This window comes from Aquarana catesbeiana, linkage group LG13 (genome assembly GCF_042186555.1).
Source record: "Aquarana catesbeiana isolate 2022-GZ linkage group LG13, ASM4218655v1, whole genome shotgun sequence".
NCBI classification, from domain to species: Eukaryota; Metazoa; Chordata; class Amphibia; order Anura; family Ranidae; genus Aquarana; species Aquarana catesbeiana.
Window position 1 is genome coordinate 10864020 of NC_133336.1, and position 144179 is coordinate 11008198.

The following is a 144179-nucleotide window of genomic DNA, read 5'->3' on the forward strand; positions in this document are numbered from 1 at the left end:
GCTACTAATGCTGCCCAGCTCTGCCCTATTGTTGTGTACAGATGACTCACCTGCAGCCCCTGTGTTTACATGTAAATTATCGGCATTCATATGTAAATAAAGGTGGCATTCATATGTAAATAGCGGTGGCCAGCAGAATTGATATGTATATCATGCCCCCCTGAGGTCATATCCACAGTAATCTCTAGCAACCAATCAACAAGCAGAAATCATGTGCTGTAACCTCTAGCAACTAATCAGTGAGCAGTAATGATATACTGTAACCTCTGGCAACCAATCGCAATCGCTGCCTGATCTGATTCAGTAAACTGATTTTGAGTCTAGCTGCTAATTATTGTATGTCTCAGAGCAGGTGGAGAGCAAAACTGCATGGGGGGGCCCAGAGAAAAGGTTTGCCCAGGGTCCAATCAATATTAAAGACGGCCCTGCCCACACCGCATACTAAATAGGGATCTCACCAAACTGCAATATACTGGTAAAGAGAGTTGCTAGGGCTGAGTTGTTGGAAGGGCAGAAGGGCTTGAATGTAAGTATACATCATCCAGAGTAGCTATCCAGTTAAAACGAGAGCCACTGGGTACTGTAGGTCTAGATAACTGGTAAGTCTAGCAGGTCTCTAGATGAGAACACTGGCTGCAGGAGAAAGCACATAAGGGTGGCTCTGTGAGCAAACAGTTACAGAGTATGGGGAGGAAGTGAAAGGGAGCGGGTGGGATGGGTAACAAGAGGTCTGGAACATACTGGAGGGGGATGCATTCACAATGATAACTTACCATATGCGTACTTCTGCCCGTGCATCAGCCCAGCGTGGAGGGGTATTGCTGCTCGTCTAGCAGTCCATGAGGACTGCTATAAGAGCTCCCCAACCCCGTGGGCATCAATGTGCGCTGCCAAAGGCGGCGTCTGACGTCACAAGGTCAGTTTAGCCACACTGCGCAGGTGCACGGTTCCGTGCTACTGCACATGTGCGTCCCAGTAGAGCCCATAGACCAGGAGGTCCAGGCCAATCAGGGCAAGCCAGGGCGGCAAGAGCCGCCCCTAGCCAGGGTAAACACAAGTCCACCGGGGAGAACAACAAGGGGGAAGTCGTGCTGCCGAACCACCACAAGAGGGAGCAGACCGACCGCACCAATAATAACACAGGAATACAGGGTCTGATGTTTACATTTAAATGTATACCAAGATAAACAAAAATAGAAAAAAAATTAAATCGGGTCCTATCTCCTGAAATTCTGTATAGAAAAGCTGGACATTCCCGATTCGGAGAAATTTAGGTTTTATCAAATTTCCCATTTCCTATCCTCAATTTGAAAAAACAAACCCGTCCCCCCGGCCTTCTCAAATTATGAACGCTGGTGCGGCCAGGGTACAGAGCAAAAAGGGGGCATTTCCACAATATACTTTTCCTTACTAGAACCTACCACCAAATTTTCATATATGGAATCCTGGGAGAAAGACTTACAAGAAACCTGGGACCTGGAGGAATGGCATAGAAGATGAATAAGAGCTTATTAAGGTATACTTAACATCTCATTAATAGAAGCTAATTGGAAAGTGATGACTAGATGGTATTTGGTTCCGACAAGACTGGCTAAGATGTTCCCTTCTTCATCCCCTCTATGCTTTAGGGAGTGCCAAGCCCAGGGTTCTACGTTACATATTTGGTGGGATTGCCTGAGAATTAGAGGTTTTTGGAATAAAATTTTTAATCTCATCCGTAAAGTTACAAACCTCCCAATTCCTAAGAATCCACAGATTGCTCTGTTGAACGGGCACATCCCCAAGATCTCTAAGTTTTCCCATCGATTGATAACTTTCATGCTACCAGGAGCTAAAATTATGATCGCTAAAGCCTGGAAGACACCGAAAATTTCCATTGTAGCCGCTAAAAAAAAATCTCTTGGATTATGTCCTAGGAAAGGTTAGTTAGCAATATCTTGGACAACACCAAAGCCTTTGAAGCAATTTGGGAACCCTGGGCAAGGCACTTAGGTATATTCCTTATTCCAGGGATAACCACGGTTTGATAGCTATACTTGATCTGAGTGTTGGCCTCATTCCTACCAACTCCCCTATTCCTACCTTTTCTTTCCTTTTCCTCCTTCTCTTTTTTACTGTTTTCCAGATATTGTCAGATTAAATTGTTTATTAAGCAACCAAAGGATACTGTTCATCTTCTATCCTGTGTTATATGAGATCATATATGTTATCTCTTCACAATTCTAATGTGTACAACCTCAGAGGGCAGTGCGCTTTTTCTGGAGCATTACGGTAGCTCCAGAGGGGTAGCACAAGTCCCTCCCTATACAGAGCACCCTTTTGATTACATAAGGGCCAGATCTGCACACAGTGTGATCCAATTCGGGGTGTTTGGTCGGCCCAAAGTCTATAGTGCTCTATTATGCTTTAGGTTTTGCATGGATGCTGATATGTGTTTTGTTCATTTTTCTTTAACTTTTTATTCTCCTGCTAGAACTAGAAGATCCTAGTTGATGTTTTGTACTTTGCAAACTACTGAAATGGATATACTTTGTATTGTAAGATTTCTCAATAAAAAACTTAAACTGGAAATAAAAAAAAAATAGAAAAAAATACTTAATAAAATTAGAATGCTGGAATAATTAAACCAGAATATCACCAAAAGTATGTCACAATCGAGGGGTAAGGATCATCCACGTGAATCTGGACAATGAACATTTGGGAAAAGGAGGCCAGTGTATTTATAGCATTATGACCAAATAGGATATGTTCCCATTCAGGGGGACAAGCAGGCAATAGGGTGGGAAAAAAAGGGGGAGGGGGGAAGGGAAAGAAGGGGAATGGGGAAGAAGGGGAGGGGAAAGTAGCAGGGAGGGAAGGGAAAAACAAACAAAAACACACAAAAAGCACAAATGGCACAATAGGCACGCCAGGAAGCACAAAAGATACACAGAAAAAGGGGCGCACAACAGGACTCACAACAATTTATAAAAAAGGTTTATAAGAGATCATCTCATTAAGGCCTGGGGGATAGGTGGCGTTGAGCTGTTCGATCCATAGTGTCTCTCTCTGTAGGATTGTTCGGTCCCAATCGCCACCTCTAGGGCTTGGTTGAACCACTTCAAGAACCAGAAATTGAACCATAGAGACATCATAGCGATGATACAGTCCTATGTGTCTACATATGGTGGTAAGTTTGCCATTATCAGAATAGTAAAGATGGTCTCCTATCCTTTGTCTAAATTGTTGGATAGTTTTACCGACATAGAATGCTTTGCACCTGCATACCATCAGGTAAATGACTCCCCTAGTTCCACAATCTGCGAAGGTACGTGGAGATAGGACTTCACCATTAGGTAGGGTGAAATATTTACCTTCTAAAACCCATGGGCATCGGGGATAGTTGCCACATCTATAAGTACCGGGAGGTCCGAGTCTGGGGGGGTTTGAAGCCGCATAGTGGCTAGAAGTCAGGAAAACGCGTAAAAAATGAGCCCTACGAAATACAAGTTCTGGGGCAGGTCATACATGCCTCTGCAGGATGGGATGTTCAACAAGTAAATGCCAATGATTGGATAGAATCATTCATAATGTTTTGTGATGAGCTGAATATGTGGTTATAAATTTGACAGATTCATTGGCAGAGAGTGGATTAGGACGTTTGTATACTAAAGAATTTCTCGGACGCGAAAGGGCTTTATTGACCCTTCTGAGGTTAGTACGAGAATACTCTCTTAGTAGTAGTCTTTCACACAAAATGTTAGCTTGAGTCCTGAAGTCACTCTCACGCGTGCAATTCCTTCTAAGGCGCAAGTATTGCGCAAAGGGTATGCTGCGTACCAGTGGTTTAGGGTGGGCACTGGTTGCGTATAGTAATGTGTTCCCGGCAGTGGATTTCCAAAATAAAATCGGTGCCTAGTGTGCCATCAGGTTGTTTGATATTAGACAGATGGGATCTGGTCATTATCACAATGAAAGGTAAATTTAAGATTGAAATCATTATAATTGATATTCTGAGTGAATTCCAAGAGTCTCTCCTTGGTCCCACTCCACACCAGGAACAGGTCATCTATAAACCTGTACCATAGGAGTATATTGTCCAGAAAATACGAGAATGTAACATTCGAATAAATATATCTCTCCCATCCACCTAGATACAGGTTAGCATAGGACGGAGCGCATGATGTCACCATGGCAACTCCTTGGGTCTGCAAAAACAGTTGGTCCTTAAAAGTAAAATAGTTTTTAGTCAGAATGAAATGCAGCAGTTTAAGAATGAAGTCATTGAGAGGCCAAGTGGTGGTATCATGTTCTCCAAGAAAGGATCCAGCCATCCGGACGCCCTGCTCGTGGGGGATGCTCGAGTACAAAGTCTCGACATCAATAGCCACGAGCAGGGCATCCGGAGGGATCTGTATCCCCTCCAGATGTTGTAGGAGGTCTGTGGTATCTCTGATGTATGAGGGAAGATGCCGCACATGGGGCATCAGGAAGGCATCAACAAAGTTGCTTGCATTATCCATTAGGGAGCCAATCCCACCAACCACCACTGGTATCAACCCATTTCCCCATCCTTGGTGTCAACCTTCTCTCTGGAACTCCAAGTCCTTTGCAGTGAGTAGGGATGAGCTTCGAGTTCGAGTTGAACTCATGTTCGACTCGAACATTGGCTGTTCGCAAGTTCGCCGAACAGCGAACAATTAGGGGTGTTCGCGGCAAATTCGAATGCCGCGGAACACCCTTTAAAAGTCTATGGGAGAAATCAAAAGTGCTAATTTTAAAGGCTAATATGCAAGTTATTGTCATAAAAAGTGTTTGGGGACCTGGGTCCTGCCCCAGGGGACATGGATCAATGCAAAAAAAAGTTTTAAAAACGGCCGTTTTTTCAGGAGCAGTGATTTTAATAATGCTTAAAGTCAAACAATAAAAGTGTAATATCCCTTTAAATTTCGTACCTGGGGGGTGTCTATAGTATGCCTGTAAAGGGACGCATGTTTCCTGTGTTTAGAACAGTCTGACAGCAAAATGACATTTTGAAGGAAAAAACTCATTTAAAACTACCCGCGGCTATTGCATTGCCGACAATACACATTTCAGTTCATTGATAAAAATGGCATGGGAATTCCCCAAAGGGGAACCCTGAACCAAAATTAAAAAAAAAAAATGACGTAGGAGTCCCCCTAAATTCCATACCAGGCCCTTCAGGTCTCATATGGATATTAAGGGGAACCACGGCCAAAATTAAAAAAAAAAATGATGTGGGGTTCCCCCTAAATTCCATACCAGACCCTTCAGGTCTGGTATGGATTTTAAGGGGAACCCCGCGCCAAAAAAAAAAAAAAAAAAAAACGGCGTGGGGTCCCCCCAAAAATCCATACCAGACCCTTATCCAAGCACGCAACCTGGCAGGTTGCAGGAAAAGAGGGGGGGACGAGAGTGCGCCCCCCCCTCCTGAACCGTACCAGGCCACATGCCCTCAACATTGGGAGGGTGCTTTGGGGTAGCCCCCCAAAACACCTTGTCCCCACAACCCTGGCCGGTGGTTGTGGGGGTCTGCGGGTGGGGGGCTTATCGGAATCTGGAAGCCCCCTTTAACAAGGGGACCCCCAGATCCCGGCCCCCCCGTGTGAAATGGTAAGGGGGTACTTACCCCTACCATTTCACTAAAAAAAGTCAAAAATGTTAAAAATGACAAGAGACAGTTTTTGACAATTCCTTTATTTAAATGCTTCTTCTTTCTTCTATCTTCCTTCATCTTCTGGTTCTTCTGGTTCTTCTGGTTCTTCCTCCGGCATTCTCGTCCAGCATCTCCTCCGCCCCCCTCTGACGCACGGTGACTTGACGGGACTTCCCTGTGACATCACGGGGAATGCCACAGGGAAGTCCTGTCATGTCCAGTGCGTCAGAGGGGGGCGGGGTCACCGGGTGGCCCCGCCCCCCGTTACTTAAGAACTGTCAGACGAGGAGCGCTGTCACACAGCGGGAGCCTCCCTCCATGCCAGCATGGATGCGGAGCGGCCCGGAGAAGAAAATGAAGAAGAGAAGAAGAGAAGAAAAGAAGAAAAGAAGAAGAGAAGAGCGGGAGCCTCCCCCCATGCCATGGGTGGGGAGCGGCCCGAGGAGAAGAAGATAGAAGACGCCGCGGAGGAGATGCTGGACGAGAACGCCGGAGGAAGAACCAGAAGAGCCAGAAGAACCAGAAGAACCAGAAGATGAAGGAAGATAGAAGAAAGAAGAAGCATTTAAATAAAGGAATTGTGTCACGAAGATCCTGCCAGTAACCGGCGTCCCAGGCGCACAGGAACCCGGCCACGGGTCCCATTGCGCATGCGCGCGCGTTCACGGGTGCGGTCACGCACAGGCACGCGCGCGCGCACTCCCGCTAGTGTCCGGCGGGCTATTTAAACCTGCCTGTCACACTCCATCCCTGCTGTCTGCTCTACAGCGTTCTGTGAGTGTTACCTGATCTGATCTGTGTTTCCTGTTATCTGACCCGGCTTCCTGTTTGACGATCCTGCTATCTGCCTGCACCAGACTCTCTTGGCTTGCCTGACCATCCCTCTGTATTACCCCTGGTACCTCTGCTGTCCGAACATTACTGACCACCGGCTTGTTGACCCTCCGCTGTGTTCCAGTCCAGCGTTCCAGGCTACCTTCTGCTTTGTTCCAGTCCAGCGTTCCAGTCTGCTACCTGCTGTTGTTCCTGGTTCCAGTCCAGCGTTCCAGTCTGCTACCTGCTGTTGTTCCTGGTTCCAGTCCAGCGTTCCAGGCTATCTTCTGCTGTGTTCCAGTCCAGCGTTCCAGGCTACCTTCTGCTTTGTTCCAGTCCAGCGTTCCAGTCTGCTACCTGCTGTTGTTCCTGGTTCCAGTCCAGCGTTCCAGTCTGCTACCTGCTGTTGTTCCTGGTTCCAGTCCAGCGTTCCAGGCTATCTTCTGCTGTGTTCCAGTCCAGCGTTCCAGGCTACCTTCTGCTTTGTTCCAGTCCAGCGTTCCAGTCTGCTACCTGCTGTTGTTCCTGGTTCCAGTCCAGCGTTCCAGTCTGCTACCTGCTGTTGTTCCTGGTTCCAGTCCAGCGTTCCAGGCTATCTTCTGCTGTGTTCCAGTCCTGCATTCCAGTCTCCGTCCTCAGTCTACTCCTCAGAGGGTGCCACCACTACTGGAGTTTCAGCAACTGTTGATCCTGCCAGGCACCCATACCACTCTTCACTCCTGGCCCTCTGTCTCCATTCCAGGGGAACGGGAGTGGGAGCTGTAAGGGAGGTCTTTTCCTGCACTTCAGGCTCACAACCTACCAGGTACGTGACAGTAGCAGACAGCCATGTCTGAGCCTGAGCAGGGAACATCTCCCATGGAGGAACTCTGTGCACACCTGGCAGGATTGACTGAAGCAGTCAAAAGTCTGCAGCAAGGATACACCAGACTGGAGGAACGAGTGTTAACCCTGTCTAATCCCATTGGGGCCCAGGGAGCTTCCTCTGCTCCTGCTCCCTCAGTTGGGCCTTCCTCAACGGTGGTAATGCTCCCTCCGGAACCTAAGGTTCCCACACCTGAACGTTTCTTTGGAAATCGCCATAAGTTCAGAGCCTTCCGCAATTCTTGCGAACTATTTTTTGCTCTTCAGCCACGTACCTTTTCCCTGGAGGCTACAAAAGTGGGCTATGTGATTTCTCTGCTCTCTGGTGACCCCCAAACCTGGGCCCATCGCCTCCTAGAGCAAAAAGACATATCTCTGACCAACCTCTCCACTTTCTTTGCCGCACTAGGTCAGCTATATGATGACCCCCAGCTATCTGTAACTGCAGAAGCGGCTCTACACACCCTGCAACAAGGTCGCAGAGCAGCAGAGGATTATGTGGCTGAATTCAGGAAGTGGAGTGCGGATACTAACTGGAACGATGCGGCTCTCCGTTATCAATTTCGGTTGGGACTTTCTGATCCTCTGAAGGATGAACTTGCCAGGGTGGGTACACCACAGACTTTAAATGCTTTAATCGATCTAGCTATCCAGATCGATCGACGACTACGAGAACGCAGGTCGGAGAGAGCTATGGGGTCTTCTCGTCCAACTTGGGTTACCCCTAAGGTTCCACATCACCCATCATCAACACCACCTACCTCCACGCTTAACTTACCTGAGCCAATGCAACTGGGTGTCTTGCGACCTTCGCTCACCCCAGAGGAACGACAACGTCGTCGTGCAAATAACTTGTGCCTGTATTGTGGGGAACCCAGGCACTACGTCAGGAACTGTCCTCTCAAGATCCGTAAGTGTTTATCCCTATCTACTGACTATGTAACATCCCTGGTTAAAAATACCACTCACCTTGCTCTGCCTCTTCTGCTACAGCTTCCAGGGAAGGATCTACAAGTCACCGCCATTATTGATTCAGGAGCTTGCAGCTGTTTCATGGATTCTCGTTTTGCCATCCAACACCAAATACCCTTGTCACCTAAAGCTCATGGACTTTCTATCCATCTAGCTGATGGAACCGCTATCAAGTCTGGACCTGTCACCCAGGAGACTATGCCAATACCTGTTCTCATTTCCAACATGCATCAGGAACAGCTGCGCCTGGACATTATCGCTTCACCTCTGTTCCCCATAATACTTGGCATGCCATGGTTACAGGCCCACAATCCGGACATAAATTGGATCACGGGTGAGGTGACCTTTTCCTCTACTTACTGCCAACAGTTTTGCAGAACCCAGAACATCCAGGAGAACTCTACCCTGTTATGCCTAGATACAGATCCTAGTCTGCTTCAATCCATTCCTTCTGCCTATCATGATTTCCTGGACGTATTTAGTAAACAGAGGGCAGAGGTGTTACCCCCTCACCGGGCCTATGACTGTCCCATTGAGTTGCTTCCTGGTGCTGAAATTCCTTTTGGAAGAATATTCCCCCTGACTGAAGTGGAGCAAGGGGCATTGAAGGAATACATTGATGAAAACCTCAAAAGAGGCTTCATTCGTCCATCCACGTCCCCCGCAGGTGCAGGCATCTTCTTCGTGCAGAAAAAAGATAAGACTCTCAGGCCGTGCGTGGATTACCGCGAACTAAACAAGATTACTGTGAAGAATCGGTACCCTCTCCCCTTAGTACCAGAGTTGTTTCAGAGACTGGGAACGGCTACCATATTCACCAAACTTGACCTCCGTGGGGCCTACAATTTAGTTCGTATCAGGGATGGTGACGAATGGAAGACCGCTTTTCGTACCCGTTATGGGCATTTTGAATACCTAGTGATGCCTTTCGGCCTGTGTAATGCCCCTGCCACATTTCAATACTTTATTAATGATGTGTTACGTGACTTTTTAGACCTGTTTGTCATTGTCTATTTAGATGACATATTGATTTTCTCTTGTTCCCTTGAATCCCATCGCAGGCACGTCAGGAGTGTATTGGGCCGACTTCGACAACACGGTCTGTATGCAAAGGCTGAAAAATGTGAATTCGAACAGGAAAGTATCCCATTTTTAGGGTTGGTCATCTCCAGTAAGGGCATTAAAATGGACCCCCAGAAGGTCACGGCTGTTCTAGATTGGCCAGTCCCGACTGATAAGAAAGGAATCCAGCGATTCGTTGGATTCGCTAACTTTTACCGCAAATTTATTAAGGGGTTCTCAGCTATCATTGCACCCATCACACAGCTTACCAAACAGGGTACACGCTTCCATTGGTCGGCCGAGGCTCAAAGGGCTTTTGAGACTCTCAAGGGCCTTTTTACCTCTGCCTCTGTACTGAAGCACCCAGATTCCTCTCTGCCATTTATTCTAGAAGTGGATGCATCTGAAATTGCTGTAGGAGCAGTATTATCCCAAAGACAGGGAACCAAGGCCCTGCTGCATCCTGTGGCTTTCTTTTCTCGTAAATTATCCACGGCAGAGAGAAATTATGATGTAGGTGACAGAGAGTTGTTGGCAATCAAGTCAGCATTGGAGGAGTGGCGCTATCTGTTGGAGGGTGCCGCTCATCCAGTTCTAATCTTTACAGATCATAAGAACCTGGAGTATTTGAGGTCTGCAAAGAGGTTGAAACCACGTCAGGCCAGGTGGGCTCTCTTTTTCTCCAGGTTCTCCTTCCATGTCACTTACCGTCCCGGCTCCAAGAATACCAAACCAGACGCCCTGTCTAGGATGTTCCATAAACCTCAAGAGATTTCCCCTCCAGACACCATTCTGTCTCCAGGGAACTTCCTTCTACTTCAGGGAAACCTGCTTTCCCAGATTAAACAGGCCTCCGCAGATATAGAATCTTCCATTAAGACAGAACTCCAGGTTAAGGATGGGTTATTGTGGCATGAGAATAGGATCTTTATACCTGAAACACTACGAGTTCCAGTACTAGAGCTCTGTCACGATCATGCGCTGGCTGGGCATTTTGGTGTGGCTAAGACCACTGATTTGGTTCAGCGCACCTTCTGGTGGCCTCAGCTGCGCAAAGATTGTAAGGAGTTTGTAGAGTCCTGTACCACCTGCCTTAGGAACAAAGGGCACAAAACAAGGGCATGGGGTCTACTAAAACCCTTGCCTGTCCCAGATAGACCCTGGAAAATGCTCTCAATAGATTTTATTGTAGAACTACCCCCGGCCGGGGGCTTCACTTCAATCTTTGTCATAGTGGACCGGTTGTCGAAGATGGCGCACTTTGTCCCAATGAAGGGTACCCCTTCAGCTACAGAAACAGCACAAGCATTCATTAAAGAGGTTGTCAGGCTCCATGGGGTACCAATTAACATCGTTTCAGATCGAGGGGTACAATTTACCTCTCGATTCTGGAGGGCTTTGTGTAAGACCTTGGACATTGAACTCTCGTTTTCATCGGCTTATCACCCCCAGACTAATGGGCAAACAGAAAGAACAAACCAGACTCTTGAACAATATTTGCGCTGTTTTTCTTCTTTTTCCCAAGATAATTGGATTGCTGTTTTACCATTGGCTGAATTCGCTTATAACAATTCTATTCACTCTGCTATCAAGCAAACTCCGTTTTTTGCGAATTATGGTTTCCATCCCTCATTTTTACCAAATTCTCTTCCAGAATGCACGGTACCCGCAGTCCAGGAGAAATTGGATTTCTTTACCTCTAACAACCAAGTTTTACAGGACACCATGACCAGAACCCAGGAGTACAACAAAGCGACCTTCGATAAAAAGAGGCGAGGTGAGCTCTTACTTGCACCTGGGGATCAGGTATGGTTGTCCACCATAAACCTTAGGTTGGCCTGCCCTTCCAAGAAGTTGGGTCCCAAATTTCTTGGACCATTCCCTGTTAAACGGAGAATTAATGAAGTTGCATATGAACTTGAACTTCCGGATTCACTAAAAGTACATCCAGTTTTTCACGTGTCCCTGCTTAAACCATCTATTACTAACCCATTTCCAGGTCGAAGTACGGATCCTCCTGATCCAATCCTGGTAGATGGGGAAGAGGAATTCGAGGTGGAGGCTATCATGGACCACAGGAAAAGAGGTAATCAAAACCAATTCTTAATAAAATGGAAGGGGTTTGGCCCAGAGGAGAATTCTTGGGAACCAGAGGATAATATTCATGCTGAAGACCTGTTACAAGCCTTTAAAACAGCTCATCCAGAGAGATTTTTTCAAAGGGGCATCCGGAGGCTGCCCCTTGGGGGGGGCAATGTCACGAAGATCCTGCCAGTAACCGGCGTCCCAGGCGCACGGGAACCCGGCCACGGGTCCCATTGCGCATGCGCGCGCGTTCACGGGTGCGGTCACGCACAGGCACGCGCGCGCGCACTCCCGCTAGTGTCCGGCGGGCTATTTAAACCTGCCTGTCACACTCCATCCCTGCTGTCTGCTCTACAGCGTTCTGTGAGTGTTACCTGATCTGATCTGTGTTTCCTGTTATCTGACCCGGCTTCCTGTTTGACGATCCTGCTATCTGCCTGCACCAGACTCTCTTGGCTTGCCTGACCATCCCTCTGTATTACCCCTGGTACCTCTGCTGTCCGAACATTACTGACCACCGGCTTGTTGACCCTCCGCTGTGTTCCAGTCCAGCGTTCCAGGCTACCTTCTGCTTTGTTCCAGTCCAGCGTTCCAGTCTGCTACCTGCTGTTGTTCCTGGTTCCAGTCCAGCGTTCCAGTCTGCTACCTGCTGTTGTTCCTGGTTCCAGTCCAGCGTTCCAGGCTATCTTCTGCTGTGTTCCAGTCCAGCGTTCCAGGCTACCTTCTGCTTTGTTCCAGTCCAGCGTTCCAGTCTGCTACCTGCTGTTGTTCCTGGTTCCAGTCCAGCGTTCCAGTCTGCTACCTGCTGTTGTTCCTGGTTCCAGTCCAGCGTTCCAGGCTATCTTCTGCTGTGTTCCAGTCCAGCGTTCCAGGCTACCTTCTGCTTTGTTCCAGTCCAGCGTTCCAGTCTGCTACCTGCTGTTGTTCCTGGTTCCAGTCCAGCGTTCCAGTCTGCTACCTGCTGTTGTTCCTGGTTCCAGTCCAGCGTTCCAGGCTATCTTCTGCTGTGTTCCAGTCCTGCATTCCAGTCTCCGTCCTCAGTCTACTCCTCAGAGGGTGCCACCACTACTGGACTTTCAGCAACTGTTGATCCTGCCAGGCACCCATACCACTCTTCACTCCTGGCCCTCTGTCTCCATTCCAGGGGAACGGGAGTGGGAGCTGTAAGGGAGGTCTTTTCCTGCACTTCAGGCTCACAACCTACCAGGTACGTGACAAATTGTCAAAAACTGTCTCTTGTCATTTTTAACATTTTTGACAGTTTTTTAGTGAAATGGTAGGGGTAAGTACCCCCTTACCATTTCACACAGGGGGAGGGCCGGGATCTGGGGGTCCCCTTGTTAAAGGGGGCTTCCAGATTCCGATAAGCCCCCCGCCCGCAGACCCCCACAACCACCGGCCAGGGTTGTGGGGATGAGGCCCTTGTCCTCATCAACATGGGGACAAGGTGTTTTGGGGGGCTACCCCAAAGCACCCTCCCAATGTTGAGGGCATGTGGCCTGGTACGGTTCAGGTGGGGGGGGCGCACTCTCATCCCCCCCTCTTTTCCTGTGGCCTGCCAGGTTGCGTGCTCGGATAAGGGTCTGGCATGGATTTTTGGGGGGACCCCACGCCGTTTTTTTTTTTTTTTTTTTGCGCGGGGCTCCCCTTAAAATCCATACCAGACCTGAAGGGTCTGGTATGGAATTTAGAGGGAACCCCACGTCATTTTTTTTTTTAAATTTTGGCCGGGGTTCCCCTTAATATCCATATGAGACCTGAAGGGCCTGGTATGGAGTTTAGGGGGACTCCTACGTCATTTTTTTTTTTAATTTTGGTTCGGGGTTCCCCTTTGGGGAATTCCCATGCCATTTTTATCAATGAACTGAAATGTGTATTGTCGGCAATGCAATAGCCGCGGGTAGTTTTAAATGAGTTTTTTCCTTCAAAATGTCATTTTGCTGTCAGACTGTTCTAAACACAGGAAACATTCGCCCCTTTACAGGCATACTATAGACACCCCCCAGGTACGAAATTTAAAGGGATATTACACTTTTATTGTTTGACTTTAAGCATTATTAAAATCACTGCTCCTGAAAAAACGGCTGTTTTTAAAACTTTTTTTTGCATTGATCCATGTCCCCTGGGGCAGGACCCAGGTCCCCAAACACTTTTTATGACAATAACTTGCATATTAGCCTTTAAAATTAGCACTTTTGATTATTCATGTTCGTGTCCCATAGACTTTAACGGTGTTCGCGTGTTCGAACGAACTTTTTTCCTGTTCGCATGTTCTGGTGCGAAACGAACAGGGGGGTGTTCGGCTCATCCCTAGCAGTGAGGCCTTCAGGCCAGGCCTCATTGACAAGGGCACATTGGAGTTTCTTGTTCCCAAGGGTACCTACCTTTTATGCCCTTCCCAAGACTCACAAGAATGTATATACTCCTCCTGGGAGACCCATCGTTTCCGGGATTGGCTCCCTAACGCCGATCTCTCTCTCTCTCTCTCTCTCTCTCTCTCTCTCTCTCTCTCTCATAATTTTTTTATTATTCTGTTCTATTATTTTATTATTTTCTGTTCTATAAGTCTTTTCTATTCAAATTCGAATTCATTCTATACGAAATTCGAATTTCGGAACATGGCTTCTGATGTTCGAATTTCGTATAGAATGAATTTGAATTTGAACAGAAAAGATTAGAATAGAAAATAATAGACTAGAAAAACAATAGAACAGAATAAAATATTTTTCTATTCTGTTCTATTGTTTTTCTATGCTATTCTTTTCTATCATTTTCTATTCTATTCTAATCCTTTCTATTTAAATTTGATTTCAGTCTATATGAAATTCGAATTTCGGAAGATGAGAGATATAGATAGATAGATCTATAGATATATATATATATATATATAATACAAAAAATAGTGCAGCGCTGAATTATAAATCAGTATAAAATGTCCGTGAATGAACCATAAGTATCAACGGTGGTGCAGAGTGCTTCATGCAGATCCAAAGTGCTCTTAAATCAGTGCTCCCCCTCCTTTCAGTCAAACCGCTCACCTTGTTAAAGGGACCCCTGAACTAACAGGAAGGTCTGATAGGCGTTCACCACTCGAATGGTGGTCAGGGTAATGTCTTGGCTGGAAGGCAGGGACCTCTTCCTTAATAGGGATCACCACTTAATTTTTCGGTATGCATGGAATGAACAAGAAAAATGCATAGTGCTCTCTGTATACTATTAAAAACAATTCCTTTATTAAAAAAATGGTACTCACAAAATTAGCACTATGGCCAGTGCTAGGCTAAAAAGCGCATGACAATATTACAGATGACAGTCTAAGATGGCTGCAGGGGCGTCTAAACCAGGATGTAACCAATCCGCACGCGTATCGTCCGAAGGACTTCCTCAGCGGTCTATGGATCCTTAAGTGTAGGACTACACTTAAGGATCCATAGACCGCTGAGGAAGTCCTTCGGACGATACGCGTGCGGATTGGTTACATCCTGGTTTAGACGCCCCTGCAGCCATCTTAGACTGTCATCTGTAATATTGTCATGCGCTTTTTAGCCTAGCACTGGCCATAGTGCTAATTTTGTGAGTACCATTTTTTTAATAAAGGAATTGTTTTTAATAGTATACAGAGAGCACTATGCATTTTTCTTGTTCATTCCATGCATACCGAAAAATTAAGTGGTGATCCCTATTAAGGAAGAGGTCCCTGCCTTCCAGCCAAGACATTACCCTGACCACCATTCGAGTGGTGAACGCCTATCAGACCTTCCTGTTAGTTCAGGGGTCCCTTTAACAAGGTGAGCGGTTTGACTGAAAGGAGGGGGAGCACTGATTTAAGAGCACTTTGGATCTGCATGAAGCACTCTGCACCACCGTTGATACTTATGGTTCATTCACGGACATTTTATACTGATTTATAATTCAGCGCTGCACTATTTTTTGTATTATACCATGTGAAAGGATTTATATATTTGCCTTTAGTGTTCAGCAGCTTCGTTTCATCTGAGGGTTTTTGCGCTGACTGTTTGTCTCTTTGTAAATATATATATATATATATATATATATATCTATATATCTATCTATAGATCTATCTATCTATCTATCTATAAAATATTTATCTCTATATATATGTATAATTATTTTTTACTATTCTGTTCCATTGTTTTTCTATGCTATTCTTTTCTATGCTATTCTAAACTTTTCTATACAAATTTGAATTCATTCTATGCAAAATTCGAATTTTGAAAGATGGTTTCTGAAATTTGAATTTCGCATAGAATGAATTTGAATAGAAAAGATTAGAATAGAAAATAATGGAAAAAAATAGACTAAAAAAACAATAGAACAGGACAGAATAATATTTTTTCTGTTCTATTGTTTTTCTATTCTATTCTAATCTTTTCTATTTGAATTCAAATTCATTCTATACGAAATTCGAATTTTGGAAGATGTTATATATATAGATAATATATATGTTTTCTATGCTGGTCTATTGTTTATCTATGCTATTATTCTCTATTATTTTCTATTTTATTCTAATCTTTTCTATTTGTTTTCAATCTCTCTTTATTAGATTTTCGCTCAATTTTTTTTATAAAACAGTAATTAATACCAATACATACCAATTAAACATAAACATCTTTACATCGTATCCATCATACAACAGGGTACATATAATAATTTTTATATGCCGATCCATAAATTCATAAACAAGCTGAATCATTATCCCTCCTTTTCTACCTTCCCTGTTACAACCATATTTGTACCTATGTTTCATCCATACCACTTTTATACAACCAGCCAATCAAAACAGCAAAAAAAACCCCAAAAAAACCCAAGATCCCGTTCCTTCCATTTATATAAATTCTAACATTTCTCTTGATGACCGAAACTCGTCCCATTTTTGCCAGACTTCTGGTATTTGGATTGTTATAAACACTTTGTCTCTTATCTGTTTTTCCATATATTGAATTTTGTTCATTTCACATATCCATTCCACTATTGTTGGGCTCCTTGTTTCTTTCCAATTTCTTGCTATTAGTGTTCTGGCTGCGGATGTCATGTGATGGATGATATCTGTTTTAATTGTTTTTATTGATTTTGATGTCAAAGACAGTAACGAGATTTCCATGCTTGGGGTCTCCTCTACTCCTGATACTTTATAGTAAATCTCGAATATCTTGTTCCAGAATCCTCTCACCAGACGACATCCGTACCATATATGTTCCATCGTTCCTCTTTCTAAATTACATCTCCAGCATAAATCTGCATTTCCTTTATTGATTAAATTTAATGCTACTGGGCTCCTGTACAATCTCATTGCGATCTTATAGTTTCTCTCTTGATATCTGTTTGCTATGGTTGTTCTATGTATAATTTCAAAGATTTTTTCCCATTCTTCCTCTGGTAAAGAATTTCCCATTTCTGCTTCCCACTTCTTTATGCTAGTTATCTCTCTAAGGGGGCCAGAAGGAAGTAGTTCATCATATATCTTCTTTAATTTTTTGGTTGGGATTTGTTGTTCAACTAATATTTTTTCAAATTTACTTAGCGGTCTATTTATCTTGGATATTTTGGCCTCTATAAATGTCTGCATTTGCTGGTATTGCAGCCATTTATTCTTATTTTCCAGTCCCGGTTCCCGCAGCCTGGGTAGCCTCCTGTAACGAGCCCCTTGCTCGCTCAGTTCCACTCTCCCGACACTCCTCTGCAGCTATAGAATCAGATTGCAACGTCTGATGGTTCGGTCATCCAATGCTCCGGGATTAGGACTTCATCTATGTGCCGTTCTAACCCAGTTGTGATAGCTCAGAACTAACACCAGGCAGGCTGTATGTAAGTTCAACCAGGAATCTCTTTTATTGCAATATACAGGCTCTTTTATACACTAACAGTGGAGGTGCATACCTCCGGCTCATATTACTCTAACAATACACCTGTAACCTAATTAACCTAATTAACATGGGCTAATTAACTAATCCCTTTAGACAGCCTAGATGACTCAGACATGACCTTTAGGCCAGACTGGCCATCTTGTAGTTTAGAACCCCCAATCAACATTATCACAATCAACATAGACTCTTCTTCACACAATAGCAGAGTTAATTAACACAAACAACAATGGGGATCTAATGACTCTTAGATCCCATACTAGAGACTTATTTACAATACACATTTTAGCAGACAACAGACAGGTAGCTGGAATTGATGACATTAGCATTTAACAGTAGGAGTCCCAACGGTATGAATCAGTCACTATTCCAATATGGCAAATCCAGGGTCCCCAGAGTCTGTGTGTCCTGGGGGACCAGGACCCGAACCAACAGTAATATCACCTCAAGGGTCCCCAGGCATACAGCTCACAAAGAGCACCGTTCCCCCAAATGCCAGGGCCCACGATCGATCGGCAAGAGGCTAGCATACAGTCCCCCCCAAAAGTCTCTCTCCCGGCTAGGTCTGTCACACCTCCCATTCACAAGTACTTGTACCAATCTTGCATGTTCGATTCTATTCCATTTTAAATAATTTGTAACCCCCATAGTTGGAGGGAATTCGGGATTGGAATATAATGGATCATTGTGGAAAGATTCTGCCCTTTCACTACGGCATCCCAAATTTTTAATGTAGCGTTTACAAAAAGTGTTAGTTCCTTTTTTTCTGGTCTTAATTGGGGTTTTATCCATTTAAGAACTTTTAGTTGGGATCCTATTATTTCTTCTTCCAGGCTGACCCATTGCTTTGTTTCTTTATTATGATACCAATCTATTATACTGGTCAATGATGCTGCCTGTAGGTATTTTACAAAATCCGGTAGTGCAAGTCCCCCATTTCCCTTTTTTCTAATTAGGTTTTCTCTTTTTATCCGGGGTGTTTTATGAGCCCAAATAAAATCGACCATAGCCTTTCTTAGTTCCAACATCAGTTTTTTTGGGGGGGTCTAATGGTATTGTTTGAAAAGTATATAATATTTTTGGTAGTATGTCTATTTTTATTATATTATTTCTTCCCGTCCATGAATACATTAACTTATCATATTTCTGTAATAATTTAATAGCTTTTCGGATTGTCTCCTCGTAGTTCAACCCCTGTAGTAATTTCATATCTTTTGTTATAAAGACTCCTAAATATTTGCTTCCATTTAAATGGAAAATCTTTTTGCAGGAGTGAAGAGTGAATATATTTTTTCGTTTAATGATATATTCAGCATTTCTGATTTATCATAATTGACTTTAAAATGGCTTAATTCCCCGAATCTTTTAAATTCTTTCATTAAATTTGGGATAGTTGTAATGGGGTTAGTTATACATATTAATAAATTGTCTGCATATGCAGCGATCTTATATTCTTTATCCCTCACCTGTATCCCTTTGATATCTCCATTATTTCTAATTGCCATAATTAGATGCTCCATTACTAATACAAACAACAAAGGGGAAAGGGGGCATCCCTGACGGGTTCCATTTGATATTCTTTTATCCTCTGATAATACCCCATTTATCTCACTTTGGCTTTTGAGTTGGAGTACAGTGCGACAATCCTACTAAGCATTTTCGGACCCATACCTAATTGTATTAGTGTTTCTTCCAAGAACCGCCATCCTACCCTGTCGAATGCCTTTTCCACGGCTCCTTGGGCGTATTCCACCAATGTGCAAGTCTTTCTGATATTATCCTTGGTTTCTCTACCTTTCGTAAATCCCGCTTGGTCTAACTTTAGATAATTAGGTACAATTGGTGTTAATCTATTTGCTATGATTTTAGAATACAACCTTATATCTATATTAGTTAGGGAGATGGGTCGATAATTTTTACATAGTGTATGGTCCTTCTTTGGTTTTGGGATTAAAGTAATGTGAGCTTCTGTGCTTTGTGGTACAAAGCCTTGTGTATTAGATATAGAATTGTATGTTTCCTTCAAGATGGGAATGATTGCGTCCTGGAAATTCGTATAAAATCTAATGGTATACTGTCAGGTCCTGGACTTTTTCCTGGAACCAGTTCCGTAATAGCTTACTGGATTTCTTCTATTGAAATGTCTTTTTCCTGGGCCTCAAATGTTTCTTTGGGGAACCTCGGAAGAGCTGTCTCCTCAACATATTTTTTAATCTCCTCCCCTATCTTTTCCTCTTCCTTATTCCCTCGGTGTGTTTTAATATTGTACAGATTACAATAATATGTATTAAATTATTTTAATATTTCTTTTGGGTCGTATGTCAATTCCTCCGTCTGTCTTTAATATTTTTATTATGGAAGTTGAGAGTTGTTGATCCTTTAGTGTTTTAGCCAGTATTTTCCCAGTCTTATTTCCGTATTGGTACCATTGTGCTTTATTTTTATCCCTTATCCTTAGAGATTCCTCATCGAGCATGGCTTGTAATTCCAATCTTTTATTTTTTAATTTTATTTAATCTAACGCGTTAAGACTCTGTTTATGTTTTTTATCCAATTTCTCTGTTTCCATTATTAATTGAGATTTTTTTTTGTTCCTTTCTTTTTTTTAATCTTGAGCCATGCTTGATGAACGTCCCCCTAAGTACACATTTTAATGTTTCCCATTGCAAGGGAATTGGTGTTTCATCATTCTCGTGGACTAACAAAAACTCCCTTATTGTTTTACGTATCTCCTCTACGCATTCTTTATCTTTAAAAAGGTTATCGTTTAATCTCCAATTACCCTTTGTTTTTACATGTTCTATTACTTTAATTCCCAAATATAGCGGAGCATGATCTGACCATAAGAACCCCCCTATATCTGATGATGGAGTCATCATCATTCCAAAGTGGTTAACAAAAAAAATTTTCTATCCTGTGATAGGAATCGTGTATATTTGAGTAATATGAATAATTCTTTTCCGTTTGATGTTGAGCCCTCCAAATATCCATCAGCTGGTACTTTACTAATAACCCTTTAAATTCCTCTATTTGACTGTTATTTCTCTGAGCACGGACGTTAGTTGTATTGTTTTTTATATCCATAATAAAATTGAAGTCCCCACCCAAAATCACTGTACCTTCCGCTTTTTCCATCATATTATTTAAAGCCCTCATCCCATTCCTAATTTGATCGTAGTTTGGTAAATATAGGTTGATAATTGTAAAAATTTTTCCAAATATCGCTACTTTTATAACCAAGGATCTACCATCCTTGCCCTTTTAATTTTGCAATATTTGATGGGGTACATTCCTGTGGAATGCAATAGATACCCCTCTTGATTTAGAGTAAGGAAATGTATCATGCACCCAAGTATTGTAATTTGGATTATTAAGTTTCGGAATGTGATCTGAACGAAAATGTGTCTCATGAAACAAGATAATATCTATTTTTTGTTTATTAAATAAATTTAAATTTTGGTTTCTTTTATTAGGAGAGTTAAGGCCTCTTGCGTTCAAGGAACAGAATTTAACCTCACACATAACAAAAAAAAAAAGAAGTTTAGTCTATTTGACTTATGTGTGGTTTGGCTTTGTGGTAAGGTGGGTTTGGGAGAATAAAGGCATTTATTTATGATATAAATCATCGAAATGTATACAGAAGGGGGAAAGGGAAGACCGCAAAGAGAAAAAAAAAAGCTACTATGATGTAATTGTGAGGGAAATAAATGAACGGACAAGTTGATTTAAGTACCTCAAAAATAACAAAAAACTGAAGTAGCTAAAAAAACAAAACAAAAAAGAATATCTTACTAACTCAAGTAAGTTCCCTATTATGGGGGAATCTGAGACTGGTGACCAAGATTTGTCGCCCGATTGTTAGCTGCATGCTGCGATTTAAATGCTAGTTTTTTGCTTTTACACACCTTCCTCATTTCTTTTCTATTTTCTCCTCGTCCACTATTCTTCTGGCATATTACTAATTTTCCACTACTATACCCTCTACCTATTCCCACCCTTTCCCTCTCTTTCCTTAAAAAGATATTGGCATCAGACATTTCCCAAAACTAAGAAAGGCGGGGGAGCGGGAGGGGGGGGGGGACTCGGGACCCAAGATATTCCAAGATATGTATATCCCACATTTGTGTTACTCCTTATGCTCCGTTTTATATTATATTGTTCCGTGATATACCTTTTCCATTATTATGTGGAGGGAAAAGAAAAAAAAAAAGGGAAGCTTTCTTTTTCTTTCTTTTTCCTTCTTTTTCACCTCCCTAAATACACACGCATATCTATTACACCTTGTGCTTTATTTTATATCATATTATTCCAAAACACACCTTTTCCAAAAAAAAAACCCTTTCGAAACTTTCCCCTTATTGTATCTCGCCTATATCTATTACACCTTGTGCTTCATTTTATATCATATTATTCCGTAACATGCTTTTTCACAAAAAAAAAAAAAAAAAGCATAATTTATTAGCATCTATACACTTACATACTTGTATATCATATTATATCATATTACTATGTGATTTACCTCCATACCACAGCCCCTTTCTAACCCCCCCTCTAACCCCCCCCCCCCATTGTGTCCCTCCTTTGGAGTTACGTGCAAATGCACCTCATAATTCCAGTGCCAAAAAAAAATAAAAAATTCTTTTTTTTCCCCCCTTTTTTTCCTTCCCTCTTTTTCCCATTCTCTCCCTTTTATATATATATATATATATATATATATATATATATACACACACACACACACACAATTGTATTATTTGTGCTCCATGTGATATTGTATTGTTTCGTGACGCCCCTTTTCCATTATTGTGTAGAGAAAAAAAAAAAATACATGATTATTAACATCTTTACACTCACATATTTGTTATATCATACTGTATCATATTATTATGTGATTTACCTCCATACCACAGCCCCTTTCTAACCACCCCCCCCCTTATTGTGTCCCTCCTTTAGGATTACATACAAATACGCCTCTTAATTCTAGTGAAAAAAAAAAAAAAAACCCCGTCCCAATCTTTTCTCTTCTTTACCTCCACTCACCGTATTGTTTTGTCTTACTTTCTTATTCTATATTCCATTATATAATTATATCAGATTTCCCCCTCCTTTCTTCCCCCTCCCTACCCCCGCCCACACCACACAGTCCCACTCATGTTTTCATATATGAAATGGGCCAGTCCGGTAGTTCTGTTTTTGGAATCTTGAGAATTGCTAAAAAGTTTGGTAAGTCTTCCAAATCTAAATGATACAGTAAGTCCTTCTCTTTAAGCTTGTAATTGGAATGGGAATTTCCATCTATATTGAAGATTATTCCTAAATAGTTGCTCCACAAGGGGCCTTAATGCTCTTCTCCGGTCCAGTGTGAATTTTGATAAGTCTTGAAAAAATAGTAATGGGTCTCCCTCATATTGGATATTTTTATTTTGACGTGCCACAAGCATAATTTTATCCTTTGTATGGGCATAATGCATTTTACAGATAACATCCCGTGGTTTATTAAGGTCTGATCTTCTTATTCCTGTTACTCGGTCGATTATTAAATCTTTTATGTCAATGTCCTGAACCATTTCCTGAAAAATTTTCTGTAGTGTTGTTATAAGTTCCTTTGAGCTCACATCTTCCTTTAAATCTCTAATTCTTATATTGGATCTTCTATTTGTATTTTCTTGCTCATCTAAGCTGTTTTTTGCTTGCTTTAATTGTTTCCCTTGCTTCTGTATCTTTTCCTTTATCTTTATCAGTTCCTATTCCGTTTTTGAAACTCTCGTGTCTAATATACCCATTTTTTCTTGTGTATTTTTTGTAGATATTTTAAGCTCTTGTATCTCCATTTTATATGATTTTTCCAGCCTATGCATGTATTGATTCATATCTGCCCTAGTTGGGAGAGATTGAATATATGTTCTCATATCCAATTTTTCTTTATCCTCTTCCTTTCGTTCATTTATTGAACCTGTTGTATCAATTGGTGAGCTATTTCTAGGATGATCTACTTGCTCTTCCCCTGACGATCTAGATGTTACAGATGATTCCACTATATTTGATAATTCCTGCGATGTTTGTAGTGCTTGTGTTATTTGGGGAGATTGTAGTTATAATTGTTGAAAAAACTCCTTAATATCAGATGTTTGCGTGGATTGTGCCCCTGTAGTGTTTTTATTTTTGATTTATCTTTTTTGTTCTTTTGAGGTTGTGGTTTTTTGTTACCTTTTTTGGGCGCCATATTACTACTCTCTCCTTTTCCTCCCCTCCGTCCCCTTTGCCAGGTGATTGCTAAGCTTGTGAGTATTTTCCAAGCTTACCACTTTCGTTATACCTTCTTCAGACTACTGATGTAGATATATTATACGAGATATGCTGTGTTATCCCTTTATATCATGTATTGTCACCCTGTTTTTATGTCCTTTATTTATATTGTGGCCTTGAGGGAATCCTGTTGTTATAAAGTCCTTTTAGCACATCAAGTCATGAACTATTCAAGAACAGGATATAAGTAAATCTGTCCCAGAAACAGTTAATCTGGTGTTTTCCTTTTTTTAGTTATTTGTTCTCATTTGTTCTCACTTACTCAGAGCATTATGTCCCTCTGTGTATCCATTTTCAAGAATATTAAAGCATACAGTTCTTTACAGTTCTTTATACCGTTCTTTATATTACTTCCATAGTCATACCTGTTGCTCTAATTTCTCCAATTTCATACCCAGTTTTTTATGTAGTGTATCGCCTGGGCGGCTAGCCTTCAGTCTACTACCTTTAGTCGAGGAGATCTCCTGGGTCCTCCTGATCTCTACCGCTTGGTTCCCGAGGACCCTGCCGGAGGGCGCGTACCTGAGCGTGCTGTCTCTGCTGTCTGTGTGCGCCGACACACAGAGGCTCTCGCTTGGCTTTGTACGCCGTCTCCTGGCTCCGTCCTCGGCCCCGATCCTGGCACCCCACAGGTTCGATTCCTCCCGGATCTCCCCATTACCTTCAGCTGCCTCTAGCAGCTCCGACTACTGCTCCGGTTACTTTGTGTCTTGGTAAGGTAAGTAGGCTGCTATAGTGTCAAGGAGAACCAGCAGCATTGGGTAGTTAGGTGTGTGTGTCAGCCACACAGACCTCCAGCGTCTGCAGCATCTGCAGCATGTCAGCCACTCGATCTCCCTGAGTGGCCATCTTGGTCAGCAGCTTCTCCCCCACCCTAATCTTTTCTATCTGAATGCAAATTAATTCTATACGAAATTCGAATTTTGGAAAATGGTTTTATAGCAATAGAATGAAATTGAATTCTAATAGAAAAGACTAGAATAGAAAAAACAATAGAACAGAAAAAATATAATATATATATTGGAATATATATATATATATAAAACCATCTTCCGAAGTTGAAATTTGGTACAGAATGAATTTGAATTTGAATAGAAAAGATTAGAATAGAATAGAAAATAATAGACAAGAATAGCATAGAAAAACAATAGAACAGAATAGAAAAAAATATAATATATTCTATTCTAATCTTTTCTATTCAAATTCATTCTGTACCAAATTCCAATTTCGGAAGATGGATATATATATATATATATATATATATATATATATATATATATATATATATATATATATATTTTTTTTTTTTTTTCTATTCTGTTCTATTGTTTTTTCTGTTCTAGTCTTTTCTATTAGAGTTCTATTTCATTCTATTCCATATATAACCATATTCTGAAATTTGAATTTCATATAAAATGAATTCGAATTTGAATAGAAAAGATTAGAATAGAGTAGAAAAGAATAGACTAGAAAAACAATAGAACAGAATAGAATAAAATATTATATATATATATATATATATATTATATTTTATTCTGTTCTGTTCTATTGTTTTTCTAATCTATGCTTTTCTATTATTTTCTGTTCTAATCTTTTCTATTCAAATTCAAATTCATTCTATACAAAATTCGAATTTCAGAAGCCATCTTCCGAAATTCGAATTTCATAAAGCATGAATTCAAATTCAATTGCATATAATATTTTTTTCTGTTTTGAATAGAAAAGATTAGAATATAAAATAATAGAAAAGAATAGACTAGAAAAAAAATAGAACAGAATAGAATAAAATATAGTATATATATTATATTTTTTTCTAATCTGTTCCATTGTTTTTCTATGCTATTCTTTTATTTTCTATTCTAAACTTTTCTACTCAAATTTGAATTCATTCTATACGAAATTCGAATTTCAGAAGATGGCTTCTGAAATTCAAATTTCGTATATAATGAATCTGATCTATCTATATATAATGTATATAATGAATCTGAATCTATCTATATATAGATATATATATATATATATATATATATATATATATATATATATATATATATATATATATATATATATATTATATTATATTTTATTCTATTCCGTTCTATTGTTTTTCTGTGCTATTCTGTCCTATTATTTTCTATTATATTCCAGTCTTTTCTATTCAAATTTGATTTCAGTCTACATGAAATTCAAATTTCGGAAGAGATCTATCTATCTATCTATCTATCTATCTATATAATTTTTCTATTCTGTTCCACTGTTTCTCTATTATTTTCTATTCTAATCTTTTCTATGTGAATTCAAATTCATACTATACGAAATTCGAATTTTGGAAGATGTATATATAATATTTTTTCTATGCTGGTCTATTGTTTTTCTATGCTATTCTTTTCCATTTTTTTCTATTTTATTCTAATCTTTTCTATTTGAATGTGAATTCATTCTATGTGAAATTCGAATTTCAGAGAATGGTTATATAGAAATAGAATGAAATCAAATTCTAATAGTAAAAAAACTAGAATAGAAAAAACAATAGACCAGAATAGAAAAAAATATTTTATATATATATATATATATATATATATATATATATGTCACGGAACATCCCACACTCCGCTTGAGTGCTTCCATCAGTATACCACTTCCTTGTAGTCTGGATACAGATATCAGATATTCCAACCGCTCTGAGCACAAAACAAGGCGACACTTGCTTAGAGGCTAACATGGACTAACTTTTTTAGAATAAAAATACAGTCTTATATACAGGAGAAGATGAGGTTCCCCCCTCTTGCTCATATTACTCTAACAATACAAATGTAACCTAATTAACCTAATTAACATGAGCTAGTTTACTAAATCATTTACCCAGACCAGATGACTCAGAGACATGACCTGTAGGACACAGATTTGTGGGCACCGAGCTTTACACAGTAACAGAGTTAATTATCATAAGTACAACCACAGGACATTTTCTCACAATAGCAGAAGCTCCAATAGGTGTCGGCCAGTCTCCTACATTGTATAGAGGACAATGTGATCAGCTCACTCAATTAACATGTTGAGTTCAGAATCAATCAAACCAAGAATAGTCTCTACATACATCCTGGGAGATATTGTGGACAAATATTACTGTCCCATTTTAAGTAGTCCAAGATATATTTTCTCACTCACCCTGTGCCAGTATAGCACAGGGTGACTTAGACATAGGAGGTGTATGGGGAGCTGAAACAAGGGCATCCCCTACTTAACAAGAGATTCTGAGTTCCACGGGCCCTCCCGTCACAATATATATATATATATATATATATATATATATATATATATAAAACCATCTTCCGAAATTGGAATTTGGCACAGAATGAATTAGAATAGAAAAGATTAGAATAGAATATATTATATTTTTTCTATTCTGTTCTATTGTTTGAATCCCGAAAACGAATGTAATGAATGCAACAAATTTAACTAAACAAATTTAGTTAAATAACGATCGAAACGAAATGCCACCTATCCCCCAGGCCTTAATGACATGATCTCTTATAAACCTTTTTTATAAATTGTTGTGAGTCCTGTTGTGTGCCCCTTTTTCTGTGTATCCTTTGTGCATCCCGGCGCGCCTATTGTGCCATTTATGTGTGTTTTTGTTTGTTTTTCCCTTCCCTCCCTGCTACTTTCCCCTCCCCTTCTTCCCCATTCCCCTTCTTTCCCTTCCCCCCTTCCCCTTCTTTTCCCTGCTTGTTCCCTGAATGGGAACATATCTTATTTGGTCATAATGCTATTAATACATTGGCCTCCTTTTCCCAAACGTTCATTGTCCAGATTCACGTGGATGATCCTTACCCCTCGATTGTGACATATTTTTGTTGATATTCTGCTTCTGCTTCTGATTATTCCAGCATTCTAATTTTATTAAGTATGTGTTTTCTATTTTTGTTTATCTTGGTATACATTCAATTGTAAACATCAGACCCTGTATTCCTGTGTTATTAATGGTGCGGTCGGTCTCCTCCCCCTTGTGGTGGTTCGGCAGCACGACTTCCCCCTTGTTATTCTCCCCGGCGGACTTGTGTTTACCCTGGCTAGGGGCGGCTCTTGCCTCTTGCCGGCTCTTGCTGGCCTTTGCCGCCCTGGCTTGCCCTGATTGGCCTGAACCTCCTGGTCTGTGGGCTCTATTGGAACACACATGCGCCGTAGCACGGAACCGTGCACCTGCGCAGTGTGGGTAAACTGACCCCGTGACATCAGACGCCACCTTCGGCAGCGTACATTGACGCCCACGGGATTGGGGACCTCTTATAGCAGTCCTCATGGACTGCTAGATGAGCAGCAATACCCCTCCACGCTTGGCTGATGCACGGGCAGAAGTACGCATATGGTAAGTTATCATTGTGAATGCATCCCCCTCCAGTATGTTCCGGACCTCCTGTTACCCATCCCACCCGCTCCCTTTCACTTCCTCCCCATACTCTGTAACTGTTTGCTCACAGAGCCACCCTTATGTGCTTTCTTCTGCAGCCAGTGTTCTCATTTGGAGACCTGTTAGATTTACCAGTTATCTAGACCTACAGTACCCAGTGGCTCTCGTTTTAACTGAATAGCTACTCTGGATGATGTATACTTACATTCAAGCCCTTCTGCTATTCCAACAACTCAGCCCTAGCAACTCTCTTTACCAGTATATTGCAATTTGGTGAGATCCCTATTTAGTATGCAATGTGGTGTTTTCTAATTTTCTTGGATGTTTTCCTTTTCCCCTTCTTTCTTTTCTCCCCCATTTCTTTCCCTCCCTTCCCCTCCCTTTTTTCCCCCCTCCCCCCTCCTTTCCCCCCCTTCCCCTCTTTCCCCTCTTCTCCCCCCCCTTTTCCCTCTCTCCCCCCATCCCCTCTTCCCCCCATACCTTTCCCTCTGTCCTTTTTCTCCCTCCTTTTCTCGCTAACCTTTTCTTATTCTAAACCACACCTGCACCCTTTATCGGTTTCTCATCACTATAATCGTTCACCCATTAGTACCTTTATTTTCTTTGATAAATAACTAATAAATATTTACAATTCATACCTGATATATTTATTCTAAACTAGAGACATTTTTTGCACTCCCCTTGTCCGCCGGGGGGGGGGGATTTGTGGGATTCTGCTGTTAGCATTGCCTGGTCCATTTGGGTGAGCAGACCTTTCCGTACTTATGTTACCTTTGCCTTGCCTTGCCTTGCAACGTTGCCTTGCAATTGTTTGTTTTCCTGTATATTTTCTTCTTTTAATATATTGTTTTCCCATAGACCTCATCCTCCTGAAGAAGCGATTATACCGCAAAACCGGTATAGGAAGAAAAACCGGTAGAGGAATATTTATACCCCACCCTAACAGAAACTGTACCGGGGAAACCTGCTATTAGTTAGTTCTGTGTGGTGTATACTATATTTTATAATTTGTTTCTGCATACATTTTGTTTTTAAGATACTGTTTGTACTGTTTGTACATTGTTACAGAATAAAATTTTGTATTTTATTAATCAATCTTGTGGTTATATCAGTACCGAGAAAGTCCATTTAATTCCCCTGGGTGTCTATGTGTATGGGTTAGCTTTGGCAACTACCCCCAAATCTTCACCATCCCCAATTGCATTGATTAAAGTTGAGATAACAGACCTGGAAAGCCCAGAATATGGGTTTCAATAGCCAAGCCATAAAATTTAGCGTTCGTAAAGTAGGATGGAATATCAGCCCCTGCAACAGCAGGTCTGGCCTTAGCGGGAGAGGCCAAGGACCCTCCACTGCCATCTTTACCATCTCTGCGTACGTTTGAAACCAAAAGTGCTAATTTTAAAGTCTAATTTGCATGGCATTGTCCTAAAAAGGGTTTGGGGACCCGGGTCCTGCCCCAGGGAACATGTATCAATGCAAAAAAAAGTTTTAAAAATGGCCGTTTTTTCGGGAGCAGTGATGCTTAAAGTGAAAAAAAAGTGACATATTCCTTTAAATATCTTACCTGCGGGGTGTCTATAGTATGCCTGTAAAGTGGCGCGTGTTTCCCGTGCTTAGAACAGTCCCTGCACAAAATTACATTTTTAAAGGCATAAAAGTCATTTAAAACTGCTTACGACTTTAATGTAATGTTGGGTCCTGATAATATGGATGAAAATCAGTGAGACTAACGGCATGGGTACCCCCCCCAGTCCATTACCAGACCCTTTGGGTCTTGTATGGATATTAAGGGGAACACTGCACCCAAATTATAAAAAGGAAAGGCGTGGGGGCCCCCAGGCCCTATATACTCTGAACAGCAGTATACAGGCGGTGCAAACAAGACAGGAACTGTAGGTTTGTTGTTAAGTAGAATCTGTTTGTAATTTTGAACTGGTACATTTTTAAAGTGTTTAGCTCCAGCCAAAAAATCTATTTTAAGCTTTTTGGAAAACATAGGGAAGGGTTATCACCCCTGTGACATTTGTTTTGCTGTCTGTGCTCCTCTTCAGAAGATTTCACCTCACTTTCTGTCCCAATGACAAATGTTTTTTGAAAATTTGGGGTTTTTAGTGAAACAAGAATTGGTGATAAAGCATCAGTGGAGAGGAGACACGTTTTTCCCATATTAACTCTTACAGGAGAGAATTTCCCTTCCTAGGGGTAGATTTCATCTCACTTCCCGTTGTCTCCTTCCGTTTGCAAGTAGGATTCATTTGTAAGTTGGATGTTTGAAAGTAGGGGCCTGCCCTATATACTCTGCAGAAATTGGGGCCTTAGGTGTTGGTGTTGCCACAACACTGTAAGCCCTCACAGGGCCCTGCCGTGAAATATTAGATCAAGAATTGTAATTACATGCCCCTGTTTTACAGGGGCAGAAAAATTGGGCCTTTGGTGATGGTGGTGTTGCCACAACACTAAGTCCTCACAGTTACTCTTGGTGGGCGCTGAAACGAGCCCTGCTGTGAAATATTAGATCAAGAATTGTAATTACATGCCATTGTTGAACAATGGTAGAAAAATTGGGCCTTTGATGGTGGTGGTGGTGGTGCTGATGCCACAACACTAATGCCGCGTACACACGAGCGGACTTTACGGCGGACTTTGCCCGGCGGACTGGATTTCGTCAGACAATTCGATGTGTGTGGGCTCCAGCGGACTTTGTTTTCTCAAAAGTTGGACGGACTTAGATTTTAAACTTGTTTAAAATTTATCCGTTGAAATCGAGTCCGGTCGAAAAGTCCGCTCGTCTGTATGCTAGTTCGACGGACAAAAAGGCACGCTAGGGCAGCTATTGGCTACTGGCTATGAACTTCCTTGTTTTAGTCCGGTCGTACGTCATCACGTACGAATTCGACGGACTTTGGTGGATTGTGTGTAGGCAAGTCCGTTCATTCACAAAGTCCGTCGGAAAGTACGTCGAAAAATCCGCCGGGCAAAGTCCGCCGTAAAGTCCGACCGTGTGTACGCGGCATTAGTCCTCACAGTTACTCTTGGTGGGCGCAGAAACGGGCCCTGCTGTTAAATATTAGATCAAGAATTGTAATTACATGTCCCTGTTGAACAGGAGCAGAAAAATTGGGCCTTAGGCACTGGTGCCACAACACTGCAACCCCTCACAGATACTCTAGTTGAGCGCAGCAATATTGCATCATAAAATTGTAATTACATGCCCCTGTTGAACAGGGGCTGAAAAATTGGGCCTTAGCCACTGGTGGCGGCACCCAGAACCAAAAATATTCTTACAAGCTATCAGCATGATCATTGAGGAGGAAGAGTCAAGTCAGATCTTGCCCCTAAGTATTCCTGCACCATGTAAAACAGACACTGGCGATAGTTGCTGGAACCGATAATACCGTGGGGCTGTGGACTAAAAAATTGTCTGAACGCATCGGTCAGACAGCCACCTTCTCCACCGCTCCTTCTTTGACTGACCAAAGCCTCAGCAACACATTGTCCAGGGACAGGAGTTTGTAACCTCTGAGTCTCTGGGAACGCGTTGCACAGACGTTTCTGCAAGGCCTCCCGAAGACGTTTCATCCCCTGCTCCCTCTGCGATGGCACGATAAGGTCCACAACCTTACCCTTGTAACGTGGATCAAGGAGGGTTGCCAGCCAGTAACAATCCCTCTCCTTCATACCACAAATACAAGAATCCTTTCACAGGTTTTGCAGGATTATTGAGGCCATGCAGCATAGGTTTGCTGAGGCATTCAGTCCGGAGTCCTCTGGATCACTAGGAATGACATGATCCGCAGCCACCTCCTCCCAAGCCACATACAAGTCCATGGGTTTCCTGGGACTGTAAATGATCCCTTAAAGACTAATGCTGAGTGCCAGGCTCCACCTCCATGCTGACACAATACTCCTCCTCCTCCTCCTCGTCCTCTTAATGTGTGATCAGCGGGCACGCAGGAACACTGTCTGGATAAAGGGGGCCTTGAGAGCTAAGGAAGTCCTCCTATTCCTGCCTCTTTTCTTCCTCAAATGCCCTGTCCATTATTTCACGCAGCGTGTTCTCCAACAGATGGACAAAGGGGACAGTGTCACTGATGCATGCACTGTCACTGCTCACCATCTTCGTGGCCTCCTCAAATGGTGACAGGACAGTGCATGCATCCCTGATCATGGCCCACTGGTGTGGGGAAAAAAACAAGCTCCCCTGACCCTGTCCTGGTGCCATAGTCGAACAGGGGCCCCTAAGTATAGTCGAACAGGGGCTTGCGGAGAGGAGGTTGGTGCCATTGTTGCAAACCACCATTCCTGGCTTAAGCTGACATGGCATCAACCACCTCTGAGCCTGCCCCTGCAGAGCTGACAGAATCTCTGCCCCAATGTGGCTCCTGTCCCCCAAGCACACCAGCTCAAGCAGCGCATGGCATCTTTTGGCCTGCGTACTTGCGTAGCCCCTTGAACACCTACGGAGCACCGCTGGTTCCGAGGACAAAGCACAGGAAGAAACCATGGAGGAAGAAGAAGAGGAGGGGGTGGAGGAGAGAGGTGTGGCAGAATCACCAGTAGTAGCATTTTGGAGGCGTGGTGGTGGAACAACCTCCAACACTACTGCGCCTTGTCCTGCATCCTTCCCAGCTGCCAGCAGAATCACCCAATGCACCGTGAAACTTAGGTAACGTCCCTGTCCATGCCTACTGGACCATGAGTCAGTGGTAATATGCACCTTACCGCTGACCGCTCTGTCCAGCGAGGCCAAGACATTGCTTTCCACATGCAGGTAGAGAGCTGGAATCGCCTTCCATGAGAAAAAGTGGCGTTTGGGAACCTGCCACTGAGGAACCGCACATTCCACAAACTCACAGAAGGGTGCAGAGTCTACCAACTGAAAAGGTAGCAGTTGAAGTGCTAGCAATTTTGCCAAGCTAGCATTCAACCGCTGGGCATGTGGATGGCTGGGAGCGAACTTCTTTTGGCGGTGCAGCAGCTGGGGCAGGGAAATTTGCCTGGTACAATCTGACGTCGGTGTACCGATAGCAGGTTGCCCGCAAGTACTTGGCTGTGACACACCTAATTCTACACCTTCATTCCTCTCAGTGCAGGTCTCAGAGAGGACTGAAGGTATAGTGGGGTTGGAGATCTCAGCTGATGAGGAACAAGGAGAGGTCCTCTTTGTTCTTTGGTGTGGGTCTTTTAGGTACGCTTGCCAACGAACTGCACAGCAACATATGTCTGGTCAAGCATGTGGTGCCCAAGTTGGTGATGTTTTGGCCACGCGAGATACGCTTGAGACATATGTTGCAAATAGCAGCAGTGCGATCTGATGCACTCATCTAAAAAAAGGCCCACACCAAAGAACTTTTGGAATAACGTGCAGAGACAGCAGCGCCCTGCATAAGCGGAGCTCTGCGGTGTGATGCAGTCAGTGTGCTGCACTTAAGCTGGCCCCTGGAGGGCATCCTGCCTCCTTGGTGATGTGCCTCCTCCTCCTCTCTCCTATCAGGCACCCACGTGGAGTCAGTGACCTCATCATCCCCTTCCTCCTCATCACTGGAGCAAACCTGGCAGTATGCTGCAGCAGGGGGAACATGAATGCCAGATTGCTGTCCTTCTTGGGCACCCCTTCTGTCTGGACTCATATTACTGCCTTCCTCTAGCTGAGTACCATCATTGGAGCCTTCAAAACGCTGGGCATCCTCAGTTCAAGGGACTCCTCAGGAGGACATGGTGGGGCTAGGGAAGGAGTGACTGATGCCATTGAGCTGAGGGAAGAGGCCGCGTTGGCAGCTGCTTTGCCAAAGTACCCTGAGCCTGGGTGAGAGAGGATGAGGAGAATGAGGACGGCTTGGTCATCCAGTAGACTAATTCTTCTGCATGTTGCGGCTTAACGCGGCCAGCTGCCGAAAAAAAGGCCAAGCATGTCCCACGGCCACGTGCTGATGAGGATGCACCGTGTCCACAACCAGCACTGTTGCCTCTAGACACATAGCCTGCTTGCCCTCTTATTGGCTTGTGACTATCTGCCTCTCCTTGTTGGCCTTCCAGACTAGGGATGAGCCGAACACCCCCCGGTTCGGTTCGCACCAGAACCCGCGAACGGACCGAAAGTTCGCACGAACGTTAGAACCCCATTGACGTCTATGGGACTCGAACGTTCGAAATCAAAAGTGCTCATTTTAAAGGCTAATTTGCATGGTATTGTCCTAAAAAGGGTTTGGGGACCCGGGTCCTACCCCAGGGGACATGTATCAATGCAAAAAAAACTTTTAAAAACGGCCGTTTTTTCGGGAGCAGTGATTTTAATGATGCTTAAAGTAAAAAAAAAAAAGTGAAATATTCCTTTAAATATCGTACCTGGGGGGTGTCTATAGTATGCCTGTAAAGTGACGCGTGTTTCCCATGTTTAGAACAGTCCCTGCACCAAATGTCATTTTTAAAGGAAAAAATCTCATTTAAAACTGCTTGCGGGTTTAATGTCATGTCGGGTCATGGCAATATGGATGAAAATCAGTGAGACAAACGGCATGGGTACCCCCCAGTCCATTACCAGTCCCTTTGGGTCTTGTATGGATATTAAGGGGAACCCCGCACCCAAATTAAAATAAGGAAAGGTGTGGGGCCACCAGGCCCTATATACTCTGAACAGCAGTATACAGGCGGTGCAAACAAGACAGGGACTGTAGGTTTGTTGTTAAGTAGAATCTGTTTGTAATTTTGAACATTTTTAACGTGTTTAGCTCCAGCCAAAAAATCTTTTCTAAGCTTTTTGGAAAACATAGGGAAGGGTTATCACCCCTGTGACATTTGTTTTGCTGTCTTTCCTCCTCTTCAGAAGATTTCACCTCACTTTTTTGTCCCAATGAAAAATGTTTTTTGAAAATTTGGGTTTTTTTGTGGAACAAGGATTGGAAAGCATCAGTGGAAAGGAGAACTTGTTTTCCCATATTAACTCTTACAGGAGAGAATTTCCCTTCCTAGGGGTAGATTTCATCTCACTTCCTGTTGTCTCCTTCCGTTTGCAAGTAGGAGTCGTTTGTAAGTTAGATGTTTGAAAGTAGGGTCCTGCCCTATATACTCAGCAGAAATTTGGGCCTTAGGTGTTGCTGTGGCCACAACACTGTAAGCCCTCACAGGGCCCTGCTGTGAAATATTAGATCAAGAATTGTAATTACATGCCCCTGTTGAACAGCAGCTGAAAAATTAGGCCTTAGGCACTGGTGCTGGTGCCACAACACTGCAACCCCTCACAGACACTCTAGTTGGAACGCAGGAACGAGCCCTGCTGCAAATTATTGCTTCAAAAATTGTAATTACACGCCCCTGTTAGACAGGGGCAGAAAAATTGGGCCTTAGGCACTGGTGCTGGTGCCACAACACTGCAACCCCTCACAGACACTCTAGTTGGAACGCAGGAACGAGCCCTGCTGCAAATGATTGCTTCAAAAATTGTAATTACACGCCCCTGTTAGACAGGGGCAGAAAAATTGGGCCTTAGGCACTGGTGCTGGTGCCACAACACTGCAACCCCTCACAGACACTCTAGTTGGAACGCAGGAACGAGCCCTACTGCAAAGTATTGCATCAAAAATTGTAATTACACGCCCCTGTTAGACAGGGGCAGAAAAATTGGGCCTTAAGCACTGGTGCTGGTGCCACAACACTGCAACCCCTCACAGACACTCTAGTTGGAACGCAGGAACGAGCCCTGCTGCAAAGTATTGCATCAAAAATTGTAATTACACGCCCCTGTTAGACAGGGGCAGAAAAATTGGGCCCTAGGCACTGGTGCTGGTGCCACAACACTGCAACCCCTCACAGACACTCTAGTTGGAATGCAGGAACGAGCCCTGCTGCAAAGTATTACATCAAAAATTGTAATTACACGCCCCTGTTAAACAGGGGCTGAAAAATTGTGCCTTAGGCACTGGTGGTGGCGCCCAGAACCAAAAATGTTCTTACAAGCTATCAGCGTGATGATTGAGGAGGAAGAGGATAATTACTCAGGGATAGTCACTCAGCATCAGCATAGGCAGTCTTTGAAGGGATCTGAGATTTCAAAAAAAATTATTCGGTTACATCAGCATCAGGTGCTTGGTAGCTGGTGGTGATCCAAGACTCATTCATTTTTATGAAGGTCAGCCGATCGACCGAGTCGGTGGACAGACGCACCCTGTGATCGGTTACCACGCCTCCAGCAGCACTGAATGTGCGTTCCGAAAGAACGCTGGATGCAGGACAGGCCAGTAGCTCAATTGCATACTGTGCAAGCTCTGGCCAGTGATCCATCCTCAAGACCCAGTAACCCAGAGGATTTTCGGTGGGAAAGGTGTCCAAGTCTGATCTTGCCCCTAGGTATTCCTGCACCATGTAAAACAGACGCTGGCGATGGTTGCTGGAACCGATCATACCTTGGGGCTGCGGACCAAAAAATTGTCTGAACGCATCGGTCAGACGGCCACCTTCTCCACCGCTCCTTCTTTGACTGACCGAAGCCTCAGCAACACGTTGTCCAGAAACAGGAGTTTGTAACCTCCCAGTCTCTGGGAACGCGTTGCACAGACCTTTCTGCAAGGCCTCCCGAAGATGTTTCATCCTCTGCTCCCTCTGCGATGGCAAGATAAGGTCCGCAACCTTACCCTTGTAACGTGGATCAAGGAGGGTTGCCAGCCAGTATTGGTCCTTCTCCTTGATACCACGAATACGAGGATCCTTACGCAGGCTTTGCAGGATCAGGGAGGCCATGCAGCGTAGGTTTGCTGAGGCATTCGGTCCGGAGTCCTCTGGGTCACTAAGAACGACATGGTCCGCAGCCACCTCCTCCCAGCCACGTACAAGTCCATGTGTTTCTTGGGACTGATCCCTTAAAGACTGCTGCTGATGCTGAGTGCCAGGCTCCACCTCCATACTGACACAATCTTCCTCCTCCTCCTCTTCCTCCTCGTCCTCTTCCTGTGTGATCGGCGGGCACGCAGGAACACTGTCTGGATAAAGGGGGCCTTGAGAGCTAAGGAAGTCCTCCTCTTCCTGCCTCTGTTCTGCCTCAAGTGCCCTGTCCATTATTCCACGCAGCGTGTGCTCCAACAGGTGGACAAGGGGGACAGTGTCACTGATGCATGCACTGTCACTGCTCACCATCCTCGTGGCCTCCTCGAATGGTGACAGGACAGTGCATGCATCCCTGATCATGGCCCACTGGCGTGGGGAAAAAAAACCAAGCTCCCCTGACCCTGTCCTGGTGCCATAGTCGCACAGGTACTCATTGATGGCCCTCTGCTGCGTGTGCAGCCGCTGCAGCATGGCCAACGTTGAGTTCCACCTGGTGGGCATGTCACAGATTAGGCGGTTCTTGGGCAGGTTAAACTCCTTTTGGAGGTCCGTCAGCCGAGCACTGGCATTATATGACCGGCGGAAATGCACACAGACTTTCCTGGCCTGCCTCAGGACATCCTGTAAGCCCGGGTACCTGCCCAAGAACCGCTGCACCACCAAGTTAAGGACGTGAGCCAAACAGGGCACATGGGTCATTTGTCCCTGTCGGAGGGCAGAGAGGAGGTTGGTGCCATTGTCGCAAACCACCATTCCTGCCTTAAGTTGGCGTGGCGTCAACCACCTCTGAACCTGCCCCTGCAGAGCTGACAAAACCTCTGCCCCAGTGTGGCTCCTGTCCCCCAAGCACACCAGCTCAAGCACCGCATGGCATCTTTTGGCCTGCGTACTTGCGTAGCCCCTTGAACGCCTACGGAGCACCGCTGGTTCCGAGGAAGAGGCCATGGAGGAAGAAGAAGAGGAGGGGGTGGAGGAGAGAGGTGTGTCACAATCAGCATTTTGGAGGCGTGGTGGCGGAACAACCTCCAACACTACTGCACCTTGTCCTGCATCCTTCCCAGCTGCCAGCAGAGTCACCCAATGCGCCGTGAAACTTAGGTAACGTCCCTGTCCATGCCTGCTGGACCATGAGTCAGCGGTAATATGCACCTTACCGCTGACCGCCCTGTCCAGCGAGGCATGGACATTGCCTTCCACATGCCGGTAGAGAGCCGGAATCGCCTTCCGTGAGAAAAAGTGGCGTTTGGGTACCTGCCACTGAGGAACCGCACATTCCACAAACTCACGGAAGGGGGCAGAGTCTACCAACTGAAAAGGCAGCAGTTGAAGTGCTAGCAATTTTGCCAAGCTAGCATTCAACCGCTGGGCATGTGGATGGCTGGGAGCAAACTTCTTTCGGCGGTGCAGCAGCTGGGGCAGGGAAATTTGCCTGGTACAATCTGACGTCGGTGTACCAAAAGCAGATTGCCCACAAGTACTTGGCTGTGACACACCTAATTCTACACCTTCATTCCTCTCACTGTAGGTCTCAGAGAGGACTGAAGGTCTAGTGGGGTTGGAAATCTCAGCTGATGAGGAGCAAGGAGAGATCCTCTTTGTTCTTTGGTGTGGGTCTTTTAGATACGCTTGCCAACGAACTGCATGGCAGGTCAACATATGTCTGGTCAAGCATGTGGTACCCAAGCGGGAGATATTTTGGCCACGCGAGATACGCTTGAGACATATGTTGCAAATAGCAGCGGTGCGATCTGATGCACTCGTCTCAAAAAAGGCCCACACCAAAGAACTTTTTGAATAACGCGCAGAGACTGCAGCGCCCTGCACATGTGGAGCTTTGGGGTGTGATGCAGTCAATGTGCTGCCCTTAGGCTGGCCCCTGGAGGGCATCCTGCCTCGTTGGTGATGTGCTGCCGCCTCCTCCTCCTCCTCCTCCTCCTCCTCCTCCTCCTCCTCCTCCTCCTCCTCTCTCCTATCAGGCACCCACGTTGAGTCAGTGACCTCATCATCCCCTCCCTCCTCATCACTGGAGCAAACCTGGCAGTATGCTGCAGCAGGGGGAGCATGACTGCCAGATTGCTGTCCTTCTTGGGCACCCCCTCTGTCCGCGCTCATGTTACTGCCTTCATCGAGCTCAGTATCGTCATCAGAGCCTTCCAAACGCTGGGCATCCTCCTGGAGCATGTACCCAACACTGTGGTCAAACAGTTCGAGGGAATCCTCATGAGGACATGGTGGAGCTAGGGAAGGAGTCACTGATGACATTGAGCTGAGGGAAGAGGCCGCTGCTTTGCCAGACAAAGCACCCTGGGCATGGGTGAGAGAGGATGAGGAGGATGAGGACGGCTTGGTCATCCACTCGACCAAGTCTTCCGCATGTTGCGGCTCAACATGGCCAGCTGCCGAAAAAAAGGCCAAGCGTGTCCCATGGCCACGTGCTGATGAGGATGCACCGTCTCCACGACCAGCACTAGACACAGAGCCTGCTTGCCCTCTCTTATTGGCTTGTGACTGTCTGCCTCTCCTTCTTGGCCTTCCAGACATACTAATGGCCTGTAGCTGCACTAAGCTGGGATAGAACACCTGTAATTTTCTTCAAGTAGCTTTATATACTGTAACCAGACAAGCCTGCCTGTCAGTAGGAAGATAACAGGAACGGATCTAGCTGAACACTGTGAGCAGGACGCACTGTACTAAATGTAAATAGTCTAGCTGCCTGACCGTGGTACTAATAGGATCAAATAGAACACCTGTAATTTTCTTCAGGTAGCTTTATATACTGTAACCAGACAAGCCTGCCTGTCAGTAGGAAGATAACAGGAACGGATCTAGCTGTACACTGTGAGCAGGACGCACTGTACTAAATGTAAATAGTCTAGCTGCCTGACCGTGGTACTAATAGGATCAAATAGAACACCTGTAATTTTCTTCAGGTAGCTTTATATACTGTAACCAGACAAGCCTGCCTGTCAGTAGGAAGATAACAGGAACGGATCTAGCTGAACACTGTGAGCAGGACACACTGTACTAAATGTAAATAGTCTAGCTGCCTGACCGTGGTACTAATAGGATCAAATAGAACACCTGTAATTTTCTTCAGGTAGCTTTATATACTGTAACCAGACAAGCCTGCCGGTCAGTAGGAATTTAACAGGAACGGATCTAGCTGAACACTGTGAGCAGGACGCACTGCACTAAATGTAAATAGCAGGAACGGATCTAGCTGAACACTGTGAGCAGGACGCACTGCACTAAATGTAAATAGTCTAGAAGATAACAGGAACGGATCTAGCTGAACACTGTGAGCAGGACGCACTGCATTAAATGTAAATAGTCTAGATAGAAGATAACAGGAACGGATCTAGCTAAACTGAATACAGTGTATATATATATATGCAACACCTGGGATGCATATATATACACAATACACTGTAAGTGCAGCTAACTGACTGACTGTTCTGCCTAATCTATCTAACTCAAATCAAATGACACTGTCTCTCTCTCTCTCTATCTCTCAGCACACCGGAACACACACTACACAGGGCCGCCGTGCAGGCGGCCTTATATAGTGTGGGGTGTGTACTAAATGCCCTGAGCCGTAATTGGCCAAAGCCACCCTGGCTTTGGCCAATTACAGCTCTCTCTACTGACAGCGCTGTGATTGGCCAAGCATGCGGGTCATAGTGCATGCTTGGCCAATCATCAGCCAGCAATGCACTGCGATGCCGCAGTGAATTATGGGCCGTGACGCGCCACACGAATTTAGCGCGAACGGCCCATAACGTTCGCAATTCGGCGAACGATCGAACAGCCGATGTTCGAGTCGAACATGGGTTCGACTCGAACACGAAGCTCATCCCTATTCCAGACATACTAATGGCCTGCAGTGAGATGTAGCTGCACAAAACTGGGATATATATATATATACCGATTATACTGCAGCTAGCAGAATCAACTGCCTGCCTGTAGTATTATTAGTATGAGAACATCTGCTCTTGTCTTCAGGTAGCTATACTGTAGGTGCAACTGTGCAGGGTTACACAGTACACTAACTGTAAATATTTCAAGAGCCTGCCTGTGCTATTAATAGGATCAGAAGCACACAAGCACTTGTCTTCAGGTAACTATACTGTAGGTACAACTGTGCAGGGTACACAGTACACTAACTGTAAATATTTCAAGAGCCTGCCTGTGCTATTAAAAGGATCAGAAGTAGGGATGAGCTTCGAGTTCGAGTCAAACTCATGTTCGACTCGAACATTGGCTGTTCGCAAGTTCGCCGAACAGCGAACAATTTGGGGTGTTCGCGGCAAATTTGAATGCTGCAGAACACCCTTTAAAAGTCTATGGGAGAAATCAAAAGTGCTAATTTTAAAGGCTTATATGCAAGTTATTGTCATAAAAAGTGTTTGGGGACCTTTCAGGTCTGGTATGGATTTTAAGGGGAACCCCGCGCAAAAAAAAAAAAAAAAAACGGCGTGGGGTCCCCCCAAAAATCCAAACCAGACCCTTATCCGAGCACGCAACCTGGCAGGCCGCAGGAAAAGAGGGGGGGACGAGAGTGCGGCCCCCCCCTCCTGAACCATACCAGGCCACATGCCCTCAACATTGGGAGGGTGCTTTGGGGTAGCCCCCCAAAACACCTTGTCCCCATGTTGATGAGGACAAGGGCCTCATCCCCACAACCCTGGCCGGTGGTTGTGGGGGTCTGCGGGCGGGGGGCTTATCGGAATCTGGAAGCCCCCTTTAACAAGGGAACCCCCAGATCCCAGCCCCCCCCTGTGTGAAATGGTAAGGGGGTACTTACCCCTACCATTTCACTTAGAAACTGTCAAAAATGTTAAAAATGACAAGAGACAGTTTTTGACAATTCCTTTATTTAAATGCTTCTTCTTTCTTCTATCTTCCTTCATCTTCTTCTTCTTCTGGTTCTTCTGGCTCTTCTGGTTCTTCCTCCGGCGTTCTCGTCCAGCATCTCCTCCGCGGCGTCTTCTATCTTCTTCTCCTTGGGCCGCTCCGCACCCATGGCATGGGGGGAGGCTCCCGCTCTTCTCTTCATCTTCTTCTTCATCCTCTTCTCTTCTTCCTTCTTCTCTTCTTCTCTTCTTCATTTTCTTCTCCGGGCCGCTCCGCTTCCATGCTGGCATGGAGGGAGGCTCCCGCTGTGTGACGGCGTCTCCTCGTCTGACGGTTCTTAAATAACGGGGGGGGCCACCCGGTGACCCCGCCCCCTCTGACGCACGGGACATGACGGGACTTCCCTGTGGCATCCCCCCGTGACATCACAGGGAAGTCCCGTCAAGTCACCGTGCGTCAGAGGGGGGCGGGGTCACCGGGTGGCCCCACCCCCGTTATTTAAGAACCATCAGATGAGGAGACGCCGTCACACAGCGGGAGCCTCCCTCCATGCCAGCATGGGTGCGGAGCGGCCCGGAGAAGAAAATGAAGAAGAGAAGAAGAGAAGAAGAGAAGAAGGAAGAAGAGAAGAGGATGAAGAAGAAGATGAAGAGAAGAGCGGGAGCCTCCCCCCACGCCATGGGTGCGGAGCGGCCCGAGGAGAAGAAGATAGAAGATGCCGCGGAGGAGATGCTGGACGAGAACGCCGGAGGAAGAACCAGAAGAACCAGAAGAAGAAGAAGATGAAGGAAGATAGAAGAAAGAAGAAGCATTTAAATAAAGGAATTGTCAAAAACTGCCTCTTGTCATTTTTAACATTTTTGACAGTTTTTTAGTGAAATGGTAGGGGTAAGTACCCCCTTACCATTTCACACAGGGGGGGCCGTGATCTGGGGGTCCCCTTGTTAAAGGGGGCTTCCAGATTCCGATAAGCCCCCCGCCCGCAGACCCCCACAACCACCGGCCAGGGTTGTGGGGATGAGGCCCTTGTCCTCATCAACATGGGGACAAGGTGTTTTGGGGGGCTACCCCAAAGCACCCTCCCAATGTTGAGGGCATGTGGCCTGGTAAGGTTCAGGAGGGGGGGCCCCACTCTCGTCCCCCCCTCTTTTCCTGCGGCCTGCCAGGTTGCGTGCTCGGATAGGGGTCTGGTATGGATTTTTGGGGGGACCCCACGCCGTTTTTTTTTTTTTTTTTGGCACGGGGTTCCCCTTAAAATCCATACCAGACCCTCAGGTCTGGTATGGAATTTAGGGGGAACTCCACGTCATTTTTTAAAAAAATTTTGGCCGGGGTTCCCCTTAATATCCATACCAGACCTGAAGGGCCTGGTATGGAATTTAGGGGGACTCCCACGTCATTTTTTTTTTTACATTTTGGTTCGGGGTTTCCCTGTGTTGAATTCCCATGCCGTTTTTATCAATGAACTTCTATGTGTATTGTCGGCAATGCAATAGCCACGGGTAGTTTTAAATGGGTTTTTTCCTTCGAAATGTCATTTTGCTGTCAGACTGTTCTAAACACGGGAAACATGCACCCCTTTACAGGCATACTATAGACACCCCCCAGGTACGAAATTTAAAGGGATATTACACTTTTATTGTTTGACTTTAAGCATTATTAAAATCACTGCTCCTGAAAAAAGTGCTAATTTTAAAGGCTTATATGCATGGTATTGTCATAAAAAGTGTTTGGGGACCTGGGTTCTGCCCCAGGGGACATGGATCAGTGCAAAAAAAAGTTTTAAAAACAGTTTTTTCAGGAGCAGTGATTTTAATAATGCTTAAAGTCAAACAATAAAGGTGTAATATTCCTTTAAATTCGTACCTGGGGGGGTGTCTATAGTATGCCTGTAAAGGGGCGCATGTTTCCCGTGTTTAGAACAGTCTCAACGCAAAATGACATTTCAAAAGGAAAAAAAGTCATTTAAAACTACTCGCGGCAATTACTGAATTGCCAGTCCGACAATACACATAAAAGTTCATTGATAACAATGGCATGGGAATTCCCCACAGGGGAACCCTGAACCAAAATTTAAAAAAAAAATGACATGGGGGTCCCCCTAATTTCCATACCAGGCCCTTTAGGTCTTGTATGGATTTCAAGGGGAACCCCGCGCCAAAAAAAAATGGAGTGGGGTCCCCCCAAAGAGCCATTACAGACCCTTATCCAAGCACACAACCTGGCAGGCCGCAGGAAAAGAGGGGGGATGAGAGAGCACCCCCCCTCCTGAACTGTACCAGGCCACATACCCTCAACATTGGGAGGGTGCTTTGGGGTAGCCCCCCAAAACACCTTGTCCCCATGTTGATGGGGACAAGGGCCTCATCCCCACAACCCTTGCCCGGTGGTTGTGGTGGTCTGCGGGTGGGGGGCTTATCGGAATCTGGAAGCCCCCTTTAACTAGGGGACCCCCAGATCCCGGCCCTCCCCATGTGTGAAATGGTAAGGGGGTAAAAAAGTACCCCTACCATTTCACAAAAAAAGCATCAAAAATGTTAAATATGACAAGAGACGGTTTTTGACAATTCCTTTATTTAAATGCTTCTTCTTTCTTCTATCTTCTATCTTTCTTCGGTTTCTTACTCCATCTTCTTCTTCTTCTGGTTGTTCTGGTTCTTCCTCCGGTGTTCTCGTCCGGCATCTTTCTCCACAGCATCTTCTTCCCTTCTTCTTCTTGGGCCGCTCCGCATCCACCATGATGGGAGGCTCCCGCTGTGTGATGCTTCTCCTCTTCTGATGGTTTTTAAATAACGGAGGGCGGGGCCACCTGGTGACCCCGCCCCCCTCTGACGCAGGGGACTTGACAGGGACTTCCATGTGGCATTCCCCGTGATGTCAGAGGGGGTGGGGTCACCCGTTATGTAACGGGTGACCCCGCCCCCCTCTGATGTCAAGGGGAGTCCCACAGAGAAGTCCCCATGTGCCACATGGAAGTCCCCGTCAAGTCCCTGTGCATCAGAAGGGGGCAGGGTCACCGGGTGGCCCCGCCCTCTGTTATTTAAGAACCGTCAGAAGAGGAGAAGCGTCACACAGCGGGAGCCTCCCATCATGGTGGATGCGGAGCGGCCCGAGAAGAAGAAGGGAAGAAGACGGCGCGGAGGAAGATGCTGGACGAGAACACTGGAGGAAGAACCAGAAGAGCCAGAAGAACCAGAAGAAGATGGAGGAAGAAACCGAAGGAAGATAGAAGATAGAAGAAAGAAGAAGCATTTAAATAAAGGAATTGTCAAAAACTGTCTCTTGTCATTTTTAACATTTTTGACACTTTTTTTGTGAAATGGTTTTGGTACTTTTGTACCCCCTTACCATTTCACACAGGGGGAGGGCCGGGTTCTTGGGGTCTCCTTGTTAAAGGGGGCTTCCAGATTCAAATAAGCCCCCCACCTGCAGACCCCCACAACCACCAGGCAAGGGTTGTGGAGATGAGGCCCTTGTCCCCATTAACATGGGGACAAGGTGTTTTGGGGAGCTACCCCAAAGCACCCTCCCAATGTTGAGGGCATGTGGCCTGGTACGGTTCAGGAGGGGGGGCGCTCTCTCACCCCCCCTCTTTTCCTGCGGCCTGCCAGGTTGCGTGCTCGGATAAGGGTCTGGTATGGATTTTTGGGGGGACCCCACGCCATTTTTTTTTTAATTTTGGCGCGGGGTTCCTCTTAAAATCCATACCAGACCTGAAGGGCCTGGTATGGAATTTAGGGGGACCCCCACGCCATTTTTTTTTTTTAATTTTGGTTCGGGGTTCCCCTGTGGGGAATTCCCATGTCATTTTTATCATTGAACTTTTATGTGTATTGGCGGACCGGCAATTCATTAACCGCTTCAGCCCCGGAAGATTTTACCCCCTTCCTGACCAGAGCGTTTTTTGCGATTCAGCACTGCGTCGCTTTAACTGACAATTGCGTGGTCGTGCGATGTGGCTCCCAAATAAAATTGACGTCCTTTTTTTCCCACAAATAGAGCTTTCTTTTGGTGGTATTTGATCGCCTCTGCGATTTTTATTTTTTGCGCTATAAACAAAATAAGAGCGACAATTTTGAAAAAAACACATTATTTTTTACATTTTGCTATAAAAAATATCCCCCAAGAATATATATAAAAACATTTTTTTTCCTCAGTTTAGGCCGATCGTATTCTTCTACATATTTTTGATTAAAAAAAAAATCGCAATAAGCATTTATTGATTGGTTATAGCGTTTACTAAATAGGGGATAATTTTATGGCATTTTTATTAATAATTTTTTTTTTTACTAGTAATGGCGGCGATCAGTGATTTTTATTGTGACTGTGATGTTATGACGGACATGTCGGACATTTTTTACACATTTTTGGGACCATTTTCATTTATACAGCTATCAGTGTGATTAAAAATGCACTGATTACTGTGTAAATGACACTGGCAGTGAAGGGGTTAACCACTAGGGGGCAGGGAGGGGTTAAGTATGTCCTAGGGGAGTGATTACTAACTGTAGGGGGATGGGCTAGCAGTTTCATTACTCTGATCACTGCTCCTGATGACAGGGAGCAGTGATCAGTGACACTTATCACTTGGCAGAACGGGGAGATGCTGTTTACATCAGCATCTCCCCGTTCGTCCTCTCCGTGAGGCGATCGAGTCCGTGGGACCCGCAACCCGACTAACGGAGATCCCGGCCGGCGCGCACGCAATGGCATGGCAGGGAATTCAAATGGACGTACCTTTAAGTCCATTTGCCCAGCCGTGCCATTCTGCCGACGTACATTGGCGTGCGCCAGTTGGGAACCGGTTAATAGCCGTGTGTAGTTTTAAATGGACTTTTTTTCCTTTGAAATGTCATTTTGCTTTCAGACTGTTCTAAACACGGGAAACATGCGCCCCTTTACAGGCATACTACAGACACCCCCCAGGTACGAAATTTAAAGGAATATTACACTTTTATTGTTTGACTTTAAGCATTATTAAATTCACTGCTCCCGAAAAAACTGACGTTTTTAAAACTTTTTTTGCATTGATCCATGTCCCCTGGGGCAGGACCCAGGTCCCCAAACACTTTTATGACAATACCATGCATATAAGCCTTTAAAATTAGCACTTTTGATTTCTCTCATAGACTTTTAAAGGGTGTTCTGCGGCTTTCGAATTTGCAGCGAACACCCCAAATTGTTTGCTGTTCGGAGAACTGGCGAACAGCCGAAGTTCAAGTCGAACATGAGTTCGACTCAAACTCGAAGCTCATCCCTATTCTCAACAAAAATCTTTGGTAAAACTAGTGTGCCTTAAAAGTCTACCATATAGGGGACCCCCTTTTTTCCTTCTTTTTAGAATACTGGATGTAGCACCACCCATTGCTCAATGTCACTGGCTTAACAAAAATTCTTTCTGGTATGGAATTTAGGGGGACCCCCACGCATTTTTATTTTAAATTTTGGTTTGGGGTTCCCCTTAATATTCATACCAGACACAAAGGGCCTGGTAATGCACTGTGGGGGAACCCCAGGCCATTTTTTTCAATGACTTTTATGTGTATTGCAGAGACCCGACAATTCATTAAAGCCAGCACTAGCGCTAGTACTTTTACTCGAAGCTCATCCCTAGTCTTCAGGTAGCTATACTGTAGGTGCAACTGTGCAGGGTACACAGTACACTAACTGTAAATACTTCAAGAGCCTGCCTGTGCTATTAATAGGATCAGAAGAAGAACACCAGCACTTGTCTTCAGGTAGCTATAGGTGCACACTGTGCAGGGAACACAGTACACTAACTGTAAATACTGTAAAAACAAATGCCTGCCTGAGAATAACAGGAACGGATCTAGCTAAACTGAATACAGTGTATATATATTTATACAACACCTGGGATGCATATATATACACAATACACTGTAAGTGCAGCTAACTGACTCGACCTGCCTACTCTAACTTAAATCAAATGACACTGTCTCTCTGTCTGTCTATCTCTCTCCACTGCCGCAAAACACTACACAAGGCCGCCACGCAGGCGGCCTTATATAGTGTGGGGCGTGTACTAAACCCCCTGAGCCAAAATTGGCCAAAGCCTCCCTGGCTTTGGCCAATTACGGCTCTCTGTACACACTGTGATTGGCCAAGCATGCGGGTCATAGTGCATGCTTGGCCAATCATCGGCCAGCAATGCACTGCGATGCCGCAGTGAATTATGGGCCATGATGCGCCATTCGAATTCGGCGCAAACGGCCCATAACATTCGTAATTTGACGAACAGTCAAACACACAATGTTCGAGTCAAACTTGGGTTCAACTCGAACTCAAAGCTCATCCCTAACCATGACCTTCTGTGCTAGTGCTACCAGAATTACCGGATTTCTTTCCAGCTTGATCCTGTAAAGAAGTCGAGGCAGCAAATGAATCGGGGGAAAAGCGTAGATCAGTGAAAACTGATCCCACGGAGTTACCAGCGCATCTGTTCCGTATGTGAGTGGATACCTTGTTCTGGACACAAAGATGACTAACTTCATGTTGAATCTGGATGCTAGAAGATCTATGTCCGGAGTCCCCCATCTATGGCAAACAACCCAAAACACTTTGGGGTGAAGAGACCATTCCCCTGGGAATAACTGCTGGTGACATAGATAGTCCACCTGCCAATTTTCTACTCCCGGAATGAAAATTGCCGATAGGGATGGGACATTCCTTTCTACCCAAGTTAGGATATGGTTCACCTCTCTCTGAGCTGAGAGACTCTTGGTGCCCCCTTGGTGATTGATATAGGCCACAGCCGTGGCATTGTCGGATTGAATCCAGACTGGACAATTCTTTAACCTGGAGGTCCATGTTTTCAGAGCCAGATACACTGCCCGAATCTCTAGAATGTTGATGGGCAGGGCTCTTTCAGGTTTTGACCACTGTCCCTGGACAGTCGTCTCCTCTAGTACTGCTCCCCAGCCTGAGAGGCTGGCATCTGTCATTACTACTTTCCAGATTATAGGTCTGAAGGATTTCCCCTTCAGCAAATTCTGGCTTCGTAACCATCAACTGAGGCTTTGAGACACACTTGGGGACAACCGCATTGGCAAGTCCAAAGCTTGGATCGTCTTGTTCCAAGCAGAGAGGATTCTGTTTTCCAACAGTCTTGAATGGAACTGGGCATAGGGGACTGCTTCGAATTAAGCTACCAACTTTCCTAACAACCTCATGCAAAGACGAATTGAAGGATTTGCTTTTGACCTGACCATCCGTACCAGCTCTTGTATGGAGCTGATCTTTGCTGGAGGCAAGAACACCCTTTTCTGGGCTGTATTTATGATCAGGCCTAAGTAATCCAGCCTTCTTACTGGTTTTAAGGAAGACTTCTCTAGGTTGAGGATCCAATCGAGACTTTCCAGGTAACTGGTTGTAATGCGTTCGCTTTGCCTTAAGCGAGTCACTGACTGATCTAATAACAATAGACCATCTAGGTACGCCAACACCGTTATGCCCTGTGCCCTCAATCTGGCTAGAGGTGGGGCCAGTATTTTTGTGAATACCTGTGGTGCTGTGGCTAGCCCGAAGGGTAAGGCCTGCAAACTGAAAGTGCCGTTGTTCCACTTCGAATCGCAGAAACTTTTGGTGAGCGGGAAATATATGGACATGCAGATATGCGTCCCTGATGTCGATGGACGCCAGAAGTTCTCCACCTTGTAGGATGGAGACCACTGACCTGATCGACTCCATTCGAAATGAGCACATTTTTAGGAACCGATTTAGATTTTTTAGATCAAGAATGGGCCTGACATCTCCATTCGGTTTTGGTACCGTAAACAGGTTTGAATAGAAACCTAAACCTTGTTTTTTTGTGGGAATCTGTATGATTACCCCTTGAGTCAATAATCGGTCTAATGCTTGAAACAGGGATTGTCTTTTCCCTGGATCCTTGGGAACGTTTGATCTCAGAAAGTGAGATGTGGAAACTCCCGAAACTCTAGTCTGTATCCTCGAGTCACTGTGGAGAGAGCCCATCTGTCCTGAGTTTCCTTCTGCCAGACTTCTGCGAAATGCAGAAGCCTTCCACCCACCTTGGTGAGGGGAGACGCCTCTTCGTGAAGAGGTCATAGTTTCTGCTTTGTAGTCTTGCGGCTCCAGGTCTTCCTTTGAGCTTGGGCCTGACCCTGCGATTTTCCTCTGGAATCTGACGGTGGAAGCCGTCGCCACTGCTTAGTGGCGGATGCACTTGGCGCAGGAGAGAGAGAGTCCATATAAATGAAGGACGTTTATACTTTCTTTTGACTGGCAAAAGAGTACTTTTTCCACTGGAAATTGTCTGGATATATTTATCCAATTCATCGCCAAATAGTCGCTCCCCATGAAATGGGAAATTAGACAGTAGGTTTTTGCAGGGTGCTTCGGCAGACCAACCCTTTAGCCAAAGGGTCCTACGTATGTGTACTAGCACAAGTGCAAGGCAAGGCGCCTAGTGAATAGAATCCTTTATAGCATCTATGGCAAAACATAATGCTTTTGGTAAATTGGCCAACTTACTGGCCTGTTGTGCAGGGAGCTTGTTAAGGGCCTCTGTGAACTGGTCTTTTAAGGACTGACAGATGCTTATAGCTGCAATTGCAGGCTGAGCAACAGTACCTGCTAAAGAAAAAGAGGATTTTAACAAAAATTCCAACTTTTTATCTGTTGGATCCTTTAGCATTTGTGCATTGTCCACTGGACAAGTTAAACTTTTATTCACATTGGAAATCGCAGAATCTACTGCTGGAACTTTCCATTTTTTGGTGGATTTTTCCTCCATGGGATAGAGAACTGAGAATCTCTTTGGAGGGAGAAAATGCTTATCCGGATGATCCCATTCGGTATAAATAAGCTTCTCTAGTAATGTGCGGACTGGAAACGCATGCTCTGATTGTGAAAGTTTCAAGGAACCCAAAGAAGAAACCAGACTTTCAGCTGACTCTGATAGGGGTAGCATGAAAGTGGAGTGAACCATGTCCATAAGGATTTGTACCTCAGATTGTGAAGCTGAAACTTCAACTGTTTCCTCCGCAGAGGAGTAATCGGTTTGTTTTTCCCGATCGTTTGAGGGTAATACCTCATCCTGTCCCCACTGTTCCCCTGGTAAGGGGTTTGGAGTGGGAGAGAGGGATCTAACACGCTTCTTATCCCCTTGAATGGAGGATGCGATTAAAGCCGCTAATCTTCCTTCTAAGCCCTGCAGGGCAGAGGAAGATGCATCTTCAGTCACGTATACAGGGGCTGAAGTGTGAGAAGCAGTTGCACCACCAAATGATTCCAATGACTCACCCTGGCTTGCCAAGTCAGGTATCTCCAGAGAGGATGACAATGTGGAGGCTTGTCTGGAATTCCCAGCGCCTGGGGGTGGTTTTGGTGCCTTAGTAGTAAGCCTTGAAGCCATAGTGCAAAGCACAAAAAGCAAAGGTACTCTAAGAACTGTTCTATTTACTTGAACAATAGTAGGAAAAACAGTGGTAGCATAGAAAGATCTAATGCTAAACAATAATTTTTTTTCTGTACTGCAAAGGCCTGTGTAAACCCCTCATGCGCACCAGCGCTTCTGTGTCCTGTGGCAGTCTTGCTTCACTGTCTGTTTCCCAGGGTATCAGCTTTAAGCTTTTCAGGTGTGAGCCTGATTGTCTATGCGCCACACCCTTTCCTGTGCTGTAGCAAGAGTCACCTCAGAGGGGAGGCAGGGCAGGGCCGATCCTGGGTGGGGTGCACAGGGTGCACCGCACCCCAGCGCTGTAATTTGCCTGCAGAAGAGGGGCGCCGAAGCTGACTGCACTGGTTGCTCACTTCACTTGCTAGAATCGCTTGCCACTCGGCCGGCTTCTAGCTAGCAATCAGTGATGTCAGTCAGAGAGGCAGTGGCCGCCCCAGCATTCTTTGCGCGCTGCCTCCGCGGCCAGTAAACAAGCCCCGCCCACCTCTGCCATCTTCAGACAGCGTGGCTCAGAGGGAGTGGATACAGGACACTGGAGTGGACTCAGAGCATGTCTCGTGCGGCATGCCTTGTCTGAAGTACAGAGAGAGAGAGAGAGAGAGAGAGAGAGAGAGAAGGGCTGCTCAGGTGCGGCTGCCTGCCGTGCTGTGAGTCACAGTGAGTGACTCCGTCCCTGCACTGCACCAGCGTCCAGGCCGGTCAAGGAACTTGGAAGTAAGTTGTTTGTGCCCATTAAAAGTAGCCACTGTGCCCATCAAAATCTGCCACTGTGCCCATCAAATGCAGCCCCTGTGCCCATCAAAAACAGCCCCTGTGCCCATCAAAAACAGCCCCTGTGCACATCAAAAGCTGCCACTGTGCACATCAAAAGCTGCCACTGTGCCCATCAAAAGCAGCCACTGTGCCCATCAAATGCAGCCCCTGTGCCCATCGAATGCAGCCCCTGTGCCCATCAAAAGCATCCACTGTGCCCATCAAAAGCAGCCACTGTGCCCATCAAAAGCAGCCACTGTGCCCATCAAAAGCAGCCACTGTGCCAAACACAGCCACTGTGCCCATCAAACACAGCCACTGTGCCCATCAAACACAGCCACTGTGCCCATCTAATGCAGTGCCACTGTGCCCATCAAACGCAGCCCCTGTGCCCAAACGCAGTGATACTGTGCCCATCAAACGCAGCCACTGTGCCATCAAATGCAGCCACTGTGCCATCAAATGCCAACTGTGCCCATCAAAAGCTGCCACTGTGCCCATCAAACACAGCCACTGTGTCCATCAAAAGTAGCCCCTGTGCCCATCAAAAGCAGTCCCTGTGCCCATCAAATGCTCACTGTGCCCATCAAAAGCTGCCACTGTGCCCATCAAAAGCTGCCACTGTGCCCATCAAAAGCTGCCACTGTACCCAAACACAGCCACTGTGCCCACCAAAAACTGCCACTGTGCCCAAACACAGCCACTGTTCCCATCAAACACAGCCACTGTGCCCTTTAAAGCTGCCACTGTGCCCATCAAACAGCCACTGTGCCCATCAAACACTGCCACTGTGCCCATCAAACGCTGCCACTGTGCCCATTAAAAGCAGCTACTATGCCCATTAAACGTAACCACTGTGCCCATCAAATGCAGCCACTGTGCCCATCAAACGCTGCCACTGTGCCCATCAAAAGCTGCCACTGTGCCCAAACACAGCCACTGTTCCCATCAAACACAGCCACTGTGCCCTTTAAAGCTGCCACTGTGCCCATCAAACAGCCACTGTGCCCATCAAACACTGCCACTGTGCCCATCAAACGCTGCCACTGTGCCCATTAAAAGCAGCTACTATGCCCATTAAACGTAACCACTGTGCCCATCAAATGCAGCCACTGTGCCCATCAAACGCTGCTACTGTGCCCATCAAAAGCTGCCACTGTGCCCAAACGCCGCCACTGTGCCCATCAAAAACTGCCACTGTGCGCAAACACTGCCACTGTGCCCATCAAACACAGCCATTGTGCCCATCAAACACAGCCACTGTGCCCATCAAAAGCTACCACTGTGCCCATCAAACACAGCCACTGTGCCCAAACGCTGCCACTGTGTCCAAACACAGCCACTGTGCCCATTAAAAGCAGTTACTATGCCCATTAAACGTAACCACAGTGCCCATCAAACGCAGCCACTGTGCCCATCAAACGCAGCCACTGTGCCCATCAAAAGCTGCCACTGTGCCCAAACACAGCTACTGTGCCCATCAAACACAGCCACTGTGCCCAAACACAGCCACTGTGCCCATCAAACGCAGCCACTGTGCCCATCAAATGCCGCCACTGTGCCCAAACACAGCCACTGTGCCCATCAAAAGCTGCCACTGTGCCCATCAAACACAGCGACTGTGCCCATCAATCGCTGCCACTGTGTGCATAAAACACAGCCATTGTGCCCAAACGCTGCCACTGTGTGCATCAAATACTGCCACTGTGCCCATCAAACGCTGCCACTGTGTGCATAAAACACAGCCACTGTGCCCATCAAATGCTGCCACTGTGCGCTTCAAATGCTGCCACTGTGCACATCAAACGCTGCCACTGTCCGCATCAAATGCAGCCACTGTGTGCATCAAATGCAGCCACTGTGCCATCAAATTCTGCCACTGTGCCCATCAAACGCTGCCACTGTGCCATAAAACAAAGTGGTGGGGCTTACAGATGGAGAGGTGGAGTTGCTGCCATAGAAACATTAGTAAAGGGGAGGAGTTAGTAAGATGACCACGCCCATGTGGGGGCGCCAGAAATATTTCTGTACCCAGGCGCATGTGACAATGGGATCGGCCCTGAGGCGGGGGAGGGGGGAAGGGGATTTACACAGCCTTTTTATCAGCTTTTCAGATTTATGCTTGTTTAAACATAACATGTATTCCTATCCACTCAGTTTCCCCATTTAGGGGGAGAGGAGATCCCCCCCAGCTGCTGAGACACACGCTGTATTAGCACAGATTTAAACAGGGTCTATACACTATTACTCCTTCTAGAGGAGTTTTTAAGGCATTTTACAATATAATTGATAGAAAAGTCATAGGTGGACTTTGCAGTTCCTATGCTTTCCTCTTACCTTTTCCAAACTTCACCCATCACGGCGGGCAGCGTGTTTAAACCTTCAAAGACTGGGCCCTTTTAATAGGGGTTCCACTCCTTTGGACCATGTATAGCACCCCTCAGGACAGCTTTAGGTAATGTAGCAAGACCAAAAAGAGTCCTGGTTCCTAGGGTCCAGCCCTCAAAGAGGAGTGTTACAGGCAAAACCTTGTTCTTCTATGCAAGGCCCGGGTTCCATCCTGGAGCCACAGTGGTGGGATGGATCCGGTTGTGGAGGCTTTTTGAATCCAGCATGGTTCCCTCCTGGAGCTCCTCAGAGCACATCTTCACTCATGCCAACACCTTTAGACACTGGCGAAAAAACTTAGGTACTCCTGGAAGGAGGAGGGGTTTTATAGGGGAGTCATCTTCCTTTATTGGGTATGCCAGTGTCAACACCTGAAGGTAGCTATAACCCACTAAGTAAATACTTAAGGCTCTGTGTCCTATGATGTATGATAAAGAAAAGGCCCACACCAAAGAACTTTTGAAAAAATGCACGGAATCAGCAGCGCCCTGCACATGTGGAGCTCTGCAGTGTGATGCAGTCGGTTGCCTCGTTGGAGATGTGCCTCCTCCTCCTCTCTTCTATCAGGCACTCACGTAGAGTCAGTGACCTCAAAATCCCCTCCTTCCTCGCCACAGGAGAAAACCTGGCAGTATGCTGTAACTGGGGGAACATGACTGCCAGTTTCTTGTCCTTGTTGGGCACCCCCTCTCTCTGGACTCACGTTACTGCCTTCATCCTTAACCTGGGAACCATCATTGGGAGCCTTCAAAGCACTGCGCATCCTCCTGCAGCATGTACCTGACACTGTGGTTGAACAGTTCGGGAGACTCCTCAGGACACAATGGTGGGGCTAGGGAAGGAGTGACTGATGCCATTGAGCCAACGGAATAGGCCGCTTTGGCAGCTGCATTGGCAGCCAAACTTCTCTTAGCCTGGGTGACAGAGGATGAGGAGGATGAGGACGGATTTGTGATCCACTCTACCAACTCTTCTGCATGTTGTGGCTCAACATGACCAGCTGCCGAAAAAAAGGACGCACGTGCCCCATGGCCACGTGCTGAGGATGCACCTTGTCCACGACCAGCACTGTTGGCTGTCAACACAGAGCCTGCTTGCCCTCTTTTAGTGGCCTGTGAGCATCTGCCTTTCCTTGGTGGCCTTCCAGACATGCTGTGAAATTGGATTAGCAAAACACTGCCTGAAGTTTACTAGAAAAATTACACCAGGAATGGCCTGCAGCCAGGTATAGGCTTGGATAGACTAGAATGCAGTGGATATATATGTAGGAGACAGTATATATATTTTATACACTGCAGATCACTAAATCACCTGCCTGCCTGAAAGTGTAGTTTAAAATGTACACCAGGAACTACCTGCAGTCAGATATAGGCTTGGCTTGACTAGAATGCAGTGGATATATATATGTAGGAGACAGTATATATATTTTATGCACTGCAGATCACTGAATCACTGCCTGCCTGCCTGAAAGTGTATTTGAAAACGTACACCAGGAAAGGCCTGTAGTCAGGTATAGGCTTGGCTAGACTAGAATGCTGTGGATATATATGTAGGAGACAGTGTATATATTTTATGCACTGCAGATCACTGAATCACCTGCCTGCCTGCCTGAAAGTGTATTTGAAAACGTACACCAGGAAAGGCATGTAGACAGGTATAGGCTTGGCTAGACTAGAATGCAGTGGATATATGCCATGGGGCAAAAAAGTATTTAGTCAGCCACCAATTGTGCAAGTTCTCCCACTTAAAAAGATGAGAGAGGCCTGTAATTGTCATCATAGGTATACCTCAACTATGAGAGACAAAATGTGGAAACAAATCCAGACAATCGCATCATCCGATTTTTGAAAGAATTTATTTGCAAATTATGGTGGAAAATAAGTATTTGGTAAATATCAAAAGTTCATCTCAATACTTTGTTATAGATCCATTGTTGGCAATGACAGAGGTCAAACGTTTTCTGTAAGTCTTCACAAGGTTGTCACACACTGTTGCTGGTATGTTGGCCCATTCCTCCATGCAGATCTCCTCTAGAGCAGTGATGTTTTGGGGCTGTCGCTGGGCAACACGGACTTTCAACTCCCTCCAAAGGTTTTCTATGGGGTTGAGATCTGGAGACTGGCTAGGCCACTCCAGGACATTGAAATGCTTCTTACGAAGCCACTCCTTCGTTGCCCAGGTGGTGTGTTTGGGATCATTGACATGCTGAAAGACCCAGCCACATTTCATCTTCAATGCCCTTGCTGATGGGAGGAGGTTTGCACTCAAAATCTCATGATACATGGCCCCATTCATTCTTTCATGCACACGGATCAGTCGTCCTGTTCCCTTTGCAGAGAAAAAGGCCCAAGACATGATGCTGCCACCCCCATGCTTCACAGTAGGTATGGTGTTCTTTGGTTGCAACTCAGCATTCTCTCTCCTCCAAACACGACGAGTTGTGTTTCTACCAAACAGTTCTACTTTGGTTTCATCTGACCATATGACATTCTCCCAATCCTCTTCTGGATCATCCAAATGCTCTCTAGTACGGATGAGCTTCGTGTTCGAGTCGAACCCATGTTCCACTCGAACATCGTCTGTTCGCCCGTTCACCGAATTGCGAACGATATGGGCCGTTCGCGCCGAATTCGTGTGGCGCATCACGGCCCATAATTCACTGCGGCATCGCAGTGCATGGCTGGTTGATGATTGGCCAAGTAGACGCTATAACCCGCATGCTTGGCCAATCACAGTGCTGTCTGTAGAGAGAGCTGTAATTGGCCAAAGCCAGGGTGGCTTTGGCCAATTATGGCTCAGGGGGTTTAGTACACGCCCCACACTATATAAGGCCACCTGCACGGTGGCCCTGTGTAGTGTGTTCCAGCGTTGAGAGACAGAGAGACAGTGTCATATATATATATATATATATATATATATATATATATATATACACATTGTATTTAGTTTAGCTAGATCTGTTCCTGTTATTATCTTCCCACTGACAGGCAGGCTTGTGTTGTTACAGTACAGCTACCTGAAGAAAACTGCTGGTGTTCTTCTGATCCTATTAGTACCACAGTCAGGCAGCTAGACTATTTACAGTTAGTGTAGTGCATCCTCCTCACAGTGTTCAGCTAAAGCTACAAGTTAGTTTAGTGTGACCTCTGCACAGTGTTCAGCTAAAGCTACAAGTTAGTGTAGTGTGACCTCTGCACAGTGTTCAGCTAAACCTACAAGTTAGTGTAGTGCAGAGTGTTCAGCTAAAGCTACAAGTTAGTGTAGTGCGTCCTCCTCACAGCATTCAGCTAAAGCTACAAGTTAGTGTAGTGCGTCCTCCTCACAGTGTTCAGCTAAATCTACAAGTTAGTGTAGTGCGACCTCTGCACAGTGTTCAGCTAAAGCTACAAGTTAGTGCAGTGCACAGTGTTCAGCTAAAGCTACAAGTTAGTGTAGTGCGTCCTCCTCACAGTGTTCAGCTAAAGCTACAAGTTAGTGTAGTGCATCCTCTGAATAGTGTTCAGCTAAAGCTACAAGTTAATGTAGTGCAACCTCTGCACAGTGTTCAGCTAAAGCTACCTGTAGAAGGTTGGTAGTGTTTTCCTGATCCTATCACTTCCGCAGGCAGTTACATTATTTACACGTTAGTGTAGTGCATCCTCTGTACAGTGTTCAGCTAAAGCTACAAGTTAGTGTAGTGCGTCCTCCTCACAGTGTTCAGTTAAAGCTACAAGTTAGTGTAGTGCAACCTCTGTACAGTGTTCAGCTAAAGCTACAAGTTAGTGTAGTGCGTCCTCCTCACAGTGTTCAGCTAAAGCTACAAGTTAGTGTAGGGCGTCCTCTGAACAGTGTTCAGCAAAAGCTACAAGTTAGTGTAGTGCACAGTGTTCAGCTAAAGTTACAAGTTAGTGTAGTGCGTCCTCCTCACAGTGTTCAGTTAAAGCTACAAGTTAGTGTAGTGCGACCTCTGTACAGTGTTCAGCTAAAGCTACAAGTTAGTATAGTGCGTCGTCCTCACAGTGTTCAGCTAAAGCTACAAGTTAGTGTAGTGCGACCTCTGCACAGTGTTCAGCAAAAGCTACAAGTTAGTGTAGTGCACAGTGTACAGCTAAAGTTACAAGTTAGTGTAGTGCGTCCTCCTCACAGTGTTCAGCTAAAGCTACAAGTTAGTGTAGGGCGTCCTCTAAACAGTGTTCAGCAAAAGCTACAAGTTAGTGTAGTGCACAGTGTTCAGCTAAAGTTACAAGTTAGTGTAGTGTGTCCTCCTCACAGTGTTCAGCTAAAGCTACAAGTTAGTGTAGTGCATCCTCTGAATAGTGTTCAACTAAAGCTACAAGTTAATGTAGTGCGACCTCTGCACAGTGTTCAGCTAAAGCTACCTGTAGAAGGTTGGTGGTGTTTTCCTGATCCTATCACTACCGCAGGCAGCTACATTATTTACACGTTAGTGTAGTGCATCCTCTGCACAGTGTTCAGCTAAAGCTACCTGTAGAAGGTTGGTGGTGTTTTCCTGATCCTATCACTACCGCAGGCAGCTACATTATTTTAATGTTAGTGTAGTGTGTCCTCTGCACAGTGTTCAGCTAAAGCTATCTGTAGAAGGTGGGTGGTATTTTCCTGATCCTATCACTACCGCAGGTAGCTACATTATTTACACGTTAGTGTAGTGCGACCTCTGCACAGTATTCAGCTAAAGCTACCTGTAGAATGTTGGTGGTGTTTTCCTGATCCTATCACTACCGCAGGTAGCTACATTATTTACACGTTAGTGTAGTGCGACCTCTGCACAGTGTTCAGCTAAAGTTACCTGTAGAAGGTTGGTGGTGTTTTCCTGATTAGGGATGAGCTTCGAGTTCGAGTCGAACTCATGTTCGACTCGAACATTGGCTGTTCGCAAGTTCGCCGAACAGCGAACAATTTGGGGTGTTCGCGGCAAATTCGAATGCCGCGGAACACCCTTTAAAAGTCTATGGGAGAAATCAAAAGTGCTAATTTTAAAGGCTAATATGCAAGTTATTGTCATAAAAAGTGTTTGGGGACCTGGGTCCTGCCCCAGGGGACATGGATCAATGCAAAAAAAAGTTTTAAAAACGGCCGTTTTTTCAGGAGCAGTGATTTTAATAATGCTTAAAGTCAATCAATAAAAGTGTAATATCCCTTTAAATTTCGTACCTGGGGGGTGTCTATAGCATCCTGTAAAGGGGCGCATGTTTCCTGTGTTTAGAACAGTCTGACAGCAAAATGACATTTTGAAGGAAAAAACTCATTTAAAACTACCCGCGGCTATTGCATTGCCGACAATACACATAGAAGTTCATTGATAAAAACGGCATGGGAATTCCCCAAAGGGGAACCCCGAACCAAAATAAAAAAAAAAAAATGACGTGGGAGTCCCCCTAAATTCCATACCAGGCCCTTCAGGTCTGATATGGATATTAAGGGGAACCCCGGCCAAAATTTTAAAAAAAAAAATGACGTGGGGTTCCCCCTAAATTCCATACCAGACCCTTCAGGTCTGGTATGGATTTTAAGTTGAACCCCGCGCCAAAAAAAAAAAAAAAACGGCGTGGGGTCCCCCCAAAAATCCATACCAGACCCTTATCCGAGCACGCAACCTGGCAGGCCGCAGGAAAAGAGGGGGGGACGAGAGTGCGGCCCCCCCCTCCTGAACCGTACCAGGCCACATGCCCTCAACATTGGGAGGGTGCTTTGGGATAGCCCCCCAAAACACCTTGTCCCCATGTTGATGAGGACAAGGGCCTCATCCCCACAACCCTGGCCGGTGGTTGTGGGGGTCTGCGGGCGGGGGGCTTATCGGAATCTGGAAGCCCCCTTTAACAAGGGGACCCCCAGATCCCGGCCCCCCCCTGTGTGAAATGGTAAGGGGGTTCTTACCCCTACCATTTCACTAAAAAACTGTCAAAAATGTTAAAAATGACAAGAGACAGTTTTTGACAATTCCTTTATTTAAATGCTTCTTCTTTCTTCTATCTTCCTTCATCTTCTTCTTCTTCTGGTTCTTCTGGCTCTTCTGGTTCTTCCTCCGGCGTTCTCGTCCAGCATCTCCTCCGCGGCGTCTTCTATCTTCTTCTCCTCGGGCCGCTCCGCACCCATGGCATGGGGGGAGGCTCCCGCTCTTCTCTTCATCTTCTTCATCTTCTTCTCTTCTTCATTTTCTTCTCCGGGCCACTCCGCAACCCATGCTGGCATGGAGGGAGGCTCCCGCTGTGTGACGGCGCTCCTCGCCTGACAGTTCTTAAATAACGGGGGGCGGGGCCACCCGGTGACCCCGCCCCCCTCTGACGCACGGGACATGACGGGACTTCCCTGTGGCATTCCCCGTGACGTCACAGGGAAGTCCCGTCAAGTCACCGTGCGTCAGAGGGGGGCGGGGTCACCGGGAGGCCCCGCCCCCCGTTATTTAAGAACTGTCAGACGAGGAGCGCCGTCACACAGCGGGAGCGCCGTCACACAGCGGGAGCCTCCCTCCATGCCAGCATGGATTGCGGAGCGGCCCGGAGAAGAAAATGAAGAAGAGAAGAGGAGAAGAAAAGAAGAAGAGAAGAGCGGGAGCCTCCCCCCCATGCCATGGGTGCGGAGCGGCCCGAGGAGAAGAAGATAGAAGACGCCACGGAGGAGATGCTGGACGAGAACGCCGGAGGAAGAACCAGAAGAGCCAGAAGAACCAGAAGAACCAGAAGATGAAGGAAGATAGAAGAAAGAAGAAGCATTTAAATAAAGGAATTGTCAAAAACTGTCTCTTGTCATTTTTAACATTTTTGACACTTTTTTAGTGAAATGGTAGGGGTAAGTACCCCCTTACCATTTCACACGGGGGGGGCCGGGATCTGGGGGTCACCTTGTTAAAGGGGGCTTCCAGATTCCGATAAGCCCCCCGCCCGCAGACCCCCACAACCACCGGCCAGGGTTGTGGGGATGAGGCCCTTGTCCTCATCAACATGGGGACAAGGTGTTTTGGGGGGCTACCCCAAAGCACCCTCCCAATGTTGAGGGCATGTGGCCTGGTACGGTTCAGGAGGGAGGGGGGGCCGCACTCTCGTCCCCCCCTCTTTTCCTGCGGCCTGCCAGGTTGCGTGCTCGGATAAGGGTCTGGTATGGATTTTTGGGGGGACCCCACGCCGTTTTTTTTTTTTTTTTTGGCGCGGGGTTCCCCTTAAAATCCATACCAGACCTGAAGGGTCTGGTATGGAATTTAGGGGGAACCCCACGTCATTTTTTTTTTTAATTTTGGCCGGGGTTCCCCTTAATATCCATACCAGACCTGAAGGGCCTGATATGGAATTTAGGGTGACCCCCACGTCATTTTTTTTTTAAAATTTTGGTTCGGGGTTCCCCTTTGGGGAATTCCCATGCCGTTTTTATCAATGAACTTCTATGTGTATTGTCGGCAATGCAATAGCCGCGGGTAGTTTTAAATGAGTTTTTTCCTTCAAAATGTCATTTTGCTGTCAGACTGTTCTAAACACAGAAAACATGCGCCCCTTTACAGGCATACTATAGACACCCCCCAGGTACGAAATTTAAAGGGATATTACACTTTTATTGTTTGACTTTAAGCATTATTAAAATCACTGCTCCTGAAAAAACGGCCATTTTTAAAACTTTTTTTTGCATTGATCCATGTCCCCTGGGGCAGGACCCAGGTCCCCAAACACTTTTTATGACAATAACTTGCATATTAGCCTTTAAAATTAGCACTTTTGATTATTCATGTTCGTGTCCCATAGACTTTAACAGTGTTCGCGTGTTTGAACGAACTTTTTTCCTGTTCGCATGTTCCGGTGCGAACCGAACAGGGGGGTGTTCGGCTCATCCCTATTCCTGATCCTATCACTACCGCAGGCAGCTACATTATTTTAACGTTGGTGTAGTGCGTCCTCTGCACAGTGTTCAGCTAAAGCTACAAGTTTGTATAGGGCGACCTCTGCACAGTGTTCATCTAAAGCTACCTGTAGAAGATTGGTGGTGTTCTCATACTACAGGCAGGCAGTTGATTTTGCTAGCTGCAGTATCAATATAGATATAGATATAGATATATATATATATATATATATATATATATATATATATATATATATATATATATATATATATATATCTCCCAGCTTAGTGCATCTACATCTCACTGCAGGCCATTAGTATGTCTGGAAGGCCAACAAGGAGAGGCAGACAGTCACAAGACAATAAAAGAGGGCAAGCAGGCTCTGTGTCTAGAGGCAACAGTGCTGGTCGTGGACACGGTGCATCCTCATCAGCACGTGGCCGTGGGACACGCTTGGCCTTTTTTTTGGCAGCTGGCCATGTTGAGCCGCAACATGCGGAAGACTTGGTCGAGTGGATGACCAAGCCGTCCTCATCCTCCTCATCCTCTCTCACCCATGCTCAGGGTACTTTTTCTGGCAAAGCAGCTGGCCTCTTCCCTTAGCTCAATGGCATCAGTGACTTCTTCCCTAGCCCCACCATGTCCTCTTGAGGAGTCCCTCGAACTGTTTGACCACAGTGTTGGGTACATGCTCCAGGAGGATGCCCAGTGTTTAGAATGCTTTGATGATGATACTGAGCTAGATGAAGGCAGTAACGTGAGCACGGACAGAGGGGGTGCCCAAGAAGGACAGCAATCTGGCAGTCATGCTCCCCCTGCTGCAGCATACTGCCAGGTTTGCTCCAGTGATGAGGAGGGAGGGGATGATGAGGTCACTGACTCAACGTGGGTGCCTGATAGGAGAGAGGAGGAGGAGGAGGAGGCACATCACCGAGGCAGGATGCCCTCCAGGGGCCAGCCTAAGGGCAGCACACTGACTGCATCACACCACAAAGCTCCACATGTGCAGGGCGCTGCTGTCTCTGCACATCATTCCAAAAGTTCTTTGGTGTGGGCCTTTTTTGAGACGAGTGCATCAGATCGCACCACTGCTATTTGCAACATATGTCTCAAGCGTATCTCGCATGGCCAAAACATCTCCCACTTGGGCACCACATGCTTGACCAGACATATGTTGACCTGACATGCAGTTAGTTGGCAAGCGTATCTAAAAGACCCACACCAAAGAACAAAGAGGACCTCTCCTTGCTCCTCATCAGCTGAGATCTCCAACCCCACTATACCTTCAATCCTCTCTGAGACCTGCACTGAGAGGAATGAAGGTGTAGAATTAGGTGTGTCACAGCCAAGTACTTGTGAGCAATCTGCTTTCGGTACACCGACGTCAGATTGTACCAGGCAAATTTCCCTGCCCCAGCTGCTGCACCGCTGAAAGAAGTTCGCTCCCAGCCATCCACATGCCCAGCGGTTGAATGCTAGCTTGGCAAAATTGCTAGCACTTCAACTGCTACCTTTTCAGTTGGTAGACTCTGCCCCCTTCCGTAAGTTTGTGGATTGTGCGGTTCCTCAGTGGCAAGTACCCAAACGCCACTTTTTCTCACGGAAGGCGATTCCGGCTCTCTACCGGCATGTGGAAGGCAATGTCCATGCCTCGCTGGACAGGGCGGTCAGCGGTAAGGTGCATATTACCGCCGACTCATGGTCCAGCAGGCATGGACAGGGACATCACCTAAGTTTCACGGCGCATTGGGTGACTCTGCTGGCAGCTGGGAAGGATGCAGGACAAGGTGCAATAGTGTTGGAGGTTGTTCCGCCACCACACCTCCAAAATGCCACTACTGATTCTGACACACCTCTCTCCTCCACCCCCTCCTCTTCTTCTTCCTCCATATCCTCTTCCTGTGCTTTGTCCTCAGAACCAGCGGTGCTCCGTAGGCGTTCAAGGGGCTACCCAAGTATGCAGGCCAAAAGATGCCATGCGGTGCTTGAGCTGGTGTGCTTGGGGGACAGGAGCCACACTGGGGCAGAGGTTCTGTCAGCTCTGCAGGGGCAGGGGCAGTGGTGGTTGACGCCACGCCAACTTAAGGCAGGAATGGTGGTTTGCGACAATGGCACCAACCTCCTCTCCACCCTCCGACAGGGACAAATGACCCATGTGCCCCGTTTGGCTCACGTCCTTAACTTGGTGGTGCAGCGGTTTTTAGGCAGGTACCCGGGCTTACAGGATGCCCTGAGGCAGGCCAGGAAAGTCTGTGTGCATTTCTGCCGGTCATATAATGCCAGTGTTCGGCTGGCAGACCTCCAAAAAGGAATTTAACCTGCCCAAGAACCGCCTAATCTGTGACATGCCCACCAGGTGGAACTCAATGTTGGCCATGCTGCAGCGGCTGCACACGCAGCAGAGGGCCATCAATGAGTATCTGTTCAACTATGGCACCAGGACAGGGTCAGGGTAGCTTGTTTTTTTTTTCCCCACGCCAGTGGGCCATGATCAGGGATGCATGCACTGTCCTGTCACCATTTGAGGAGGCCACGAGGATGGTGAGCAGTGACAGTGCATGCATCAGTGACACTGTCCTCCTTGTCCACCTGTTGGAGCACACGCTGCATGGAATAAGGGACAGGGCACTTGAGGCAGAACAGAGGCAGGAAGAGGAGGGCTTCCTTAGCTCTCAAGGCCCCCTTTATCCAGACAGTGTTCCTGCGTGCCCGCCGATCACACAGGAAGAGGAGGAGGAGGAGGAGGATTGTGTTAGTATGGAGGTGGAGCCTGGCACTCAGCATCAGAAGCAGTCTTTAAGGGATCATTTACAGTCCCAAGAAACACGTGGACTTGTACGTGGCTGGGAGGAGGTGGCTGCGGATCATGTCGTCCTTAGTGACCCAGAGGACTCCAGACCGAATGCCTCAGCAAACCTACGCTGCATGGCCTCCCTGATCCTGCAAAGCCTGCGGAAGGATCCTCGTATTCATCAAGGAGAAGGACCAATACTGGCTGGCAACCCTCCTTGATCCACGTTACAAGGGTAAGGTTGCGGACCTTATCTTGCCATCGCAGAGGGAGCAGAGGATGAAACATCTTCAGAAGGCCTTGCAGAAAGGTCTGTCTAATGCGTTCCCAGAGACTGGGAGGTTACAAACTCCTGTTTCTGGACAATGTGTTGCTGAGGCTTTCGGTCAATCAAAGAAGGAGCGGTGTAGAAGGTTGCCGTCTGACTGATGCGTTCAGACAATTTTTTAGTCCGCAGTCCCAAGGTATGATCGGTTCCAGCAACCATCGCCAACGTCTGTTTTACATGGTGCAGGAATACCTAGGGGCAAGATCTGACTTGGACACCTTTACCACCGAAAATCCTCTGGGTTACTGGGTCTTGAGGATGGATCACTGGCCAGAGCTTGCACAGTATGCAATTGAGCTACTGGCCTGTCTTGCATCCAGCGTTCTTTCAGAACGCACAATCAGTGCTGCTGGAGGCTTTGTAACCGATCACAGTGCGTCTGTCCACCGACTCGGTCGATCGACTGACCTTCATAAAAATGAATCAGTCTTGGATCACCACCAGCTACCAAGCACCTGATGCTGATGTAACCAAATAAATTTTCCCCCCAGATCCCTTCAAAGACTGCCTATGCTGATGCTGAGTGACTATCCTGTTATACTGAGTAATTATCCTCTTCCTCCTCAATGATCATGATGATAGCTTGTAAGAACATTTTTGATTCTGGGTGGCGCCATTCCCGCCACCAGTGCCTAAGGCCCAATTTTTCAGCCCCTGTTCAACACCAGGAAAGGCCTGTAGTCAGATATAGGCTTGGCTATACTAGAATGCAGTGGATATATATCTTGGAGACTGTATATATATTTAATGCACTGCAGATAACTGAGTCAACTACCTGCCTGAAGTATATTAGAAACAGTACACCAGGAACGGTCTGCAGTGAGATCTAGCTAAACTCAATACTATATATATATAACTGAATCAACTGCCTGCCTGAAGTAGATTAGAAACAGTACAGCAGGAACTGTCTGCAGTGAGATCTAACTAACTGAATAAATGAAATGACACTCTCTCTCTCTCTATCACTCTCTCCGCCAGCAACACACTACACAAGGCTGACGTGCAGGCGGCCTTATTTAGTGTGGGGCGTGGACTTAACCCCCTGAGCCATAATAGGCCAAAGGAACCCTGCCTTTGGCCAATTATGGCTCTCTTTGCTGATGGCGCTGTGATTGGCCAAAGCATGCGGGTCATAGTGCATGCTTAGCCAATCATCAGCCAGCAATGCACTGCAATAACACAGTGCATTATGGGGCATGACGCGCCACTCGAAATTGGAGCGAACGGCCCATAATGTTCGATCTTCAACGAACAATCGAACAGCCGATGTTCGACTCGAACTCGAAGCTCATCCCTAGTCATGACCTGCCAGTCCTCTGGAACCACCGCCGCCCCTAGCTTACTTTCCCATTGACCTCAGTAGTTAGTTACTGGAGGTTTTCTCAGAGAGACAATAGCGGAGTATACGAGCGAGATGATACCTGAAGAGTATGGGCACGATTTGCAGATACTTTTTTAAAAGAAGTCAGGCTGTAATGTGGAGTTTGCAAACAAGAAGTTGAAAAACAAAAGCAACAATGCTCTTGCAATGGAATATTGTGGGAAGATCTGAGAGAATTGAAAGTGAGTATCCGCATAGGGGACCATTCCTTTTCAATCTGCAGTGCTGTCATTTTCTCAAAAATGCAATTTGGCAACCTGGAGGTGTTCTGTATACAGATGGTATAGAGAGATGGTGTACACAGATGTTGTACAGTACACCCCCTGAAAATGTCATGTCCTGCTTGTGTGATTGGCTCGCTGATTTTCCCAGAAGTCTGCACTAAGATACAAGTCTAATTTTGGGCATCCCCTGTAACAAAAATGTCATTTTTGGTGAGATACTGCCAAATAGAAATCACGTCTAAAGAGATGCAGACCCTGCCACTTTCCTTATTAGAGCCCTGAAAGTGCAGCAGCTGATTGAGAATTATAAAATCACTCCTATTCACATTCAATCTGCACATGGACAAAACAAACAGCAATTTCTTCTGAATAGCAAAAGCTATGAATCTGCAACAAAGTTTTTTACAATCCCTGAAATGTACACAGATCAACTAGAGCAGAGGGTTTTTTCAAAGTGTCGAATGGAGGATCCAGGGAAGGCTCCAAAATCGCAGCTGTATCAAAATCAATAGATGAAGGATGACCAGGGGGGAGAGGTGAGGGTTAGAAAAACACTGATCCATCAAAGTGTATAGGAATGCTTCTTATCTATACTGATGTGACTTTTGTGAGATAACATAAAAGGCTATGTGGCTGAATTTGCACTGAAGTCCACCAGGAACCTTTTCCAAAATTGCATTGTGCTGAGATGATCAGATGGGCATCATTGAATATAATGCGATTTCCCTTGTCAAGCAATTTGTAAACTTCTAAAGTAGCATTGAAGTTGCATCAAAGTAACATCAAACGTGTAAGCAAGTAGCACTGCATAGTCACACTGGAAATTGCATTTGGATAGTGGGAAGTGATATGGCGAAAACACAACACAAACATGGAAAAAACACATCATCTGTTATGGTAAATGTAACAATTAGGGATGGGCTGAGCACCCCCCTGTTCACATCAGAACATGCGAACAGGCAAAAAATTTGTTCGAACAGGTGAACACCGTTAAAGTCTATGGGACACGAACATGAAAAATCAATAGTGCTAATTTTAAAGGCTTATATGCATGGTATTGTCTTAAAAAGTGTTTGGGGACCTGGGTCCTGCCCCTGGGGACATGTATCAATGCAAAAATAAGTTTTAAAAATGGCCGTTTTTTGGGAGCAGTGATTTTAATAATGCTTAAAGTGAAACAATAAAAGTGTAATATTCCTTTAAATTTCGTACCTGGGGGGTGTCTATAGTATGCCTGTAAAGGGGCACATGTTTCCCGTGTTTAGAACAGTCTGACAGCAAAATGACATTTCTAAAGGAAAAAAAGTCATTCAAAACTACTCACGGCTATAATGAATTGTCGGTCCAGCAATACACATAACAGTTCATTGATAAAAACGGCATGGGATTCTCCCACAGGGGAACCCCGAACCAAACTTAAAAAAAAAATATGCGGGGGGGTCCCCCCAAATTCCATACCAGGTCCTTCAGGTCTGGTATGGATTTTAAGGGGAACCCCACGCCAACATTTTAAAAATATGGCGTGGGTCAACCCAAAAATCCATACCAGACCCTTATCCGAGCATGCAACCTGGTAGGCCACAGGAAAAGAGGGGGGACTAGAGAGCATCCCCCCTCCTGAACCGTACCAGGCCAAATGCCCTCAACAATGGGAGGGTGCTTTGGGGTAGTGGCCCCTCAAAGCACCTTGTCCCCATGTTGATGGGGAGAAGGGCCTCATCCCCACAACCCTTGCCCGGTGGTTGTGAGGATCTGCAGGCGGGGGGCTTATCGGAATCTGGAAGCCCCCTTTAATAAGGGGACCCCCAGATCCCACCCCCCGTGTGAAATGGTAACAGGGTACATCAGAGCGTGAGAAGAAGAAGACTCCGTGGGACAGTTTTATTTTTTTTAATAAAGGACTTGTCCCAAGGCGTGTAGTGTCTTTTTTACCATTTTCAAACATTTTTTGTGAAATGGTAGAGGTACATTTGTACCCGTTACCATTTCACACGGGGGGCGGGATCTGGGGGTCCCCTTGTTAAAGGGGGATTCCAGATTCCGATAAGCCCCCCACCCGCAGACCCCAACCACTGGGCAAGGGTTGTAGGGATGAGGCCCTTGTCCCCATCAACATGGGGACAAGGTGTTTTGGGGGGCTACCCCAAAGCACCCTCCCAATGTTGAGGGCATATGGCCTGGTACGGTTCAGGAGGGGGGCACTCTCTTTTCCTGTGGCCTGCCCCCCCTCTTTTCCTGTGGCCCACCAGGTTGTGTGCTCGGATAAGGGTCTGGTATGGATTTTTAGGGGGACCCCACGCCATTTTTTTTTATTGTGGTGCGGGGTTCCCCTTGAAATCCATACCAGACCTAAAGGGTCTGGTATGGATTTTGAGGGGGACCCCCACACCATTTAAAAAAAAAAAATTGGCATGGGGTTCTGGTATGGAATTTGGGGGGACCCCATGCATTTTTTTTTTAAATTTTGGTTCGAGGTTCCCCTGTGGGGGAATCCCATGCCATTTTTATCAATGAACTTTTATGGGTATTGCTGGACCGACAATTCATTAATACAGGGGGTCCCCAGGTTACAAACAAGTTAGGGACTGTAGGTTTGTTCTTAAGTTGAATCTGTTTGTAAGTAGGAACAGGTACATTTTTTAAGTGTAGCTCCAGCCAAAAAAACTATTTTTAAGCTTTTTGGATAGCATAGGGAAGGGTTATCACCTCTGTAACATTTGTTTTGCTGTGTGTGTTTTTCCTTTAGAAATGTCATTTTGCTGTCAGACTGTTCTAAACACGGGAAACATGCGCCCCTTTACAGGCATACTATAGACACCCCCCAGGTACGAAATTTAAAGGAATATTACACTTTTATTGTTTTACTTTAAGCATTATTAAAATCACTGCTCCTGAAAAAACGTTTGTTTTTAAAACTTTTTTTTGCAGTGATACATGTGCCCTAGGGAAGGACCCAGGTCCCCAAACACTTTTTATGACAATAAATTGCATATAAGCCTTTAAAATTAGCACTTTTTATTTCTCCCATAGACTTTTAGAGGGTGTTCCACGGCTTTCGAATTTGCCGCGAACACCCCAAATTGTTCGCTATTCGTCGAACATGCGAACGCCCAATGTTTGAGTCAAACTTACGTTCAACTCGAACATCGGGACCATCCCTAGTAACAATACAGGAAAACCACTGCAAAAATGCAGCAAAAACTCTTATGTATTTTTTGTACGTTTTTGAAACAGAGCAGTGTGAAAGTAACCTAAAGCACACTGGTTTATTCACATATATTCATTCACACCAACCTTTTAACATGCACTTCACCCCCCCGATCAGTTTTCGATCAATCATAAGGTAAAAACCCAACTTCATTCATCTCTTCTTTCTGGGTAAGATTCAAAATTTCATAAGAAATGTATTTCTCTTTTGGTTACAACAACCTACCACATGTTACATCCAAAGGGTGTTGTAGGCCCAAATTACAGTACATAGCTTTTAGCATTAGATGGAGAGGGTTGTTGGTAGGGGTGCAACGGATCAAAAAAAACTCAAAGATCGGATCGATCCTCGGATCAGAGTCTTCGGATTGGATCATTTTCAGATCAGCAAAAACACCCACCGGAGTTTTAGATTTCACAGTTATTTTCAACACAAAACGGAGCTTATATGCTTAAATACAGTATTTGTAAATCTGTATTGTTTAGATGTTAAATTTTAAAAGCAGCCAGGTTTGTTGCTGCTTTTAAAATTTAACATCTAAACAGTCCATCCGATTTACAAATACTGTATTTAAGCATATAAGCTCCATTTTGTGTTCAAAATAACTGTTCTAAAACTAAACTAAATCTAAAACTCCGGTGGGTGTAACAAGATGTCCGCTTGCCCCCTTCTCACTTTATCATTACTGTGCAGGAGTGTGGGGTGTAGCAAGATGGCCATGACGAAACGTCACTTCCTGACGAGACAGCGGCGACCGCCGGGAGTACCAAGATGGCCGCCGCTCTGGAGCTAGGACGAAGCCGCGGCCTTAACTATGGTCGAGGCCGCGGAGCGCGTGGTGTGCTGATCCGCGGAGGTTGACCCGTTCGGATCACGGATCGGTGACGATCCGTTGCACCCCTAGTTGTTGGTGGTATTCCCACAATTTAACCTTTCTTTACTCTATCCAAAAATAAAAAAATAAAAGGTTTTGCCTTTAGTTCTACTTTAAAGTGGATGTAAACCGCATTCCTGAAAATTGACCTGGGCACATATATCTGTAGTGTTTACTTATCTCTCTTCAAAGCCCCATGTCCAGTGTCTTTCTGCTGCTTCGTTCCTCTGTTATCAGCATGATAACTTATGACAAGCTCTTTGACACAGGAGATAAAAGCAGCTGGAAATTTGTGTTGGGGTGGGCACTATGAATAGGTTAGCAAAGAGTTTGTCTATTCACAGAACAGCTCTGGATGTTTCTTCCTTCCTTTGCCTATGTAGAGGGGAGGTGTGCTTTTCCTCCAATCATCTCACACACAGTGTATGCCCAGACTCCACACCCAGTGCTGGAACAGGAAGAAAAAAAATATAATACGACATTCACTTTCTAAACAGTGTATAAAGCTGAGATGTAGATGTAGGAGGATTTGTTTCATCTCTGTGTATCATCTGAGGCTGTTCACTTCACTGGGTATATGTGAGGGTTTACATTCACTTTAAGTCTTATCTGATGTGTTCAGATACATATATGTGTACAGTCTGCATATAACAGAAAACAAATCACACTAATAACTAGTAATTTCTCTGGAAAAAACACCTGAAAATACCAAATACAGCAATGTGATTATTCAGATTAAATATTTACCTCAAACTCTTGATACTGTGTAGAGCCGGTATAAGTTTCCTCAATCCTTCACTCGGAATATTACATGAACTTAGATTTACTTCTGTCTCTCTGCAGGATCGAAGGATAAAAGACAGCACAGAGCAGTCCAGAGGGCTGAGAGGGACCTCAGAAAAGACAACTTTGTTTGATCCAATACATTGTGACACCAGAGCCTTATTCCTGCTCTCATAGAGATAGTAGAATACATTAAGAAGCTCTCTCTTGTCTTGCGTAGATTTGTCAGATCTTGGGTCTGGTATTTTCTTGTGGATCCAGGTGATGACATGTCTGGCAGCCTGAGAAGACAATTCTCCCACATGAGATTTTAACATGGATCTAGTAGAAGAGTCTGAGAGACCGCAGAGGAAACAGAGGAGTATTTCAGCACGGCCGTCTTTGTGAGATTCTGCCTTATCAAGTGTTTCCTGTAATCTGTCAGGATTATAGGCAATAAAATGGACTAAAGCAGCAAAAAACTCCTGAAGAGTGAGATGTAAGAAGGTGTAATCCACATCAGGAGGCCGACCAGATTCCATCATGAAAGATGAAAAGACATGATTATCATTTCTCACACAGGATGACTCCAGATCACGCTCATCAAATACAATCATGTGACTCATGACTCCATGTTCTGCCATCCACCCAATAGATGTCAGCAGTTCCCGGGCAGTTTGACCACCATCTTTATTCTGGCTGTGATTGGCCAGAATGTTGGAGACAAAAGTCACAAAGAGTTGTGTCACTGTTTTGGGTAATGATGTCATCAGCTGATCAGTGATTGTTGGTTGGGCTCTGAAGCATATTGATAACACTGTACAGATGATCCAGCAGTATGATGGGATATAACAGAAAGTGTACAGCGTGTCATTCTCCTGCACATGATGAAAAGCCTTCTCTGATAATTCCTTATTTCCAAAGAAATTATTGAAGAAGATCAGTCTGTCTCCATGCAGAAATCCCATGATCTCAGCTATTCTCTGGAAAACACTGGTATCAACTGATGTCAGTCTGGTTGGACGGCTGGTTATCAGTACAGAGCAACCCTTAAGAAGAGACTGCCTCACCAAACTGACCACAATCTTACCACATTCTGTCCTGTAAGCAAAGAGTCTACTTGATCTGAAATTCATTTGGTGAATACTTTCATCTAAGCCATCAAATATAAACAAAAGTCTCTCTGGATCTTTTATAATATTTCCAATCTGACTCTTCAGATATGGATATTGAAGAAGAATCATCTCCTCCAAGCTGACCTCTCCCAGCCTATTAAGGTCTCGGAATCTGAAGCAGAAGAGAAAGGCAAATCTCTGGTAGTGTTTTCCGGTCACCCAGTCATTGACAAATTTCTGCATCAGTGTGGTCTTCCCTATTCCTGGCACTCCGCTCACCATTACTGCATGTGGTACACATTGTGACTGCTGGTTCCAGCGGAAAAGCTTGTTGGGGGAAATGTGCTCCAGTCTAGTTTGTGTTTCCTTCAAGCATTTCTCATGTTTTACCCCAGTCTGTATTAGCTCATTCTGGGGACGCTGCCTGAACTGATCGGTGGAGACTACAATCAGATCCACATAACGCTCATTGATGAGGAATCTTTGTGGTTCCAGAGTAGATCCTGGGGGTTTATGCTCTACTAGAGTCTCAGTCTTCTCCATCAGATGTTGTTTATGCTTTTCCTGAATATCTGGAAATATAATGGAAATATTTTATGGATCAGGTTAAAGCAGAAGTCAAGAATGTTGATATCATTTTCTTCTGTATTGACCATAATATTAGTATGATTTTATCATTACTACATTTTCAATTTCAAATGCTTACAATACAGGTTACTTTGTGTGGTCATCAATAATACTAAAGAACAGAGATTTTTATTTTCTCAGCAATATATAAACACTTTTTATCCTTTTGAAGACATTACAAGTACAGAAAAATACCTGATATACTTGCCCCCTAAATAACTCTTATGACAGATAACACACAGCCCTAGACAGTTCAGGTTTGCTATACTCTATTACTTGAAAACCATGAAAGAAAGGAAATGGCGATCACAGTGATAAATAACTACATAAAATAACTATAAGCTACAACTTCTGGGGAAAATGTGTTATGTGTTCTTGCCTCCACCAGTAGTCTACAACTGGAGTGGGTGGAGTAACTGGGAGGAGTGGCTTGAGTAACTGTTGTTTGGCTGGAGTTACTGTGGAAAGGTTGGACTGGGCAGAGTAACTTTATGGAGTGGGCAGAGTAACTGTGTGGAGTGTTTGGAGTGAGTAAAGATAGTAAACATTACACTAATCAATTGATTGATCAAGTTTAAAAAGTGCACATGACAAGCTTGATAGAGTGAGAAATGCATTTCAACTTTTATTTATTATATAGCACATTTAATTGCAACGTTGTTGCCCAAAGTGCTTCACGGTTACATTAAAACATACATTTATAAAAACATTAGCAGCATTATCAAGCCTAGAAGATGAAGGTATGACCACATGCATTTGGGGGGTCTCAGCATCTTGACGTAGAATGGAGGTGAAGGTGTGCTATCTGTTTGATGATAATCAGTGTTTACAAACACTGTTTCCTAGCAACGCTCATGCCCTGTTTATGCTTCACAAAGACTGCTCAATACACAATACACAGGATCATGATAGCTGTAATAACTGTGCAGTACTTCAAACGGTCGTATTTTAAAAACTATAAAACCTACAGCAAAGAGCTTTATATTGTGAGAATCACAAGACCCAGACCTAGATTTTGATACATAGTATGTCTCTGAAATATTTAAAATGAAGGCACAGTCGCGGTTTAGATATTGCCCTTCAAATTTGAAGTGGCTAGAGTGGAATTTCAATGAATGTCAATGGATGGTGTGAGTTGCAAACCATCAGGACTATGGCTTAGCCGTGGACATGTGTAGTGGCAGCAGGGATAGCTGAACGTTTTGATATAAGATTTGTGTAGGTGGGCTTGAAAATGAGGGAGTGGCAGCAGTTTAGAAATCATGTCCTGATTTTTCAGCTTTTGTCACCTCCCACTCTAGTTTTGAACATTTCCCCATTCATTCCTATGGGACCAATTTCACCGCAAAAATGACGATATTTCGTGAACCATTCGGTGAAACGTTCCACAAAGTAATAGCACACCAATTGGGAACAATCCGCACGTTTCGGTATATTACTTGTCTATGTAGTGTAAGAACTGTGGGAAATTGTGAAAAGTGTTCTTGCCTCTACAACTGGAGTGGGCAGAGTAACTGGGTGGAGTGGCTTGAGTAACTGTGAAAAGTGTTAAAAAGCTTAATATTTTAAAAAGTATAAATAGTAGTAAAAAAGTTGAAGAAGTCCCATCATTAGCTGAAAGAGCTGAACATTTTTTTCAAAAATGATTTTTTTTTCAAAAATGATTTTTTTTTCAAAAATGAATTTTTTAATGATTTTTTTTCAAAAATCATAATTTTTTAATTTTTTTTTTCAAAAATAATTTTTTTAAATGATTTTTAAAAAAAAATCATATTTTTTATTTATTTATTTATATAGGGTTAGTGTGTCTTGTAGTTGTTTATCTGCCAGAAGGATGTGCCAATGTCGTTTGATAATTTTTAATATTTTCTTATATTGTGCGTTGAAATCCAGGATTAGAGGTGCTACTGTCATAGATTGCTCTTGTTTACTCTCATCTTTGATCAGTTCATCTTGATTCATTCCTGTCACTTCTACTATCTTATTTTTAATAAATAAATGGTCATAGCCTTTCCTGGTGAATCTCTGTCCTATCTTCTCTGCCTGGTCTAAAAAAGTGTTAAGTTTGGTGCAATTGCATCTAAGTCGCATAAGTTGTCCTTTAGGGACATTATAAAGCCAATTTTTGTGATGGCAACTCTCTATTGGGAGGTAACTGTTCCTATCCACATTTTTAAAGTGTGTTTGTGACCAGAGTTTGGAGTCTTCTTGTATAATCTCCAGATCTAGGAAAGTCATACTCTTCTCACTGATATCCCAAGACAGTGTAATATTCCTGTCATTCTTATTCAATTTCTCAAAGAATAGGGTAAGTCTATCAGGGTCTCCTTTCCACAATACAAAAACATCATCTATATATCTTTTGTATATTACTAATTCATCAGGTCTTTCATCGAACGCATTTTCCTCTTCCCACTGGGCCATGAATAGGCCGGCCACACTTGGGGTGAATTTAGCCCCATCGCAACCCCAGTCTGTTGATGGTAATCATTTTTTTCATACCAAAAGTAGTTATTTTTTAAACAAAAGTTGAGACATTTTATTAAGAACTTTCTTTGTACTCAAGGTAATTTTGTGTATTTCCTCAGGCGCCATTTGGCAGCTTCACATGCTTGGTAGTGGAATATTATTGTGTAAAGAGATGAAACGTCTGCGGTGGCCATAATCCAAGGTCCTTCTTCTTTAGGGATGTTTTCCAAAATCTGCAACATTTGTTTTGTATCTCTTAGGTATGCTTTTGTGCTTTGTACAGCTGGTTGTAAAAAAACATCTATGTATTGGCCCATTCTGAAGAGAGTGAATCTATTCCATTCACTATTGGCCTCGGTGGTGAATTTAGTTTGTCTTTATGTATTTTAGGTAATGAGCATATGATACGCGTGCGACGGGAATCGGGTATAAGAAATATGGCTTCTTTTTTATTCAATATATTTTTCTTCAGCCCCAGATGTACAACTTGTTCGAGTAAACAAGAGCAATCTATGACAGTAGCACCTCTAATCCTGGAATTCAACGCACAATATAAGAAAATAGAAAAAATTATCAAACGACATTGGCACATCCTTCTGGCAGACAAACAACTACAAGACACTCTACCCACTAACCCTAAGTTTATATATAAGAAAGCACCTACCATTCGCGACAAAGTAGTCAAGAACATAATAGATCCACCTAAGAGGAATTTTACCTTTTTTACCGGAAAAGGTTTCTATCCTTGCAAGAGATGTTTTGCATGCTTGAGAATTAGACGTCCAAAAGAAAAGAAATTTAATTTTATATCCACAAGCACGGGAGACATGTATGATATTAAAAACTTCATCTGTTGTAATACGGAAGGAGCAGTATACGCCCTGGAGTGCAGTTGTGGCCTGCAATATGTCGGCCGCACAAAAAGACCCTTGAAGGTACGCATTAAGGAGCATGTTCAAAATATTCTGAGTGGATACAATAAACTCAGTGTATCCAAACATTTCCTTTTATGCCACAATAAAGATCCCTCCCATCTGAAATTTTGGGGAATAGAACCATATATCAAACATTGGCGGGGGGGACACAAAGTTAGGACTCTCAGCCAGTTGGAATCAAAATGGATATTTACATTAGATACTTTCTCGCCCAGAGGCCTCAATATCGAATTTGACCTCAATTGCTTTCTTAGCGACTTTTAATTATGCGTCTTTTCCCCATGTTGGTTTAACGATTTTTAGATTTTTTTATTACTTCTCAGTGTGCTCTTTGTTTTTCCCTTCCCCCTCCCCCTCCTCTCTCTCAGAGGTGGTGGTGACGGGGGATAGAGATGACATCAGTGGCAGTGGTGATGGGGGATAGGGATGACATCAGTGGTGGTGGTGACAGGGGATAGGGATGACATCAGTGGTGGTGGTGGCAGGGGGGATAGGGATTACATCAGTGGTGGCAGTGGCATGGGGATAGGGATGGTATCAGTGGTGGTGGTGGAAGGGGGGATAGGGATGACATCAGTGGTGGTGGTGATGGGGGGATAGGGATGACATCAGTGGTGGTGGTTATGGGGGATGGGGATGACATCAGTGGTGGTGACGGGGGATAGGGATGATATCAGTGGTGGTGGTGATGGGGGATAGTGATGACATCAGTGGTGGTGGTGTGGGGGGATAGGGATGATATCAGTGGTGGTGGTGATGGGGGATAGTGATGACATCAGTGGTGGTGGTGTGGGGGGATAGGGGTGACATCAGTGGTGGTGGTGATGGGGGATAGGGATGACATCAGTGGGGGTGGCAGGGGGGATGGGGATGACATTAGTGGTGGTGGTGATGGGGGGATAGGGATGACATCAGTGGTGGTGGTGATGGGGGATAGGGATGACATCAGTGGGGGTGGCAGGGGGGATGGGGATGACATTAGTGGTGGTGGTGATGGGGGGATAGGGATGACATCAGTGGTGGTGGTCATGATGATGGGGGATAGGGATGACATCAGTGGTTGTGGTGATGGGGGGATAGGGATGACATCAGTGGGGGTGGTGATGGAGGATAGGGATGACATCAGTGGTGGTGGTGATGATGGGGGATAAGGATGACATCAGTGGTGGTGGTGATGATGGGGGATAGGGATGACATCAGTGGTGATGGTGATGGGGGATAGGGATGACATCAGTGGTGGTGGTGATGATGGGGGATAGGGATGACATCAGTGGTGATGGTGATGGGGGATAGGGATGACATCAGTGGTGGTGGTGATGATGGGGGATAGGGATGACATCAGTGGTGATGGTGATGGGGGATAGGGATGACATAAGTGGTGGTAGTGGTGATGGGGATAGGGATGACATTAGTGGTGGTAGTGGTGATGGGAGATAGGGATGACATCAGTGGTGGCTGTAATGGGGATGACATCAGTGTTTGTGGTGATGGGGATAGGGATGACATCAGTGGTGGTGGTTGTAATGGGGATGACATCAGTGGTTGTGGTGATGGGGGATAGGGATGACATCAGTGGTGGTGGTGATGATGGGAGATAGGGATGACATCAGTGGTGGTGATGGGGGATAGGCATGACATCAGTGGTGGTGGTGATTGGGTATAGGGATGACATCAGTGGCAGAGGGATGGCGGTGGGGGATGGGATCAGTGACAGAGGGATGATTTTAATGTACAATAAGCCCTGGTTCACACTGACAGCGGGAATGAAATCATACAAGTTCAGCTGAACTCGCACAATTTCATTCCCGCATGTCAGTCCCGACTTCGGGGGCGATTTCAGAGATATCTGTGCAGTTTGCTGCACAAATGTCAATGGAAATCGCACCCCGAAGTCTCCAAAAGTAGTACAGAAACTACTTTTGGTGATCAGTGCAGCGCCGCAAATGCGGCATCACACCAATTCGGATGGTGCTATTGCCACCGATTTGGCATGCGATTTGACATGTCAAATCGCATACCAAATTGTTCCAATGTGAACCTAGCCTAAAGGAGACTCTAGGGACATATCTGGGGTCTAAATAGGAATATTTCACTTTAGATGTGGGGGAGTTGTCAGTCTCCCTCTCCCCTGCACACCTCCTATGTTCTGGACATGAGAAGTGTTCAGTGACACTTTTCCCCCATCGGCTGGAGGAGGCACTGACACAGACTTTGATCTCCCCAGAGTGAAGGGAAGGGGGGAGGGAACTTGTAGGACACAGGAACATTAAAGCCCACTGAAGGAGGTGTTGGAGGCTTGCTGCTGGGAGGTGAGAACACTTCACTGCTTGTGTCACGCTGCCTCTGCTTCCGGGTTTTAGCTGGGGACATGCTGCCATGGAAACAGAGGCATGTGAGGAACGTGCTCGCTCTAGATAGCAGCTTGGGTGTTCACCTCTTCACCAAACACACCCACATATCCAGTCTCCAGCAGTCTCCCGCCTGGAAACTTTTGAACTGACAGAGAAGGTTAGTGGCTGATTCTGGACTGGGGAAAGAAAGAAATGCAATGCAGGTATGAGGGTAACATGTACTACCTATTTTGCATTCCCATACTTCTCCTTTAAGCAATATATTTTTGTTCATTTAGCAGATTCTACTTAAATCTCTCCCTCTCGCTGAATCCTATAACACACATTTATAAGATAAATATAAGCTTAAAGTGGTTGTAAACTCTTACATATACACAGAGATTAAACAAATCTTCCTATATAAGTTGTACCTGTTTATCACCCGCCCTCTCTTCTCTACAGCCTTCTAAAACACACAGAACAAATGCTTTTTCTCAGTTCCAGCAGGAAGGGGGTAGGAATCTGATGTCACAGCATGGCACAGCACAGAAAGAATAGCTGACTGCAATTTGAGACCTGAGTGGATAGAGGGCCGGTTCACACTGCAGCGATGCAGGAACCCTGCAAATCCACTGTGGGTTCCCACATCGCATGTTTCCTGGCGGCAGTTCACACTGCCCTATGCGAACTGCTGGGAGTGTCAGGTAAAAGTTAAACACATCAGTTTGCATATTGCAGTTTGCATATTGCAGTGAACACCCATGTGATCCGATTCTGCTGCGGACAAAGAAAAGGGCCCTGTGTGAGTTTGATGCAAATTCAGTCATGCGATCTTTATGGCTGAAATCGCATTGCACAGAGATAGCATGCGATTTTCACTGCAGTGCGGATCACATCCAATCTCTGACATCGCACCAGTGTGAACCAGCCCAGAGTAAGCACCCCCTCTCCACAAACACTTAGGGACACATAAACAGCTGAGACGTGTTAATGGGGGGGTGGGGTCATCTCCTGGGATTCTGTGGTATCAAGTTAGAGACTGTAAGAAGTGATTGATGCAGATAGAAAAGGAATGAGGCTCAGTTCACACTATTGCGAATTGGATGTGGGGAATTCACATTAGCAGGAGATTGTGACAGGATCTCTTTAGAGCCAGTTCACATATCTCCGCTGTGGGTCCGGTGCGATTTGCAGAAGAACACTGTGCATCTTTTGTTCCATTTCAGGTCCAAATTTAGCCCAAAATTCAGGTTGAAATCATACCTGAAACAGGGGAACAGGGCGCACCGGACCCCTGCTGTGAGCCGCATGCGGCACATATGTGAACCCAGTCTAAGGCAGCAGACAGAAATCATGCTAAGTGCTTTGGACTGAAGTACACACTATAGAGGAATATCCTTTGTTAATCTTTCATTTCAGAGGTTTACAACAACTTTAAAGTGCACCTGTACCCGGACTACGAACACTGGGGCTTATTCACATCATAACAGATGATCTGTGTTTAACTGCTTTAATCAATGCAGGTTCAATGCATAGACACATAAAAAAAAATCTGTTACTATTTGATGCACAAATATCACACAAATCCTTTTCTCTGAATTCATTGATGGACACAGTGTCTTCATTATCCATGATCATACAGGGTTTTATAGCCCCACCTACAGGAGTAGGACACTTTGGCACCTCCTTTGGGCAGTCCTCTCTAGGTATAAAACTCCCTCTTTGCTATAGGCCTCCAGTCAGTAGGGATGGGCTGTCTGTTCAGGTCGAGCATGAGTTCGACTCGAACATTGGCTGTTCGCAAGTTCGCCGAATAGCGAACAATTTGGGGTGTTCGCGGCAAATCGAAAGCCGCGGAACACCCTTTAAAAGTCTATGGGAGAAATCAAAAGTGCTAATTTTAAAGGTTAATATACAAGTTATTGTCATAAAAAGTGTTTAGGGACCCAGGTCCTGCCCCAGGGGACAGGTATCAATGCAAAAAAAAAGTTTTAAAAATGGCCGTTTTTTCGGGAGCAGTGATTTTAATAATGCTTAAAGTGAAACAATAAAAGGGAAATATTCTTTTAAATTTCATACTTTCGTATTTCGCTAGTGCCGGCTATAATGAATTGTCGGGTCTCTGCAGTACACATAAAAGTCATTGAAAAAAACAGCCTGGAGTTCCCCCACAGTGCATTACCAGGCCCTTTGGGTCTGGTATGAATATTAAGGGGAACCACGCATCAAAAAATGGATTTTTAAAACAGCTTACCTGTAAAATCCTTTTCTTGGAGTACATCACGGGACACAGAGCACCATAATAATGACTATCTGGGTTATATGCTATCTTTAGGTGACTGGACACTGGCAACCAAAAGTAAGAAGGTTCCTCCCCTTCCATACAGGAAGTACCTTTAGTTTTGTAGCAAGCAATGAAGATCCCAGAAAAGAAGGGAGGGACCTCTGTGTCCCGTGATGTACTCCAAGAAAAGTATTTTACAGGTAAGCTGTTTTAAAAATCCATTTTTCTTAATCGTACATCACGGGACACAGAGCACCATAATAATGACTATCTGGGATGTCCTAAAGCAATGCATTTGAGGGGAGTGAACATAGTATTCCTAAATCCCCTTCAGGCCCAGGACTTATAAAGCCGCTCGCAACACGTTGTGGCAAAAATAGTCTCCTTTTGAGATCTATCGTCCAGCTGGTAAAACCTGGTGAACATATGAACTGAAGACCAAGCGGCTGCTTTGCAAACCTGAGCTATAGACACCTGTTGGCGCACTGCCCATGATGTACTAACTCCTCTAGTAGAGTGAGCATTGAAATATCGAGGTGGAGCCCTGCGTTTCAACTCATAAGCCTGGATAATGAGTTGGCAAATCCACCTAGAGATAGAGACTAGTTGCTCCCTGTCCCCTCTTAGGACCCTCTGGCAGGACAAAAAAGGAGTCAGTCTTCCAAAAAGGAGCTGACATGCTTACGTAAACCTTGACTGCTCTCACCACATCAAGTGAGTGAAGCGACTTTTCCTCTTTAGACTTAGGATTGGGAAAAAATGAAGGTAAAATGATATCCTGATAGGATTGGAATTGAATTGGAAATCAACTTAGGTAAAAAATTTGGATGGGGCGCATCACCACCTTGTCCTGATGTAAAAATAGAAAAGGTTTTTTACATGAAAGGGCGGCCAAGTCAGACACCCTTCTAGCCAAAGTTATGGCCAAAAAAAAAAACAATTTCCTAGTCAATAGAATTAAAGGAATATGCCTAATCGGTTCAAAGGGTTGAACCTGTAGAGCTGAAATACCAAGTTCAAGTCCCAGGGGCATAAGGGTGGCTTAACCGACGGTCTTAAGTGCAGTACCCCCTTGACAAAGGTTTGCACTAAAGAATGAGATGCAATTGGCCTCTGGAAAAAAAAAGTTTAAATCAATTCCTATTTGAAGAAAGGCAAGGATCCTCCCAATCGTATACTTGCGAGGATGCCATCTTCTCCTCTCACACCAGGAAATGTACGATTTCCAGACCCTATGATAAATACTTCTAGAAACTGGCTTTCTAGCATTTATCAGAGTAGATAAGACTGAACCTCTGAACCTCTCGTCCGGCGTCTTCTTCTCTTCATCTTCTTCTCTGGGCCGCTCCACATCCATGATGGCATGGAAGGAGGCTCCTGCTGTGTGACGCTTCAACTCTCCTCGGTGACCCCGCCCCCCTCTGACGCATTGGGACTTGACGGGGACTTCCCTGTGGCATTCCCCGTGACATCAGAGGGGGATGTGGTCACCGGATGGCCCCGCCCTCCATTATTTAAGAACCGTCAGAAGAGGAGAAGCGCCACACAGCGGGAGCCTCCCTCCATGCCATCATGGATGCGGAGCAGCCCGGAGGAGAAGATGAAGAGAAGAAGACGATGCGGAGGAGATGCTGGACAAGAACACCGGAGGAAGAACCAGAAGAACCAGAAGATGAAGGAAGATAGAAGAAAGAAGAAGCATTTAAATAAAGGAATTGTCAAAAACTGTCTCTTTTCATTTTTAACATTTTTGACAGTTTTGTTGTGAAATGGTAGGGGTACTTTTGTACCCCCATACCATTTCACACGGGGAGGAGGGCCGGGATCTGGGGGTCCCCTTGTTAAAGGGGGCTTCCAGATTCCGATAAGCCCCCCGCCCGCAGACCCCCACAACCACCGGGCAAGGGTTGTGGGGATGAGGCCCTTGTCCCCATCAACATGGGGACAAGGTGTTTTGGGGGGCTACCCCAAAGCACTCCCAATGTTGAGGGCATGTGGCCTAGTACGGTTCAGGAGGGGGGGGCGCGGATAAGGGCCTGGTATGGATTTTTGGGGGGACCCCACGCCAATTTTTTTTTAATTTTGGCGCGGGGTTCCCCTTAAAATCCATACCAGACCTGAAGGGTCTGGTATAGATTTTGAGGGGGACCCCACGCCATTTTTTTAAAAAATTTTGGCTGGGGTTCCCCTTAATAGCCATACCAGACCTGAAGGGCCTGGTATGGAATTTAGGGGGCCCCCCCACATCATTTTTTTTTAAATTTTGGTTCGGGGTTCCCCTGTGGGGAATTCCCATGCCGTTTTTATCAATGAACTTCTGTGTGTATTGTCGGACCGGCAATTCATTAATAGCCGCGAGTAGTTTTAAATGACTTTTTTCCTCTGAAATGTCATTTTGCTGTCAGACTGTTCTAAACACGGGAAACATGCGCCCCTTTACAGGCATACTATAGACACCCCCCAGGTACGAAATTTAAAGGAATATTACACTTTTATTGTTTCACTTTAAGCATTATTAAAATCACTGCTCCCGAAAAAACGGCCGTTTTTAAAACTTTTTTTTGCATTGATCCATGTCCCCTGGGGCAGGACCCAGGTCCCCAAACACTTTTTATGACAATATCTCATGCATATAAGCCTTTGAAATTAACACTTTTGATTTCTCCCATAGACTTTTAAAGGGTGTTCCGCAGTTTTCGAATTTGCCGAGAACACCCCAAATTGTTCGCTGCTCGGCGAACTGGCGAACAGCCGATGTTGGAGTTGAACATGAGTTCGACTCGAACTCGAAGCTCATCCCTACCCTTGACCTCTCGAATCAGCTCCACTATGGAGCTGACCTTTAAGGGAGGTAAAATAACCCTTTCTTGGGTTGTGTCCAAGATCAGGCCCAGATATGTCAAGACCTGAGCTGGACGAAGGGCCGATTTGTCCATATTTAGAATCCAGCCTAGGAACCTCAGGAAACGAACCGTAGTTGTAATGTTTTCTACCAAGGTGGAGTAAGCTTGGTCCCTTAACAGAAGGTCATCCAGATATCCTACCACTGAGATCTTTTGTGACCTTAGGAATGACAACACTGGAGCCAGAACCTTTGTGAAGACCCGAGGGGCCGTGGCTACTCCTAACTGAAGTGCCACAAACTGGAAATGATACCGTTTTACTGCGAAGCGCAGGAATCTTTGATGTGGACCGAAAAACGGTACATGCAGGTATGCGTCTTTGATGTCTATGGACGCTAAAAAATCTCATTTTCTCAAGGATGTGATTACTGAACGAACCGACTCCATACGGCAGGTTCGGACGATTAGAAAATAATTGAGGTATTTGAGGTCCAGGATGGGCCTTACTTCTCCATTCGGCTTTGGCACTGTAAATAGGTTTGAATAGAACCCCTTGAACCTTTCTTTGTGCGGTACCTCGATAATTACCTTCTGCCTTTCCAGCTGTTCTAAAGCCAGGAACAGGCCCTTCTTTTTCCCCGGGTCTGGATACCAAAAACCGAGGGAAAATCCCGTAACTCTATTTTGTAACCTTGAGTTATAGTGGAAATGACCCACCTGTCCTGAACCAATTTCCCCCAAGCATCTACGAACCGCCACAGTCTGCACCCACCTGCAAGAGTGGGGGCGCCCCTTCACAGGAAAGACTTGGAATTGGTTTTGGCTGGTTTCTGGGTCCAGGGTCTTTTTTTTTTCTTTTCCAAATAACAGTTTTTAGTATTATTCGTGTTAGCAATACAGAATAAAGAAGCGTAAAAAGTCTCAAATATTATCCAGCATATCTATCTGCAATGTCAAACATATACTCAAGAAATAAAGGTATTGAGTTTATGCTAAATTTCAATGATATCTCAACGTATAATTTTTAGCAGTTCCTTTTGTAGATAAGAAACATTAATTCAGTTACGCAATTGCAAATCAATGCCTATGATTGAACAAGTCTTTAGAACCTGTAGTATAGAGGGATAGAAGGAGGTAAGGAGAAGGAAAAGAAGGGGGATAAAAGATGAAGTAAGCCATCTGAGTAAGGTTGGTACCTGGTCATGGTGGGTCCTCCCGGAGATGCCACAGCTCCCAAACCCTGTTATGTGCCTCCAATCTGTCTTGTATTCTAGCCGTCATTTTCTCCATCAGTTCAACATCTTTAATTCTAGAGTAAAGATCTTCGGCAGAGGGTGGAGTACGGCGTTTCCAGTTTAGGGCTATGAGGCAGCGGGCTGCTGTGAGTACATGCCGTACAAGTTTCTTATACGGTGTACGGAGTTTTAGTGGTGATAGTCCTAATAGGAAGAACTTTGGGGACGCTTGAACTTGCATTTCCAGAAGGTGGGATAGTAGGCTTTGGACCATTTCCCAATAAGGGGTAAGCAGTGGCCAATTCCAGTAAATATGTATGATGGTGCCTTTTGCTCCCCGACATCACCAGCACTTATCTGAGCTAGTAGGGAAAATTGTATGGAGTACATCTGGAGTCATGTACCAGAAGAACAGAATTTTATATGCATTTTCTTTATAAAGTGTACACATTGAACTCTTTGCTGTCTGGGTCCATATCGCCTGCCATTGTGTTAGTGGTAGTTCCTCATTAAGGATTTTCTCCCACTTAAGCATATAAGAGGGTTTGCCTTTCTCTTCTAGGGAGACAGCGTTTAGAATCTTATAGATTCCCGATATGAGACCTTTCTGTGTGTTACCTGCTAAGATTATAGTTTCAAATGGGGATGGGGAAGAGAACTGCAGGTTCGGGGCTATAGTTAATGCATAATGTCGAATTTGTAGGTACCCATAGAATGCTTGTCTCGGCAATTCGTGTTTGGTCTGTAAGTCAGAAAAAGACAGTAATTTACGCGTTCTGGGGTCCACTATACTCCCGAAATGGAATAAACTTCTAGAAGACCAAGGGTGTGACATCTGGTGTTTTAGGCTATCTGGCACTTTAGGGTTACAGACAAAAGAGGTCAGTGGTGATTTTTCGGAGGTCAGTTTGTGGGGCTGAGCCAATGTACGCCAAGTCCGCCGCAGCAGGGACATGGGGCCCAGCAGGCGGTTGGGGGCTACCTCTGCATTCGCACCCCATAGAAGATTATTCGGGTGTATTGGAGCTATCCATAGCTTTTCAATTTCTGTCCATTTATTATATGATTTTTGAGTGAACCATGAGGCCACAGCTTTCAATTGCGAAGCTTGGTAGTATTTGATGATGTCAGGGAAAGCGAGGCCTCCCTCACCGCATGATGCCAGCAACACCGATCTCGGTACCCTATGCCTCTTATAGTTCCATACAAAATGGAGTAGGTCCTCCTGAAGCTTCTTCAGGTGTTTGAGTGGTATGGGTATGGGGAGAGTTTGGAAAAGATATAGGAGCTTCGGGAGAATGGTCATTTTAATGGAGGCTATACGTCCTAAAAGGGAGATATGATGTTTTTTCCACTGAAGCAGTAGGGATCTAATTGAACAGAACAGGGGGGGGGAGTTTTCCTGGTATAGGGTATTATATTTTGGGGTGATACAGGTCCCCAAATACTTCAAGACAGTAGTTTTCTAGTTATAATGGAATTTGGACTTTGAAAGTGTGACCTCAGCTTCAGGGATATTAATAGGTAAAGCCTCTGATTTTGATGCATTGATCTTATATCCTGAGAGAGCGCTGAAAGGGTCCAATTCCGCATGTAGAACCGGGAGTGTAATATGGAGTCGAGTTAGTGTAAGAATAATGTCGTCGGCAAAGAGGGAGACTTTAAACTCCTTATCTCTAACCGCTAACGCCCGTATATCCGGGTTATTCCGGATCGAGGCAGCCAGGGGTTCCACACAAAGCGCAAATAACAGGGGTGACAGTGGGCACCCCTGTCTGGTACCATTTGTTACCCAGAAAGGTGTGGAGAGTGCAAAGGGGTCCTGACCTGAGAGGAGGGGTTGGAGTAGAGATGCTTAATCGCCCGCATAAAGGGTCCATAAAAGCCCATGTGGCTCAACGTAGCGAACAGGAAGGGCCACCCCAGGCGGTCAAAAGCCTTCTCGGCATCTAGACTAAGTAGCAGTGAAACTGATCCCTCCCTGTTCACCACGTCCACCGAGTCAATCACCTTTCTGGTATTGTCACTTGCTTGCCACAATGGGACAAACCCCACCTGGTCTTTGTGGACCAGTGATGGGAGGATCATATTTAGGCGGTTGGAAAGGAGCTTAGTGAAAATTTTTAGGTCGGAGTTCAATAATGCGATGGGTCTATAATTGGCGCAAAGGGAGGGGTCCTTATCTGATTTGGGAATTAGGGTGATAAAGGATCGCTGCATTTCTAGGGTAATGGGAGTGTCTTGAAGAAAGGCATTAAACAGTTTGCGTATGTGGGGAAGCAAAAGAGGGAGAAATGTTTTATAATATTCATAAGGGAAACCGTCTGGGCCTGGGGCTTTATGAGATGGTAGGGATTTGATAGTCAGTTCTATTTCCTCATCCGTGATCTGCGCGTTAAGCGATAGCAGGTCAGATGGTTGGAGATGGGGAATTCCGCTTTGTTCCAGATAGTGTCGCATCGTTTGGGTCAGTTCCAGAGAGGGAGGATTACTGGGTATGTCAGGATTGTTGTAGAGATCTTTGTAGAAGTCTGTGAAAGTACGGGCAATTTCCACTGGGTGAGATATCAGTTGTCCCGATTTGTTTTTTATCTGATTCGGGGATAGCATGTGGGATCGTTCGCGTAGTTTGTTGGCCAAGAGGGAATGTGCCTTATTATGTGCCATCTCCTCCCCATATTCAGTTGTCTCACATCAGACCCAATTATGACCAACTGAGAAATGCATCCCAGCTTAGTCTCCCTATAAATTTATGGCAGCTTATGGGGTGGCGCAGACAGGGGCAAGGCACAGACATCTTGGCTCTGTCCTGAGTGGCTTTGTCACGAGTGATGTGCAGTTTCACCGACGCAGTTTAATGAAAGCAGGATAACTAAAGCTGCATGAACAACAACAAGAACTCTGCTCTACACTGCAAGATGACAAGCAAACCAGCTTTGACATTTATTTTATATTAGGTTCGTTTCCCACTCTCTATCCACTAACATGCTCCTTATTCTCTTCCTTCTCACATTGGTGTCTTCTATCCTCAAATTATCTTTACTCTACCACTCCGCTCTTCCCTGCAGCATGCACATATCACCCTCACTCCTACCCTCTCCCTACTATGGCACCCATCATCTCCTGCATTTGCTGCACCCACATGCTGACATAAACACCAGGGCCACTAGACACGTGCGCTCATGCACATCCCACTCCCACCTTGCCTTCCTCGCCCTCCTCCTTCTCCTAGTCTCAGGTGACATTTCTCCTAATCCTGGTCTGCCATTTTCCAAATGCAAGCCACATATCCAATACCCCTCCTCCTCTGGCAACCACCGCAATCCACTCAGTTTAATTTCTATCCCCCTGCTTCCTCATAGCAACCCACCAATCTCATGCGCCCTTTGGAACGCCCGCTCCATCTGTAACAAGCTAACATCTGTACATGACCTCTTCATCTCTCATGGCTTGAACATACTCGCCATAACAGAAACCTGGCTTCAAAATTTTGACTCAGCTTCTCCTGCTGCCCTCTCCCATGGTGGTCTTCGTTGGACTCACTCCCCCAGACCCAACAGACAGAAAGGAGGTGGAGTTGGCTTCCTTCTATCCCTACAAAGCACCTTCCAAGTCCTTCCTGTCCCTCCCTCTCTATCCCTCTCTTCTTTCGAGATGCACTGTATTTGTCTGTTTTCTCCTATTTCTCTGAGGATTGCAGCAATTTAGGCCTCCAGGACCGGTATCGCGCTTTCTTGATGACTTTGCTGCCTGGCTACCCTACTTTCTCTCCTCTGAAATACCTACCATTATTCTTGGTGACTTTAACATTCCTGTCAATGTTAACAGCCCAACTACAGCTAAACTTCTCGATTTAACTTCATCTTTTGACCTAACCCAATGGACACATACTTCCACTCACTCCAATGGTAATACCCTTGACCTTGTATTCTCCCATCTCTGCAACCCTGGCAACCTCACCAACACCCCCTTTCCTCTATCTGATCACAACCTCATTACTTTCACTGTATCCTTGCCTCCAACCACCCATCCTTCCAAGCAGCAAACAATTACTTGTAGAAACCTTCGCCGCTTTAACCCTTCTCTTCTCTATTCTGCTACTGACCACCTATATGACATAATCTCTCCCCTGTTCTGTCCTGACCTGGCCACCTCTGTCTACAACAGTTCACTCTCATCATCACTAGATGCACTTGCTCCTCTAACTACACGCAGAATCAGGCCCCGACCATTACAACCCTGGCAAACTGACAACACTAGAAATCTCAAGAGACATTGCCGTGCTCTTGAACGACTGTGGCGTAAAACCAAATGCTTGCAAGACTTCACCCTATATAAATCTGCCCTTCTAAAATACAATTCATGCCTCCATGCTGCCAAACAAGCCTACTTTGTCTCTCTTATTAATTCCTTGTCATCCAGTCCCCGTCGGCTCTTCTCAACCTTTAACTCTCTGCTTCGTCCACCACCCCCTCTACCCACTAACTCACTCACTGCCCAAGAGATTGCCAATCACTTCAAAGACAAGATCGATGCAATTCGTGAGGACATCTCCACTGTGCGTACGTCTTCCCCACCCAACATACCTTGCCTAGCAGCACATTCAACACTCTCCTCTTTTGAATTGGCTACTACGGAAGAGGTTACAAAATTTTTCTCGGATGCCCACCTAACCAATTGTCCTTTGGATCCTGTTCCCTCACAACTACTATGGTCACCCTCTTCTTCTATCCTATGCTCCCTCACCCACATCTTCAATCTCTCCCTCTCTAGTGGCATCTTCCCCTCCACTCTAAAACATGCGCAGATCACTCCCATTCTTAAAAAGCCCTCACTGGACCCTACCGACCTGAACAACTTAAGACCCATCTCATTGCTCCCATTCACCTCTAAACTTCTAGAACGCTTAGTCTACAACCGTCTTAGCTCCTACCTCAATGAAAATAACTTTCTTGACCCCTTACAGTCTGGCTTTCGCTTGCAGCACTTCACGGAAACTGCCTTATTAAAACTCACTAACGATTTACTAACTGCTAAAACCAACAGCCAGTACTCCATACTCCTACTACTTGACCTCTCTGCGGCCTTTGATACTGTTGAGCACCCGCTCCTTCTCAATAAGCTACATTCCCTTGGCCTCCAAGATTCTGCTTGTCGCGGACACTGGCTGCAAGGACCTTTTTCTGTCCACATTCACCCTGTTATTTGGTATTTCTATATTAATCTTTTATTTTTTTTTGAACTTGCCCAATACATGATTCTTGAAAGAGCTGATCACATTAACCTGCAGAGACGAACTGTCTGGTCACCAGGTCTGCCTTAAGCGTTGTGTTAATTAACATGTTAATTATATTATTGTCTTTTAAGTTTTTGCTAGAGGGGAGGGGGGAGTGTCCATGAGTCAGCCCTACCTCGTTATCTAACCCCTTGTGTTAAATGTGTATAAAAAGGCTGTGTTCTGTCCAATAAAGCAGTCAAGATTCTACAAGCTATTATCGACTAGACTTGTATTTACTGCAGCTATAATATTATATCTGTCTGATGGTCATACTGGAGTAAGCGGTGTTATTGATGGAGGCACTCAGTGGAGTGTGGGATAGGATCCGTCACAATTGGTGGCAGCAGTGGGATGCTCCTCTTGCCTAGGCACACCCAAATCACCACTGGGACCCCCTGCTCCTAACAGCAGATGGAACATCACTACGCCAGACTCAAGCGCAGCACCTTGAAGGATCTCTTGGAAGCCCGTGGAAAAGTCTCCAGCAACAAATCCAAAGCGACTCTCATCACCGAACTAATGGCGATTGACCAGGCCAGTAACCCACCAGCAGATACCTCAGAGGCGGCAAAGTTCCAGCGTGACGTCCAGTGGCGACTGGCCTTGTATGGTACTCACCCCCCGCAGGAGGTTATCAGTCAAGTGTTAACAGAGGTGTCCCAGCTGCGAATGGCTGAACTCCAGCGGGACCAAGGAGCGTCAGTTATGTTCAACCGGGAAGCTCCAGCGGCCCGCAAAAAGCTACCCTATGCCGCCTTCCGCATGTTTCAAGATGGTGAAGATGAGATGGATGTTTACCTGCAAATGTTTGAGCGTCAATGCGGTCTCCAAGGTGTCAAGAAAGCAGATTGGGTCACGCTCCTGGTCAGCCGTCTCACAGGAAGGGCTGCAGAGGCATACAATAATGTCCCTGATGAGATCAGCCAGGACTATGACCGGGTAAAAGAAAGACTATTGGCTCGCTTCGGCATTACTCCAGAGGCACACCGTTTGAGGTTTCGCAACCTCCGCCGAAAGGAGAGAGAGCCTTACACAGAATGGGCTCATCAAATGACCCGAGCAGCGGAGAGTTGGATGACCGGGCGCCAAGCTGTTACCATGGCAGATGCGCTCCAGCTAATCCTCCTGGAACAATTCTATGATCATACCCCACATGAAGTTAGAGACTGGGTAAAGGATCGGCGGCCAGTCACAGTAGATGAAGCTGCCACCCTAGCTGACCAATACGTGGATTCAAGGCGGACTGTACAACCAGAGCCTAAGACCCCAGCTCGGCCTGTCCCCAACATTCCACGGAGCTTTGCCCCTCCACACCAGCCGTCAATCCCCGGCCCCACTCAGCTACCATCTTCACGAGGAAAAGGGGACCTCTGCTACAGATGCAACCAATCAGGGCATGTTAGGAGGTATTGTCCGCAGAATGTTCCCAGGACGCGCGGAACAACAGGCCCCTTGGACCTGCCCGGGCTGCTGCACACTGTCTGGAGAGAGATGATGTGACTTACCCAAGCGAGGAGAATATTGGAATTCTACATGAGGCAGACCCTGTGCAAGCTGCCACTACAGATAATCGTTTGCACCATCGACAAGCCGTGTGGATTAATGGTCGGGCTGCCCAGGGACTGCGGGACACGGGAGCTACTATTACCCTGATACAGTCCCGAATGATAAACCCGGCAGAGCAGACAGGACGGTCTGTGGCTGTGCGGGTGGCCGGGGGAAATGTTATGCGGGTCCCCACTGCCAGGGTTCACCTTGATTGGGGTTCGGGGGCCAAAGAAGTGGAAGTGGGAATAATGCAGAACTTACCTGCAGAGGTTTTGTTGGGCAACGATTTGGGACGTTTAAATTCAGCCTTCTCCCTGGATGTATCCCCGGAAGCCTATCCTGTTACCACCCGCCAGCAAGCCCGGATGGAGGTGCGCTCCCTCGAGGACGGGACCCAGGTAAGACCTGTCACCCCTGACCTAGACTGTACTACCCCAACTAACCCTATCCCGACTTGGGCTTCTCCCCAAGAATTTGCTCAGGCAACTCTTAGCGACCCTTCCTTAGCTAGCTATAGGGAAAGAGCAGGATTGGACCCTGGGGGGTTGGAGAGGGAGCGAATAGAGTGGGTCCAGGGATTACTCTATCGGGTTACTGAGGGAAAGACAGCCTCCCATCCACCCAAGCGGCAGCTGGTTGTGCCGCAGAAATATCGTCATGACCTGCTGCGCATTGGGCATGACATACCCTTAGCCGGACACCTGGGGATGTCCCGGACCCTCCACCGTCTGACTCAGTCATTTTTTTGGCCGGGGATTACAGGGGATGTCCGACAGTATTGCCGGACCTGTGACACATGCCAGCGGGTGGGTAAGCATGGGGGCCCGCTGAAAGCTCCCCTACACCCTTTACCAATCGTTGATGAACCCTTTAGCCGTGTTGCCGTAGACCTGGTTGGACCATTGCCCAGACCTAGTCCTTCTGGGAAGAGATATATCCTTACTGTGGTGGATTATGCCACCCGGTACCCGGAGGCCATTCCCCTGGCAAATATCCATGCAGAAACTGTGGCTGATGCTTTGCTCCGGATCTTTGCCAGGGTGGGTTTCCCTCGGGAAATCATCTCTGACCAGGGGACCCAGTTCACTGCTGAGCTCACTCAGCAGTTATGGAGGCTGTGTGGGATAAAGCCCCTACAGAGCTCTCCCTATCACCCCCAGACCAACGGACTGTGTGAGAGGTTCAATGGAACACTGAAACAGCTGCTTAGGACATTTGCAACCTCTCACAGGGATTGGGAGAGATATCTGCCACACCTTCTCTTCGCTTATCGGGAGGTGCCGCAGGAATCTACCGGGTTCTCCCCATTTGAGTTACTGTATGGGAGGCGGGTGAGGGGGCCCCTAGATCTAGTCAGAGCCCACTGGGAAGGGGGAATTGATCCCCAAGGGTCCTCTATCGTAGCATACGTTCTTGAGTTTAGGGACAGACTGAAGGAGCTCACGGACACTGTCCAGGAGAACCTTCGGGCTGCCCAAAGGCGGCAGAAACGATGGTACGATCGTACTGCTCGGAACCGCACTCTGGAGGTTGGGCAGAAGGTTCTTGCCCTCAGACCAACCAAGCAGGACAAGTTACAGGCCACTTGGCAGGGACCTTACCGGGTTGTGGCAAAGCTCTGTGACACAACCTACCTAGTGGCTAAATGTTCGGATGAAAGAGTCCGACGGACCTTTCATGTGAACATGTTGAAAGCATACTGGGAAAGATCAGGAGAGGTAGCCGCTATATGTGCTCCAGCTGTGGAAGATTCTGAGAATCTTCCCCTGCTGGTGCTCCCGGAGCTAAATAGAATTACTGCAGGGATAGAGATGATAAAGCTTGACGACCAGCTAGGGCCGACGCAGAGAGAACAAGCTAGACAGGTCCTTAGTCAGAGAAGGGAAATGTTCTCCACAGTCCCTGGGTACACTACTATGGCAGTGCACCGTGTGGAGACCCCGGGACAACTGCCACTAAGACAGGCAGCTTACCGGATACCTGACGCAGTGAGAGAGGGGATGCGTCATGAGATTAAGGAGATGCTTGAATTGGGAGTCATTGAGCCATCCAGCAGCCCCTGGGCTTCCCCGGTGGTCCTTGTACCGAAGCGGGATGGCACAACTCGCTTCTGTGTAGACTACCGCAGATTAAATGAGTGCACCACCACTGATGCTTACCCTATGCCCCGGGTCGATGATCTGTTAGATCGCATTGCTCGGGGAAAATTCCTGACAACCCTTGACCTATGCAAAGGATACTGGCAAATTCCTCTGGATGCGGAATCTATTCCGAAATCGGCGTTCATTACCCCATTTGGCTTATACCAGTCTAAAGTAATGCCATTTGGGATGAAGAATGCACCGGCGACTTTCCAGAGGATGGTAGACCAACTCCTCGATGGCCTCCAGGACTATGCTTGTGCATATCTGGACGACATTGCGATCTACAGTGATACCTGGGAGGACCATCTGGTTCATCTGGGTGTCATGCTAGACCGCATCAAGGCTGCAGGACTAACCCTTAAGCCAGAGAAATGCAGCATAGGGATGTCCGAGGTACAGTACCTTGGACATCGAGTAGGCAGTGGACAACAACGACCTGAGCCTGCTAAGATTGAGGCCGTTGCCAAGTGGCCAACCCCCCGTATTAAAACCCAGGTCCTGGCGTTCCTCGGCACAGCTGGGTACTATAGGAAATTTGTCCCACAATATAGTTCCATCGCTAAGCCCCTGACAGACCTGACTAAGAAGCACCTTCCCCGACAGGTACTGTGGTCCCCCGAGTGTGAAGCTGCCTTCCAACAATTAAAGAATGCACTAACTTCAGCTCCTGTTCTAGCTGCCCCTGATCCAACCAAACGTTTTTGTGTCCACACAGATGCCTCTACATTCGGTCTGGGGGCAGTACTGAGCCAAGTAGGACCTGATGGCGGTGAGCACCCAGTGGCCTACATCAGTCGGAAGCTGCTACCCAGGGAAGTCGGTTATGCAGCCGTGGAGAAGGAGTGTTTGGCGCTGGTGTGGGCTCTCAAGAAATTCCAACCTTATCTCTACGGACGATCTTTTACGGTGCTCACCGACCACAATCCATTAATCTGGCTTAATCGGGTCTCCGGGGATAATGGACGTTTGTTACGATGGAGCTTGGCACTGCAGCCCTACAATTTTACCATACAGTATCGGCCAGGAAAGCAGAATGGGAATGCTGATGGACTTTCCCGGCAAACGGAACTATAAAACTCTCCCGGACAGCCCCAAGCTGACCCGTGGTGGATCTAGTTGGGTCTGCCGGACTATGGGACAGGGGGGGGGCACTGTCGCGGACACTGGCTGCAAGGACCTTTTTCTGTCCACATTCACCCTGTTATTTGGTATTTCTATATTAATCTTTTATTTTTTTTTTGAACTTGCCCAATACATGATTCTTGAAAGAGCTGATCACATTAACCTGCAGAGACGAACTGTCTGGTCACCAGGTCTGCCTTAAGCGTTGTGTTAATTAACATGTTAATTATATTATTGTCTTTTAAGTTTTTGCTAGAGGGGAGGGGGGAGTGTCCATGAGTCAGCCCTACCTCGTTATCTAACCCCTTGTGTTAAATGTGTATAAAAAGGCTGTGTTCTGTCCAATAAAGCAGTCAAGATTCTACAAGCTATTATCGACTAGACTTGTATTTACTGCAGCTATAATATTATATCTGTCTGATGGTCATACTGGAGTAAGCAGTGTTATTGATGGAGGCACTCAGTGGAGTGTGGGATAGGATCTGTCACACTGCTCTATCCTGGTTCTCTGCCTGTTTATCACAGCGCTCCTTCAGTGTCACCTACAACTCTGTCTCCTCCTCTCCATTGCCCCTTTCTGTGGGGGTCCCCCAAGGCTTGGTTCTTGGACCCCTTCTCTTCTCTATCTACACCTCCTCCCTCGGTCACTTAATAACTGCCCACAGCTTCCAATACCACTTATACGCTGATGATACCCAAATCTATCTGTCTACTCCTCACCTCACTCCTTCAGTCTCCTCTCGCATTACTAACTTACTAACTGACATATCAGCATGGATGTCGCACCACTTCCTTAAACTAAATCTCTCTAAAACTGAGCTATTAATATTCCCCCCGCCCGTGCACCCCTCCATGACTTTTCCATCAAAATCAACAATGCAACCATCAGTCCCTCCCCTCATGCCAGGGTACTAGGTGTAATCCTAGACTCTGACTTGTCATTTCAGCCTCAAATCCAATCGTTGTCAAAAGTTTGTAGAATTCACCTCCATAACATCTCTAAAATTCGCCCCTTTTTAACAAATGAAACCACAAAGCTCCTCATTCACTCCCTCAGGCTGGATTCACACCTATGCATTTTTAGTGCTTTTTGCATTTTGCAGATTTGCACTACAGAACGTGTTCCATAGAAAACAATGTTAAATGGACTGTAGTGCAAATCTGCTAAATGCAAAAAGCACTAAAACTGCATAGATGTGAATCCAGCCTTATTATCTCTCACCTTGACTATTACAACTACCTTTCTTATTGGCTTACCTCTCCATAGGCTATCCCCTCTTCAGTCTATCATGAATGCTGCTGCCAGACTTATCCACTTTACCAACCACTCAGTGTCTGCCAACCCCCTACTCCAATCCCTGCACTGGCTCCCAATCACCCAGCAAATTAAATTCAAAATACTAACCACAACATACAAAGCTATTCACAACTCTGCCCCGAGCTACATCACTAATCTTGTCTCCAAATATCATCCAAATCGACCTCTCCGCTCCTCTCAAGACCTCCTGCTTTCAAGCTCTCTCATCTCCTCCTCCCATGCTCGTCTCCAGGATTTCTCCAGAGCCTCTCCCATCCTCTGGAACTCGCTACCTCCATCTATCCGGCTATCCCCTACTCTTGCTACCTTCAGGCGATCCCTGAAAACTCATCTCTTCAGGAAAGCCTATCACGTCTCCAACTAATCTCCTACCACTTCCACCAGCTCATTCCCCACAGTGGCAACCTTTTGTACCACCTGACCCACCCTATTAGATTGTAAGCTCTTCCGAGCAGGGCCCTCTTAATCCTCTTGTATTTTATTGTATTAAAACTGTATTGTCTCCCTTTTATATTGTAAAGCGCTGCGTAAACTGTTGGCGCTATATAAATCCTGAATAATAATAATAATAATATTACCTTTGTCATAAAACATTTGTTTCAATCTGGTTAATGCCTTTTCTACTCGGCCTAAGGCCAGGTCTTTAAGAGTTGTACGAAGATTAGTTATTTTTTTAAGAAGAGGTATTGTGGGGTGGGTTTGGAGCTTGTGTTCGAGTGCTCAAAGTTCTCTTTCCGCATTCACTTTTGTAGCTGAAGCATCCTTTTTTAGCGCTGTTGAGAGCGCCATACACTTACCCCGAAGAACCGCCTTATGGGCTTCCCAAAGCGTGGCAAGTTAAACTTCCTGATTGTTGTTCTCTTTAAAATAGAGTTTAAGAGCGGAGTTTAATTCTACCTGGGTGGGCTGGTGTTGGAGGAGGAATGTATTTAGCCTCCAGTTATAAGGTCTATGGATGGGGGTGCCTAGGTCTAGTGTGAGTAAAATGGGGGCATGGTCTGATCATGAGATTGGGAGTATTTGAGCCGTACGTGTGAGCTTGAGAGTATGATTATTGACGAAAAAGTAATCTATGCGGGAGTGGGTACGGTGGGGGGCCGAATAAAATGTATACTGCCGATCGCCTAGACGGAGAGCCCTCCATGCATCAAAGAGCACGTATCGTCTAGAGATTTGTCTGAATAATCTCGAGTCCCTGGGGACCTTAGGTGAAGAAGCCTGGGGACCCACCGTCTGACGATCCGCATTAGCTGATTGAGTAAGATTGAAATTGCCTCCCACTATGAGGACCCTAGGAGTAGATCTAAAGATACGGGCATATACCCTGGATAAGAAGCTGTGTTGTTTGGTATTTGGGGCATATAATGCACATAGTGTAATTTTTTTGTGTTTGCCACAATCCTTGTAAAGTAATAAAATGGCCATGAGGATCGCATTGCTGGGCCACGCAAGTGAAAGGAGCTCCCATCTTAATAAGCATGGCCACTCCTGCCTCTTTATGGACACCCGATGCTATATAGATCTGGGGATAGTATCTGGAGGCGAATGCGAATGAGCCCCCTTTATCATAGTGGGTCTCTTGGACCATAATAATATCAGCTCCGGATTGTCTGAACTCCCTCAGCGCCAGTTTTTTTCTGTTGGACTTTAGTCCATGTACATTCAGTGACAGAATCTTGGCCATGGTAATGGGTATGGTTGTAGGTATACGCTTACCTGATGGCGACGTGCTAGATTTCGAGGTCCTGGGTTTGGGGGAGGCACTCTCCGGGAGGAGACCAAGAATTTGTATGGTTATTGCTATGTATGCTTGGTGATGGCTGGAGGGGAGAAGAAAGAGGAAGGACTGGAAGAGAGAAAAGAGTACAGTTAGTACACAATAAACATAAAAAACATACATTACTATTAAACCTGTAGAGGCCAACAGGCCAAGGTCAGGACGGATTCCTGCGTGGCCCTCCACCCCCACCCCAACTTGGATGGGTGGAGAGGGACACCCGGGAGCCCGTAACCAGTTAGAGATAACAACTGAACAGTACATAGTCTGAAACCATGCACTAATATCTAACTAGCTAACAAGGGGGGGTGATAGGTGATGGATTCTATGCCTACACTCTCGGAGCTCATCCAAAATATGCCCTGTGTAGTGAACTAAAATTCGGCATAGGGGCAATCCGGGGGATCCTAAACTAGAATTGTATTAAACAAAATGTGGGCTGAATTGGCATATTTACTGAGCCTAAGTGCTCAAGTCCTGCAGTTGCTTGAAGTTGCAGTAATTGCGGTTCAGCGGTTCTTTTGCTTGGTGGGCTTGCATTGTGCATCAGAGTTCCGGGACCGATTGGAGGTGGGCACTCTCTGCCAAATTGTAGGTGGTGGTGTAGCAACTATATCCCAGTCCGGTAATTGTGGGGCCGGTATTTCAAGGATGATGCAAAATGTACGAAGGTCTTCTGGATACCTCAGTATAGCAGATTTGCCTTGGCGTTTCATGTTGAGGCTGAACGGAAAGCCCCAGCGATAGGTGATGTTTTCTTTCTGCAATACATGTAGTAGAGGTTGGAGGAGCCTGCGTTTTTGCAAGGTGATCCATGAAAGGTAAGGATATAGTTGTATCTGGACATCATCAAAAGTCACTTTACGTGCCAAGCGTGCCTGCTTCATGATTTCTTCCTTGAGAGGGTAGGAACTAACTCTGCATATGATGTCCCTCGGTTTGGGGGTGGCTCCCTTGGGGCGAAGTGCCCTGTGGGCTCTGTCCATCTCTATGTGTTTTGTAGGCGGCTCCCCGATTAGATTATTAAAGACAGATTGCAGTGTTGTTTGTAGGTCTTCGGCGCCCTCTGTTTCCGGGATGCCTCTCACGCGAATGTTGTTACGGCGCACCCTATTGTCCAGATCTTCTACATGTCTTTGCATGTCTCTAAGCATTACTCTGTGGTCTGCTCCCTGGAGTTGTGTTCTATAGACCGCCAATTTGGTTTCCTGGATTTCCTCTTCAGCCATTTCCACCCTGTCCGCCAGGTGTTTGAGACCCGTCTGGAGTACTTGGATTTCTGTACGACAGGTGGATTTCACATCTTCAATTAGTTGTCTAAAATCCTCTTTTGTGGGTATGGCTTGCAAGTATGTGTGCCATTGGGGAAGCAGAGGTGGTTCCCGTGTAGTACCATAGTGCAGATGGGGTGCAGATGGGCCAGGCAGTGCTTGGGTTTGAAGCTCCCGGCTCAGGGTGTAATTGTGCTCTGGTTGCTGGGGAGTCCCATGGGTCCGACCATGTCCCAGTTTGTGGTGGCTGGGGGGGTCCTGCAGAGCCTGCCCCCACTGGGAGTGGGATCAGAGCACCTGCCTTCTGCACATAAGAAGGTATGGAGGCTGAGTGGTGCCTGGAGGCTCTAGGGTCCCTGGAGCGTGATAGTCTCTGTGCTTTGGGGGGAAGGGATGTGACAGTCATGGCCCAGGATCCCTCCTGTATCCCTTCAGGGGTCTGATATGCTCTGGCATGGGACCCTGCAGGGCTTGGCAGAGGTGGATAGTCCTGGGAGAGATCCGAGGAGGGCGGGGATGCCGGGGATGCAGGATCCAGGCTCTGAAGTTGAGGATCCGAGGCCGTTCTCAGTAGTCTCGGGAATGCTGCTGAACATTGTGTGTAGAGTGGGATGGGGATGGGCAGCATGGCTGACGGTGACCCAGGTGGTAGTTCAGTCTGGAAGTCAGGGTGATGAGGAGAACTCACCGCTCCAGTGTGTCCGGCGTTCTCCTGGGGGATAGTTTCGTCCAGCGGGGGGGCTTCAGAGGTCTGATGCTGGTCCAGAGGAGGCTGTTAAGCCTGAGTGGAGCTCCGGTGTGTAGGCGTGGAAGTGTCCGGCGCCATGTTGGCCTCCCCGCCCTGAGACACGTCGGGCTGGATAAAGAAAGAGCGGAGGTCTGTGGAAGCACCCGGAGGAGGTTGAGATGTTTCCCTGTGTTTAGAGGAGCGGGTGGTCCTTGATTTGCCCATTAAGATTAGGTTAAACATCCCCGAGTTTGCCTTTCACGCTGCGGGCTCGGAGAGCAGGGAGATCAGGCTTCCATCAAACTCGGCTTCCGGTCACGCCCCCAGGGTCTTTTTTGATGTTGAGGCTTCTTAAAAGTAGGTAGCTGAGGCCGTCGATACCTCTTGGGAGAAGAGGTACTTGGCCCAGGAGCGTTAGGAATCTTAAAGGAAGGCTGCTTACTCCTTCTTTTAACCGGAAGTAAGGAACTTTTGGATATATTTATCCAGATCTTCCCCAAATAGATGCTCACCGTGAAAAGGAAAAGCCACGAGTAGCCTCTTGCATGGCGTCTCGGCTGACCAGTTCTTCAACCACAGTACTCTGTGCATATGGATTGAGAGTAGCGCAAAACGAGACATCTGCTGGATCGAGTCCTTTAATGCGTCTACCACAAAACATAAAGCGCGAGGAATTTCTGACAATTCGTCAGAAAATTCCTCTTGAACAGGCAGGTTCCTGACCAACTTCTTAAAGCAGTCCTTTAATGCCTGACAAATACCGATAGCCGCAACTGCCGGTTGTACTGCTGACCCAGCCACCACAAAGGAAGCTTTTATTAAGGACTCCAGTTTTTTATCTGCCGGATCCTTAAACCCCTGGGCATTATCCACTGGACAGGTTAGGCTTTTATTCACTGAAGAAATGGCAGCATCAACCAAAGGTGTATCCCACTTCTTCCTGCATTTTTCCTCCATAGGATATAAAAAAGAAAACCTTTTTTGGAGGCAAGTATGTCCTGTCCGGGTGGTCCCAGTCAGCGTAAATTACCTGTTCCAATAAAGGGTGCAAAGGGAATGCCTGGGAACATGGCTGAGGACGCAAGGATCCCAACGTAGAACAGGAGTCCTGGTCCCTGGACCAGGGGTAATTTAAATCCAGCTCTCACCATCTCAGCCAAGGACTGGATAAACAATTTCTGGGATTGGGAGGCCGAAAATGGTTCCTCAGAACCTGAGTACTCTGCTGAGGACTCTTCAGCCTCACCTTCCTCCTTGTCTTTAACGGCCTCCTCCTCCAAATCCTCTGCCCATTCTGGATCCAGATCACAAGGACCCATGTGACTAAAAGAGTCCTGGTGCTCAAGTGATTCTCCACTGGGACCGGGCTCAGGAGAGGGAGATCTATGACGTTTCTTCCCTCCTTGTGTTACTGTGGCAATCATACCAGCTATCTTGCCTTCTAGGCCAGCTAGGGCTGATGCTAAGTCATCCTTAGTAACATAAGCCGATGCAGGGATATTGGTAGTGGCCACCACGCCTGACAACTGCAATGGCTCAGGCAGGCCAAATGCCGCAGGTCTTTCAGGGGAGACTGATGCTGCAGTAACCTGAGGTTGATCTCCTGTTTTTGAAGGAGTCCCTTTAACCCCTGGACTTGCCCTGCTTCCCGTACCTCATTTCTTGGAAGACATTGCTTACAAGTTTTGAGGAAAAAAAACGCTCCCTCTGAGTTATATGGCGGGATTCAGCGTATAGCTGCTACCACAGCCTTTACCAGCCTTCAACCTGTTGCAACTGTCCAACTCACGTGCCCAGACCTCTGTGTCCCACCGTGCACTAGGCTCCTGTGAGCCTGACTGACAAGCAGCATTGTACATGCAGGTGCGTGACCTCTCTCTATACTCGCGCGCCGTCACGTGACCAATGCACGCACACCCGTGCTCTACTGCGCACGCGTGTGCCCGCACGGCGCACACACAGGCATGCCACGACGCACGTGGTGACCACCACCCGTGCACGCGAATGAGTACAGCGCACGGGCACGCGGCGCACGCCCCTGACGCACACTCCCTGCGCACGCGCACAACCGGCACACACCACCCACGTGTGGGAGACACCGCATAAGTGCATCTGCTGGCTTTTGTCTTTAACCTCTGCTACCATGGCCTACAGTGGGACACAAGGCATGCATTAAAACATAACATGTTTAGCAACAAAAGTAATATTTTTAGGCCTCCCAGAGGGAGTACTCACCGGTCCTCGCTGCAGGGCCTGATACAGGCCCAATCTTCCCCCATCATGGCGGGTAGCGCCACTGAGGACCTTTGCACAGGGTCCACACCCCTGGACCTGTAAAGCACCCTTCTTGTTCCCTTGGGCAAGTGAAGACCAGGAATACCATATAACAAGGGTCCAGCGCCATAAAGGACACATTACAGGCAAAACCTCATTCTTGGGCCGAGGCTCGGGTACCATCCACTTTAGCTTTTTATGCCATCCGAATGGATCCGATTATAACATCCTCACTGGGACATTATTGAAGAAATTTGAAGAGCTTCCACAGCCGTGACCATCACCTTCAATACACTGGCAAAAAACTAAAGGTACTTCCTGTATGGGAGGGGTTATATGGGAGGAACCTTCTTACTATTGGTTGCCAGTGTCCAATCACCTAAAGGTAGCATATAACCCAGATAGTCATTATTATTCTGCTCTGTGTCCCGTGATGTACGATAAAGAAATTTCGAAGCGGGGGAAGAAGAAGCCATGGAGGAAGATGCGGATGAGAAGGCCGAAGGAAGAAGCAGAGGACCGGAGGAAGAAGAAAAGGAAGAAGCGGGGGAAGAACAAGATGGAGGAAGAAAACTGAATGAAGAACAGAAGAAGGTGGAAGAAGAAGCGGAGAAAGAAGAAGAGATTAATAAAGGAATATTCAAAAAAACGTCTATTGTCTAACATTTTTGACACTTTTTTTGTGAAATGGTAGGGGTACATTTGTACCCCATTACCATTTCACACGAGGGGGCGGGATCTGGGGGTTACCTTGTTAAAGGGGACTTCAGATTCCCCCGCCCGTATACCCACACAACCACCGGGCAAGGGTTGTGGGGATGAGGCCCTTGTCCCCATCAACATGGGGACATCCTCCCCATGTTGAGGGGATGTGGCCTGGTTCAGGAGGGGGGTGCTCTCTCGTCCCCCCCTTTTCCTGCAGCCTGCCAGGTTGCGTGCTCGGATAAGGGTCTGGTATGGATTTTTAGGGGGACCCCCACGCCATTTTTTTTAAATTTTGGTGCGGGGTTCCCCTTAATATCCATACCAGACCTGAAGGGCCTGGTATGGAATTTAAAAGGGGGTCCTCTATATAGTGGAATTTTAAGGCACACTAGTTTTACAAATTTTTGTTGAGAATTGTGAAAGTTTCGAAAAAACATTTATTTAGAAAATGTATAGAAAGTATGTATATAAAATTAAAAACATGGAATGTTTTGACACATCTGCAATTTACACCATCGATACAGGAGTATACAATACAGTTTATGGTTTCTTGCACCCGACGTGTTTCAGAGCACTAAGTGGTCTCCTTCCTCAGGGGTATAAGCAAGAAGAAAACACATTTAGGTGTTTATGACAGTATGGTTGACATTCCAAAAAACTGCATCTTTAAAAACATGCGAGAATATATATTTCTCTCAATTCTCCATTCAGAAGACCCCCAATGGCGTAGCTGTGTGCAGACCTGGGAAGAGACTGGCCACTGACCCAAATACCCCCTCCTCCATTAAGGTAGTGATACCCGAACAGGGGGGCAGGGGAGGCCTGAAGACACACTGGGGTCGGGAAAAAGGGGAAACCCTGTTAATGATAAAGTAGTTTTTACATGGAGCAGATGAAAAGCGTGTAGTCACAGCTCTTAGACATGGGTATGTTGTGACCACTCGCCTCGACATCTGGCCATCAAGTGGAGGGCATCTCCCTGCCCCCCTCTTCGGGTATCCCTACCTTGACGGAGGAGGGGGTATTTGGGTCAGCGGCCAGTCTCTTCTCAGGTCTGATGCAACAAAACAAAAACTCTTGCGCATAAATGTGTAAGCCCGACAGTTCAAAGTTCAGGATGGACAGGAGCTTTCAGCCTTGCTGCCCTCAAGGATAGGGATATCCTAGCGAACAAACAAAAAACAAAAGAGAGAGGGCGCATCAGCCTTGTGCATTATCCTTAAACAAGTTTATTTAAAAAAACACGTAAACACTACTACTCACAAAGGATGATCTTTAAATTGTGACAATCTGTCCACTGGTGGCATTCTCCAGATCCTATGAAGAGGACATGCAAACCGCTGCTGGCTGACGCGTTTCAAAGGTAGCACCTTCTTCTTAAGAGCCTAACAGTGTTCTTCTCTTACAGCTACTTAAATATATGTGCTTCTCAGGGAGGCACAAATCAGACTGACTCAGATGCCACTCCCATGTAGGTGGGCGGTCCAAAGGTGGACCTTGGCACAGCACCATGTAAACCACCTGTGTACACATATACACACACCCACATGTAGGGATGTGTAGGGGGCACACGTGCACGGCACATAAGTATACGCTTGCACCCAAAGGAGCCAATCCAATAGGGGCCCCTGCAGCAAGCCATCAGGCACAGCAACGACAGCAAGGATTACACGCACTGGCAGATCCACACATAATACACAATGGGACACATCAAACATCTAGGCAGGCCCCAATCTCACGTCCCATACATACAGCCACATACATGAGCAAAACGTGTGTACAGATGGTGCACATCAGCCTGCACATGGAAGGCACTGGAAGAGAAACCAGAGCATCTAAAATCAGCAAGGACACCCACACTGGCATCCACATTGACCCAACAAAAGCCACATAAAACTGCCATCCGAGGGGGTGAGTCCCGTCATCCCCAAAGATAAACCACACACTGTAAATGATCATAGATATCTTACCTAAAAGAAGCGCTGTAATGTCTATAAGCGGCGGATGGCATGCACTATTTGTTGTAGTTTTTTGCGGTCCAGACAGCGGAAGTGAAGGCTAAGTGGCATTTCCTGTGCGCCCGCTGTCGCGCTGAAAGTAGGTCAGCAGTGGGAAATGCCTTCCACCATACTAGTGAAGGCATACTATAGAGGCTTAGAACGAACACATAACCAGATAGACAGGGAAGAAACCGCCACACCAATAAGGAATGGTAAATGAAAATAAATGATAATAAATAGATAGGAATAGAATAAAATAAATTGGAGGAGAAAATAAAATAATAATAAAAAAAAAAGGAAAAGTGAAATATATGAAAAAATAAGGGATGATAATAAGTACATGGGAGGAAAGGAAGAGAACTATAGACTAAAGAAGATAGAGATGCGTAGTGCCAATAACATCCATACACTCATAAACAATCACACCCCCATATGTAAAGTGTGTGTACACGTGCACGCAAAAGGGGCATACAGTGGGGCAAAAAAGTATTTAGTCAGCAACTAATTGTGCAAGTTCTCCCACTTACAAAGATGAGAGAGGCCTGTAATTGTCATCATAGGTATACCTCAACTATGAGAGACAAAATGTGGAAACAAATCCAGACAATCACATTGTCTGATTTTTGAAAGAATTTATTTGCAAATTATGATGGAAAATAAGTATTTGGTCAAAATCAAAAGTTCATCTGAATACTTTGTTATGTATCCTTTGTTGGCAATGACAGAGGTCAAACATTTTCTGTAAGTCTTCACAAGGTTGTCACACACTGTTGCTGGTATGTTGGCCCATTCCTCCATGCAGATCTTCTCTAGAGCAGTGATGTTTTGGGGCTGTCGCTGGGCAACACAAACTTTTAACTCCCTCCAAAGGTTTTCTATGGGGTTGAGATCTGGAGACTGGCTAGGCCACTCCAGGACCTTGAAATGCTTCTTACAAACCCACTCCTTTGTTGCCCGGGCAGTGTGTTTGGGATCATTGTCATGCTGCGAGACCCAGCCACGTTTCATCTTCAATGCCCTTGCTGATTGGAGGAGGTTTGCACTCAAAATCTCACGATACATGGCCCCATTCATTCTTTCATGTACACGGATGCTTCACAGTAGGTATGGTGTTCTTTGGTTGCAACTCAGCATTCTCTCTCCTCCAAACACGAGAAGTTGTGTTTCTACCATACAGTTTTACTTTGGTTTCATCTGACCATATGACATTCTCCCAATCCTCTTCTGGATCATCCAAATTCTCTCTAGCAAACCTCAGACGGGCCAGGACATGTACTGGCTTAAGCAGGGGGACACATCTGGCACTGCAGGATCTGAGTCCCTGGTGGCGTAGTGTGTTACTGATGGTAGTCTTTGTTACGTTTGTCCCAGCTCTCTGCAGGTCATTCACTAGGTCCCCCCGTGTGGTTCTGGGATTTTTGCTCACCGTTCTTGTGATCATTTTGACCCCACGGGGTGAGATCTTGTGTGGAGCCCCAGATTGAGGGAGATTAGCAGTGGTCTTGTATGTCTTCCATTTTCTAATTATTGCTCCCACAGTTGACTTCTTCACACCAAGCTGCTTGCCTATTGCATATTCAGTTTTCCCAGCCTGGTGCAGGTCTACAATTTTGTTTCTGGTCTTCACCATAGTGGAGTTTGGAGTGTGACTGTTTGAGGTTGTGGACAGGTGTCTTTTATACTGATAACAAGTTCAAACAGGTGCCATTAATATAGGTAATGAGTGGAGGACAGAGGAGCCTCTTAAAGAAGAAGATACAGGTCTGTGAGAGCCAGAAATCTTGCTTGTTTGTAGGTGACCAAATACTTATTTTCCACCATAATTTGCAAATAAATTCTTTCAAAAATCAGACAATGTGATTGTCTGGATTTGTTTCCACATTTTGTCTCTCATAGTTGAGGTATACCTATGATGACAATTACAGGCCCCTCTCATCTTTTTAAGTGGGAGAACTTGCACAATTGGTGGCTGACTAAAATACTTTTTGCCCCACTGTATCTGTCAGTGGGTATAATCATGAGATAGATAATTATGTGTATCAAGGCAGAACACATAGAAATGACCAATATGTGCAACAGTATGCATGTCAGGAAACATGAGTAAGTAAGAGATGAAAACCTGCACTCTAGATACAAATATAAATAATGCATATTGAATAGGCACATAGTTATGCATTTAAAATGGTATACAATGAAGTTTTCATGGATATAACAAAGTCAAAGTTTCCCTGATCAAATAATTATTTTCTAAAAGATATATGTATATACACATACATCTTTCAAAGATCCCTTGGCTGCAAAAAAAGATCACAATTGATAAACTATTAAAAATACAGTTTCAGGTAAAATTTAGTCAGGCTTGTACTATTATATCAGGCCTGGTTGTTTATTTTGGGAACTGGGAGTGTCAGTGTAGTGCAGGGTGTGGCCACCTGTGCTTGGACCTAGGGATGCCTCCTCTTGCTTTCAGTGGACATGGTTCTGGAAGAGAGGTTGGACTTGGGATCTGAGTGACAGGCAGCTTGTAGGGGAGTTCTGGCCAATCATTAATTTGTTTGGAAGGAGGCGGGACTCTCATAAAAGCTGGGGTCACATGACAGGTCTTGTCTTTTCGCAGCAAGGGAGAGTCTGGAGGGAGAGGTTCCCCTGCGGGGAGCCAAGCGGAGCCCCCCTATGGGGAGGGAGGGGGGACTAGGACACGCAGGAGGAGTTGATGACACCGGACAGCATGTAGTCGCGGGTGTTGCTGGATGCCCCTACGGGGAAGGGAGCGTGCCAGATTGGAGAGAAAGTACAGAGAAATATTTATGGAAGAAGTAGCACCACTAGTGGACTACATCTGGGCAGTCAATTGTTTGTGAGTGGAACATGGACTATCGATCAAGTGAGTGAAAGCCCAGTGGAAGGGTACTACCAGAGGCTGAGGGATGTTGGTACGCAAGTCAGTGAAACAGGTGGTGATGGCCTGTGACTTTGGGTTCAACAATCCCCCGGGATTCCAATCAGTCAGGCGGGAGGAATTACTCAGAGTAATCTCTTCTTTAGCTCAACTTAGAAGTACCATGCAGACGGGAAGTAGTGGTAAAAAGGTGGCGGTAAAGCTCCAAGCACAAATAGAGATACAGATTGTTCTAAGAAGTTCTGCAGGTGAGGTAGTTATTCAGAGTGACTCTTAACCATATATTCACTAGTAAATCTACTTCCGTCTTTCCCACAAAGAAATCAATGAGAATGATTTCTGATAGTCAGCATTGTTCTAAGTCTTTGCATGAAACAGGCAAAGGAAGAAATTATAAAGAAGTATAAGTAAGAGCATCTCAGGAAACCCCTTCTCCTATCCCAGTTTACGTTGTACAATAAAAGCCAGAGAAAACTACGATATGGACTGTTTTCTATGTCTATGGGCTGCGATGGGCTGGATGGTAAATATAATTTACGGATATAACACACAAATTGCCGCCCCTACGGGGGTAGTACGCTACATGTGCAATACGCACATACATATAAATGTATAACAATAAAAAGACAGAAATATGAAACAATGTGTGAATATGAATTTTACCGCACAGACTGTGCGTACTAGTAAATAGCATATGTGAAAGAAAAAAAAAATCCTTTTATATGTAAAAAACCCTCTAAAATCTAAATTTATAAAAACAAATGTATAAAAAAAATTTTCTTAGAAATTTTTTGTTAGAAATATATAATTGTTGGAGCTAATCTGAGTCCTAGGTCCTACATGGACGGTAATAACCTCATAGCACTATCACACTATTTTATGTATTTCGGGGTCTTCATTGAGGCCTCCGGAGCCGAGGCTGCCAAGGGTGAAAATCCAGTAGGCCTCGCGTTTACATAGTCTCTGGTGTTTCCTCCCTGAGTCTAGCTCCCCCTGATTGACTCAATTCCAAAAACCCTCATGCCTGTGGGATCTCCTTGATGATCCTCTAGCAAATGGCGGGGAACTGGGTATTTATCTCTTAGATTAATGATACCACACTTGTGTTCTCCTATTCTGACCCTGTTAGGACGCTGAGTTCGGCCGACATACAGACGACCACAAGGGCAAACAATGCCATATACTATATACTCTGTCCCACAGTTCTTAAACTCTTTAAGTTTGTGGACCCTTCCATCCCTCCCTACTACGGTTTTCTTTCTGTGCCACATGTACATACATGTGCCACAGTTTTTAACACCGCACTTGTAGCTCCTTTTTGGTTGAATATTGTTGAGCAAAGACTAGTTGGTCTATTGGTAGATGTTTTAACCCTACTTGGAGCAACAAGGCTCCTAAGGTCACGGGGCTTACGAAAAACAATATTAGGGTGATCAGGGAGTGTGTCACCTAGCACAGGGTAATAATTGAGAATATTCCAATTTCTTTTAACCACTTCAGCCCCGGAAGGTTTTACCCCCTTCCTGACCAGAGCACTTTTTACAATTCGGCACTGCATCGCTTTAACTGCTAATTGCGCGGTCATGCAATGCTGTACCCAAACGAAATTTGCGTCCTTTTCTTCCCACAAATAGAGCTTTCTTTTGATGGTATTTGATCACCTCTGCCGTTTTTATTTTTTCCGCTATACACGGAAAAAGACTGAAAATTTTGAAAAAAAATGATATTTTCTACTTTTTGTTCTAAAAAAAATCCAATAAACTCAATTTTAGTCATACATTTAGGCCAAAATGTATTCGGCCACATGTCTTTGGTAAAAAAATGTCAATAAGTGTATATTTATTGGTTTGCGCAAAAGTTATAGCGCCTACAAACTAGGGTACATTTTCTGGAATTTACACAGCCTTTAATTTATGACTGCCTATGTCGTTTCTTGAGGTGCTAAAATGGCAGGGCAGTACAAAACCCCCACAAATGACCCCATTTTGGAAAGTAGACACCCCAAGGAAATTGCTGAGAGGCATGTTGAGCCCATTGAATATTCATTTTTTTTGTCCCAAGTGATTGAATAATGACAAAAAAAAAAATTACAAAAAGTTGTCACTAAATGATATATTGCTCACACAGGCCATGGGCATTTTTGGAATTGCACCCCAAAATACATTTAGCTGCTTCTCCTGAGTACGGGGATACCACATGTGTGGGACTTTTTGGGAGCCTAGCCGCATACGGGGCCCCGAAAACCAATCACTGCCTTCAGGATTTCTAAGGGCGTACATTTTTTATTTTACTCCTCACTACCTATCACAGTTTTGAAGGCCATAAAATGCCCAGATGGCATAAAACCCCCCCAAATGACCCCATTTTGGAAAGTAGACACCCCAAGCTATTTGCTTTGAGGCATGTTGAGTTCATGGAATGTTTTATATTTTGACACAAGTTGCGGGAAAGTGACACATTTTTTTTTTTTTTTTTGCACAAAGTTGTCACTAAATGATATATTGCTCACACAGGCCATGGGCATATGTGGAATTGCACCCCAAAATACATTTAGCTACCTCTCCTGAGTACAGGGATACCACATGTGTGGGACTTTTTGGGAGCCTAGCCGCGTACGGGGCCCCGAAAACCAATCACCGCCTTCAGGATTTCTAAGGGTGTAAATTTTTGATTTCACTCTTCACTGCCTATCACAGTTTCGGAGGCCATGGAATGCCCAGGTGGCACAACCCCCCCCAAATGACCCCATTTCGGAAAGTAGACACCCCAAGCTATTTGCTGAGAGGCATGGTGAGTATTTTGCAGCTCTCATTTGTTTTTGAAAATAAAGAAAGACGAGAAAAAAAATTTTTTTTTTCATTTTTCAATTTTCAAAACTTTGTGACAAAAAGTGAGGTCTGCAAAATACTCACTATACTTCTCATCAAATAGCTTGGGGTATCTACTTTCCAAAATGGGGCCATTTGGGGGGGTTTTTTGCCACCTGGGCATTCCATGGCCTCCGAAACTGTGATAGGCAGTGAAGAGTGAAATCAAAAATTGACGGCCTTAGAAAGCCTGAAGGCGGTGCTTGGTTTTCGGGGTCCCGTACGCGGCTAGGCTCCCAAAAAGTCTCACACATGTGGTATCCCCGTACTCAGGAGAAGCAACAGAATGTATTTTGGGGTGTAATTTCACATATCCCCATGGCATGTTTGAGCAATATATCATTTAGTGACAACTTTGCGCAAAAAAAAATTTAAAAAAATAAAAAATTGTCTCTTTCCCGCAACTTGTGTCACAATATAAAATATTCCATGGACTCGACATGCCTCTCAGCAAATAGCTTGGGGTGTCTACTTTCCAAAATGGGGTCATTTGGGGGGGTTTTGAACTGTCCTGGCATTTTATGCACAACATTTAGAAGCTTATGTCACACATCACTCACTCTTCTAACCACTTGAAGACAAAGCCCTTTCTGACACTTTTTGACTACATAAAAAAATAATTTTTTTTTGTAAGAAAATTACTTTGAACCCCAAACATTATATATTTTTTTAAAGCAAATGCCCTACAGATTAAAATGGTGGGTGTTTCATTTTTTTTTTTTTTCACACAGTATTTGCGCAGCGATTTTTCAAACGCATTTTTTGGGGAAAAAAACACACTTTTTAAAATTTTAATGCACTAAAACACACTATATTGCCCAAATGTTTGATGAAATAAAAAAGATGATCTTAGGCCGAGTACATGGATACCAAACATGACATGCTTTAAAATTGCGCACAAACGTGCAGTGGCGATAAACTAAATACATTTTTAAAAGCCTTTAAAAGCCTTTACTGGTTACCACTTTAGATTTACAGAGGAGGTCTACAGCTAAAATTACTGCCCTCGATCTGACCTTCGCGTTGATACCTCACATGCATGGTGCAATTGCTGTTTACATTTGACGCCAGACCGACGCTTGCGTTCGCCTTAGCGCGAGAGCAGGGGGGACAGGGGTGCTTTTTTTTTTTTTTTTTTTTTCTTTATTATTATTATTTTTTTTTATCTTATTTTTAAACTGTTCCTTTCATTTTTTTTTTTTTAAATCATTTTTATTGTTATCTCAGGGAATGTAAATATCCCCTATCATAGCAATAGGTAGTGACAGGTACTCTTTTTTGAAAAAATTGGGGTCTATTAGACCCTAGATTTCTCCTCTGCCCTCAAAGCATCTGACCACACCAAGATCGGTGTGATAAAATGCTTTCCCAATTTCCCAATGGCGCTGTTTACATCCGGCGAAATCTAAGTCATAAAATGCTTGTAGCTTCCGGTTTCTTAGGCCATAGAGATGTTTGGAGCCACTCTGGTCTCTGATCAGCTCTATGGTCAGCTGACTGAATCCCCGGCTGCATTTTCAGGTTCCCTGTTGAGACAAAAGAGCCAGAGAAAAACACGGAAGACGTTGGGGGGGGGCATTCCCTCCCACTGCTTGTAAAAGCAGTCTAGAGGCTAATTAGCCGCTAGGATTGCTTTTACATGAAAGCTGACCGCTGGCTGAAAAGAATGATACCAAGATGATACCTAAACCTGCAGGCATCATTCTGGTATAACCACTCAAAGTCGTGAATGGCGTACCTGAAGACAAAAAAATGGTTAACAATAAAGCACAGTAAATGGTAAAATATAAAAAATTGCATACCTGAAAAACAAACATGATAAAACATAATAACAATAAAACATTGCAGAATAGAATACAGTAAAAAAGAGCAGAACAATAGAGAGAGAATAGAGAGAGAGAGAACAATAAAACGACAACTATTTTTTTTTATTTTATATTTTTGTATGTGTTTTTTTTTTTTCTTTTTTTACACTATTTTTTTGTAACTAACTTTTATAACTGTAACCGGTTCCAGGTTCGGGTCTCTCAAAATGCGATGGCATCTTGGGAGACCCTGTGAAAGTGTGCCTAGTCTGTGCAGTGCTGTACCCTACGCTAATACTCAACTAGTGAATGGTAGCGTTCAAAACATTCACCAATGCAAAGACCAGGATTGTCAGGACAGGAGGGACAATAATAGTGGGTGTCACGCCTATATCCTTGCTTGCTGCAGACACGACATCTTTTTTGGGGGGGTTCGTTGGGTAGGGGTACTCGGGAGGACATAAAAATGCCTCTCATGCAGCCGAATGCATTTGGTTGGGGATGTGAATGGGGGAAGTACGGGCGCTGCAGAAGCGGTGGGTTCCCAATTAGGATTGGCGAATGCAGCAGGAAGGGCACTATGGGCACGACGGGCCTGTGTTTGTCTTCTTGGTGGCAGCGGGACACTACTTGTGCTTGCCACCTCACCAGCTTGAACTGCACTTATGGGACTCGCCACGTCACCAAGTGTTACTGCAGTGCTGGTTTGACTACGACCGGGGTGTACCAGGCCGCTGGTGCTTGCCAGTTCACCAAAACGCTACAAAAAAAACTGTTAGCGATCGCAGGGATCAGGCCTGACTCTGCGAACGCTGCAGTTATGCGTTAAGTGTTTTGTAAGTGACAGTGATCGATCGATACTGCACTTGGGTGGGCTGGGCCGGGCGGAGGGGCAAAACGCAGGTGCTAGCAGGTATCTGGGCTGATCCCACTAACACTGTGTTTTTGGGAACCCTAAACTGCTGGGGACGCTAGTATAGATCTGATCGGATCAGATATTGATCCGTTCAGATACTATACCACTAAGGGAGGCGTATGCTGCGTGCGTGGGTGTTAGCGGTACTGGCGCTAAACTGACGCTGCCTGGGGCTGGTGCTTGCCAGTTCACCAAAACGCTACCAAAAAAACTGTTAGCGATCGCAGGGATCAGGCCTGACTCTGCGAACGCTGCAGTTATGCGTTTAGTGTTCTGTAAGTGACAGTGATCGATCGATACTGCACTTGGGTGGGCTGGGCCGGGCGGAGGGGAAAAACGCAGGTGCTAGCAGGTATCTGGGCTGATCCCGCTAACACTGCGTTTTTGGGAACCCTAAACTGCTGGGGACGCTAGTATAGATCTGATCGGATCAGATATTGATCCGTACAGATACTATACCACTAAGGGAGGTGTATGCTGCGTGCGTGGGTGTTAGCGGTACTGGCGCTAATCTGACGCTGCCTGGGGCGACGCATATCACCGCCGGGCGATCAGGGGGCTAAACCTTTATTCGGTAATAAACGGCGGGTGCCCTGACACTATAAAAAATAAATGAACTAACCAGCGTCACCCGTAACGGTTATACGGTGATCAGTGGTGAAAGGGTTAACTAGGGGGCAATCAAGGGGTTAAAACATTTATTAGATAGTTTATGGGGGTCCCTGACGCTATAAAACGCTGACAGCGAACCTAAATATTTACCTCCCTAACTAGCGTCACCAGCCACACTAATACAGCGATCAGAAAAATGATCGCTTAGTGACACTGGTGACAGGGGGTGATCAAGGGGTTAAAACTTTATTAGGGGGGGTTAGGGGGGTACCCTAGACCTAAAGGGGGGTAACACTCACTGCCCTAACTCTGTAACTGTCACAAACTGACACCATGCAGTAATCAGAAAAAAAAATACTGCTTGGTGTCAGTTTGTGACAGGGGGGGGTGATTGGGGGGGGATCGGGGGGCGATCGGGGGGGATCGGGGGTGTAAAGTATGCCTGGCATGTTCTACTGTGTTGTGTGTAGTGTTGTGCACTTACATGTCTTCTCTCCTCGGCGCTGGAATGGAAACTGCCAAAGCCGAGGAGAGATGACATCACATCCTCTGCCTGTGTGAAACTACACACAGGCAGATGAGGATTCCCACTGGCTGGGAGCGATCGCGAGGGGGGGGCCACGATCGGATGGTCTCCCCCTCGCCTCTCATCGCTTCCAGCCACAAGCCGACCGCCGCTGGCACCGGGGGGGGTCCGATTGGCCCCCCCGCCCGCGGGAGGCAGATCACGTACGGGTACGTGATTCTGCCTGCCCGTGCCATTCAGTATATCTGCGTTAGGCGGTCGGCAAGTGGTTAAGGATATTCTGGATCTCAAAGGCCTTGTTAGTGTATTGGGTAGAGAATCTAACCTGTTGAGTATCAGAGGTAGTACGGCGTAGAGGTTCAATGGTGTCATCTGATGGATTATCGTAAAGGGCCAAATATTTATTGAAAGCTGTCTCAATATGGCTAGCGTCATAATCCTTTTCTCTAAATTTCTGTATAAGAAGCTTACTCTGTTCTAAGGAGTCTTCTTTTTTAGTACACGTACGCCTCAGACGACAAAATTGTCTATAAGGGACATTTTGTATCCACCTTGGATGGTGATTGCTTTTAGCATATAGGTACGAGTTACCTCCACTAGGATTAAAGTGGGTTCTAGAACAGATATCACCATCAGGATCTCCCTAGAGTTCTAGATCCAAGAAGACTAAACACTTATTATCTATGACATGTGTAAATTCTATGCCGAAGGAGTTATTCTTACAATATTCTAAAAAGTTGTTTATATCATCATCTGACCCATCCCATATAATCAGAATATCATCAATATATCTGGCGTACAAAACCAGATTGGCCCCAAAAGGATTGTTTTTCCATATATAGGTGTTCTCCCACCTATATAGGCCCATAAATATATTGGCGTAACTAGGGGCAAACCTCTCCCCCATAGCTGTACCCCTAGTCTGCAAATAATATTCACCCAAAAAAGAAAAGTAATTATGTGTGAGGGAAAATCTGACACAGTCCAACAAGAATTTGGCTTGTAAGGGATTCGGTCTATCATCCTCTAGTAGAAAGTGATTCATGGCTCTAGGACCGTATGTGTGGTCAATGGATGTATATAGTGAAGCCACATCAAGGGAAAGCCATCTATAGCTAGGCTGCCATTTGTAGTTGGACAAAATATCAAGCATATGGCTGGAGTCTCTTACAAAAGATGGTAAATTGGTCACAATGTCTTGCAGAAAATAGTCAATGTAACAGCCCAAATTGCTAGAGAGACTATCTATAACAGCTATTATTGGCCTACCCGAAGGGTTAGTAAGGCTCTTGTGTACCTTGGGTATATGGTAAAAATGCGGGGTCACAGCGTGCCTATTGTACAGGAAGAAGTATTTATTTTTTGTAATAACTCCCTCCAATAATGCCTGATCTAAAAGTATTTTGAGCTCCTTTGTGTATTCCACCATAGGGTCTTTTCTTAATTTAATATACATTTCCATATCGCCCAGAAGTCTCCTTGCCTCAATAATATACTCATCTTTATTTTGAATGACGAGGCTTCCACCTTTATCGGCCTTTCATATAATTACATCCTGATTTTGTTTCAGACTATCTATAGACTTAAAAAGAGGGTCGGTGTTCTTAGCACTACTTTTCTTATTATTGTGATAATCAAACTTTGTTTTAAAAGTATTAAAAACTACATCATAAAACGTAGAAATTATTTTTCCTTTTGCCCAATGGGGAAAGAAAGAGGATCTGGGTCTAAACGAGGTGTGGACTATTGCACTTTCTCCTAAGGGACAAGCCATTGGTTCAGAGGTTATCTGTCCATCAGGTTGTGCCTCAAGATAGAGCTCTTCTAATATATTTAATATAGAGTCCTCTTCTACACTTGTTTCAGAGGGCAGGGACACCTCCAACTCTGCTCCAATGTTGTTATCAATATTAGTATCACTTCCAGCTTTTTTAAGGATATAATATATTTGGATAGTGAGTTTGCGTATGTACTTGTTGAGATCAATAAATAACTCAAATAAATTTGGTACACTGGGTAGGGTGTAGTTGAGGCCTTTTCTGAGGAGGTACAGTTCAGTTTCTAAAAAAACAGAGCTGGATAAGTTGTAAATTTTGATGGTAGAATGGGTAGTGTCTAGAGTCTGCCTCTTTTTACGTCCCTTTCCTCCTCTTGCACCTCTTCTTGTTTTTTTCGTCATTGGTGGAGTTAGCAATAGAGGGTCCAGTGTCTTGTTGCCCATTGCAGGACCCTCCATCATTGCAAATTGCAAATTCCTTCTCTAAAAAAACCAAAGGGGGTGTAGTATCTGATATATTGACACTATTATCATCCGACTCTAAATTACTGAGGACTATAAAGGGATTATGAGATTGTAGACCATTGAGCGTCTTAAGATCTATATCTAGTTCTGTAATAGTACTTCCAAATAACACTGTAGAGGTGCAAGCCATCGGTGGAGGTAAAATACAGTTGCCATTAACCAATGGTATGGCAGGTACACCTCCTCTGGGCTGCATACTTGTACCTTCCTTACTTACATTTGTGGAATTCTTAGCTAATGGGGGATTTTCTCTTTTTGTATCTTTGAATTGATAATCGTTAGCCCTGCTATTGTTATTATTCTTGGGAAGCAAAGATGGCAAACTCTTTGCAGGGGTGTTGTTCCTCACAGGTTATTTTTTTTTGGGTATTACAAATACTTCCATTTTGGCCCTTATTGTGGGAATGTTGTTGGTGAAGGGGTTTTGTTGTTGTATATCCGCCCTCTTCTCTTTTGTTCTGACTAGTACTACTTCCTTTTTGTGTTTGAATTTATAATTGGTCTTATTTTTAGTGTTTTTTACTTTAGTGTTATTGCTTCTTTGTCTATCAGTCTGAAGTGAAAGTGAATGATGTCCTTGAGATAGTGGGTTCTGTTCATAACTCTCGATTGACTGTTCACTATTCATCTTACTCTTGTTATTCTTAGTGTTAATGTTTAGTTTTTTCCAAATGAATTCCCGATTATTCAAATAATCCAGCCTATCCCTCTCAAATTTACTGTATTTATTGGCGTATAACACTCATTTTTTCACCATGAAAATCAGGTGCAAATAGCGTGTGCGTGTTATACGCCAATACTTCAATTTTAGCTGCCTTGGAGGGGACAGGAAGGGGGGCGGGATGAGTGCCGTCAGATTACATACAGTGAGAATCTCCTGTTTACTTGGCGGTTTCTGTAATAGGAAGTTCCATCTCCTGGGCCACCATTGGACCACTGTTCTGTCTATCATAGGAGATTCTCACTGTATGTAATCTGTAGGCGCTCATCCTGCCCCCATCCCTGTCCCCTCTAGGCTGCAGATGGGCATCGATCAGGCTGCATTGATGGCAATGGTGAGGCTGCCGCATTGATGGCAATGGTGAGGCTGCTGGATTGATGGCACTTGTGAGGCTGCATTGATGGCAATGGTGAGGCTGCAGATGGGCAATGACCCTTATTTTGCTTCAAAGTTCCTTATTTAAAATTTAAGTTTTTTCCCCTAAACTTCCCCCTTAAAATGAATGTGCGTGTTATATGCCTGTGCGTGTTATACGCCGATAAATACGGTACCTGATTTTTTACTGATGAGATTGGTTTCATATTCCATCATTTGTTCGTTCACTTTTTGATCCCAGTTATCAAAAGTTACAGCATCAGAGAAAGTGGATAATTCTTCTTGTAGGGTACATAAGTCTGCACGAATCGCAGAGAGATTACGCTCTCTTTGGGTAATTATATATTGTAGCCACATTCGGTTGCATTCGTGCAGACTTTTAATCCAATTTTCTCTGAGGTCTTCATCTAGAAATGAGCATACTTTGGTAATTCTTAAACCACTTGGTATTCTCTTAAATTCAAGGTATTTTTGTAGTAGTAGGATGTCCCACCACTGCAGCATTTCTCTTTCTAGTAGATCTTTTAATCTGTAGAATAGTGATACCATTTTGTCCTCTCTGTCTGGAGCCTGATTGTCAGTGTTTATCATAGTAGTCCCCTCATTGGCAATTGCCTCTGATTCAAAGATGTCTATACTGGTAGTGAAACCTTTGCCAGTGAGGATCTTCTCAATTGTCGTTCTTCTATTGATTTGACCATCATCATTCCAAAAATTCAATTAGAATCTGACCAAAAAGCCGCTGGGGCAATCACACTCTGCAGCTAGAGACCCAAAGAATATCCAATGCAACAAAACAAAAACTCTTGCGCATAAATGTGTAAGCCTGACAGTTCAAAGTTCAAGATGGACGGCAGCTTTCAGCCTTGCTGCCCTCAAGGATAGGGATATCCTAGCGATCAAACAAAACACAAAAGAGAGAGGGCACACCGGCCTTGTGAATTATCCTTAAACAAGTTTATTTAAAAAAACACGTAAAAACTACTACTCACAAAGGTAGATGAAAATCACGCTAAAGATGATCTTTAACTTGTGACAATCTGTCCACTGGTGGCATTCTCCAGATCCTATGAAGAGGATGTGCAAACCGCTGCTGGCTGACACGTTTTGAAGGTAGCACCTTCTTCTTTAGAGCCTAACAGTGTTCATCTCTTACAGCTACTTAAATATATGTGCTCCTCAGGGAGGCACAAATCAGACTGACTCAGATGCCACTCCCATGTAGGTGGGCGGTCCAAAGGTGGACCTTGGCACAGCACCATGGAAACCACCTGTGTACACATATACACACACCCACATGTAGGGATGTGTAGGGGGCACACAAATGCATGGCACATAAGTATACGCATGCACCCAAAGGAGCCAATCCAAAAGGGGCCCCTGCAGCCAGCCATCAGGCACAGCAACGACAGCAAGGATTACACGCATTGGCAGATCCACACATAATACACAATGCGACACATAAAACATCTAGGCAGGCCCCAATCCCACGTCCCATACATACAGCCACATACATGAGCAAAACGTGTGTACAGGTGGTGCACATCAGCCTGTAATAAAAAAAAAAAAAAAAAAAAGGAAAAGTGGAATATATGAAAAAATAAGGGATGATAATAAGTACATGGGAGGAAAGGAAGAGAACTATAGACTAAAGAAGATAGAGATGCGTAGTGCCAATAGCATCCATACACTCATAAACAATCACACCCCCATATGTAAAGTGTGTGTACACGTGCACGCAAAAGGGGCATACAGTGGGGCAAAAAAGTATTTAGTCAGCCACCAATTGTGCAAGTTCTCCCACTTACAAAGATGAGAGAGGCCTGTAATTGTCATCATAGGTATACCTCAACTATGAGAGACAAAATGTGGAAACAAAGTGTGTGTACATGTGCACGCAAAAGGGACATATCTGTCAGTGGGTATATTCATTAGATAATTATGTGTATCAAGGCAGCACACATAGAAATGACCAATATGTACTGAGAGCATGTGCCTAAAGCAAAAGAAGCTTGCGAAACATGCACATCTATATGTAAAAAACTGTGTCTGCACATATGTGCAACAGTGTGCATGTCAGGAAACATGCGTAAGTAAGAGATGAAAACCTGCACTCTAGATACAAATATAAATAATGGATATTGAATAGGCGCATGGTTATGCATTTAAAATGGTACACAATGATGTTTTCGTGGATATAACAAAGTAAAGGATTTCCTGATCAAATAATTATTTTCTAAAAGATACATGTATATACATATCCACATACATCTTTCAAAGCTCCCTTGGCTGCAAAAAAAAATCACAATTGATAAACTATTAAAAATACAACAATAATAACAATAAAAAGATAGAAATATGAAACAATGTGTGAATATGAATTTTACCGCACAGACTGTGTGTACTAGTAAATAGCATATGTGAAAGAAAAAAAATCCTTATATATGTAAAAAACCTCTAAAATCTAAATTTATAAAAAAAAAAAAAAATGTATAAAAATTTTTTCTTAAAAATATATAATCGTTGGAGCCAACCTGAGTCCTAGGTCCTACATGGACGGTAATAACCTCATAGCACTATCACACTATTTTATGTATTTCGGGGTCTTCATTTTGGCCTCAAAACCCTCATGCCTGCAGGATCTCCTTGATGAGCCTCTAGAAAATGGCGGGGAACTAGGTATTTATCTCTTATGCCCTGTACACACGATCGGAAATCAATGGATTTTTTCCGACGGATGTTGGCTCAAACTTGTTTTGCATACACATGGTCCCACAAAGTTGTCAAAATTTCCGATCGCCAAGAACGCGGTCACGTACACCACGTATGACGAGACTATAAAAGGGCAGTTCAGAACCAAGCGCGGCACCCTTTGGGCTCCTTTTGCTAATCTCGTGTTAGTAAAAGTTTGGTGAGAGACGATTCGTGCTTTTTCAGACTCGTGGTTTTCAGATTGTTTTCTGCGGTTCAGTTTGTGCTTGTGGGTTTGTATCTGGTCTTCAGTGCGTGCAGCGAGTTACGCTTGACTCTGTCATTGTGTTCTTGTTCATTCGTTACTGTTTTTCAGGTCGCTCTTCACAGGCCTTGCTGTTCTTCAGTGCGTTCTGTTACTTCGTTCTGAGCAGCCAACTGTTTTCTAGCCATGTTGCGTATACGTACTCCTCGTAGAGTTCGTGCTGTGCGGGGGTTTTGTGTTGGGGTCCTTACCTTGACACAAGTCCAGTCCATGAACAGGGTGGGGAGGAGTTCATGGACCAAGAATTGGTTGCTCCAGCGTGACCAGTTCTGTCACATGCCTTTGCTCCATGAGATCCGTGAGAATAATCCTGACAATTTCAGGAACTTTCTCTGGATGACGGACCCCGTATTTCACTGTTTGTTGGCTTTGCTGACCCCTTATATCAGCAGGCAGGATACCTGCATGAGGCAAGCCATCACTCTGGAGCAGAGGCTCGTCGCCACCCTGCGGTACTTGGCGACGGGGAGAAGCCTTCAGGACCTCAAGTTCTCGACAGGCATCTCCCCCCAGGCTCTGGAGATCATTATCCCAGAGACCTGTTCTGCCATCATTCAGGTCCTGCAGAAGGACTATATTAAGGTAAGATTTTTATCCTTTAATATCAAATTTTATTGTATTTAATGTTTGATAATATATTGTATTTCTTTTCTCATTCCATAATTACCATGATTGTAATATGCTGTGAATGTCCCCTTTGTCCTCATGCATGCTGGATTTTAAGGTAATTTTTTTTGTCCTTCATACATATTTGCCTTCACTTACCTCCCCAGCATGCTCTCCTGGGCCTATATTCACCTCATCTAGTCACTTAACAATGTATTTTGTCAGCTCCATAGTAGTGCTTTACCCTAAACACCCCCTAAAATGTGTACATTTGTGATGTGTGCTTTAAATTCAGGCAGAGTGCCAGAGGCTTTTTTTTGTGTCCCAAAATCATTTGGAACCCTCCCTCCCCCCAACTGCTAACTCAGCTGATACCAATCCTCTATCTGCTGACTTTGCCAAACCCATACACACTATACCCACCTCTTTAGTGGTCAGATTTATGGATGAATTCCCCAAAGCATGTAGTGCAAGGGCCTGCCTGAATATTTTCAAATGATACTGTTTAAAGTTTTGGTATCCTATTATTATCTTGATAGGTAATAGCAGAATGTAAAAATGTGCTAAAATGTGTACAGTGTGTATTTATATCTTTGTATTATGACACTTCTTACCTGTCCAGTGGGCTGCCAATAGTGTAAGTAAGGAGGGGCTGGCCAAAGTAACACACATTATTTATGCATTCATCTCTCATTGAAGTGGAGAGGGTTACCTGTCCAAAACATCTCCCCTCCCATAAAATTTATAAAATGGCCCATGAGAGGGGAAGGGGAGGAGGAATCTGATAGGTGGACCTTATACCTTTGTCTTTAAATACTCCCTAAAATAAATGTTACACTGATGTTGGCCAAGAATGTTTGTGTCTAATCTGCTTTCCGTGTTTATGTGCAAAATGATTAATTTATTTTTCTTGTTTGACTCCACAGTTTCCTTCCAACCCACAGGAATGGCAGACTGTGGCCTCCCACTTTGCCCAGCGGTGGGACTTTCCTAACTGCGGAGGGGCAATTGATGGGAAACACATCCACATCATCCCACCACCCAACTCGGGGTCATACTATTACAACTACAAGGGATTCAATAGTATTGTGATGTTGGCGGTGGTGTCAGCTACTTATGAGTTCCTGTATGTGGACGTGGGGAAGAATGGCCGGATGTCAGATGGTGGAGTCATCGCCCAGACGGAGTTCTACAGGCATCTCCAGAATGGCAGCTTGGACTTGCCACCTCCAGAAGTCAATGCGGAAGGACTCCCATTCGTCTTCGTTGCGGATGAAGCGTTTGCACTGGGGGACCATCTTATGCAGCCATTCCCTATGAGGACCCTCACCCCGGACCAGAGGGTTTTTAATTACTGGCCAGAGCTAGAAGAGTGGTGGAGAACACATTTGGAATCATGGCCAGCCGGTTCCGCCTATTTCTTACACCCATACACATGGCTGAGTATAAACTCAATCACATCATCCTGGTGTGCTGTGTTCTCCACAACTTTTTAAGGTGAAATTCTGCCAACTATGCTGCCTCAGTGGGGCCTGAGGCCAGAATTCATGGAAATGAACCAAACCTGATGGCGCTTGAGGCTGGCCGTCCTGGCTTGCCCCCCCCTGAGTGCCTGCGAGGTCCGTCTAAGATACCTTGAATACTTTGCAGGTAGGGGGCCATCAATATGCCAGACAATGTCTGAGCCTTTTTGTAAATAAAAAAATTAGTTTACCTACTAAAATATTTGCTGACATTTATTACTGCTTGTGTTTCTTTTAGCTGACCCTGACTGAAATGTGGGTAGTCCTGAAAATGGCGTGATTGTGTAACATTCAAAAGCACTGTTGGGTGTTATTTACTAAAGGCAATGACATTTTGCACTACAAGTGCACTTGAGACTGCACAGAAACTGCACTTGTAGTGCAAAGTGGATTTGCCCTTAGGAAATAACCCCCATTGTCACAGAAAACACCAATTTAACCCAAAAAAAAAAGTTTTCCAGCATTGAAACAATAATCCACACATTCTTGATTATCAATCTTTTTAATACCAGCACAATCACATGTGCATTTATAAAAGGTTTTTAAAACAAACCAACATATTTGTTGTATAACAATTTTTTAGTCACATTAATAAAAGTAGAAATGTCCATTTAAGGTAAAATAGGCATGTTTAAAACCAACAAGACATACACAAATCTGGAACTTACAAAGTTCAACTTTGTTATAAATTGAAGGCAATATCAGACATGAGTATTTATAAACTGTGTTTGATATTGCGTTCAGATGGGGTGAAGTCACCCCTGAAAAAGCCAAATTTTGAAGATGCACACAAATTGCCGAATGTCAACATGTGCTATCTGCCATCACGGGGGATCAAGGGATGTGTTTTGGGGGTGCAACCCCTTCCTCTCAGCTACTTTATTATTGAGGAAGGGGTTGCACCCACAAAACGCATACATTGATCTCCCGTGATGGCAGATAGCACATGTTGACACACTGTGTGCATCTTCAAAATTTTGCTTTTCGAGAATATGTAAAAAAATGTGAGAAATTTTTAGATTCCAAAAAGCACAAAAGAGGGAAGGGATTTGGAGGTGTTTTAAACTCTCCCTAAAACATCAATGATGTTCTTCATTTTATTTTGAACATCATTAATGTTTTTCTGGATGTTTTCCAAGTCCCCATTACACCCCATGATCTCCCCGATCAGGATCTGTGCACTTTCACTGGTGAAATGACCTGGATCCACAACATCACGATCACCTAAAAATATAGAAACAAAAACACACCATGTATTATAAATATGCCGGCATCCATCTCTTACCTGAACCTGTGGTCGCAGACACTCACCTGTTGTGGTGACTATTTCGATTACGTCTCCTTCCTCCTCCTCCTATTGGCTTTGGGGGATTTCACCTTCTTACTGAGGTGGGGGGTCTGTGGTCTCCTCGGATGAGCGGTGTCCTCCGAGTCTTTTCTCCCCTAAGTAAAAAAAAAAAATTGGTATACTTAGCACACAGATATTTGATGCCAGAAATATGAATATGAAACATTGCTTGGAAGTGGGGTACAATTGTCTATTTTGGCAGAGTTCCAGGATAACGAAATATTTTTGTCCTTTGTCAAGCTTGAATACTTACCTGTTTTGTACAAGCTTCACAGATGGAGACCCCCCTATAGTATACACTGGAGCACCTGTGTGAGCCCCCTAATAAAAAGGGTGTTCTTGTGTCCCACACTAGTGCTCCAGCATTCAGATGTGTAAACAGCTGCTGAGCATCCTCTCCTTACACAGAATCTATTTGTTATTTCATTCTAGTTACAAACCCATCTACACAACAAAATTATTTTAAGAGAAGTAGGCTAGCAAAAATGTATTCAAATGCATATGGCCAAAACAATGGTGTTTTCTAGGCCGAACGAACAATGTTTCATACAAACGAACAATGTGCCCATGAACATGAAAGTTGCCATTTTAAACTGTACAACAGTAAAGAAAAGCACATGGAGCAGCACAAACGTAATAAAAATCTAGAATAGGAACACACAACAAATACTTACCTTTTTGCAGCACTCTCCTGATCCTTCTGTACTGCTCGTGCTCCCTTAATTTGAGGTCCGACCACCGCTTCCTGAGCTGATCCTTGGATCGTCGTACCCCAAAATTCCGGTGCAGACTTTTGACCACTTTCGCCATGATCTTGGCCTTTCTGACATTGGGGTTGGGGTAAGGTCCATACTTCCCGTCATAGTCGGCCCTCTTCAGGATGTCCACCATCTCCAACATCTCCCCAAAGGATATATTTGAGGCCTTAAATCGTCTCCTTCTGGATCCAGATGTTTCTGGCTCCGGGCTTTCCTCCTCCTCCTCCTCCTCCTCGTTGCTGAAATTATCAGACACCTGCTTGGTCTCCGCCATGTGCTCTTCCCCCACTGCGCCAAACCAGAAGGGGCGGGGAATAGACTAGAAAGAACGTCAGGGGCGGGCAGAGTTTCACAAATGCGCAGTGTATATAAAGCGTAAGACGCGTTAGTAGATCTGTGAGCGGAGGAAGGAGTATCGGAGGCGCCGATCGTGATAACGAAGGTAAGATTTAAAATCGGGCCTATACTGCTTCTAGATTGAGGCCTGTATTTGGACAAGTTTAGAATACTTTAGGCTGACATTAGGGTTTGTCTTGTGTTGTGTCTTGAAGAGAAAATGGATCTAGCCAATGATCAGGACTTTATGCCAATCTTCATAGATATGTTCAGGGAGCTGCCCTGTCTGTGGCAGGTAAACCACCCCGAATATAAGAACCAAACGGCAGACATCACCTATTTGAAGATCCTAATTGGTGGCATGAGGAGCACTTATCTAAGGGAGCACAAGAAGGTCACGGATTCCCAGAGATCAGGAGCTGCAGATGACATTTATGTCCTCAGGCTGTGGTACTATGACAGGCTGCATTTTCTGTCAGGTCAGACTGAACCAAGGTCAACACTCTCTACTCTTCCTTCCACGCTTCCCCCCCCCCAGCTGAGGCTTCTGACATCCAACCTGGGCCTTCCAGGCAGCAACATGTGGAGGAGCCCAGCTTGAGTCAGGTATAGCATTCTTCTAAATATTTCTGGTTGTCCAATCAATGATGTTAAATCTATGTTAGTTTGGAGTACTAATTTATGATTGTGATTGATGAAGCAAAAACTAAAACCATGTCCCTTTTTCATACACAGGAAAGTCTCAGCCAGGAGGTGGCCGGGCCAAGCAGGCTGCCCAATACACAGGTCCCTCCCCTCCGCCTTCAAAGAAAAAATAGCAGGAAGAGGAGTAACCTGGAGGAGGCTGCAATAGGCCTATTTTGGAAGCTACTGAGGCCCCTCAGAACACCCCACAGTGTGGAAGAGGATTTTGGTGAGCTAACTGCATGCAAAATGATGCAAATGGAGGAGGGCCAATGCCTCTTATGCGAGTTTGTAATTTTAGAAGCTCTAAATAAGGGGTTGAGGGGCTAACTCACATGCCAAAGCCACACTTGTGAGCTCACCCATGGTCCTCCTCCTCCTCCTCCTCCAGGTCCTACTCCTCCTCCTCCTCCAGGTCCTACTCCTCCTCCTGCCACATCTCCAACACCAGAGCCACAGTGTGGAAGGAAGCGTCTAAGGAAGACCAGAGAGTGATGACCTGGGTTCAGTCTGGTCTGGCAAAAGATGCAGCCTCTTGTATAACCACAGCCTGGGAACATACATGTCATCTGCTGCTGTTCATGATCTCTTGGACTTCTGGACCAGACTGTACTCCCTTAGATATGGACTCCTCAGGCCACCAATTTTGCTGTAAAATTATTGATGTGTGCCCTAGGGGTCAAAGGCTTCGCCAATTTCTGAGGTTTATTCAGCGTTGCCTCCCTCTTTGTTTGGTCCTGAGCCCTTGATAAAGGATTTTTTGTTTTATTATACTCGCCTATGTGTGTTTTCCTTCAAAAAGGACCGTTTGTGAGGAGGCAGGTACATTTCAAAAATACAATGTGAAATTAACAAGGGACACCAACACCAAACAATCTCCTTGAGAATAAATAATACAAGATAATAATGGTGTTGTGGTAACTTGACACACAAAACACACACAAAAATATTCTGGAGTAAAAAAAAAAAAAAAAAACAAGATCAGGCTTGAAAAAAATACAAACAAAAAAAAATAATTTATATCTTTTTGGTCAGATGTGACAAATCAAAATATATTGATGAAATCATGCTAAATAATAAAGAAAGAAGTTTGTGAGAAGTCTGTGTGAATATGAGCAGCAAAACTACTTCATTCTTCTAGCATTATAAAAAAGAAGAGAGTGCGCTGCATTAAACTATTTAAAACATTGCAGCCTGATGAAAGTGCTATAATCATTCCGAACGCTAATTTTACCAGACCGAGCTGTTCCGTCTCGGAATTTATTCTGAGCATGCGTGGCACTTTGTGCATCAGAATTGGCCACACACAGTTGGAATTGATGCGATCGGATTTTGTTGTCGGAAAATTTTATAGCCTGCTCTCAAACTTTGTGTGTCGGAAAATCCGATGGAAAATGTCCGATGGAGCCCACACACGGTCGGAATTTCCGACAACAAGCTCCGATCGCACATTTTCCGTCGGAAAATCTGACCTTGTGTACAGGGCATTAGATTAATGATACCACACTTGTGTTCTCCTATTCTGACCCTCATAGGACACTGAGTTCGTCTGACATAAAGATGACCACAAGGGCAAACGATGCCATATACTATATACTCTGTCCCACAGTTCATATATTGTTTAAGTGTGTGGACCCTTCCATCCCTCCCTACTACGGTTTTCTTTCTGTGCCACATGTACATACATATGCCACAGTTTTTAACACCACACTTGTAGCTCCCTTTTTGGTTGAATATTGTTGACCAAAGACTAGTTGGTCTATTGGTAGATGTTTTAACCCTACTTGGAGCAACAAGGCTCCTAAGGTCACGGGGCTTACGAAAAACAATATTAGGGTGATCAGGGAGTGTGTCACCTAGCACAGGGTCATGTTTGAGGATATTCCAATTTCTTTTAAGGATATTCTGGATCTCAAAGGCCTTGTTAGTCTACTGGGTAGAGAATCTAACCTGTTGAGTATCAGGGGTAGTATGGCGTAGAGGTTCAATGGTGTCATCTGATGGATTATCGTAAAGGGCCAAATATTTATTGAAAGCTGTCTCAATATGGCTAGCGTCATAATCCTTTTCTCTAAATTTCTGTATAAGAAGCTTACTCTGTTCTAAGTAGTCTTTTTTTAGTACATGTACGCCTCAGACGACAACATTGTCCATAAGGGGCATTTTGTATCCACCTTGGATGATGATTGCTTTTAGCATATAGGTATGAGTTACCTCAACGCGGTTTAAAGTGGGTTCTAGAACAGATATCACCATCAGGATCTCCCTGGGGTTCTAGATCCAAGAAGACTAAACATTTATTATCTATGACATGTGTAAATTCTATACCGAAGGAGTTATTCTTACAATATTCTAAAAAGTTGTTAAGATCATCGTCTGACCCATCCCATATACTCAGAATATTGTCAATATATCTGGCGTACATAATGAGTAAACTAATGCGCAAACCAACAATGATCAACAAGCTAAAAAAGACAGGCTAAAAAAGAGCTGCCAGCATAAAAAAGTGTCCTCACGTGAACTAAACCAGACAAGTAAAATACAAAACATATGCAGCGCTCCTTGTGCCCACAACGTATGAATCAAAACAAGCAAGAATTAAAAGAAAAGAATGTAAAATGCCAAAATCCAAAAAACGTATATAAAGTGCAATGCGACTCCACTAAAACGCATGAAAAATGCAAATAATTATAAGAGCCAGTGACGTCCCATAATGTATGAATCAAAACAAACACAAAATAAAAGAACAAGATGTAAGATACCAAAATCCAAAAAACTTATATAAAGTGCAATGCGACTCCACTAAAACGCATGAAAAATGCAGATAATTATAAGAGCCCGTGACTCACATAGAAAATGATGTAAGTGATTCACACATAAAAATAATAAATAAATATATATATATATAACATACAATTGTGCATACATATCAAACATATGAAATAAATTAAATAATAAAATGAATTCATAAATGGTGAAGTGTCATTCACAATAATACATAGATGTGCAAAACGTTCATATGAATAACAATCAAAATCAATTCATAAATGGTGAAGTGCAATTCACTAAAGTCCATTGGATGTGCAAAAAGTACATGTGAATCCGTGAATCAAAAATGAGTGTACTAGATGTCCCAATAATAAATAGGTGAAAAAATGTGATCCCGACTTCATGCAATACAGCTCCTAATAGCAGCAGGGACAAGTCTTCTGATCATACAAGAAAGTGCAAGTGCAATGGACATTAATTGTAGCAAAAAGTGACCAAAGTGGATGTGCACTTCCAAAACGGGCTCCAGGGTGCGACACCTGTTTCCCCCAGCCTCTCACCTGTAGCAGCGGCCCCAGTGGGCCAAGAAAAGCGTAAGCCAACAAGCGGTACAGATCTCCACAGGCACAGCAGCTTCCGGTGGTAGTCACAGCTTATGGGGTCATATATTATCCAGCTAGCAGTCACACCCCCCCCGTTCAGTAGATGTAGGCACATAGGCAGTAAAAGAAAGAAGAGGGCTCCATAGTGTAGTAATTAGAGTTTATTAAATAAAAACAAGTAATGACTTACATGTAGACTTAGTAGTAACAGCTAAAAATCGGAAGCTACCGGGTTCGGCTTTACCCGGCAGCAGCGGCCCCTGGCTCCTCCCTGGCGCGTTGCATCACAACACACATGATTTTCTCAAAGGGTCAAGGAGTCAGGTGTTGGCCAGCGCGTTTATACGATCTCAGCCGCTGTCACAACAACAGCGGGTGAACAAATAGCTAAAAACAATCAAAATATAGGAACAATGTTATCAATCCATAAGAGGCATAATTCTAAATACCCAATAAAAGCAAATAATTTTAATAATCAATCATAAAATAAATATTTAAAATAAGGAAATACTGTATTTATTGGCATATAACACTCACTTTTTCACCATGAAAATAGGGTGCAAATAGCGTGTGCGTGTTATACGCCAATACTTCAATTTCAGCTGCCTCGGAGGCAACGGGGGGGCGGGACGAGTGCCGTCAGATTACATACAGTGAGAATCTCCTGTTTACTTGGCGGCCTCTGTAATAGGAAGTCAATAGATGGCAATGGCGAGGCTGCTGCATTTATGGCAATGGCGAGGCTGCTGCATTGATGGCAACGGTGAGGCTGTATTGATGTGGACTAATAAGGCTGCATTGATGGCACTTGTGAGGCTGCAGGTGGGCATTAATCAGGCTGCATTGATGGCAATGGTGAAGCTGCAGATGGGCACTGACCCTTATTTTGCTTCAAAGTTCCTTATTTAAAATGTAAGTTTTTTTCCTGAAACTTCCCTCTTAAAATGAATGTGCGTGTTAAACGCCTGTGCGTGTTATATGCCCATAAATACGGTAAATCTGTCTAAATCCCAGACGCCATCTAGTGGAGAGGATATGGGAATTGCTAGGACACTAAAACCCAATGATATCCAATGAAAGCAACAAAGACTGACACCTAAACAAACTCCATCTTGTAGGATAAAAGAAATATAAGTCACAATTAAATGAATGATTCCTAAATGGAATATATTAATTATAGCATACTTAAAAACAATATTAAAAAAGAGGAAATGACCCAAGACTTACAGCTATAATAGTAACGCCCAGTGGAACTCAACACAATTATTTAAAATAGAGCTAATATCTCTACGGAAGTATACAACACATGCAAGAGGAAAATTTACGTCTAACCAGGGACTATTACCCATAGGATCTTGGTAGCAGGTGGTCATCTTTCACTCCAAGAATCCCATAATTCACATATAATCAATGTAAGTGGATAAAATAAGTTTAAAATATAAAATATAAAAAATTGGAAATAAAACAGTTAAGATCGAATTCTACATTGTGCCCTAATGGCGCCAATGTACGTAATTCATATATCCATCTAGACTCAGCTTGGCTAATCTTAATAATCTTGTTATCCCCCCTCCAATGGGGTTTGTATTTTTCTATTCCACAAATTACTAGTGATGAGGGATCACTGTTATGATATTTAGCGTAATGTCTTGATAAGCTATGCTTATCAAAACTCTTTTTGATGTTCTGAACATGTTCCCTCAATCTCTTCCATAAAGCCCTCTTTGTTCTTCCAATATATTGGATTTGGCAGGGGCATTCAAGTAAATAGACAACCCCTTCACTACGACATGAAATAAAATCTTCTATTAAATAATTCTGTGATGTTACAGTTGAAGTAAAGCTCAATTTCTTTCTCTTGCTTTCTTTCGTATGTCGACATGCATAGCAATTTTTACATGGGTAATATCCTTTACCTTTGAAGAAAGAAAACTCTCTTACTTGGAGGATCCAGGACATTTTTTGCCAAGCGATCCCTCAAAGTGGGGGCTCTTCTATACACAAATCTAGGTTTTTCCGGAAGAATAGTGCCTAGATGACGATCAGCTCTAATAATATCCCAGTATTTTTTAAAAATTCTTTCAATTTGCTTATACTGAATATTAAAATCAAAAATGATCGGTGGACTATCTTGATTAGCAGGATTTTTAACATTATCTAGTATCAATTTTTCTCTGTCCAATAATGCAACATCCTGAATTTTCTCCTCAATAAACTTAGCATCATACCCTTTTTGGACGAATCTCTCTCCAATTCTTTTTGCTTGTTCATAAAACTTTACTTTTGTAGTACAATTTCGCATTAATCTAATTAAATGGCCTTTTGGTATATTACCCAGCCATAAAGCATGGTGACAGCTATCAAGGGATAAATAACTGTTCCTATCTACTGTCTTAAAGAATGTATGAGTAGTTAATTTATTCCCTTCCTTGTTTATTACTAAGTCTAAAAAGTTTATCTTCTCGTCATTTATTTCCAAATTGAGTTTGATGTTTTTATTATTGGTATTGAGATTAAAACAAAAATCAATGAGGCTCTCTCTGTTCCCACTCCAGATTATAATAATATCGTCTATATATCGTTTAAACAATGTAAGAGATTTCAGTACATTGTTATATAGAACTTCCTCCTCCCATTCCGCCATATATAAATTGGCAATGCTGGGTGCATATTTTGCGCCATCGCAATTCCACATATTTGTTTATAATAATTATTATTATGCCAGAAATAATTGGAGTTTAGACTGCATCTTAAACAGTCAAGAAGGAACCTCCTCTGTTCACATTTTAGATCACTCAAATTTCTCAAGGCCCATTTAGTCGCCTGGATAGCCTCTTCATGATTAATGATTGTATAGAGGGTTGCGACATCGGCCGTTGCCAGGTATATAGGTCCATCCGTCAAAGTAATATCATTTAAGAGTTGAATAAGATGTTTCGTGTCTCTCAAATAAGGTCTAGTCTTCTTCACCACAGGTTGCAAGAACCAATCAATATATTCTCCTATGCGCACACCAACTGAATTGATCCCATTCACTATGAGTATACCCGGAGGTTTTTGCTTATCTTTATGGATCTTGGGTAGTGTATAAATGACAGGTATCCTACATGTCTTGGGTTGTAAGTAAAGAATTTCTTTCTTATTCAATAATTCCTTATCAGATCCCTTCTGTATAACTTTAGCCAATCCTTTTTCTTATCTCATCATCGGGTTGCTAGGTAGTATCTGATAAGTTCCAACATCATTAAGTTGACGGTCCAGTTCTTCATTGTAATCAACTTTGGACTGAACAACTATGGCTCCTCCTTTGTCCGCTTGTCTTATTACTATATCTTTTCGTGCTTCTAATTTTTTTATACCATTCTTTATATCTCGTGGATCAAATAATGTTTTTATACTTAAATCTTGTACATCTTTCAAAACCATTTTTTTAAAAACCTCAATATGTCTATCTGATCCAACGGGCGGATTGAAGAGTGATTTATTACGAAGGTCACTGAATACAATTCCGTTAGTGTCTGGTAGCTGTCTTCCTCTTCCTTCTCCTGGAATGCTAAGCATGTATTTTTTAATGTTGAGAGATCTAATATATTTGTTGATATCGACATACGTATTAAATTTGTTAAGATTTCTTTTCGGGGCGAATTTTATTTATTTTTTTCAGTTTAAAATAAAGTTTATTGAAATATCGAGAAAATACATCAAACAGGAGAAAGAAAAAAGAGCAAAACGCTCAACGTATACATGGTGTAGTAGTGGTACAGCAATTACAAAGAATGACTACAGCAATTCTTCATAGGCTCTTTTCTTAAAAATAAAAAATAAAGTAACCATTTGCTATGGACTCAAGGATTCTCGTCACCAGAGCCCCGTCTGGGAACTAACTGCTCTGGTGAACTGGGAATCTCCAAGCCCACCTCGCTACCCAATGTGATAAAATGCTTAGAAAAAGGAGACTAACAAAAAGAAAAAGAAAATTAGAAAAGGGGATTTGTATCTATATGAAAGTTGAATACTACATTAATATCATACTTAAACGAATTACAATTAGTCAAAGATGCGATCTGGTGGGTTGAACTCTCAAGGTAGTTTGAGCCGTAGTCAGTTGATCAGGACTGGAACATGCTATGTTTAAGGATCAGAATAAAACAATGTCCGGGGATCTGCCCCGAGAGCAACCCTTAGATTAATAACATAATTAATAGAAAATACCGAGAGCCTGAGGAGACAGTATTGAAAATTGAAAATGCTGTAGGGTGAAAAAAGGCAAGAAAGAAGGGGAGAGGGACAGAAGAGGTGGGGGGGACGAAGGGAGTAGCTAAACGTAAAGGATAAGGGGAAGGAAGTGCACAGGAGACCACCAGAAGAGGGAGACTGGAGGCCGTCCAAGGAGGAACCGCACTCATGAGCTATCGTTCACACATACAGGGGATGTCCAATGAGGGTTGCCCAAGGTTCCCAAATAATCTTGAATTTGTCTAGGGTATCCAGAATAGTATTGGATATCTTTTCTTGCAGCATAATCCAAGAAATTTTTTGTTTAGCTAACCGAAGTTTACCACCATAGATTAGGTACCCCTAGGCCTCCCTTCTTTCTGGGTCTAAATAGCACCTCTTTGGAGAACCTGTGACCTTTTTTGTCCCAAATAAAGCGAATGATGGCAGATTGTAAGCGTTGAATGTGCGATTTGGGGACCGGAATGGGAAAGGAGCGAAAAAGGTATAAAATCCTAGGTAGAAGCGTCATTTTGACCGCGTTCACTTTGCCTAACCACGAGAGGTTATAAAGCGACCACTGGGTCAAATCGTCAGTGAGCTTTTTGAACATAGGAAGAAAGTTATGTTTAAACATTAGGTCAATACTGGACGTGAGATTGATGCCTAGATAAGGGATGGAGGTTGAATTCCACGAAAATGGAAATTTATTTCTTAGGTTATTAACAATGTCCTGAGGGGTGGATACATTGAGAGCGACTGATTTGGAGACATTGACCTTAAGTCCGGAAGCTAGTTCAAAGTTGTGTAAAAGTTGAATTATGTTGGGGGTGGAAATTAAGGGGGATGTGATGAACAAGAGGACATCATCCGCAAATAAAGCGCATTTGTGAGTTGATTGTCCGCAACGGACTCCATAAATGTCCGGATGTTGTCTTATCACGATGGCTAAAGATTCAATAGCCATCTCGAAAAGAAGGGGGGAGAGGGGACATCCCTGCCTCGTTCCCTTCTGTATGGGGAATTTATCTGAGAGGTGTCCTTGTATTCTAACCTGTGCTTTAGGTTGGTGATATAGAGCTGCCAAAACCCCATTTACGTAAAATCGTGAAAAGGTAGGGCCAAGCCACTGTGTCAAACGCTTTTTGGAGATCGATGGAGAGGAGGAGGCCCTCCTGAGGGGGGCCCCCATTCCACCCAGACCTCATCAAGGAAACTGCATTAACTGCTCTCCGTATCTGGTCCGGACCCTGTCTCCCCGGTATGAACCCCACTTGGTCCTTATGAATGTAAGAACCTATAAAAGAAGCGAGTCTGTTCGATAGTATTTTCGTCATGATTTTTAAGTCATTATTAATTAATGAAATGGGTCTGTAATTGCTCACTTCACTGGGGTCTTTACCCGGTTTGGGAATGACTGAGATGAAGGCCAAATTGGCATCAGGATCCAGAGGGGAGGATTTACTTAAGGAGTTGAAGAGGCGAACCAGATATGGAGAGAGAGTATCTGTAAAGGTTTTGTAGTAGTAATTTGAAAACCCATCCGGGCCTGGGGCAGAATCTTTTCTGAGATCTTTAATGACTGCTTGGATCTCGGATTCTTGAAATGGGTATTCTAGAATGGAGCGATGAGATTCAGAGATTTTGGGCAGTATGATTTTCTCGAGAAATGCGTCTAATTTCTGTTGGGAGGTTGGGCAATCGTCAGAATATAGGGTGGCATAAAATGATTGAAATGTTGTTAGGATTTTACCAGGATTTTGGGTGAGTGAACCTGACTGAGATTTTATTTTGGGTAGGGCAAAAGACCTATGTTTCGGGGTTAGTTTGGCTGCTAACTGGGGGCCAAATTTGTTCGCTCGCAAATAGAAACTGCCACTAAGCCATTGAAGATGCTTATCTGCATTGGAGATCAAGGCCAAATTAAGGGACAGTCTAATAGTGTCAAGTTTAGAGAGAGTTGTGGGATTGGGATTCTGTTTATGAGATTTACTGAGAGCCTTGAACTCTTTCTCTAGCTTCAGGATATCTGCTTGCCATTCTCGCTTTAGTTTGGCAGAGAGTTGAATCAGTTTTCCTCTGATTACCGCCTTGTGAGCGCTCCAGAGAGTGCTAGGAGACATATCTTCAGTGTCATTAATCAAGAAATATTCTTTAATATCTTTCTCCAATATGGTACGGTGTACAGGGTTAGATAAGATTTTTTCGTTTAGTCGCCAAAGACGAGAGCCAGGGGGAGACAATGAGTTGGATAATCTTAAGGTTACTAGGGAGTGATCAGACCATGGAACATCTTGGATAGAGGCATGGTTAGCAGTGTGTATATCAGAGTTTGACATGAAAACATGGTCAATTCTAGCATAGGTCTTGTGGGGAGCTGAGTAGTGTGTATAGTCTCTTGTTGAGGGATTGAGTTCCCTCCATGTATCAATAAGGTCTACTGAGTGGAAAAGTCTGGCAATCTGGAGACTCTGTTTGGGGGTTTTTTTAAGGTGAGGGATCCCCTGACCCGATTTATCGAGAATCTGGTCAAACGTAATGTTGGAATCCCCACCCATAATCACCCTTCCCTCAAAGTGAGGTGAGAGTGTGGCAAGTAAGGAGGAGAAGAACTTAGCTTGGCCTTTGTTAGGTGCATAATAGGAGATGATGGTGTAGAGGTTACCTTCAATTGAACCTTTGACTAAAATATACCTCCCATCATTATCTTTAATAGTCAAAGCGTGTGAAAATGGGGTTTGTTTAGAGATTAGGATGGCAACCCCCCTTTTTTTCTCGCCAGCGTTTGCAAGGAAAAAAATGGGGTATTTATTGTGAAGGAAAGAGGGGGAATAATTTGAGGGAAAATGTGTTTCTTGGAGAAGAACAATATCTAGTCCTCTAGAATTATAGCTTTGAAAGGCTTTACGCCTTTTGACGGGGGAGTTGAGTCCTTGGGTGTTATGAGAGGCAAACTTGAAGAGGAGGGGAATCAGCCATAGTCACAGGAGGGGTAAAACTGGTGCATTTGGTGTGTACCTACCCGGATCCTAGTTGATGCGATTCTGAGTCTGGGGGGAGACCTCGCAGCCGCAGCGGAAGTTTCTGGATTATGATGGTCCCCTGTGCACATTCCTGAAATAAATGGAGGGAGAGAGAAAAAGAAGAAGAAAAGAGGGGAATGATAAGAATATAAGGAAAGAAAGGAAGAATAATTAATGAAAGCAAACTACTAAATTCAAAAAAAAAGGGGGAAAAAGTCTAGGCTTAAAAGCCTAGTAAACCAAGGAACTGGACTAATAAGTTCAGTTCAAATCCAAGACCCGAGAAAAACGGGGGTCTCAGAAAAACAAGAACAACCTCAGCCGAGGTTGTATGTCTGATGTAACCAAAGGGAGAGTCCCCCTTGATCACAACAGAAGGAGTGGCGATGCTAGCCCAGCCAAGCCGCCGGGTCCCCAACAATAGGGGTGATATGGAACCTCAAAAATGTGGAGATTAGATTATCTTATATATATACCCAAATGAAAGAAAACATAAATACAAACTTAAACATACCCTCTAAGAGGAACAGGAGCAAATCACTACATTATATAAAAAAACCTGAACAAGACATACAGTAGGTATCCTCCTGCCAGTAATCGGGGAGGGAGAGGAAAGGCAGGGAGAGGGGAATGGAAGGGAAGGGAAGGAGGGGGTAGTGGGCTGGGGTATGAATCTATGCCCTGGGGTCACCAGGACCCAGTAGAACAACTAGGGCGGTCCATCATAAAGACACGGGAGTATTTTCCAAAAATAAAAAAATGTCAGACAACTCGGAGTTGACTCCTTTCATCTTCGCAGAGAGGAGCTAAGTGAAGAGGGTTCGGAGAAATACTGCTGTTCTCACAGATAAATATGAGGATTCAAAGAGGGTATACACGATGTACACATTTACCCCACAATCAAGGGGAAGATCCTGGAGGGGAAAAGATAGCCACACAGCCCTTGTAGGGCCGAGCAAAGATGGAGTCATCCTGGCGGAATGGAGTCACGGTGGCGCTTCGTTTGCTGTTTGTTCCAAATAGGCATGATGGGGCTGCATGGCGGAGGCCTCTTAGAGGAACTTGGCTTGGACGGAGGTTCCTGGGGGGAAACTTCTTGGGAGATAAATCCTAGTCTCAGGAACAAATGTTCACCCTCTTGGAATGAAGAGAAGCCGTATGATCTTTCTTTGTGTTGAAACAGAAGGCGAAAAGGGAAGGACCAACGGTACTTAATTGATCTCTGTGAGAGGATTTCAAGATGAGGTTTTAAAGCTCTCCTCTTTAGAATTGTGGTCTTGGAAATGTCTGCAAAGACTTGAATCTTGTTATTCAGATTCCGAGATCTTTTCATAATTTCCTCTTTGGTCTCGTAATAGTAGGGTTTAACCACTATATCCCTCGGGAGACCATCCTGTCTGGGTGGTTGCAGCGCTCTGTGGGCCCTGTCAATCTCTAATTTGTGGTTAGAGATGTCTGGGATAAGTTCTTTCATGAAAAGCTTCACTGTGTCATGAACATTAGTTACAGCCTCAGGGATGCCTCTTATGCGGAAGTTACATCTCCGGTTACGATTTTCTAAATCGTCGATCTTCCCTAGCGCGATATCAAGTTGGTCCTGCAGCAATTGAATGCAGTCAGTGTTCTGGTTGGTGCGCGCTGCTGTATGGTCTACTGCTTGTTCGATCACATCAATGCGGGCCCCCAAGCTCTGTAAGTCGGCCTTTATAGACGTGGTAATTTGCGTGGCATTCTGGGCCAGGCCTGCAGCTAGCATATCTGAGAAACAGTTCAGGAGTTGGACCATGTCTGTCTGGTGGGGAGAGTTAAGAAGGGCAGCCTGCTGTGTGGCTGGGGATGGGATGGAAGCGTGCATTGTGGGGATATGAAGCATATCAGACAGGGCTCTGTTGAAGAGGGAATCTGTGCTGACGGGGTATACAGTCTTAGGAGATTTAGTACTCATGGAGGACTCCGATGTAGGGGTGGCAGGCTGATCATCTGCAGGGATGTCTGCAATGGAGTCTCCTTCTCCTGTGTCTCCGTGAGAGGAGGCCGCGGCCGCCATCTTGGAAGTAGTGGGGGCGAGCAGGCCGAAGGTAAGTTGCCGATTAACCGCTGGTTTCTGAGCGCGGCTCTGTATAAATAAATGTGCCCACGACCCTCCTCTACCAGGGGGTATCAAGCAGGAGGGGTTCCGCTAACGGTGTCTGCGTCTGGGGACCGCGGAAGGCTCGGCTGGGACGGAGCTCCCGTTCAGTGCATCTTCCCGGAAGTCCCACGCATGCGCACTCCTCGGGGCAAATTTTAATCCTTAGTCTAGTACTTTTATTTCCTCTTGTGTTAGTTCAGCTCCACTGATATTGATAATTCCCTCTCCTGTTATTCTCTTTTTCTTTTGTTTTTTGATCCCTGCTCGACATCCTCTTCTCGTTTTTCATTTTTTCCATTTCTTCTTTCTGCAGATCTTCTTGGAGTATTCCTCTGGCGTTCCCCTCTGTCTTGCAACCTCTGTCCTTCTTGTTTCTTCTCCTCCCTTCTTTTCGGACTGGGGTCTGGAGTACGTCTGTCATGTCTCCATAACCGATCTTCTCGATATTGGCGTCTCGGGGAATCCCGATAACGATGATCTAAAAAACGTTCTGGTGTCCTTTCCCGTTCTCGTTGATGTCTTTGATACCAAGGTGATCGTCCTCCATCATTATATCTTGGCAAATGTTCAAATCTATTCTGCACCGGGATTGCATAATAATTATTCAGAGGGGGGGGGTGATCTACCCCTTCTATCATCATACCTGAAGGATCTATCATCTCTAATCGGTCCTTCATATCTTCTTCCTCTATCTCGGTAATATTTATTTCTATCTCCATTGCCTTCATAATTTCTCCAGGTAGGATAAGGAGATTTAATATCTCGAGGGGACTGTTGATATGGTCTCCCTTGATAATTAGCATTGCGTCCATTGTTCTTCCAAAAAGGTTTATTCCAGTTATTTCCTTTCCATCTCTGTTTTTGATTGGGAGTATTGTAAGTATTGTAATTTCCCTGTATTCTGTTTATAGGTAAAATCTCTTCTAATTTCCTTTCATTTGAATTATCATTCAATCTTACTTCTTTTACTTCCTTTACTGGACAACTGTTATTAGAATTAATACCTGTGTCCTCAATTTTAGTCTGCCACTTAAAATCAAGATCATCATCGAAGTCTTTTATATCTCTCTGATATTTTCTCCTGTTTCTGGCGGCTGTTTCTTTATCCTTTTTTTCCATATCTTTATTTAATTGTTTGGACAGCACAATAAATTCCGGTAGTTCTTTAGAGGGCTCTAGAGTAGGGATGAGCTTCGTGTTCGAGTCGAACCCATGTTCGACTCGAACATCGGCTGTTCGGTCGTTCGCCGAATTGCGAACGATATTGGCCGTTCGCGCCAAATTCGTGTGGCGCGTCATGGCCCATAATTCACTGCGGCATCGCAGTGCATTGCTGGCTGATGATTGGCCAAGCATGCACTATGACCCGCATGCTTGGCCAATCACAGCGCCGTCTGAACAGAGAGCCGTAATTGGCCAAAGCCAAGGAGGCTTTGGCCAATTATGGCTCAGGGGATTTAGTACACGCCCCACACTATATAAGGCCGCCTGCACGGCGGCCCTGTGCAGTGTGTGTTCCGGCGTTCATTCAGAGAGAGAGAGAGACAGACAGTGACATTTGATTTGAGTTAGATAGATTAGGCAGAACAGTCAGTCAGTTTAGCTGCACTTACAGTGTAATGTGTATATATATGCATCCCAGGTGTTGCATATATATATATACACTGTATTCAGTTTAGCTAGATCCGTTCCTGTTATCTTCCTACTGACAGGCAGGCTTGTCTTGTTACAGTATTTACAGCTACCTGAAGAAAATTACTGGTGTTCTTTTGATCCTATTAGTACCACAGTCAGGCAGCTACACTATTTAAAGTTAGTGCAGTGCGTCCTGCTCACAGTGTTCAGCTAAACCTACAAGTTGGTGTAGTGAGACCTCTGCACAGTGTTAATCTCAAGCTACAAGTTAGTGCAGTGCGTCCTGCTCACAGTGTTCAGCTAAAACTACAAGTTAGTGCTGTGCGTCCTGCTCACAGTGTTCAGATAAAACTACAAGTTGGTGTAGTGAGACCTCTGCACAGTGTTCATCTCAAGCTACAAGTTAGTGCAGTGCGTTTTGCTCACAGTGTTTAGCTAAAACTATAAGTTAGTGCAGTGCGTCCTGCTCACAGTGTTCAGATAGATCCGTTCCTGTTATCTTCTTACTGACAGGCAGGCTTGTCTTGTTACAGTATTTACAGCTACCTGAATAAAATTGCTGGTGTTATTTTGATCCTATTAGTACCACAGTCAGGCATCTAGACTATTTACAGTTAGTGCAGTGCGTCCTGCTCACAGTGTTCAGCTAAAACTACAAGTTATTTTTTTGCGAGTTCTGCACAGTGTTCACCTAAAGCTACCTGTGGAAGGTTGGTGGTGTTTTCCTGATCCTATCACTACCGCAGGGAGCTAAAAAAGCTACAAGTTAGTTTTTTGTGAGCTCTGCACAGAGTTCAGCTAAAGCTACCTGTAGAAGGTTGGTGGTGTTCTCATACTACAGGCAGGCAGATGATTTTGCTAGCTGCAATATCAGTACATATATATATATATATATATATATATATATATATATATCCCAGCTTAGTGCAGCTACAGGCCATTAATATGTCTGGAAGGCCAAGAAGGAGAGGCAGACAGTCACAAGCCAATAAGAGAGGGCAAGCAGGCTCTGTGTCTAGTGCTGGTCGTGGAGACGGTGCATCCTCATCAGCACGTGGCCGTGGGACACGCTTGGCCTTTTTTTTGGCAGTTGGCCGTGTTGAGCCGCAACATTCGGAAGACTTGGTCGAGTGGATGACCAAGCCGTCCTCATCCTCCTCAACCTCTCTCACCCATGCCCAGGGTACTTTGTCTGGCAAAGCAGCGGCCTCTTCCCTTGGCTCAATGTCATCAGTGACTCCTTCCCTAGCCCCACCATGTCCTCCTGAGGAGTCCCTCGAACTGTTTGACCACAGTGTTGGGTACATGCTCCAGGAGGATGCCCAGCGTTTGGAAGGCTCTGATGATGATACTGAGCTCGATGAAGGCAGTAACATGAGCACGGACAGAGGGGGTGCCCAAGAAGGACAGCAATCTGGTAGTCATGCTCCCCCTGCTGCAGCATACTGCCAGGTTTGCTCCAGTGATGAGGAGGGAGGGGATGATGAGGTCACTGACTCAACGTGGGTGCCTGGTAGGAGAGAGGAGGAGGAGGAGGCGGCACATCACCAATGAGGCAGGATGCCCTCCAGGGGCCAGCCTAAGGGCAGCACATTGACTGCATCACACCCCAAAGCTCCACATGTGCAGGGCACTGCAGTCTCTGCACGTTATTCAAAAAGTTCTTTGGTGTGGGCCTTTTTTGAGACGAGTGCATCAGATCGCACCGCTGCTATTTGCAACATATGTCTCAAGCGTATCTCGCGTGGCCAAAACATCTCCCGCTTGGGTACCACATGCTTGACCAGACATATATTGACCTGCCATGCAGTTCGTTGGCAAGCGTATCTAAAAGACCCACACCAAAGAACAAAGAGGACCTCTCCTTGCTCCTCATCAGCTGAGATTTCCAACCCCACTAGACCTTCAGTCCTGCTGCACCGCCGAAAGAAGTTTTCTCCCAGCCATCCACATGCCCAGCGGTTGAATGCTAGCTTGGCAAAATTGCTAGCACTTCAACTGCTGCCTTTTCAGTTGGTAGACTCTGCCCCCTTCCGTGAGTTTGTGGAATGTGCGGTTCCTCAGTGGCAGGTACCCAAACGCCACTTTTTCTCACGGAAGGCGATTCCGGCTCTCTACCGGCATGTGGAAGGCAATGTCCATGCCTCGCTGGACATTGTGGTCAGCGGTAAGGTGCATATTACCGCTGACTCATGGTCCAGCAGGCATGGACAGGGACGTTACCTAAGTTTCACGGCGCATTGGGTGACTCTGCTGGCAGCTGGGAAGGATGCAGGACAAGGTGCAGTAGTGTTGGAGGTTGTTCCGCCACCACGCCTCCAAAATGCTAATGATTGTGACACACCTCTCTCCTCCACCCCCTCCTCTTCTTCTTCCTCCATGGCCTCTTCCTGTGCTTTGTCCTCGGAACCAGCGGTGCTCCGTAGTCGTTCAAGGGGCTACGCAAGTACACAGGCCAAAAGATGCCATGCGGTGCTTGAGCTTGTGTGCTTGGGGGACAGGAGCCACACTGGGGCAGAGGTTCTGTCAGCTCTGCAGGGGCAGGTTCAGAGGTGGTTGACGCCACGCCAACTTAAGGCAGGAATGGTGGTTTGCGACAATGACACCAACCTCCTCTCTGCCCTCCGACAGGGACAAATGACCCATGTGCCCTGTTTGGCTCACGTCCTTAACTTGGTGGTGCAGCGGTTCTTGGGCAGGTACCCGGGCTTACAGGATGTCCTGAGGCAGGCCAGGAAAGTCTGTGTGCATTTCCGCCGGTCATATAATGCCAGTGCTCGGCTGACGGACCTCCAAAAGGAGTTTAACCTGCC